At 38.1% G+C, this 135,800-nt stretch overlaps 5 protein-coding genes and 1 long non-coding RNA gene across 13 annotated transcripts in view; 4 read left to right on the top strand and 2 right to left on the bottom strand.

Annotated features, from left to right (window-relative positions):
- LOC123518565 (microtubule-associated protein futsch-like) overlaps positions 1-12,798 on the top strand; it is a 97,260-nt gene extending 84,462 nt beyond the window's left edge. The window contains 4 exon segments of the mRNA XM_045279419.1: positions 4,894-5,182; positions 6,231-6,877; positions 7,298-10,869; positions 11,308-12,798. Of these exon segments, the coding sequence (XP_045135354.1) occupies positions 4,894-5,182; positions 6,231-6,877; positions 7,298-10,869; positions 11,308-11,349 (4,550 nt within the window). The 3' untranslated portion in view covers positions 11,350-12,798.
- On the bottom strand, positions 1,503-4,963 carry LOC123518566. The gene is made up of 3 exons (XR_006678819.1): positions 4,842-4,963; positions 3,973-4,080; positions 1,503-2,249 (listed from the first exon to the last, which is right to left on the bottom strand). It is a non-coding gene; the product is annotated as an uncharacterized LOC123518566 (long non-coding RNA).
- Positions 12,799-14,444: 1,646 nt separating the features above from the next.
- Positions 14,445-38,909, top strand: LOC123518569 (WD repeat-containing protein 81-like). 5 transcript variants are annotated; one of them, XM_045279430.1, is made up of 28 exons: positions 14,445-14,716; positions 15,623-15,756; positions 15,888-16,014; positions 16,107-16,263; positions 16,432-16,546; positions 16,713-16,868; positions 17,136-17,523; positions 17,683-17,751; positions 18,138-18,368; positions 19,298-19,498; positions 19,880-20,025; positions 20,444-20,628; positions 21,483-22,638; positions 23,522-23,670; positions 24,453-24,537; positions 25,232-25,938; positions 26,375-26,550; positions 26,668-26,915; positions 27,344-27,434; positions 27,943-28,114; positions 29,756-29,886; positions 30,381-30,493; positions 30,906-31,113; positions 35,043-35,228; positions 35,686-35,793; positions 36,083-36,232; positions 36,355-36,461; positions 38,390-38,909. In XM_045279430.1, the coding sequence occupies exons 1-28, from the start codon at positions 14,669-14,671 to the stop codon at positions 38,619-38,621; spliced, it is 5,976 nt and encodes a 1,991-aa protein (XP_045135365.1). In that variant the 5' UTR covers positions 14,445-14,668; the 3' UTR covers positions 38,622-38,909. The 5 variants fall into 5 exon arrangements, with proteins under 5 accessions (XP_045135365.1, XP_045135367.1, XP_045135366.1 ...); XM_045279431.1 differs by having other exon boundaries at positions 14,446-14,608; XM_045279432.1 differs by lacking the exon at positions 19,298-19,498.
- A 2,920-nt stretch (positions 38,910-41,829) lies between these two features.
- LOC123518570 (protein SMG7-like) lies at positions 41,830-89,204 on the top strand. 3 transcript variants are annotated; one of them, XM_045279437.1, is made up of 19 exons: positions 41,830-42,125; positions 43,621-43,735; positions 52,428-52,515; positions 53,365-53,493; positions 60,097-60,215; positions 60,307-60,471; positions 60,621-60,803; positions 61,729-61,918; positions 65,118-65,230; positions 70,852-70,973; positions 71,131-71,274; positions 71,403-71,478; positions 73,558-73,678; positions 74,291-74,356; positions 75,117-75,270; positions 75,457-75,644; positions 75,876-77,105; positions 79,479-79,622; positions 88,241-89,204. In XM_045279437.1, exons 1-19 carry the CDS (start codon positions 42,116-42,118, stop codon positions 88,316-88,318), a joined length of 3,435 nt encoding a protein of 1,144 aa, XP_045135372.1. In that variant the 5' UTR covers positions 41,830-42,115; the 3' UTR covers positions 88,319-89,204. The 3 variants fall into 3 exon arrangements, with proteins under 3 accessions (XP_045135372.1, XP_045135371.1, XP_045135373.1); XM_045279436.1 differs by having other exon boundaries at positions 74,246-74,356; XM_045279438.1 differs by lacking the exon at positions 41,830-42,125 and adding an exon at positions 45,487-45,634 and having other exon boundaries at positions 43,629-43,735; positions 74,246-74,356.
- LOC123518571 lies at positions 89,096-91,600 on the bottom strand. Its single transcript, XM_045279439.1, has 3 exons — positions 91,463-91,600; positions 90,797-91,008; positions 89,096-90,566 (listed from the first exon to the last, which is right to left on the bottom strand). The coding sequence occupies exons 1-3, from the start codon at positions 91,475-91,477 to the stop codon at positions 89,792-89,794; spliced, it is 1,002 nt and encodes a 333-aa protein (XP_045135374.1). The 5' UTR covers positions 91,478-91,600; the 3' UTR covers positions 89,096-89,791.
- A 1,183-nt stretch (positions 91,601-92,783) lies between these two features.
- The window catches only part of LOC123518877, a 175,780-nt gene continuing 132,763 nt past the window's right edge, over positions 92,784-135,800 (top strand). Inside the window, exons 1-2 of one of the 2 annotated variants that reach the window (XM_045279927.1) lie at positions 92,784-92,874; positions 103,646-103,754. Coding sequence is in view for 1 of the 2 variants with exons in the window: in XM_045279928.1 (XP_045135863.1) it covers positions 114,115-114,178 (64 nt within the window). In the remaining variant the exon portion in view is untranslated. Of the gene's footprint in view, positions 92,875-103,645; positions 103,755-113,670; positions 114,179-135,800 lie in introns of those variants that run through there. The other variant, XM_045279928.1, reaches the window with a different exon arrangement.

The following is a 135,800-nucleotide window of genomic DNA, read 5'->3' as shown; positions in this document are numbered from 1 at the left end:
CTCCTCCTCCTCCTCCTCCTCCTCCTCCTCCTCCTCCTCAGTTAACTTCAAACATCTAGTTTTCTTGCAGCCTATTCTTTTTATGCTTCCACATTGTAAAACTCTCGTGTCTTCGGTGCGCGATACTGCCTCTCACCAACAGGCAGTGGAAGTCTGAGTGCTGGCAGGATGGTATTTATCGCATGTGTGCCCCACAAAACTTAACATCTATTAGTTGTCTGTCACACCTGTGTCTGTTCAGTATATCGCGTGTGACGGCTGGCGGCAGCCTACTAGCATTGGCCTCGGGTGTGAAGGTCGATGGCAGAGGAAATACGAGGACAGACAAAAAAAAAAAAAAAAAAAAAAAAAGATCGAAAAGAAAACGAGTAAGAGATTTATTTTCGGAGTAAGTGTGATTCTTAAAGGATGTTTATACTGACTTACTTCCGTTGTGGCTTACTGTGATACCTCATGTATATATTCGTAGTGATGTAAGATCAAGTGAAATGTCGTGCTACGAAGTGTGGTGTACGATTGCATTTATTTATACTTGTTGTAATTTATCTATTCATTAATTTATTAATTGTGAGATTGAGATTTTTCATAAAACAAAAGCCTTATGATATATTCCTCACAGAGGTGGAGTGGAGACAGTGTATACCTCATGCGTCCGTCCTTCTGTCGTTTAAAATGTGTCGCTTAGTCGCTCGCTCTAGCGCTTTTTTTTTTTTTTTTTTTTTTTTTTTTACGTTAAGGCCTATAGCGCCTGTAGGCACACTTGAAGAGTGTATGGGAAGCGCTGTTCAGCTTCCGCCCATTAGTGGCGCAGGCAATTTTATTTATAGTGGTACCCATATTAGGGCCCATATCACCCCGAAGCTCATCTTGGGTGTAACCACCCAGAACCTGGGTATCATGGTGATATGTAGGTAACTTTAAACCACTCGACAAATGGCAATGTGTTTAAGGCTGTACGTGGTGGGATTCGAACCTACGCGTGGACGTCTGCCCGATCCCACGCTCACCACCTTATCCACTACGCCACCGTCTCCCTATTCACTACGGTCGCCTGCAGGTCACCCAGCCAGCCTTTCCCTTACAGAAAGAACTCTGAACTCATACTGATCATCTTATGGTAGAACTTAGACCACACCTCACTCCACAGACCGGGACAGCGACGCCACAATCCCTCGAGTTACACTCCGTACCTATTTACTGCTAGGTGAACAAGGGCTACACGCTAAAAGGCTCTCCCAATTGCCGTGCCGCTCCCGGGACTCGAACCCCAGGAGCCGCCCTAAGCGTGTGCTCGCGCACATTCTTAGGGCGGCTGCCATTAAATCTATGTAGGAAAGTGATCTCTGATTGCAGTTACTTTGAATGTCATGACCAGCTTTAGTCCCGTAGACACGCACTATATTTTTCCCCTTTACTTACTCGATTTCAGTTTACTCTGTGGCGTGAAGCTGTATGAGGATTCACAAAACTATTCTAACTACTTTCACCGTATCATCTTTATTTCATACTGAAACATGGTTATGCGCCCAAAATCGTATTTGTGTATCCTTTGTACAACACTACTCCATGAGAGAAACAAGGCCTTTTCCATAAATGCATATGTAACCAATAGGTTTGGTGATAACGTGAGTGTTCAGGTAAATGCGATGCGTTTATGTGTAGGGTCGAGTGTTGATATCAAGGCTCACCTTGTCTCTACCGGTCTCTGCTTCTATCTTCTGTAATGAACGACATTAGTCTCTTTGACCTTAATACTTGGAGGCAATTTTTGTGTGTCTCGGCTCATGGACATCCGGTAATTGTTGCTTCCGCTGGTGGCGTCCGTACAGGTGTTGGGAGGTTCAGGTAGTGTGCTCAGTCCGGAGGTGGAGAGGGGCAGCCAGTTGCGAGGCAGCCCTGCAGCAGCGGCTGAATCCAGCGTTGCACAGGTAATGTGGGTGATTTGGCTGGAGTGTTTTTCAGCTGGAGGGCAGTGCGCAGATGAGTCTCGATTACTGGTGACATCCGCCGTGCCTCGCCTAGCTAAGCCTGTGTCATAACTGTGGAATCCGGTCCCAGATTAGCAGCTCTGATGCCTTCAAGCCTCCCGCCCGTGATCCCGAACATACTTGAATTAACGAGGCTACCTGGTTCGCAGGGTCACGCTCCTTTATATATATATTCCTTTTCGGTATCCGTCACCTGGACGCCCTCAGTTTGGACTCAGTCGATCGTTGACTGGTGATGGACGTGGTCTGTTGCGTTGTTCACTGCGATAAGAGTAAACAGAAAATTGGTAATAGTAATGATAAATAATGATGATGATGATAATAATAATAATAATAATAATAATAATAATAATAATAATAACAATAATAGTAGTAATAATAGTGATAATTCAGTTTATTGATGATATTATATGTTTGCAGTCCATTTACAATCCATACGAGAAAATCAGTGTGGTGCAAATGGTAACACCCGCTTGTTGGCCAGTGTCTTTTGCACCGGTGAGAAAGAAGAGACTACTTTATTCTTTGTACCTAATTTGGCATTCGGTCAGATAACCAAGGGATTGTCTGCGACTCAGATTTGTTTGGAAAAAAAAAAAAACGGTGAGGAATTTTCAAACTCAATCCAACAAGCGTTAACATTCATGACGGCAGGTGATACGTGGAGCGCATCATTTGGTAGTCGATTGAATACAGGATTAACAGTAGTGTTATTAAAGATATTGTTCAGTAAGGTTGTGAATAATTGATAATAGTAAAATGTCTAATTTCGGTCGCCTTGATCGTATTTGCTTGTTAGGTTTTCCTGGCTACATTTGTAAATAACCGAGATGCTCTCTCTCTCTCTCTCTCTCTCTCTCTCTCTCTCTCTCTCTCTCTCTCTCTCTCACCGGTATTTTTAAATGTTTTTGATGCTCATTTCGAGATTTGCAAAGGTGATTGAACATGGATTTATTGATTTTAAAAGTTTAGACACCGCAGTTCATCGTTATCATGTGATAGTGGAAGAAGAATTCTCCATCAACAAGGAGGAAAAAAAAAAACACGTGAAAACTTAGCCCTTTTCTTTTTATCTGTATGGTCTCTGCTAGTAGTCCTGACCAGACCTCATAGCTTTTAAGAATATGAACTGAACCAGTCAGTGTATCAGTCGACAGATGTATGAAAGTTCCGGGGTAAATGTTTCCTAGGTAACGTTGCGCATCAAAATGGTTCGTTTGCTGTGTCGTTCACTTATTAATGTATTTATTATATGAGCGCGTGTGTGTATACATATGAAATTAGTTGCATCCATGAGGCCACAGCTGTATGTTTAGTCTCACCCCGCCTTGACGCTCGCCAGTGCCAAGCTAGGTTTATGATGTGTGTGTGTGTGTGTGTGTGTGTGTGTGTGTGTGTGTGTGTGTGTGTGTGTTCAATGTTTCACCAACGTCTTATGAATCACCTAGTGTTGTACTCGTGATTGCCAGCTTCACCCTCCCAGTGGCGACTTCTTGTTCATCGATGAGGAATTATGTGCACATCACTGAAAAACAAGACCTATATTATGATGTACAGTTGTAAGTCAAAGTGAATCTCGCCTTGCAGAGAGGCAGTCGCATGTGCGTTTGCTTCCGACGCCTTATGTCATTCGAAATATCTCTCTCTCTCTCTCTCTCTCTCTCTCTCTCTCTCTCTCTCTGAAGGTTATCTTAATCTCATCAAACACGAGACTGTTATTGAGATATGATTTCATAAATGGGACCAGAATGTATTCATCTCACCAACCTGTCCAATCCAGAGCAGGATGAGTAATCGGCAGGAAATCACATAAGTGCATTTTTGTCTAGGAGAGCTGCGCATTGACTATAACAAAGCTATACATCCAAGAGAAAGGATGATTATAACCTCACCATACTCAGATGATAATGAGTTTGTACAAGCTTAAGCAATATGGGACACAAATGTAGTTATTATAGATAGCCAAGTAACCTTCACCGCTCACTTTCATTAGGTTTTGCGTCCTTCTTCCCTTGTATGTCTTTTGATGAGTTGACGTTCCCCTTGCTAAGCTCGACAATTAGTAACTGTTGATTCTCAGTAGATCACAGAACTGCAGGAAGATGCAGAAAATAGTGAGTGAGGGCAAAATAACGCGATTTCATATCAATCATAAGGAGAGGGATTATAGTAGTTAGCAAAGTCAATAGTTACACTACACGCACACACACACACACACACACACAGAGGACCGGGGTTCGATTCCCCGGCTGGGTGGAGATATTTGGGTGTGTCTCCTTTCACGTGTAGCCCCTGTTCACCTAGCAGTGAGTAGGTACGGGATGTAAATCGAGGAGTTGTGATCTTGTTGTCCCGGTGTGTGGTGTGTGCCTGGTCTCAGGCCTATCCGAAGATCGGAAATAATGAGCTCTGAGCTCGTTCCGTAGGGTAACGTCTGGCGGTCTCGTCAGAGACTGCAGCAGATCAAACAGTGAAACACACACTCACACACAGTCTCCGTAACTCCAGATGACCTAGAATCTAGATTTATTTGTTTTGCCGCGCGCGTGTAGACACACACACACACACACACACACACACACACACACACACACACACACACACACACACACACACACACACACTATTATTATTATTACTATTGTTATTATCATTATTATTATTATTATTATTATTATTATTATTATTATCATCATTACTACTACTACTACTACTACTACTACTACTAGTAGTAGTAGTAGTAGTAGTAGTAGTAGTAGTAGTAATACCACCACCTCCACCACCACCACCAACACCAACACTACTACTACTAATAATAATACTGCACACACACACACACACACACACACACACCTTCCACGTGAACCACTTCTATCCTTTGATAAAGCCTTGTTCTTCTCCACAGGTCCGGGGAGTCGGTGCGCCGTGCTCCAGGAGGCCCAGTTCCGACGGGAGGTGGAGCACGAGGGACGGGGGCGTCGCTTGGCACAAGAGATCAAAGGCTTCAATTGGCTCGAGCAAAAGATCAAAAACAACTCTTTGCTCTCATCCCGCGCTGTTCCCTCCACACCAACAACCAGTTCGTCAGGCAAGGAGCTCGAGTCTCCCTCCAAGAGTGTCTCATCCACTCCCACCGCTCCCTCATCTCAATTCACTTTCAGCAGCAAAGACGAAGAACAAGCCAGGAAGAATTCGTAAGTACATAGGAAAAAATTACTCTCTCTCTCTCTCTCTCTCTCTCTCTCTCTCTCTGACATTGCGCATTGTTTTTTTTTTTTTTTTTTTTTGTTTGTTTGTTTGTTTTTGTATTAGTTTTATGTTGTGCATTATCCAGTTAATAGTTCAGCATTATTTGGCTCGATCTTGCGATAGAAGTCATCTCTTGTAGGTCACACACTTCCTTCACGTCATTTGTCACTTTTGTTATTATGTTGCACTCATCACTCGCATGTCTTCTGCTTACATAGTCTTTCTCCATAATGCTCAGGAAATCATCAGTTTTAATGAATTGCCTAATTACTGTCTCCCGCATAAAAAATGTGCTAGATATCACCTTTTTTGTAAATACTCAAGGGTTTGTATTGGTTTCATGCAGTTATTACTGTAACTTGAAACTGCAAGGCTTTCTATTAACCAGCTGTTTAGATCCAAACGTGTATAGTTTGTTACAGTTGTGTATTATTGTTATTATTATCGTTATTATTATTATTATTATTATTATTATTATTATTATTATTATTATTATTATTATTTTCATAATTCTCATTTAAACATATATAGTTTGTTACGGTTCTGTATTATTAGCAGTAGTAGTAGTAGTAGTAGTAGTAGTAGTAGTAGTAGTAGTATTTTCATCATTTTCATAATTGATTATTATTTTTCAATCATCGCAAAGATTTCCATGCTGTATATACATCCTAGTATCTTCCATAATTGCCAGTTTCAACAAGATTGCAGGTCACTCACATCTGTGTATTTCACTAAAACGTAGATTCCAGCTATGTTTGTGAAAATATTTTCCATATATCAATATTTGGTGTCCAGGACAACATTATATTCTTATTCTTGTCCTTGCATGTCCTGGTCCACCAATGGCTGTACTACAAGTCTCAGTTCACTCACTGTTTCCTCTTCATTGTCTTCATTGTACTTTTCTTACTTTCACACAATTACCTTGTTTGTAACATACAGATGTAACTTGCTGCTCTAAGAAGCATAATAAACTATATTATTTTCTTTCAGGTTCAGTGGAAGCAGTAGCAACATTGGATTTAAAAGACATCTTCAGACAGCAGTACCTCCCCTGATACCTTCATCAAAAGTCACAGCCCTTCCTAAGCGACGGCCATCCTTGGGCACCACCACACCACCATGTTCAGCTCCACCAGCTCTCTGTAGTACTACAACTGTACCTAGCATGACTGTTCCAGGTACTTTATATACCTGTGAACCAACTTTGTATAGATCTGGGCATGGAAGAGTTCCACCACCTCTGGAAAAAAGTAGTACAAGTCTTGAACATGCTGAAGGAGATAAGGCAACTCTGTACAGTAGTACCTCTTCTACAAAAGCAACTCTGTATGGAGTGAAGGATAATAGTTTTGAAGCATTATATGATACTGTCAATGTCAATGCTGTGAAATATTATGGTAGTGTAGCTTCTGGTGATATTGATCCTCAGTACAATATTACTACTACTCCACCCATCTGCTTCTATGGCTCAACAAAGTACCAGGAGCCTGACCTTCATCCTGACAAAACTCCACCTACTGGTTCTCATGCAAAGTCTTCAATAATTTCAACACCACAGGACTCAGGTGGCATGACAGATCACCAAGCAGACAAGATATGTTCACCCAAGCCTGATACATGTTCAGCTAGGAATTCAGGTCAGTACAATAGAACACAAGTGTGATTATGTATGTACCTGATTTTCTCTTATGGTATATCTATGATCTGTTATGATATACATCTATAATCTTTTATTAGTTTGGTTTTAGTAGAAAAAACACACTTCTTTATCTGTATTATTCCTTCTTTCTCTTTTCACAAGTGTGAAAAACGGATACTTGTCTCAGGTCATAGTTCTAAAGACATGGGTATACCTTGGCTAGTCTGCAGTCATTTTTGCTAAGGACTTCTGACAGTCAACATTTTTTGTAAAACTTGCCATTTTCAGTGTAGTATCTCAACCATTCCACACTTAATGATGATATATTTATCTAACAATTCAACATCATTGTCAGTAAAAATGTAAGACAGATACATAGTCATATAGCACTGAGTGATATCAACTTGCTGTATTTCAGATTGGTCTGCTCAGCAAGGGTCAAGTCCAAACAGCCAGCATTCTGGATGCTCAGCTGGTCCTCACAGTCCTCAACGATTTTCTCACAAGCAAACACTCCTCAGACGGGCATTCCAGGAGATGATGAAAAGTGATTCCAACAATTCATCCACAGAGCAAACAAAGGAAAAAGAAAGTGTGATACAAAGTAACCCTACAAAGACTGAAATGAACATGGCAGATGAATCAAAAAGTAAAGAAATGGAAACACCAGGCTCCACCACTGCTCAGTCATCATCAGAAAGAACATCATCTGTAGATATTAAAAGTATAAAATCTCAGTGTCCTGATATTACTCCATCTCTATCACTAAGTAAGTGGCCATCAGAACCAACTGAGAGTCACATCTTTTCATATTCTCCAAAGTCAATAGCAACACCAATTAATTCAGAGAAAGATGTGATTGATCCAGTTTGTACTGAAAACAAAATATCAACTTCTTCAACAAACATACAAGAAGGTGCAGAAAATGTTGCCAGTAAGATAGATCTCAATAAAAAAATAGTGATGACAGAAAATAATCCAAACATTAAAGAAAATGACAGTGATAAGCAGACTTCATTGGGAAAAATCAATAATGATAAGAATATGAAAATTCCAGAAAATTCTAAAGATCTGCAAAGTGATGTTATTGACTGCATAGGGAGTGAATCTGGTGATATTGATATGAAAGTCTTAAAAGAAGAGATTTGTTATAAAGGTGATGGCAAAAGTCAGGAGGATGCTGAAGTACAGCCAAGGTTGCTTCTTTCTGTACTATATAAAGAACTAATGAAAACACGACAGGAAGTAGAAAAATTGCGAAAAGTACAAGAGTTGATGCTGACAGAAAAAGAAGAAAAGAAGGAAGATGGAGGTGAACAGAGCAGTGAGACCAAGATAGAGTGTGAGAAAGCAGATGAAAATTCACATAGTAATGAAAGAAATTCAGAAAAGAGAAAGGACCATGAAAGCAGTGATGTAGAATTAAAAATTGATGATGATGATGAATGTCACTTCCATGAGAGTAAAAGATCAAAAATTAGTATACGCAGTGACCTTTTGCCAAGAGAAGACAATGTTGATCTTGATACTACCTCCCATAATACTTCAGTTTCACAAAAAATCATCTCTCATTCACACCAAATCTCTTCAGCCACACTCAAAAACCTAACTCAGGTTCAGTCCAATTTGGAAATTTCTATGACTTCTTTAAAGGGTTCATCTGTACCTGAGACTAGTCATGCATCACAAGTAAATCCTGCCATGCCAGCTGTTAGTCCTGGCTTATCAAGTAGTATTGCAATCTCACCTAATACAACCACTCCCCTACTTAGAGGACACTCAAGTGCAAGTCCAGGAGTGTCAAGTCCAGGAATACCAAGGTCTAGCCCAGGGATACCAAGACCTAGTCCTCCTATTACAAGAACAAGTCCTGGAATAACAAAATCTAATAGTGGAAGCATCATTGTCAGTCCAGGAGGTTCGATTAGTCCTGCAATGCCAAGTAGCAGTCCTGGAATAGCAAGGAATAGTCCAGGAGTTCCACAAAATAGTCCTGGAGTACTAAGAATGAGTCCAGGACTTCCAAGGATACATTGTGGGATACCAAGGATTAGTCCTGGGGGACCTTTGGTTAGTCCTGTGGCACTAGTAGTCAGTCCTGCAACGTCAGTAATTAGTCCTGGAGCACCAATGGCCAGTCCTGGGGCACCAATGGCCAGTCCTGGGGTACCAATGGCCAGTCCTGGAGCACCTATGGCCAGTCCTGGAGCACCAATGACCAGTCCTGGGAGACCAATGGCCAGTCCTGGGAGACCAATGGCCAGTCCTGGGAGACCAATAGCCAGTCCTGGGGTATCAGTGGTCAGTCCTGGTTCGTCAAGAAATGGCCTAGGATTAATAAGAAATGACTCAGAAGTAACTATTGTCAATCCTGGAATACTTCATATGAGCCCTAGTTCAAGTCAAGGGAATGTGTTCAGTACACCAACAAACCCATCATCAGCAGAAGACCTTCATATGTCTTATAGTGATCCAGCTGTTACCACTGCTCAGCCAAAGGTGACAACTATACAAACTGTTACTAGCCCTGTAGTACCAGTTCCCAGATTTCCTCAGATTCCTATCACAAGTACAGCAGTTCCTGTTATTAGTCCAACTGGAGGGAAAAGAAATCCAATCACTTCAAAAATCGATCAAGCAGCAACTACATCATTGAAAAAGACAACTACTCCCCTAACAAACATGAGTCCAACCAAGTTACGCTCTGTATTCGGAATATCCAATTCTGAGGTAGAGCTCATGCCTGTATCAGTTGAACCAAAGCAGACTCTTCATGAACCTCAGCCTCGGACATTCTTAAACCTGATTGAAGACCAGCATCATCAAACAACAGAAATGCCTCTTCTCCTCAGTGCTGTACAGGGAGTTCACCAAGAGAGTGGCTCCAAAAATGTTGAGTCGTCATCTAGTCATGGAGCAGTGCCTTTCCACAGTCTTGCAGGTCATGAGGATCTTAAGAGGATAAGTAAAGCCCACCAGTATCCAGGGGAAATTAAACGACATGCTCTTTCCACTTCTGATCTCCCAGACCATGCATCATCTGCCTGCAAGCAACCTCCTCCACTCAAGCCAGCAACCACCTTACTCAGAAGACATTCAGATAATATGGACATTCATTCAGCGATGCACCATCATGCTATGTATGGTGGCACACGCAAAAACTCCACAAGTTCTCTTCATTCTTCTGCTGCAGTAGCAGAACATAAAAATGCAAATGCAGCACATCCATTTAATCATCCTCAGTACAGCCCTACACAATATCCCTTACCAAATCCAAGAGGAAGAAGAAATACTGATACAAACTCTACAGAAAGGAATCGAGGATATCAGCAGGCTGTGTCCATGGGAATGCAACACCAGTTTCCACATTTACCCTCTGGATCATCAGTAATGAGAAGCCTTGGACCAGACAAAGCTACTATTTTTCCTATAACACCAACTATGCCTGCAGCAATTCGTCCCTTCAGGCCCTCAGCTCTACCTCCTGCCACTCGAGCTCAGCTAGAACAGTTGCAGAATGAAAACTTTTATCGAACAAATTTCTCATTTTTTGAGAAAATCAGAGAAAAATTTGCTCAACCTTGTGACAATGGCATCAGTGCCATGGATAGATTACAGGCATCTACAGCAAATGTAGAAAAGCCCATGCAACCACAAACCTTTGCACCTCGAGTTCTAGTTCGAGAATCTATTCCAGAAGCTCATACACCAACAACCTCATACACAACAATGCATTTTCCAAATCAAAACCAACCAGCACATAATGTTATGCCCAGCCACCAGAATCACTTCTCAACTAACATGCATTCTGGTCCAAGTCTTCAGCACTTAGCTCAAGCTAGACTTCACAATCAAGCAACTTCCAGCATGCAACGTGTTAACAGTTCAAGTTTGAGAAGTGGAGAGAAGTTGTGTTTCCACTGTTCTCAACAAGCTCGATTCATATGCTCTGGATGCAAGAAAGCTTGGTACTGCTCAGAACAATGTCAGGTAAGGGTAACTACCATGAAGTTTTACCTTTTAGAATATCTAGCCAAACATCCTTTACTGCAATTTGTTCTAAATAATTGCAATCAAGTCTTTTCAAGTGAAACTTAACTTAAATAGCTACAAGGCAGAATGGAGAGGATGTGCCAGCATTATTAATGTTTAACACAAGGTTTACTATCCCTTGTCACATTGATAAAGACAAGTAATGTTCAACTGCACACTCAAAACAAGTCACTTAGATTCATCAGCAAATTTGTGTGTTCTTACTTGCATCTTTTAGTTCATTTATTTGCCTTGATTGATAAACAGTTCATTGCTGACAATACTTTCATCTGCTTAGGATTTATAGTGCTATTCAACAATGCAAGTTCCCTGCATTTGAGTACATGAAGCTTTTCCTTCCTTGATGTGTGTTAACTTTTATTTTCTTCTTTTCAGCGTGAACATTGGAGCGTCCATAGTTCTGCTTGTGTTTTATGATTTGAAGTACGTGTGTGATGTGCAGACTCATGTACATGTGTTAATTTATGTATTTCATGCATAAGTTTTGAGTAAAATTTCATTTTATTTAAAACAATGTGCAGATAACTTTTTTAAATGAATGTTATATATGAATTAAAGCTTCTGTGATATGTATGCACCAAGAACTAACACAGTTGTTCACATGAATGCACAACAGGTGATTTGAATGAAGTCTATAGATATCCAGTACAGGTTATATAGGTACTGTGTATCATGATTTATGACATAACCCAAAATCTTCATGGCTTCATTAGAAGGTTGTGTATTGTAGCAAGTATATTATCATTTTGAAAATATTCTTACATCAACAGTTTTTCTTATTTGTCCTCTCTTTTTTTTTTTTTTCTTTTTCTTTTTTACATTGACAATTTATTGCTCATTTCAACAACATTAAACAATGGTCACAAAATTGGTATCATTTCAGTATATCTTGTATTCTTTTTTTCCTGTTAATCATGACAAAATTTATTCTATGTATTGGTGTTAAATTCTGAAATGATCAAGACAAAAGACATGCAAATTCATTATGAATTCATTGTTCATTAACCTACAGTATGAATAAAAGATGAGAAATGAGTATGGTAAGTATTTGAATTTTGTAAAGTTATGGAGTTATTATCTTGTAATAATCATGTTTAAAAGTAGACTTCATATAACACCTAAGTAGTACATACATTCTACAGCAGTGTACAGGTTTTCCTTGCATCATTACAAAGCAATAATACACTTGGTTCAGTACATGTTGCCCTTGTGCATTCTAAATGTAGTCATGTCTTTAGTTGTGAAATGTTATTTATAACATTAATTTTTAATGATCAATGAAAGTTTCATACCTATAACTCAAAATCCCAAGTCTTGTTTCATTGATACAGAAATTTCATAAATGTACTATTTTTTGTAATCCATTTTTCTATTGAAATTAGACTTTAAGATAGAGTTTTATATATGTAATGTAAGATGTTAATATTTAAGCATTATTTGTTATTATATCTGATATTGGGACAGAAAACTCTTTGCTTTCCTTAGCTATGTAATATTTGAGCAGTTTGAAAATTCAGTGCCATATCCTCCATTATTTTTATATTCATGTTATTTATTTTCTCAGTCAAAAAGAGCTGTAACCTGGAGGTGCACACACACTGAGCTAAACATATCTTAGTATATAAGGTGTGATATTTTTATAACTTTCTTACTGTTGACTGTACATATTGACTTATCATTGTAGTACAAGAATTTTAGACCTTTGTGTACCTATAAGTACAGTAAAAAAGTGTACGCAAGTTTTCTGTAAAGAAGTTAGATATGGAGAAGACAATAAATGTTGAGTGTTTGTTTATCTCTACTCATGAGTGAAATGAATGAAAGCCATGCAAACTATCATGTAGAAATAAAGAAATACCAATTGCACACATTTTCTTTTTTTGTGTGTGTCCTGTCATGTATTTCATAGAAATTCCTCTAATACTTTGCAGACACTCAAGAGAAGATCATTATTGTTGTGAGTGACTATTCACAGTTTTAGGTAAAGATTGCACATGCTGTGGTCAGGTTAGAAGAATACTGCCACTGAATTTGAGAAGGAACTAAAAGAAAAGGGTGAAGGAACTGAGAATTGTTCGTTCTTAATTTTTTTTTTTTTTTTTTTTTTACCATATCAAAATGTATTGTCTCAGTTACCTTCCCTTCAAAGGGAATATCAAATGATGTAAAAAGAGAAAGGAAGCCATCTAGTGATCGACTGAACAATCAAGGCTGTGAAATATCACGTTAAGCTGAGAGAGAGAGAGAGTGTGTGTGTATAATTCACACCACGGTCGTCTGCTGGTCACCCAGCTAGTCTTCCCCATTACGGAGCGAGCTCAGAGCTCATAGACCAATCTTCGGGTAGGACTGAGACCACATCAACACACAACACACACCGGGAAATCAAGGCCACAACCCCTCGAGTTACATCCCGTACCTATTTACTGCTAGGTGAACAGGGGCCACACATTAAGAGGCTTGCCCATTTGCCTCGCCGCTTACCGGGACTCGAACCCGGGCCTCTCGATTGTGAATAGAGCGTGCTAACCACTACACTACGCTGTGTGTGTGTGTGTTTCACTGTTTGATCTGCTGCAGTCTCTGACGAGACAGCCAGACGTTACCCTACGGAGCGAGCTCAGAGCTCATTATTTCCGATCTTCAGATAGGCCTGAGACCAGGCACACTCCACACACCGGGACAACAAGGTCACAACTCCTCGATTTACATCTCGTACCTACTCACTGCTAGGTGAACAGGGGCTACACATGAAAGGAGACATACCCAAATATCTCCACCCAGCCGGGGAATTGAACCCCGGTCCTCTGGCTTGTGAAGCCAGCGCTCTAATCACTGAGCTACCGTGTGTGTGATTCACTGTTTGATCTGTTGCAGTCTCTGACGAGACAGCCAGACGTTACCCTACGGAACGAGTTCAGAGATCATTATTTCCGATCTTCGGATAGGCCTGAGACCAGGCACACACCACACACCGGGACAACAAGGTCACAACTCCTCGATTTACATCTCGTACCTACTCACTGCTAGGTGAACAGGGGCTACACGTGAAAGGAGACACACCCAAATATCTCCACCCAGCCGGGGAATCGAACCCCGGTCCTCTGGCTTGTGAAGCCAGCGCTCTAACCACTGAGCTACCGGGTGTGTATAAGGTAAGTCATCACTTGTGTGTGTGTGTGTGTGTGTGTGTGTGTGTGTGTCTGAAAGATGTTTAAAATACCCGCGCATTTCTTGGCTTGCCAAAGAGCGATATGAAAAATGTACAGGCGTAGTTTCATTTTTTTTTTCTGCATACCCATTAAAAATATGTGCTTTCAATAGAAATTTTCTTTTCATAAATCAATATTAAGAAAACCACGTATTTTCTGTAGTATAAATAATAATAAAATACATCGAATGAAAATCTATCATCATTTACACATGCAGTAGAAATAATAATGATAGATAAAAGCTAATCTCTAGAAGTGTGTGCAACTGGGTATGTGTAGGTAGAGGTGTGTGATGTGAGGGGCGTGACTGACAGCACAGTTTTGTTTACCTCCGCAGTGATGGCGGCGAGTGTCACGGGATATACCTCTGCCTGCCGCTGCCTCGCCCGCCACAAAGCGTCCCGTGGGCTCACATATCACTGAATACGTGTACACACTCCCCATTAAAATATACATAGAAACAGGTACGTGCTGTGATACATATCCCAGTAGTGTTGAATTCTGCTTGGCTGCTCGGGTGGCAAATGTGTCAGCTGGCCTTGGGTGACTTGCTGCTCTACCCATATTTCTTTGTAAGTATCTTGCCTTATGTCGGGCTCTGCACCATTCATCAGGCAATACCACAACACAAACATCAGAAGATATACAAGATTTGGACTGAACATGTATCTCAATATGGTGCAGTCATCACTTGTGTGGTCACTCAGTGTATCATGGTGATTGGCCTTCTCTTTGTCACAGGATCACAAATGATCAGGACACTCCGTCTATTTGATATCGAGATGAATATATGGTAATGGTCCAGTATGACTACTACTACTTTTTTTTTATCAAATGTTTCCTTCCACGACTAAACAAAACCCTTAGTATACTGTCATATCATGCAATAGTATGAAGTGGCAGAAAAATGTCACTAACTCTCTTGATGCTACAGGTGACTGGGGATTTCTCCTGAGCCATTGTTTTGTATCTACCACCAAACAGGACCTGTGGGAAATGAAACATTTCACATCATATTGGAAAATAAATCACTACCATGCTTTACATACTGTAACCTAAGCTCAACTACCATGCTGTACATAATCGAACTTAACCTCTAACATAACCCTAATCTAATGTAGATTTTAATTGTGAAGTAATTTTACCTTATTGAGGAAGATAGAGCTAAGCAGCATGAAGCTTAGGTTAGGTTAGATGTATGTTAGAGGACAGTTTAGGTGAAAATAGCAAGAGCAGCAGTGGTCAGCATTCTGCATTAGAGTTTTCTTGCCCATAGTTATGGCCTTTATCATGGTTTGCTATAGCCCATTCCCATATTAAGATTTTGAGTTCCTTGCATTATAGTATGGTTTGAGGACATATGGAACACCTCTTTTCCCAGATGCAATTTGCATTAGTATATTGCACAATAGCAGTGACATATTAGTGTATGTGGTTATAGCATTGTTTTGAATTCCAAGTTTATGAATTCTTTTCAGAACTTTAAACTTAAGGGGAAGAGTGCTAAGATGGTGGAAGTGGTAAGTCAGTGTCTTGGCCTGTCTCCCTTCTACTGCTGCCCAGGACCTTTGCCAGACTTGGTTGAGGCCTTTGTTTGTTCCCCATGGATGAGGTTAGTTCCTTACATTATGTAAGGCAAATCTCATATACCTTACCTAAAGTTTTTTGTAAGGTTAATGCATTAAAGTGATATAATAGCTACTATTATGAAAATATTATAAACTTTAAACATTCTGCGTACAGGGAAATTGTAAAGGACAAGGTGTACTCATGGCCTCCAGAGCATGAATCATTATCAGCAGCAGAAGTACAATCAGCTCTGCAGCTTGGCCATCAATTAGAACATCCATGGCAAAGAGTATTTATACAGGTGAGTGATAGTAAATACAGTGTTCATAAAACTTTGTTAGTGTAGTATTTCTTTTTATGTAACCATAACTAGTGAAAATTTTTACTTTTCAGATTATACCAAAGAAAGGATGTGCTGTATATCCACTGGCTAGGAACTGTAGCCAGTCTGTAGGTCTTTTAGCGGATGTATCTTTTTCCCAGCTGCTTCATTATGTGGCTACATCCAATAACAAAAATTTATGGAAGGATGCTTTCAAAAAATACTCAGGTGAATATTCCAATAAAATCTTTATCCCATATGGTCAGGAAAAACTGTTATTGAAAAGTGTTAGATTCATTGTTTCCCTGTGGGAGTTAGAGATCTTGATCTATACTTATAGCTTGTGTTTAAGATTGTAATAATTCTTGTTGTATTAATATTTGTTATTTGTTGCAGAGCATGGCATTGCTGTGCAGGGCAAGGGTGGGACACAAGTGGGGACTGAATGCATGAGCAGTGTACTAAGGGAGGCAGTTCACAGACTTTATGGCTGCATTCTGATACCGCTGCAGTTAGTAGTAAATTCTTAATCTCTTCACTTGGATTTATGTAATTGATGATTATTGACAAGTATCATTAATTTTAATTGTGAGTTAGTTTTACAATGCTTATTTTATAATACAAGAACAAATTTATTTCAAATGAAAATAACTTGATGCTACTCTTGTATGCATTAGAGAGAACAGTGATCTACAGTCAGCCACCCTGAATGGTCCTTCATGCAGACCTCATTCCAACATCTTACCTGCCATTTGTGCCCTGGAAGGCAAGCACCATATGTTTGTTGTGTTGCAGAGTGTGGGTCACAACATGCAGCACTGTGTGTCTTTCAGGTTAGTCAGTGGAATGTTAGCATCATTGCTACACTGTAGATCATATTTGGGAACTAGAAGATATTCTTTGAATTCATGTACAGAAATTGATTATGGACTTTTTATCTCAATTTATTCCTCATTGTACCATATGAATGGTAGATGAAACATTGATTTTATTTATTTGTTCATCTATTTTTGTTTTATTTTATTTATTTATTTTTTATTTATCTATTTTTTTCAAATTCTAAAAGGAGTCTGATACTAGAAGTGATTTCTTGTTCACAGCCCAGCCAAGCTAATTGGATCTGAGGTGCGACCTCTCTTTGTGTTGTATCAGTTACTGGAGGCTGCTCGTGATACCCATGACCGTGGCCTTCATCTGGGTGATGTCACACTCAGTCATCTGTTTGTTGATGATGCACTCTACCTCAGTCTGCTGCCCTGCATCCCTGACACTCTCATTGAACCAGAATCTCAGCCTTCCCAGACCAAAGATGTAAATAATGAGGCAGCATGGTTGAATGGAGAACCCATCACTCCCCAGGGGGCACCAGACCCAGACCATCCCCCAGTAGACAGTTCCATAAACATACCTGGAATTTGTTCAACTGGAAGATTACATGACTATCAGCAGCTCCTATCAAGTGATGATGTTTATAACTTACTTAAACAAGTTAGTTTTTCATTGTTAGTGGATGAGGTTCCTTATTGTTCTCTTCTGTACAATTGCTTGATACTTCCTTGAAGATTTTTTGTGTTCTATATTCATGTTGATAAGTGATTATACATACTTTATAAAATTCATCATAATTATGAAATTCTATGTTTTAAGGTGGAGGGAGGTGGTGAGCAACTGGAATCAATGCTTCATTGCTCCCTAGTTCACCTTACACAGCTATGGGTAAGCTATGTTACAGCATGTATAGTAGTGATTTTACATTGGAATAAATTTTTCATCTTGTATTTTGTCATTGATTAAATATCTACCTACCTCATATCACTCTCATTCATTCCACTAATCATCATCATCTTATCTCTTATATTTTCACCAACCAAATTTCTCTCCTAATCTCAGTATCTCTACCATCATTTTATATATCATTTTATTTTTGCAATCATTACTGAGTCAGCTGCTTACAGAATTGCATTTAGCAACCATGTATATCATATTTCCGCTTCAAAATCCCATGAAAATCATGTTGACAGTTGATGATTTATCTTTAAATGTTTTTATTTTACATATGTAGTGTGTGTGTAATTTTTGTTTTATGTTTTATTTATTTGCAGGTGGGGCACCAGATAACCACTTTGGACTATCTACTTTGCTTAAATTTCTTTGCTGGAAGGAAGTTCAATGTGCCGAACCACCACCCCATTGTGCCTTGGGTGACAGACTTTTCCACTAGAACATCAGGCTGGAGAGATCTCACTAAAACAAAATTCCGGCTGAATAAAGGAGACCAGCAGCTAGATCAAACGTACCAGATGGCTGCCACTCATGGTCAGTCAAAGCAAACAGTAAGTTTGTGTCAGACTGAAGAAACTAATGAATCTAGCTACATTTCTTAGACAAAAAAAGTCATGAGAAATTAACCCCCTTTCAAGTGGTTCAACTCATTCAACCATCTCTCTCTCTCTCTCTCTCTCTCTCTCTCTCTCTCTCTCTCTCTCTCTCTCTCTCTCTCTCTCTCTCTCTCTCTCTCTCTCTCTCTCTCTCTCTCTCTCTCTCTCTCTCACACACACACACACACACACACACACACACACAAACACACACACACAAACACACACACACAAACACACACCGCGTAGTGTAGTGGTTAGCACGCTCTACTCACAATCGAGAGGGTCTGGGTTCGAGTCCCGGCACGGCGAGGCAAATGGGCAAGCCTCTTAATGTGTAGCCCCTGTTCACCTAGCAGTAAATAGGTACGGGATGTAGCTCGAGGGGTTTTGGCCTCGCTTTCCCGGTGTGTGGAGTGTGTTGTGGTCTCAGTCCTACCCGAAGATCGGTCTATGAGCTCTGAGCTTGCTCCGTAATGGGGAAGACTGGCTGGGAGACCAGTAGACGACCGTGGTGAATCACACACACACACACAAACTCTGAAGACATAGGAATGTTTCATCATCTAGCTACTTCAGTTTTTTTCATATTTATTTTTACTCACCTATGTTGTCTCTGCCACTTCTTGAGGAGTGTCAGCTTGGTATATATATATATATATATATATATATATATATATATATATATATATATATATATATATATATATATATATATATATATATATATATATATATACCTTGCATTTTCTTGAACTGTGTTGTTTAAGCTGTGTGTATAGGTTTTACATATAGATATGTATGAGAAAACATGCAAGTTAATTCTGTGTGTGCATGTTTTATTTGTCTTTTCACAGTATTTGAAAACACTTTTTGTTTTCTAGGCAGCTCACCATGTAACAGAAGTATTCAGTGAAATAACATACTATGTGTACAAGGCTCGAGTGACTCCTAGGGAAGTCTTGACTAAGTATGTGCGCCAACAATGGGTGCCAGAACATTACCCATCAACTGTAAGCCGCTTGTATGAATGGACACCAGATGAATGCATTCCAGAATTCTATACTGATTCTTCTATTTTCAAGGTTTGTGCAGTTTTGTCAAACTTGATGTCTATATTTTAGGGGATTGGATTGTTTCATAGAAAAAAAAATGTTGTGGGGTGAAATTAGTGAAAGGTTGTTGGATCTGAAGTTGTGATTTCAAAACAAGAAGGGTTAAAAAGATAAGGATAAGAGACAATGTTACTGTAATAAGGTGTTCATTTGAGCTAGAAATAAAGAAAAATGAAGACCAGTTAGAAGAACTTAAATAAACTTGGAATAGTAGATGATCAGTTAGAGACTTCTAATGTACAGATTAGTCAAAATTAAGGATATAAGGAAATTAATGAGATTAGTATCTGAGAACTCTATAGAAAATGAAATATTACTTGGTTCATAGTGTAATTATTATGTTATTGACAGAGTATACACCAAGACATGGGTGACCTAGAAGTACCTGAGTGGTGTTCAGACACAGAAAACTTCTTGAGTCTTCACCGCAGTATGCTGGAGAGTGAGAGAGTGTCCCGTAGACTTCACCATTGGATTGATCTTAATTTTGGACATAAGTGAGTCATTAAATTGTTTAAGAACATAATAAAAGAAGCCCTACATATTTAAGTCTCTATATTAAATATATCAACCTACATTAAGCTCAGCTTCACTGATGAGTTTATCTAATCTATTTTTAAAGCTTCATAATGACTGGTATTATCACACTGATTACTGAGTCTACTCCATTCAGTTTGAGAACCAATCCTTCTGATCCCTTTCTTTAGATTTAACTTTATTGAGCTTGAATCCATTTCTTTGTCCTCAATGCCAGCTTATCAGATTCTTAGAGTTTTTCCAGGCATGTAATATTTTTTGTCACTATCTGGATTTTTTTCTCAGGTATCATACCACTTGTAATATGGGGATTTTAGTAAAAGTTCTTATATTTTTTTGTTGTTTTAATTAATATAATGGTTTACATATGTGTTTCAGACTGTCAGGAGGAGCCTCAGTTAAGGCTAAAAATGTATGCCTGCAGCTGGTGGACCATCACACATTCCTGGCTAGTGGAGGTGTGGTGCAGCTTTTCACTACACCTCATCCACCAAGGCTTACTTCTTCTCCATATCTTGGTCGCTCGCCTCCAAAACTAATCGTTACTCCACTCCCAGAAACAAGTAAGATATAAATTATAATATTCCCTGTCCTTATATGAAGACCAAAAAATTATATAAATAGATGAATGTGTCACTTAATTAGAGTGGTATATTTCTATAAGGGATAAGGAGCAATGCTTATACCTGTGGTTCTATTCCACTAAAGCATATAAACATATAATAGATAAAATATTAAGTGAATAAGTTAGTGAGAACTTAAAGATTATATAAGGAAGTTAGAATATACAGGATTATAGTTAATATAAAATACTGTAATGAACTGAAAATTGTAAGTAGTCTTTGTGCACCATGCAGACAGCCGGAAAAGTTACGAGTCTGAACCAGAAGAACGGAAAGCAGAGCTGTCTTCCTCTGAGTCAGGTAGTGGAGGAGTGAGAGGGTTGGTCCCTTTTGCTCTATGTGCTGCACTTTTCTCTGCCTCCCACCACTATCACTGAGTTCATGTTTGCTGTTGTCTAGGAGCAATGCAGCATTCACATGGATAATAATTTCCTTTGTACAGCCAGGTTGTGATTTGGCCATTCTTATGTTGCATCCACTTTGTCTAAGCTTTAGATTATTCTCTTGATATAAGCTTATGTTTAATAGCATTAAGTTTTGGAAATGTACACTTTATATCTACAATGGAGGAAGTTGAAGCCAGTTCTTTGGTTTACAATGACTATGATGGGTTTTAATGAGGGCATTGCACATATGCAGCTGCATATTTTAAACATTTGAGACAAAAGAGTAGCAAAGGATATACATACAAAATTACAAGGTAGAAATTTCAGCAACATAAAATTATTAGTGACAAAGAGCAAATGTCACAGTTTTTTTTCTTTATTATCTTACTTTATTCCTTCCTTTTTCAGAAACTGAGAAATGTGATGAGCAGAGTGAAGCTGATTCAGCTCCAGAAAGACAAGATGAGGAAATGGAAAACTTCAAAGCCTTAGCTCTTTCCAAGAAATTGAGTCGATCAAGAACATCTTTATGTGAAGAAAAGCAAGCAGAATTACCATGCATCCAATTGCCTCATGATTACAATCCTCTAGTTGCAATGAATCAGTTAGAAATGCAGTTTAATTTTGTATTGAAAGCTTCAAGAAGAATTCCAAAGCAGCTAATTAAGTTCAAGGACAACCAACAGGCAGTAAAACAAGCAGCTCATTTAAGACGAGTGAGGGATATGCAAGCTATAGGCTGTATGATTGTTGAAATGTTTTCAGCCTCCAAATGTCGAGGTTTGGGAAAGAGAGCCTCCCTCAGGGAACGATATGCTCATGCTCAAAAATTGTTGGCACATGACCAAAATGACATGCCTCGCTGTGCTCGTCGAGCTCTGCAGATCATATTTCAGATGTTGAGTTCCCAAGATACAGAGCACACAAGCCTTCCTAGTAAATATGATCCTGTATCCTCTGATGGTCTGCCTCCTCCCAGCCCCCACCAGTTGTTGCAACCACTGATTAATTTGGTGGTTTTTCCCTCATATTTTCCTAAGTTGTATAGATTTGTGTGCAAAATGAGGCAATACTCTTCTCTGTTATGTGAAGCTCAGGGCATTCATGTTGACACACATGAAAGAAAGGAATATATTCAGAAAGTGATGGCAAATAGAGTTAAAATGGCTGCTAGAGATCTTCCAGATATATTGCCATCTCTTTCCTTGGAAGGGCTAGACCTTATTTTACCTTTCCTGACAGAGTTATTTGAATGTCCAGAAAGTGCTGTGAGTGCTGCTTGGTATCTGACCTCTATTCTAGCTCAGGCCCTTGGACCTGAAGGAGCAAACAAACATCTTTTACCACCTTTGGTGAAATTGTTTGAAGCTGAAAATGTAACTGATAAGCATTTGAAGCTCTTCCACCGATCTTTTCTGCTGCAACTGATAGTGTGGCTGGGCCTGGAAAAGTTTCTCTCTCACTTCATCACTCCTCTTATTGAGGGTGTAGGAGGATATAAGGATATCCTGGGGAAAAGTCATCAGTCACCTGAATTAATGAGGAAGCAGTCAACAAGTCTCAGGTACGCAAAGCTGTTTACTAGCTTCCTGATTATAAATTATGAAATAACAAACTTAATTTAGTGTTTCTCTTATTATATGAATGAAAATTCTCTTTTACAAAAAATAATTAATTCTTTATATAAGATGTGAAATATAATTAGACCTCCCAGTGAGGTCTAATACCACTCGTTCAGGTAACTGTGAACCTATCACTAAAGCCAGCTGTTACCTCACTGAACATTTCCCTTTGTTTCACAACACAAGGGGGCAGTCTCAGCGTACCCTCCGAAGACAACTCTCTTCCTTCACACAAAACTACATGCACCTAGCTACACATACATTCTTCATTCAAGAATAAAAAAAAAAAAAAAAATATATATATATATATATATATATATATATATATATATATATATATATATATATATATATATATATATATATATATATATATATATATATATATATATATATATATATATATATATATATATATATATATATATATATATATATATATATATATATATATATATATATATATATATATATATATATATATATATATATATATATATATATATATATATATATATATATATATATATATATATATATATATATATATATATATATATATATATATATATATATATATAATGACTTGTATACTAGCCAATGAATCCCTTGGGTTTTTATTCACTTTTTTTTTTTTTTTTTTTTTTTTTTTTTTGCCCTAGGCTGGTTGTCCCTCTTACATAGGGAAAAAAAATGTGTATTGTTGATTGCAGGTTTTTGTTTTCCATAACTTCAGCAACTTATGTCAGTTTCTCAGTTAGTATTTCTATTGTATCACTAACTGTTATACTAACTGTTATAATGATAAGATTATCTCTCCTGCAGGAGTGTGGACATAAGTCTGGGTGTTGAAGGAGTAATATCACCATGTGAGGAAGACTCGCATTCCAGTGCTGCTGAAATTACCCTCAGGTTACATTCTGACCAGGATCAATCTACTGATATCAATCCAGAAGAGGCTGAAGCAGAGCCAGGTTAGATCTCTCTCTCATACAGAAAATGAGGAAATTATATTATTGTATATAACCAAATTTGATAGATCTGTCTCACAGATGTTCTTGAAGCTAGTTTATTTATGTCTGACATTTGTTTATATGATGCTACTCAGTGTCATTCAAGAATTAAGTGTTTTCATGCAGCTTTCTATTGTATTTATACATAGTGGTTACCTCTTATTTTGATACATATATCTGCTACCCAACCTGTGAAGCAGTATCTAGATATATCTTTTTAAACCAATGCTTGTCAAACTTGATACTTGTTATACCAGGTCATTGCAAGAAATAAAATTTTAGTTGAAAATATCGAAAGAAAAATTCTAATTAAATGAGGATAATTAAGACATCAAGGATTTATACTAGACTATCTGATGTTTTTTGCTGTGTCTGGCATGTGGCTATGAGCAAATCAGCTTATCCAACATGTCACCATTTGAGAGTTGCAGGAATTTAAGGGTAAGCCCATGCTTCCAGTGGTGGCATGGACCTATAAGATACAGCAAGCTGAAGGATAACCATACATGCTTCAAAGCTGTTACACTGTGTATTCACAAAGCTGTTTTTTTATTTTGTGCTGAAGCACTTAAAGATGGGAACTTGTTGTACAAGTATGTTTGTTATTTTTATATAAACATCAGAGCAGGTAAAGGACACCAGAATGTTTCTAGAATGCCTCTATGTTTGTCAGAAGTATTGAAGTATTCACATTTCACTTGAATATTTTCTTTAATATCTTACAATTCTTTAATATTTTTCAGAAGTCTTTGTATTTGAAGGTGGTGAAGAAGAGGCTGATAGCAAATCTCCAGACACACCATTGCAAGACACTAGTGATCAACTAAGGTAAAATTATTATATTTCTATGCTGCTATCTTGTATAGTATATTACTTAATGATGAAATTTTAGTCAGTGTCAATGTATTCCTTTGTATCTTTTTGTTTACAAAGCTGACATCTCCCCATTAAGAAAAATAGCCAGAACAAGGCATCTGCATACATATACTCCTCCTCTTTCACATCTTCTCTTCTGTGCTTTGTGGAGAGAGGACTAATCCTTACTGCTGTACTTAGTGAAGTCAGTTGTATCTTATGCTTGTTATTCTGTGTCAAGACTTGAGAGCAGAAATTATTTATCTCTCTTGCAATATCATCTTTTACATCTGACTTAATTAGGTAATGAGAACAGAGTCTTCTGCCAAACTCCTTAGGGTAGTCTTGATTGAAACCTGACTAAAACGGCTGCTACCTGGTGACCCCCCCCCATCTCTCTCTCTCTCTCTCTCTCTCTCTCTCTCTCTCTCTCTCTCTCATTTCAACCTAGAGAAACATGATAATTTTATACAGTCATTGATAGAATTCTGGACATTTGAGGGATTTTCAGAAATCCTCCAAATGCAGGTTTTGACATGTGAATTCCAGATATGTCCAGGAAAATCGGGACATATGGCAACCCTAGTGTACACATAAAGGAGCATAAGAATATATGGTGGTTTTATTTTGTCTATTCATTATTTATTCATTTATTTCTTTCTTTTAGATCTCCAATGGCTTCTGAGACCTTGAGCTTGGATGACGTATCTCTTCAGGAAGGCGTTGGCTCTATTCCTTCTCACTCTCCTTCTCCAAGTGCTGGTGAGGAGGAGGGAGAAGAAAAAGAAGAGGAAGTAGAAAGAGAACAGGAAGATAATGAGGAAGAAGAAGAAATCCATAGTGAACTTGATACCCCAACTCCTCTGGCATCAGCTTATGCAGCTTCTACCACTGCTTACCCAACGTCTCCCTCATCAGTCACCAGTGGTATCAACATTCCTCGTAGTGGGGCATTGCCTGAAATATCATCTACCAAGTCTGCCAGAGAATATTCCAGCTCACTCCCAGACTTCCGCCTTGAGAAATTTAAATGTGTTACCAATATTGACACTGAGGAAAGTAAAGAGTCTCTGCAAAAACATCACAAAGAGAAAGAAAGCCCATATGATCGTAGCAGAATTGAGCTTGGTCACAGTATGTCAGACGTGTGTTGTGAGAGTGTTTTGTGGTTGGCAGGACGGCTTGGACCTGTCCTAACTGCACGTTATGTGACTCGCAATTTACTGCGTATGCTAACCCTTTGCTATTTGCCAGACTCTGGTGCTTTGGCTCCACTACCTCCAGATCCTGATGACCTACTTTCTGTCACAAAAAAGCGCATTGTGGGAGATTCATATTCCAAGAAGGTGCTCATTTGTCTCTCAGAAATTGCTTGTACGTATAATTCTTTTCTTCTGGTTATTGTTTGTGAGTTATATAAGAGAAATGATACAATATAGAATACATATTTATCATTCAAAGTATAGAAATAAACTTCAAGGTTGTGACATTCAGGGTATTGAAAACACTGGATGAAACACTACTTGTTTTGGCTGTTTACCCTAGAACTGCATGAGTGTGTGTGTGTGTTTAGTTTTGTCATAATTTTCATGGAAAAATCAAAGATATAATGCACAAAAGTCAGAATGGTAAGAATTTAGGACTCGGCACAAAACTCAAGGATCACAAAACTTGGTTGCTGTGAAACTTGGGGGCGATACTCTAATCAAATGAAAATCAATGAACTATTGTTATCTTCAGTTTATGTTTTGACAAGTGAATTAGTTTTGACTGATAATTTTAGTGTAACATGTATTTACTATGTTGTCAGGTTTATATGGTGAGCAAGTGATATTGCTTCAGTATCTCTGTCACATATGTGAACTTGTGGCCTCATGTCGTCGCAAGCTGTCAGCCACAATGGAGGGTGGGCTTCTGGGAGCTATGGCCCTACTGCAACACCTTTTGCCTTATCTTACAGACCACACATTCATGGAATACTTACAGGTAAACAATTAAACATTTGATTATATATGTTGCAGCAATATTTTTCTTGAGATTGTTATGTGCCAATTAATGTCATGCCCTTCTTACCCATACTGAAAGTTATGACATGTCTTTCAGGAAACCCTGATCCGTAATGCAGTTTATCCGGTGATCCGTCTGTTGTCCTCCACCAAAGTCAATTTTCCTCATGGTGGTGCTGCTCGTGGAGTGTTGGCCTGCAGAGTGATTGACTGTCTTTTCATAATGGTCCGTAGAGTTGGCAGGGAAATGAGTAAGAGCATCTTGATGCCAACTATTATAAGATTTCTGACAACCTTTGACAAGTGTCACAGCAGCTCTCTTGGACAGCTAACAGCCTTAAACAGGTGTGTATGTAAGTCTGGTCTCTTTTAACCAGAGGCAAGCAATGAAGTTGTGGAGAAAATGTTAAGTTTTATTTTATGGCAGTATTTCTACAGCATGTTTATAATAATTGCTGCTTTCATTTATCATTTTTATATTACTGGGTCATGCAATACCAGGCTCCAGATATTGGTCATATTCTCATTACTATATTTTGCAATATCCATTAGATCTATGATATTTTCTGGAATGCTGTATTTTACTAAGCAGACAGCAGACATTAATATATTCAGGTTGCATGTTAGATCCAGAAAATGGATGATGCAGTCTCTGAGGCCTGAATTCAGTGTGTCAAGCAGGTAGTTACTGGAGCAGTTCATTTTGTATGTGTTCATTACAAACTTTCCCACTTTAGATAGCAAGTCATGAACCATTATATATTTCCATGCAGGTCAAATGAGGGAGTAGAGACAGAGGACAGTGAGAAAAGTTCAGGTCCCTATCAGACATCTCTTGTTAATGAAGACTCTATTAAAATTAAGGTAAGCTCTCTGTATGTATGTATCTTTCTAACTAGTTGTATATCTCATCTATGCAAATTAAAACCTTTACCTAATTGTCAGAGATTTGTAGATATATATTTCTTTTTATTTTCACTCACCAACTGATAAGATGCATTGTGTTTACCATCCATAGAATCTCTCTCTCTCTCTCTCTCTCTCTCTCTCTCTCTCTCTCTCTCTCTCTCTCTCTCTCTCTCTCTTTATAGTGGTTATAACTTTTTACATTGGGCTTGAAATTATCTCATCTTAGCAAGATATTGTTATCTGCTGTAATTTGAATTTGCTAAGTAAATTATTCTGTGACCCTAAATATTTTGGATTCTGTGTGCACTGATATGATTTACAATATGATATTATGTAATTCAATTTACACTGCCACATCAACACAAAAACTTTCAGAAATAAAATCACTTTCTGTCTGGCTGGCTACATTCACAAAAACTCGTGAACTTGAACTCGTGTATTTATGTCTAAATCATTATTACAGGCTATAGAAGAACTGAAAGAAGTATTGACTCCAGAGCTTGCCTACCTGTCCTATGTACCACTGTGCAAGTTCTTGGGACCCTCTTACATGGAAGTCACCTTGCCCAACCATGATCTTCTGCACTCTCTCTGTCTCCAATTTGATGAAAATAACCAGGCGGACCATGCAGCAGGTGACACTCAGTTGTGGTGGCTGGTGGGTAGTGGCAACCTCCTCTTCCCTTCCTGTTGCCTGCCTCTCATTATCTTGCTCACTTGCCAGCCCTTTCATTAGCCTTGTGTTTTTTGTAAATGTTGAGAATGAAATGAAGTACCTGGATTGAATTTTTTTTCTTTTATATTATATAGAATGCAGTATTTATATTATTTCATAAAAAAAAAATAGAAATCTATGTATCCCATTGAACAATTTTGGCAAGATGGTATCAATGTCTTCTCCAAGAAGACCTTCTTTGGGTATGCTTTATGTCAGCTGTTGAATGACATTATGCAGTAGGTCATGTTTGTGAATGCAGTAAGTGTAGATCCCATCTATTCTTACAAGGCATCTAATTAGATTTATTTAGTCTTATTTCATTAGTTATTGGCACTGATTGTATTTCATAGTTTGCCTAACTCAGTAGGTATTGGGGTAAATGGTACAAAATATAAGTTTGTTGAACAACTACAGTACAAGTTTTGCAATTACTTTATTAAGGAATGATACTAAACATGATTGTGAAACTTGGAATACTGAAAACACAGAAGAATGCTTGTTTATTCTGACTCTGTGGGCTATATATATATATATATATATATATATATATATATATATATATATATATATATATATATATATATATATAGATAGATAGATAGATAGATAGATAGATAGATAGATAGATAGATAGATAGATATCATTACAGCAGAAAACTTGCTCCTCTAAAGTTCAGTATTGGTATTACTTTTAAAATTCACCTGGATGTTTAGAAAAATTCATGGTTAATACAGATAACCAGGTGGCCTTCTGGAGTATTGGCTGTATATATTCCAATACCATTTTAGTAGCTTGGAATTGATTTCCAAAGGAAACAGTAATTAATATTTTGTTACCTAAGAATGTTATGTTGAAACTCACTTGTGTTTACATGAACCTTGAAGGTATAATATTTTATTATTATCATCAGTCTCATCATCAATGCTGTGTATAAAACTAATTTCAAGTCATTCCAAAGCTAACATGAGTCACCTTGTGTCATCAAATGGCAGTTTGCCAAGATTCACGGATGTACTCTTTGTCTCATTGCTCTGCTTGATAGATCCATCCTCAGAACCTCATCTCTTGTCTACCTCAGTCTTCTCAGTGACACTGGAACTCTCACTTCAAAATGTTTAAAAATTTAGTCTTTTTTTTTTTCCCTTTCTTTCACTTTGCCAGATTGATAGTCTACCATTCTCTCTCTCTCTCTCTCTCTCTCTCTCTCTCTCTCTCTCTCTCTCTCTCTCTCTCTCTCTCTCTCTCTCTCTCTCTCTCTCTCTCTCTCTCTCTCTCTCTCTCTCTCTCTGGTTGAGATCAAGATATTAAAGTCATTGTTTTACATATTATATATTAATTTCAGTATAATCTGTGTAGATAGTAGATTGTTTCAATATTTTCCTGGAGACAGCTTTTAAGTAAGCTGATTTACCTACTTTCTTTTTTGGTTTCAATGCAATGTTATGAAGTTAAAATGTGTTTAACTACAGGGAATGTCTTAATGTATGCATCAAGAAAAAAGTAGGAATTCTAGTGCACATTCTATGAATAAAATAAATTATTTTTTATTTCTGACAGTGTTGACTGATGATGGCCTAGGACTGAGTAGCTCTGGTGACGAGGCTAGTGGTGGCGGCGGTCACAGGAAATCTGTCTCGAGCAGAGGAGGCACTAATGTGGCTGTAACAGGAAACAGGATTGATATAAAGGTTAGGCAGTTGTATTCATTTGTTTTTCTTATATTTATGTACATTTGTTTCTTGATAATACAAAAGCTGATGTATCATCTTGGCCATCTCACTTTGAGAGTTAACTTAGGCCTGTACATAAGTAGATCAGTGGGTAGTCTTCATAAATACTTTAGATTTGGACCATGACTTTTTCAAAGGTAAGAGATAATTAGTTGGACTTTTCAGTGTTATCTTTTCTTTCTTTTCTTTATTCCATCATTAATGATTCAAAATCTTGTTGAATTTTTACTAGAATTACAAAAATATGTATGAAAGTCACAATAAGTTTCATTAGATCATGTTAGAAGTATGAAAATAAGCACAAAAATATTTGAGAACAGAAATGTATGCCTAATACTTATTCCTAAAACTTATCAATAGCTATAAGAAAAGTCAGTATCTATTTTCCTAAGCCCTCATTGATATTTCCCTTATTTATCTGTAAGCATATCTTTTGATGTTTTATGTGCTAGGATGGAGCGGATGGTGTCTTCAGTCCTCTCACAGATCTCCCTCCATCAACTGGCTTTGCTACAACTGTTGATATTACCAAGTACACAAATACAAAAATGGAAAATACTCAAAGGTAATCCAGTATATATGAGATGGTTTTCAGTTGAAAATAAAGGTAGCTGATTAAGTAACTAGTTCATTAGATTAAAAGTATGTGATAATTATTAAAAACATCTGCTTGGTGTAGCAGATCATGTTTGTCAAAAATATATTCACACACAATTCTATAATGGCCCTGTAGTGAAGCATGATAGTAGTTAGTTTCTTGTATGCTTTCTCACTCTCTCTCTCTCTCTCTCTCTCTCTCTCTCTCTCTCTCTCTCTCTCTCTCTCTCTCTCTCTCTCTCTCTCTCTCTCTCTCTCTCTCTCTCTCTCTCTCTCTCTCTCTCTCTCTCTCTCTCTCTCTCTCTCTCTCTCTCTCTCTCTCTCTCTCTCTCTCTCTCTCTCATACTTATTGTTTACATGGTTTGTTTTATCTCTTGGAGGCATCTGCGAGGCAATTGGCTGGCTTACTGGGAGCATGAAATTGGACGAAGTGAACAAGATTCAAGGTTTAACTTCAAACAAATCAAGCTACAGACATTTGTAGGCCATAACAACAGTGTAAAGTCCATCCAAGTACTGGACAATGAAAACTCTTTCATTTCCTGCAGCAAAGACAAGACAGTAAAGTTGTGGTCCTTACGAAGCCAGGTGAGCACCACATATTGTCACTGACCTCATTTCCTCATATTACCTTATATACTGCAATATTTTGATACTTATCACATATATATTTAATTTTTTTTCTTTTTTCTCTTTTTATTTAAAACATTTTATTTTCATACCAATAATAGTAAATCTTAAGGATGAGAAAGCTCCTGTCAGAGAAAATGTCTCCAACCACAGCCTTTTGATATCAAGTACTTTGCCTCTATTTATGCATTTAACAGATCAGCAGTTTTCCCAAGGAGATAGTAATAACTTTCAAGTGACATATGCAAAATTATTAATTATTTTGTATATGAGTAAAATTATCATGTGCAAAATGAAGTAGATACATTCTTTGGCACTTGTATTTAACATAGCCATTAACAATCTAGTTTCTTTTGTCATTTATAATTTGCATATTTATTCTAAACATATATATATATATATATATATATATATATATATATATATATATATATATATATATATATATATATATATATATATATATATAGTTTAATTTTGCAGTCGCCGCTAGCATAAGCGCACAGAAGCAGGGTTAGCCTGTCTTTCATGTGCTTGTGTCCTGGCAAACACTTCCAAAACAGGCCAGTTTCGTCACAATTAACAACTAAAACTAGGGATGTTGGGATTTTTAGCTCACGCTAATTCAGGAGGTTTGGCAAGAAACACACAAAATAGCCTGTATTCACATACTGATTACACTTGGAAATTCAATAAACGAGTGGGAACAAATGGTGTTTTGCCCACAAGCAACTTTTCCTCTTTACAATGTAAAAAACCAGAAGTCTCTAGATACTATGGTAACCAAAATATCACAGGTTGAAGGAGATGGTATCATCGGTGTACATGACCTTGCATCCGATCGGGTCCAGCACCCTTGGCTAGAGTGATAGAAAACAGGCCCCTTCTTTCCCCTCCCCTTCTAAATGCAAAGAAAAAAAATGCAAAGAGAAAGCACAGGACAATGTTATTCTTACGGCAGCGAAGGATAAACTGGCTGTGGTGCAGCGGTGGGGCGCGTGGGGTGGTGGGAAGGGAGAGACCCTTTGTTTACAGCTACGTGGATGGATGTTCAACTAATAGGTATTTTTTCAAATATTAAGTCGAACTTTTGCATTAGAGTATTGAGTCTCCACTGTACAATGTTTATTGTATGCATGATTTAAATTGACTATATTACCCAAAATAACAACTTAACCCACAAAACTCGGGACACATCGATAGACGTTCATCATGCAAGACTCGAGGCACGTCGATAGACGTTTAGGCTTTTTACGGCTATATTTTAGCTATTTTCTTCCCGTTTTGTTTTCTTATGAGCTGGCAACACTCATCAGGAGTAAACATATGCTCTACGTCACTGTCATCAACAATGAATGGTAGGAACGACAGTGATTTTACTGTGTCTAATTCTGCCACCTCTCCCGTGCACCTTACTTCTATACCTCGGGTCTCTCGCCATGTTAGGTGATCCCTATTGCCCTTTCCTATTGCATTTCCTGCCCCACTGCCCACGCTTCTACTCCCACTGCACTGCACTACGCTCCCAGCTGTCCGCCCTGGGCGTCACAACATTCGACCTGCCCACCCTCCTGGCAGCTTCAGGGCCACCCCTCTCGGCAACCTGCAGTCCTTCGCGTTCGTGGCCCTAATCAATAACAAAAACAAGCTTGTGTTTCATATTCCTACATAGTTGTAAATAATATAACAATATAACCTTTAACTTACCTGAATGACCATAAACAATGGTTGGTTGAAAACTCGATAATATGCTTTGAAATGTACGGAAACTCGAGTTACGTACAAAATCGACTTACGTCATGTTTCAGGAACGTAACTCTGACGTAAACCGAGACCTTACTGTATATATATGTATATATATATATATATATATATATATATATATATATATATATATATATATATATATATATATATATATATATATATATATACATACATACATACATACATACATACTGTTGAACCTTGATGACTCAGACACCGATAACTCAGATTTCTTGACAAGTCAGACTCTGACTGCCACAGGGACTAAAGTCCCAAGTTGAACAGCCTGCCTTTTTTTTTTTTTTTTTTTTTTTTTTTTTTTTCAAAAGAAAACTTTTCACTCTTGTTTTATTTTCTGTTGACATTATGAAAAATCTAATTCCAACTAAAAATTATGTTTTTGTTGTAGTTTGAAGTGATACCAAACAAAAGTGGATCAGAGTTTATACTGATTTTATGAAAATTTTGAAGTGTAGAAAACCACGTTGAGATATTCGCTCCTAAAGATTTTTCATAATTTCATCCTTGTTTTGTTGCTTGTATTCACCTAATTGACTTGAAGTCTTCATACTTGATTTTGTATACAATAGTGCCTTCCTGGAGCATGATAAGATGATAACAGATCAGATCCTTTCTTCTCTACATAATGTTATTCACTCATTTGTGAGGTTTGGGAAGGAGCTATCAGCAGCATCACAGCAGTCTGCTGTTTTATTACCAAACTGGACACTCTCTGAGTTGTCATTAATGTGTTGAAGTGAGATAATGATACAGTGAAGTATTTTATCACTTGTCAGGTCCAGCTTTATACCTCTGTCGCAACATAATCTTTTGTGATAGTATTACTGTGAGAATTATGTGATGTATAGAACTTTGTGATGATGAAGGTAGTGAGAAAAACAATGTTTGAAAAGATAATAGCAGTCCTATGATGCAGAGAGATAGTGGAGAAAGGTGGCAGTGAGGCAAGGGGTGAGGCAAGCATCTTGGAAGGGAAGATAACAGGCGTGACGAAGGGGAGAGGGGAGTGGGTTGTTTTGTTTGTTTGTTTGTTTGTTTTTTGTTGTCTTTTCTTCTTGAAGTTTCTGATTCCAATCCTTGTCAATTTATGCCTGTGAGGACATTATTTCTGACACCGGGTCGCGTATTGTATAAGGTGTGAGTCAGGCTATCACACAACCGCATGAGACATTTGAAAATGGCTTTTTGGTGGGAAGGGTAAATAATTAGCAAAGAATTTGGAGAGGCAAATGTAATACCATAATTTTAAGTTCCCCAATTTTTTTTTTTTTTTTTTTTTTTGTGTGTGTGTGTGTGTGTGTGTGTGTGTGTGTATTTACCTAATTGTGTGTGTGTGTGTGTGTGTGTGTGTGTGTGTGTGTGTTTTTCCCATGCCCTCTCGACATTCTTCCATTCCACATACACAGATCTTCCCTAGTTCACCACCACAGTTGCCTGCTGGTCACCCAGCCAATCTTCCCCATTACGGTGCAAGCTAAGAGCTCATAGACCAATCTTTTCTTCATGGTTTTATGTCTTCATTTCCTATCTTGGACTGAGACCACAACACACTCCACACACTGGGAAAGCGAGGCCACAAACCCTCGAGTTACATCCCATACCTATTTTACTGCTAGGTGAACAGGAGCTACACATTAAGAGGCTTGCCCATTTGCCTCACTGCTTCCCAGGACTCGAACCCGGACCCTCTCAATTGTGAGTCAAGCATGCTAACCACTACACTACACGGTGTGTGTGTGTGTGTGTGTGTGTGTGTGTGTGGGGAGAGAGGAATTTGTATGTCAGACATTCACATTTGTTGGACCAACCTTTCCCCCTATTAGTCCGTGTTAGAGAGAGTCAACAGTATATATATATATATATATATATATATATATATATATATATATATATATATATATATATATATATATATATATATATATATATATATATATATATATATATATATATATATATATATATATATATATATATATATATATATATATATATATATATATATATATATATATATATATATATATATATATATATATATATATATATATATATATATATATATATATATATATATATATATATATATATATATACAGGGTGATGGAAGTTCCCACGTGAGCCCTCAGTGGACTTACACTGGCCACAAGAAATCAGTCTTTGGAGTGACTCTGTGCGAGTCAATGAGATATGCTGCATCCTGTGACTCAACCGTCCATGTTTGGGATCCCTTTATATGTGCTACCATAAAGCAACTAGACTCTCTTCGCCATAGTCCTGTTACAGTAAGTTGTAGAATGTTGAAGTATTGTATAACATTGAAGACATTTTGGTATGTATGGAATTCTTGAGCTCCATATGATTCATTGCACTCACTTTCATCAAATCTAATCTCAGTGCCTGTCATCATTCTAGTAACAGTTTGATAAAGGTGTTTGGGTTTTCAAGTGTGGTTCCATGATAAAGTATGGTACAGATTATAGTCTCAACCACATAAAGATCATGATGAAAAAATTATAGATAAATAAAGAAAAATTCAATAAGCTGTATTATTATCTGAACTAAATTCACATTAAGTAAATAAAATTAATTATCAGCCAATGTATGTGAAATAGCTTTCAAAATTTAAGTAATTCAGATTGAGATTTCCATAGTATGGTAATTTATACATTTCCTTTATATTGTTTATTAAAGAGCACAAAAATATTATATAAGAGTTGTTAATTATAATTACTATTGTAGGTTTTGACGGCTATGGCAGCACCTTCAACACAGCTGGTAGTTGCAACCACTGATGCAACTTTGAAGTTCATTGATCTTAGAACCTGTAGCTATATACATGAATTTAAGGTACGTGTTAGTAATGCAATTGCAAATATTCGTCCATTTGTTGATTGTGAGCAATCTGCTCATGGCCCTAACCTTTCTCCATACTTTTTTTTCTCTCTCTCTCTTTCTATCTTAGTCATATGTCTATCTTTATTATACATTAGAAGAAATTTTGCCAAGACCAAAAAAAAAAAAAAGAACAGGCCCACTGAAGATGCTTGACCCTAGTGTGTGTGTGAAAGAGAGAGATATTATGATTTTCTAAAATTTGTTGAGGCTAGAAAAGATTATTAATTTGTTTATTTCACAGGTGTCTGTGGGAGGTGCAGGGTTAGTACGTTGTATTGACTCAAGTGGGGATGGCCACTTGGTGGCTGTAGCACACTCTTCAGGAGTGATATCCGTCCTTGATATACGCACAGGACATCTTCTCTCAACGTGGAAACCACATGAAGGAGAGGTATTAGAACTTATTAGTTGTATTTAATTGTCATGTCATTAGTTTCATGATATATTATTTATAATTTGTTTATCATATGTGTATAGTTATCTTAAATGATGGAAAATAACGTCTTGTTTCAGGTGTTATGCATGAAATGGCATCGCAACAGCACCTTTATTAGCTCGGCTCTTGACCAAACCATGTCTGTGTGGAGCACTGATGATACGAAGCTCAAATTCACTCTCAGGTAATTTAATTGGATATTTTGACTTTGATCAAAAGAATTCTCCTTGAACACATTCATCTTCTAAACTACCCTCAATCCTCCAGCAGTTATTCCACTTGCTACCTGATTTTTGTACCCTTGTATTCTTTATATCTGCATTTCAATCCCTATCCACTTCAACTTCTTCCAGCATTTCTCTTTATCATCATTTCATAGTCTTGCATGGCTTACACTTGCTATGAATCTTTTCGCCCGTTTCAGCCATATACAGCATTTTCATATTTTAAGCTTTTTTTTTTTATGTAGGAGAGAAGGACAGCCAAGGGCAACATAATGTTTAAGAAAAAAAAAAGAAAAGGCCCACTTCAGTGCTGATTCTCTAAAAGATAAGTAAAGGGTTAGCCAAAATTAGGGAGCAAATGTCTTGATACCTCCCTCTAGGAAGGTGGAAATACAGAAGCAGGTTGGGAGTTCCAGAGTTTACCAGTGAAAGGTATGAATGATTGAGAATACTGGTTAACTCTTGCATTAGAGAGTTGGACAGAGTAAGAACGAGAGAAAGAAGAAAGCCTTGTGCAGTGAAGCCGCAGGAGGAGGGAAGGCATGCAGTTAGCAAGATCAGTAGAACAGTTAGCATGAAAATAGTGATAAAAGATAGAAAGAGATCCAACATTTCGGCAGTGAGAAAGAGGCTGAAGACAGCCTCTTTCTCAGAGGAGGAGAGTTGATGAGATGGAAAGCTTTTGATTCCACCTTATCTAATAAAACTGTGTGAGCGGATCCCCCCCACCCAACCATGCGAAGAGTATTCCATACAGGGGCGGATAAAGACCTTGTATAGAGTAAGCAGTTGGAGGGGCGAAAAAAACTGGCAGAGACGCTGCAGAACGCCTAACTGTATATAAGCTGTTTTAGCAAGAGATGAGATGTGAAATTTCCAGTTAAGACTATGAGTAAAGGACAGATTGAGGATATTCAGTGTGGAAGAGAGAGACAGTTGAGTGTCATTGAAGAAGAGGGGATAGTTGTCTGGAAGATTGTGTTGAGTTGGTAGATGGAGGAGTTGAGTTTTTGAGGCATTGAAAACTACTAGAATTTTTCTGCCCCAGTCAGAAATGTTAGAAAGATCAGAAGTCAGACTTTCTTTGGCATCCTTGCATGATCTGTTGACTTCCTGAAGGATATGAAATGTATGTATAGTAGATTAGATGTAATATCATTACAAGTTCAAAAGGTAATGTCTTCAAGTCATAATGGAATGAATCACCATCATACCTTGTCTAGTTGAAAGCAGGCATTCATGTTATTTGCTTCTCTTGGAAATGAATAGAGGAATGTCATAGTTCAACCATTAAAGATTTCATAAGCATTAGTTTGATTATGGCACAGTGCTTTTTGTAAGAGTATGTACACTTAACATCCACAAATTAATTATTGTGTTCTGTAGTTCTGGTGTTTTTTTCTCTTAAATTGCTTTTTTTTATCATAATTGATAAATGTGAAGCATCTCAGAATAAGGTTTATGTGGATGCCATTACGGAAGATTAGTATCAGTAGTATTGTTAATGTAAAAGGTAGATTCCATTTTGCATAAGTAAGCCACTGTCTTATGTTGACAGTTAACCAAGCTACACACTTATACATCAATTTTCATTTATAGCTTTCACCTCAGAAACCCACATCATGTTACTTCATTCATCTCAATAGTGTTTCACCTTTTATTTCATCATCATTAACAACTTTCAGCCTGCTATTCTCATCTCTCCACATGAGATGAGTGCAATTTCTAAGATCTCAGCATGCTTTTGATCATTTGATTCCAGAATTTTCACCTTAGCTTCAGTCATGTATCCAGTCTAATATTACTCTACAATGTGGTTTGAAGTCACTATATATAGAAGCTGCTACTGCCTGACTGATTTCTTCCTAATATCTTGTTGATGCTACAGGGGTCCAACTGAGCCAGTACATCTGATAAACCTATATGAGGATGAGGTTATCACTGGCACTACAGCAAATAGAATTGGAGTCCACACCTCCATCTCACCCACTGCCTCATTCTCATCCACTAGACTACGATCAGACACTTTCAGGGGTGTTCTTACCACCATGGCAGTTCTACCCCTCAACCGACTCATGCTTCTTGGAGCTGACAATGGAACTATAAGATTACTATGTTGAGGCTTTAACTAATGTGATATTGTGATTTTTAAGGGGTCATTTCTAACAAGCTCACTTACAGGTTCCTGATTAAGTTGTCAGGTGTTGTCAAGAACAAAACTCTCATCATATCATTATTAAGTATGAATTTAATTTACTCTTAAGTATCACCAATCTGAAATGTTTACTGTTGTACAGATGAATTGTAAAGTATGTATCTTGAAATATATGGGGTTTATATTTTATATATTGCCTTTCAAGTAAGTCATGTAATTATATATAAAAAAAAAATAAAGCACATTTGCATGATAGTGTCATTCCTTTATACTGATGGATGAGAAAAGCTTTTCAAAATTGAAATTAAGGAAAACTTTCAGCCTTCCTTGTCAGGGATTTTTTTTTTTTTTTCCCGTCCATGAAAAGATTACCTGTACAAAATATCTAATCTGATTCATCTTTGTGTAATATGATTCTGTAAACCCATTGGTGGTCAGAAAGATTTAGATTATAAACTTGTGAGTTCTGGAAGAATTTAACGAGCCAAGATTTTTTTCTTGCTTTTCATGAACAGAACTCTCCTTCATGAACAGAACTCAAGCACAAGTATAGGAGGCTTTTAATGTTAATGTTGCTTGTAGTCATGGGTAACACCAGTGGGCTGCCTGTCAAATTTATCCTAGCAGTTTGTGAGTAAATCATGATTCAAACTTTAACATCTTCCAGAGTGAATGAAGTTATATGCATGCCGTCGTCATCATCATCATCATCCCTCAAGATATTGAATGCCATTTGTATTAGTTCTTGCCATTGGCGTTTGTTATTGATTTCTTTATTTTTTTTTCTTTTTGGCATAATTCATCAATAATGATCACTTTAATGCCAACAAGACAACAAAGTTTTTGTTCCAAGCTTTGCTCATTGTACAATTCACTTTAGATTTGTTCATGAACTTCTTTCAGTTTGATTTTTAATGAGAATACTTTTATATCAATATTTGTTCTGAAGATATACTGTCACATAAATTCCCTTCTTATAAAGTGTAGTTGCAGCGCCATAAAACTAAATAAATAGAATGCATAAGCAATATATCAGATGGTAGGCATATACTACTCTAGCAGTTCTACAAAAATGTTCCAGAGGCAGTGCCTGATGGAATGACTCAATTATTCATTCAAATGTGGGATTAAGAGAAAATATGAAATTAATGAACTGAATGTGTGATGACTTTTATAAGAAGGATCTATAAGAGCAGAGCTGGGCACCTCTGTTGTTGTTTATAGGTTAACTGTATAAAATTTATATACAGTCCGCACCTCCACTCCTCCATACCTGCGGACCACCAAATGAGGTGTGGAGGTCCGAAGTGGAAAATTTTTCAAAAGGGCAAAAGTAACGGGTACGGAAAGGTGAAATTTTAAGTCCATACCTCCACACCTGAGACAGGTACGGAAAGGTGAAATTTTGACCCCATACTTCCGCAGCTGAGATTTTCAAGGAAAAAAAAAAAAAAAAAAAGTCCGCACTGTAGCATTACTTCGGCTGTTTTTGGCAGTCTGTGTTACCAGGCATATATATATATATATATATATATATATATATATATATATATATATATATATATATATATATATATATATATATATATATATATATATATATATATATATATATATATATATATATATATATATATATATATATATATATATATATATATATATATATATATATATATATATATATATATATATATATATATATATATATATATATATATATATATATATATATATATATATATATATATATATATATATACATGCACGGTTCCAGATACCATTCGCCAATATCGCCAATTGCGAAAAATAAATTCAGTTGGCGCCTAGCTTTCAGAAAGATCTGTGTGTCAAAATTATTGATATATCCTCCTCAGATCGATCTGCAGTGAACAGCAAGCTAGGACCACGATTTAGGTACAAACAAGGTTAACGCATTCCAACAGTATTGAAACCGCTAACTGATTGTGATGTCACGCACAGTGCGGGTCGCTTGTGTTTTGGTGGTGCGGTGTCCACAGGGGGGGGGGTAGATTTTGGTTAGTTATTTCTATACTTTATAGGCTCATACTATGCAATCTTATTAGTTTGAGAAGAACGAAAGCTTGTGCTGTTCGTGGTTGTGTACTTGCCAAGAATAACAAGTTAAAATACTACACATTCCCCACAAATAAGATCTTAGCAAGGAAATGGGTTGAGAAATGTTCTCGTCGCAATAACATTAATGTGAAATATGCCGCGATTTGTCAGAACCACTCATTGAATATATCATTAAATGCTGGGACATATTGCAAGTGATTTGACCAATGAAAACAATAGCCAATAATCATGTCAATTGTGTATGATATAGGACCATAGGCTACTGGGTAATGAAACGGCGATCCACGATTTTAAATCGCGCGGCGATCAGTGTTTATATTCATGACGTCACGCCCAGTACCCTTTTCTGAACCCTTAACGCTAGCCCCATGAGTTTAAGACCCAAGTGCGCTAAAATTGTCTATCTAAATCGTGGCTAGGACCTAACACCGCCCGTTATCCCTACGTTGCTTCTCTCCGACGATCTGTTAACCATCGCACGATCTCATAATAATTATGCGTCGCGGAAATCCTGGTCATGGAAGCGAGCTATACAGACGATACCTCCAACATCAACAAATTAGCTCCTGGAAAATACACTTGCCTACAATCTGGTTGGCTACACATTTTCAGACGTCATGTGTTTTAAGGGTTACGCAAGGGTAAAAAGGTTGAGAAACGCTGTCTTATTCGTTCCTCTCTCTCTCTCTCTCTCTCTCTCTCTCTCTCTCTCTCTCTCTCTCTCTCTCTCTCTCTCTCGCTGACCAATAAATAGCGTGGCTTCATATATGTGACGTCAAATCAGCTGGGTGAAGGAGCTGCGAAGTGGGAGATGGGAATCTAGGCGAACACGCGGGACGGTTTCTCGGGGACAGTGCCTATATGATATATATGTATATATATATATATATATATATATATATATATATATATATATATATATATATATATATATATATATATATATATATATATATATATCTTTTTTCCTGCTTATCTTTTGGTTTTTAATTTTTGCCAATTCAAGGAACGATCACGAGCCTGTAGCATCAAGATCAGGAGCGATCCCGAGCTACCTGTAGCATCAAGATCAACATCAAGATCACAAAACAATCTCTAGATTTGCCGATGCTAATACCATACTCAGGGCTCAGGAGAAATCTTGAGTCAGTTGTAGCATAGCACTATTTGGTTTTACTGTATTCTTTACCAGCCATCAAGTTCATGACAGCTTGGCTCGTTGCATCAAAAGGGAGAGCTGTCAGGCGTGGGATGGGGTATAGCTAGAATACAAGGAAGGGAAGCCTTATTCCACCCACCCAGTGACAGAAGCCTCAGCAGTGACTAAGGAATCAGCCCGAGAAACTGCTTTGACCATCAATGACCGGAGGTAAAGTAGCTGTATTCTTTAGAATGTGTAATTATTAAACATTTACATATTTCGTGAGTTAACCCTCATGAACTAAGCAAATTTCACTACCGTTTAGGTAGAGATACAAGGAATATTTGTTAGGATAAACAAATTGTGTAAAAGTAAAGATATTAATTCCTAAGAGGAGATACAGAGCTTTATATGCATAAAAGAAGCAACATTTCTATATTCTGAGAATCATGGTATTAGTATGATAGTAATAGTATTTGTTGCTGCTTCTGTTACTTTAATTGATGTAATGGAATATTATTGAAGTAATACTGCTATTTTCATCTGAAGGTTTGGTTAGATTATGTGTAGATACATTCAGTTCATCAATGTGACTGAGATTATCCCTTTATTGTATAGTACTTCATGATATGAGTGTTATAGTACACCATGAACTAAACAGTTAGTGTCTGGACATCAATAGGTGGAAGATAATCTTTATAATTCTTCATGTACTCACTGGGTGATGTCCACTTGCCGCACTCTTCTTGCCAGTGTCATGGATTGGACCTCTTTTTGTTAAGTGTTCAGAATCCATATTTATCATTGATAGCTAGCAGATAATAATGCTGTTATTATTTCAATAAGCTGCATTCTTCTTACACTGGGTCTTTGAATATTTCACTTTTTATTTATCTATCAATCTATCAGTGTATCTATCTATCTATCTATCTATATATATATATATATATATATATATATATATATATATATATATATATATATATATATATATATATATATATATATATATATATATATATATATATATATATATATATATATATATATATATATATATATATATATATATATATATATATATATATATATATATATATATATATATATATATATATATATGTATACACATACCAGCCACCTCTCAGCTGTTAAAACCCAGTGTTTGGTCTTTGTCTTATCCCCACAATCCATGACTAGTAAAGCAGAGAAATACTGTAAATACAGGCTACCAGAGTTGCCATGTATGATCCTCCATGCCTCACTGATTGGGAATACTCACCCGCATGTAATGTTCCAGTTTTAGTTCATTATTCCAAATGAATTTTATTAAGATTTTGGTGTGTTAATGTAAGTTATTACAATCGTGCAATGTTTCAGGGCCCATATATATATATATATATATATATATATATATATATATATATATATATATATATATATATATATATATATATATATATATATATATATATATATATATATATATATATATATATATATATATATATATATATATATATATATATACATACATACATACATACATATACATACACACACACACACACACACACACACACACACACACACACACACACACACACACACACACACATATATATATATATATATATATATATATATATATATATATATATATTTTTTTTTTTTTTTTTTTTTTTCTATATTATTCCTTATAGCTGTTTGTCTTTCTTTACAGAATTGTTGGAGTCAACAGGAGCTTTTCTGACAAAGCTTTCATCTCGTCCAGTATTTTTTATGCTGATTGATGAAGTACATAATCAGAAAGAAATAATACTAATAAGTAAATATGGGTAAGATATAGTAAATTGCATATTTCATACAAATTTATAAAAACAACATATAACTCATCATGGATAGTAGAAAGTTAACTTTCATAAGAGAAATTTGGAGGACTGGAAAAGAATTAGGCCTTCCAAATGCTAACATTGACCATATATTTACTTCTGTCATTCATGAAGAAGAATACAAAGAAGAGCAGTCATACCAAAAGACTCAACATGAGAATTGCAACAGAAAGAAAAGATTTGCAAAGGTGTGGAAAGGGCGAGTCATTGCTTTAGCAGCAGTTAAATTTTGTGTCGTTGCAACAATGATCAGCATCTTATGTTCAGCAGTCATATACCTTCACAACCCATCCAAAAAGCTGGTCATGCGAAACATTCAGGACATGATATATCCATTTTTAACTTCTCTGCGATACATTACTTTACCAATACTTGAGAGGTACCCTCATCTTAGCCAGTGGTATTCTGAGGAGTGCCTGATCAAGAATGCTTTTTTTGATCAGTTAAATATAGATTGCACACCATGTGAAGGAGAAATTTCGCCAGTGTATACTGAAGGTTTGAAAAGTTTTTCAAGTGTATATTATAACAGTGGAAAGCTAGTGGTGATTTCAGATACCATGCAAAATATTGTAACCATTAAAAGTATTTTACAGATGGTAGACATCAATGAAGAAATTAATTCTGGGTCATTTCAGCTTTCATCAGGAAACAAAGAAGTTAACTTAGGAACACATGGTTGGAGTTTACATTTAGATAAGGATGATATTCATACTGAGTGGAAAATAAATAAGTTAGAAACACTACACCTTATTCGTAAAGTATTTCCTCGGGTATACTTTATTCCCCAAGACACAGAAGTATCTCTTCATAGATACTTATTCATTGATGGGCCAAAGTCTAGCCCATATCCTCTACCCTTAACAGAGTTTGCAAACATTGTCCTCATGCAGGGAGAAGGTAAAAGTTTAATAGCCATGATTCCATCCAATCACTGTAAGACTACTTGTAAGTCCATTGACATTGTCTTGAATTCCTCTCAGGTGCTATTTTTTAACTGGGTATATTGGAGACCAGTAAGGCAAGGAGGAAATCATACATCAGTTTTGCTGATGAGCTCATTCTATTAAACATATAATTATTAGCAGTAGACCTTAAGAACAATAGTATAGAACTATGTATAACAAAAGAGCAGGTTTCTGCAATTCGGTGATGTCTCATAAATTGTATATTTATAATAGATAACTTAGGGAGAAGGATGTGGAGCTGCAGGGATTGGAACATTGTATTTTGTAATAAATTATATCATAAATATTTTCTGTACCTTATGCAAGAAGAGAGAGAGAGAGTTAAATGAATTTTGAAAGAGTATTTATTGGTGTATGTGAGTGGTTTGCATGTAGAAGAGAGAGAGAGAGAGAGAGAGAGAGAGCCGCCTTGTCAATGTTTCTGTAAAATCATGCGTGCCTTACATTTCGGCACCATAACATTTAAAGTGCATGCAATATTTAAACCTGTAAGATCACGGGATCGTATGAAGGTATATTATAACTATTAAACCTGAGATTGTAGGAGCCGAAGATATTAATAACCGAATCCCGATGTGATCTTGCGACTTTGAAAAAAAAAATAAATAATAATATAATAATGTTAATTTGTTTTTTTTTTCATAAAGTGATCAGTAATTTAGTTGATTATTTCAACTTGAAAAGTAATATGATTTTTTATTCCTTTTGGTAATTCGTCATGTCCACAAGAATGGCAACAGCAGCACAGCTGCCTCGGGAGTCTTCGGTGTAAATAACATGTAAACATGGCAGACGAAGTTAGCACAATGCAATGAGAAATACCTCGCCCAGCGCTACACCGTTTACATGAGATGAAAACTGCTAGTCAGCTCCTAAGGTATGTATTCCTGAGGGTGGCCGCGAGTGTGCTGGAAACATTAAATAACACGAACGCAAGTAATGAGGGTGGCGGCTGGCTGGTGAAGGCAGCAAGCAGGGCACTGGTGGTCCACAGCGTTCCTCAGGAATGTATTGTTTCTGGCTCTTGGACATAATCATTTGGTTCGTTATGGCAAACCGTATCCTAGGTGACTGGGTGGCCTGTGTGCCGCATGGGTTGTGGGAAAATCTTCATTGTTGGTAATGCTTGCAGAAGCTGAAACTCCTCTCAGCAGGGGAGGTGAGAAGGATGCGGGGATTAGGATTTGTCTTGAAGGCCTCGGTATCAAGGGTGGGTGATGAAAGGACCCCTAGGCCATTTTAATAGTTGAAAGCCATGAATCTGTAATGCTGGAAACGATATACCACAGGGAAATACTCAAAAAAATTTTTAGGAAAATTACAGTCACTGTTCACTCATCTGCTAGATGCATCCACAATGTTATACAATATGCAACACATAAGCATAGCTTTCCCCATTTCTTAATCTTGCTGTTTGGATTATATTTAACAAAATTTATTTTTCAAAAACTAATAACCAGAGTTGGGCATTGTGGCACTAATTTGCAAATTTGCTATAGGTACCATGAATTTTGAAGTCACAAAGCTGAAAGTCGCAAACATTTTGAGAAAGTCCCACCGACTTCTGCATCAACTTTGATTTAGAACAAGATGATTATTTTATGAAATTGTTCCACCTGGAGGAGAAGATGGGTGAGGATGTTAGGGTATGAATTGTATATGATTATATACAATTCTTACCCTAACACACCAAACTTGGATGGTAAGCTATAGTAAACATCTATATGATGTTCTCCTTAGTAGTAATGGCACGGAGATCAGAAATGCCTTGCTAACAAAGATCTGCGCTAAGTATAACATCAAACTGATGTTTACTGTAGCTCACCATCCAAGTTGAAATGGCCGGGTAAAGAGGGTGAATCGTAAGATCCTTGAAGCTCTCCGTCATGTCATCACTAGCTTCACAACCACTGGGAAGACTGGATCTCTCAGGTTGCAACTTGCATAAATGGTTTGGTATGTGAATCAACTGCAAAAACCCCACACTATATTCTCTATGGAGTAGATAAAAGGTTGCCATATGACTTGTTGGTGGGTTCCTCTAACCTTGTCTATAACATAGATGACTGCTCTTCCGAGCCTCTGCTAGTTTTCACCGACATATATAAAAAGGTTAGGGAGAAGTTGCTAGCTTCCAGGAATGAGATGATGCAACAACAACTCAAGCGTGCAGCTCCTATCACCTTTAAAGTAGGAGATACGGTGAAGGTTCAAGCGCCCCCAAGGGAATTAAAATTGTCCCCTAAGTTCATAGGTCCGTGCTTAATTGTCAGCGAGGGTATTGGTAACAAGTTTGCAGTTTTCTATCCAGCTCTCAATACTGTAGAAATGGTTCACAGTGACAGGCTCAAGAAAACTAAGGCCTCTGATCCAGCTTAGGATAGTCACACTTGCATACCAAGTAATGTTCCTCCAACCACTACCATCCCGCCAACTAGTCATCCTACTCACTCTTACAATCTCAGATTGCGCTCCTAACCACATGCACTGCAATATTCAATTTACTCCACTCATACACCTTACACTAGGCGTATCGGCTACCTCATTTTTTTTTCATGCCCACAACACTCTCTGGCTTCCAAAGCCTACATTAACTTACCTCTGCCAACTTGCTACCACTATACATAACATGCATGCTTCTACAGGCATATGTTACTAATGATTTTTAAAACATTTCCCTTTTTTTTTTTTTTTTCTTTTTTTCTTTCTTTTTCTTCTTCCTAGTATGAGTACAGCTTTGGATGATGATGTATAGTCATATTATCACTGTAGCAATTGCTCACATTCCGTTCAAATCCTCATTGATGCCAGCAAGAGCATCATAACTGCTTCTCTTTTTCTTGTCATAGACACTCACATTGCTTTATGCTTTTTTTGTTTTTACAGAACCCATCATGCCTTTTTATTTTCTGTTAACACAAGACATTTCTGTGTATATCACTATATCAAGGGACTCCAAGTGGCTGCTTGTCACCTTTACACCGGTATCACTGCAACGCTACTGTTTGTTTTTCGACCCGTTGGGGATAACTTGTGGAAGATCATTGCTGCTCAAGTTAATGCATAGAATTGTTTTCTTGCCTTGTTCTTCCAGGTAAATATTTCAACAATATCCATATTTATACTCAATTTCCGTTTCATCACTACCATTGTTTTCTTTTCCCAAATCATTTCCTCTCACAGTTGTTAAACCGATTGGCACAACGTATACGAGGATTCTTAGTCATCAGGCAGTTCACATTTTTGCCATGTTACAACTACTATCATTTTTATCTATCCTAAATGTCATTTTTCTACCAACTTCTTTCCTCATCTTTTTTTTTTTTTTTTTTTTTTTTTTTTTTATATATCTATTGTATAAATATTTCCTTTCCTTACTCTAAAGTTGCTCAGGTCTTGGAGGACTCTTCTTGAGTACCATCATTCTATTATTAGTATTTACTTATTTGTTTATCTATTTACTTCATTCCCATCCTAATCTTACTGCCACGACGTTTGTTCCACGGTGACTTCGTTCTCAATTATAAACTTCCTGTAGTACACTTTAACACGGCTAGGTACATGGTTAATATATTTCTATGTATGCTTTTTGTGCCATGAGGACACAGCAGGTATGTGACTGAGCAGTGTTAGAGTATGAATTGTATATAACTACTTTTTCTTGTTTCTATACACAGCCGTGAGAAGTGAGGCTGATTTTAACGAAAAGCACACTCCTTCTCTTTCCTTTGTACACACTTCCTAAGAAGTTTTATGCTAAGTCAGTGTTCATTCCCACAGGTTTAGTAAATCGAATAGTGATTGTGTATATATATATATATATATATATATATATATATATATATATATATATATATATATATATATATATATATATATACAGGCAACCCCCGCTTAATGGACGTTCACACAAGAAAATTTCGCTACAACGAACGTTTCCTTTTACTACTATCTGCTTGTTTAACAAACACCAAACTCGTTTTAACAAAATTTTATCCAGGTAATGTTTTCGAAGTTTGAAAGCCCCACCGTATCACGCAAGCCGACAGGCTTCTGAATACACCAGTGCCTCTTGTAGAGAAAACGTGCACCACTCACTCCCCCTAATTCAAAACAATAACAGCGTCAGCAGCAGCTCGTCTTCCCTTGCTTAACATGCCACCATAATGCCCTGCAATGTCACCTAGCGTTGCTAAGAAGACCAGGAAGTCTCTTACTCTCGAAGTGAAGCTGGATGTTATTCACAGACACGAGAGGCGAGAAAACTAATAGCTTTGCTTGCCACCATGGCTTAACTCCATCTACTGTCTCTACTATTTTCAAGTCAGCAGACTCTATTAAGAAGGCTGGTGAGACCGTATCTTCCTTGCAAGCTAAAAGAACCACCTAAACTCGTGACTCTGTAATGGATAAAATGGAAAGCCGTGTGGAAATGTGGTACATAAGTTTTGTATGCGATACAATGATGCGTCCTTTGTTTACATTTCACAGGTCGCCGGCTAGCGTCTTTCCCGCTCCACTCTCCCTCCCATCATTAATTTAAGATCATCAACATTTTAAAGTTAGACACATACATACATTAGTGTACATTAGAATGACTCAAGTTAAACTGCCTAAATGTTTAACTTCATAATTTTTACTTTCATTAAACCTTTTACTGTACTATGATGCACTCTCGCCTTGTTTACTCTCAATGGAAGTTCAAGTCAGGGATTAAACTTGTTATAATTGGTTTGCTTAACGAAAATTTGCTTAACGAACGTTTTTTTAGGAACGTAATCCATTCATTAAGCGTGGTTTGCCTGTGTATATATATATATATATATATATATATATATATATATATATATATATATATATATATATATATATATATATATACAGTAAAGTCCCGGGTTACGTTGGTCTCGAGTTACGTCAAACTCGTAGTTACGTCAGTTCACTATAAGGCAATTTAAGATTAAAAAAATTGAAAATTTATAAATCGTAAAGCACAGGATTTATTGTTATTGTTGGCCGCCCGCCTCAAGCTTGAATACAATAACAACCTGCCTCAGTTCCACCACACCGTCGCCCCTGGCAAGTGTAATCCTACTTCTGTGTTTACTGACTCAAGTTCTTAGTATCTTGCTCAATGGCACCAAAGAGAAAGCTCCTTAGTGACAGCAGTGATGCTAAGAAAAGGAAAACCATTACGCTACAAGAAAAAGAGGACATAATTAAAAGACATGAGAAGGGAGGCAGCAGCTGTGTGTGAGGGAGTGAAGAAGAAAATGGGAAGCCCGTTACCATGACAACGGGGAGGTTGACGACCTTGAGGGCTTGCGCATCCATCACAACAATAACAACCCCGGAGCCTTTGCCTGGGCCACATGACACTCGCAGCTCACTTGCACCGTCTGTGCCTGTCTGCTGATCCCTATTGCATTTCCTGCTCCGCTGCCCATGCTTCTACTCCCACCGCACTGCACTACGCTCACAGCTGTCTGCCCTGGGCGTCACAACATTCGACCTGCCCACCCTCCTGGCGGCCTCAGGCGTCCACCCCTCTCGGCAACCTTCAGTCCTTCGCGTTCGCGGCCCTAATCAACAACAAAAACAAGCTTGTGTTTCATATTCCTACATGTTGTAAATAATATAACAATATAACCTTTAACTTACCTGAATGACCATAAACAATGATTGGTTGAAAACTCGATAATATGCTTTGAAATGTATGGGAACTCAAGTTACGTATAAAATCAACTTACGTCATGTTTCAGGAACGTAACACTGAGGTAAACCGAGATCTTACTGTGTATATATATATATATATATATATATATATATATATATATATATATATATATATATATATATATATATATATATATATATATATATATATATATATACACACACACACACACACACACACACACAGTAATACTCCGATTAATGAACGTTCGTCTAACGAATTTCTGGTTTAACATACTATATAAAGTTAGACCAAAAAGTCTGCATAACGTGCAACCACATCCGTTTTAGCGAATTTTCTAGGTTTGAATTTGCCGGGTGAGGGACCGAACGCGGCAGCTTCACTGTGATTGGCTGGCTCCCTGCCTCTGTCTCTAGCACTCCTGGGGCCAGATCCAAAAAGCTGGTGGTTGTCTATGTTGGTACAGACAACCTCCATAGCAACCTCCTGCTCACATACCAACCTTCATAAAATAGCATCCACAAAGATTTGTTGCTGTTGGCAGGTGGAGGTTGGTAGCCTGCCTAAAAGTGCTCATTATCTGCCAGGACCTGGATCCAAGAAACTTTAACGTCAGAGCAACCTCCTGCCGTGAAATGGCATCCATAAACGCTTGGAGGGACAGTAACAAGGTTGCTCTGAGATTGCTGGGAACACCACCTCTGGAGGTGGTGTTACTGTCTTATATATGTATTTATGTTCACAAAACAACATTTCTAATGAAATACCATGGTATTTCATTAGTAATTTGCTATCACTCATTTCCATGGAGTCGAGGTTATCCTCATGGCATAAGCGTATATGAATACTAAGATATGATATCCATTATAGCAGGCATTAGAGGAGTGGAAACATAAATTTGTTATCGTGGTGAAAGTAACACACAAGCTAAAAGGGTCACAACAAGAAGACGAAGCAGCCGAATCGCGGTGAGTCTCCGCCTCATCTGTGGCCGATCTCATCTCTGCTTTATTTTTTGGTATTCAATGTAAGATTTCACTTTATGCATTAGAAAACAATCCTTTCTTGGGGGCAAGGTTTGTAAAAAGCTAATGAAATATTGTTTTGTGAACATAAATGCATATATAAGACAGTAACACCACCTCGAGAGGTGGTGTTCCCAGTAACTTCAGAGCAACCTGATAGCAACCTCGTCACCGTCCCTCCAAGGGTTCATGGATGCCATTTCACGGCAGGAGGTTGCACTGATGTTGTTAAAGAATCTTGGATCCAGCTCCTGGTGCTGGTATTGGCTGCCTTTGTCTCACTCTCTCCCGCTCCGCAGTACGAAGAGGTTGACCTGTATTTCTGCTCCGCTTAACAACGTGTTTTCGCCACTTAACACGTTACCCACGTTAGTGCAATACGTTAGATTCTGCCTCACCGCGGCGAACTTTGATCCGCTCCTGCACAAATTACAGTGGAGCTATCAGTGAGAGAATTTGTACGTAGCTCTTTAACTTCCAATGACTCATATGATATCATAAAAAGTAGTGGTACACCGGTGGCCCAATACACTGCGAAACATATATATAATTTTTTTTAACCCATGTGGTATGTAAGGGACCATCCCAGAATGCATCCCCCTATTTCCATTATTTCCTATGGGAAAATTACATCTGCTTAACGAATTTTCGCTCTACGAACAGCTTTGACACCTCCTATTCTGTTTGTTAAGCGGAGTATTGCTGTGTATATATATATATATATATATATATATATATATATATATATATATATATATATATATATATATATATATATATCCTCCGCTGAGAAGGGGTTAACTAAATTAATTAATGATTTTGAGGTTTGTCTAGTTTCCAGTAAGAAAATCTTAACTAATTGATTATAAATAGTGAGACTGAGGATATCTTCATATGTAACCTTTCCCTAATGCATATAAATACATTCCCTTGATTTCTTCATGCAGGGAGGCTGAGGGTCTAAAGAGTCGTTTGAGCAGTTGCAGCCCTTTAGTGGGTAATAATGAAGCTTGGGCTGTTCAACATCAACTGCAGGTTTGTAATTCAAACTGATTGTTTTTGGAGTTTAAGATTAGCTACAATGTCAAGATCTAGTACTGATATTTATTTTTTACCATTAATTTATTTTTTTATTTACTCATGTGTTATTTTTTTACCATTTTTTTTAGAAATGAATGACTTTCTTGCCTTTGATGTAAATTAAGATACATGGAATACTACCATTCTTGTAGTAAACTTCATCTCTTCACTAGAACTCAGATGCCTTAGGCAATTGGAAGCCAGTTTTTCTGTCCCCCCCTACTTTCTCTTTACTATGGTAATTTACTTTATGTGTATATGATATCCTTTGTGGTAGATCTGAGTGCTGTAGACATGATGACCTGACCTCATGCAGTGCTGGTCTGTGTTGAATAATTAGGTGACACCTGCCCCTCACGCAACCTGGCTTTCTCAGGCAACTCCTCACAAGTGTGGTGTTTGTTTTTATATTTACCAACAAGATGGGATTACTCAGAAAGAACATATAAGTTATGTTCAAATTCAAGATTACTGAGTATTTTGACATAGTTTACTGATAGAGACATAGAACAAGGTGCCAAGAGGGTGGGTGGCATTTGGTAAAAGCTACCACAATGCACCTGGAGGATTAGATGTTATATATGCTACTTTAGATATGACAGACATCAGTAGTAGTTGTTGCAGTAGTATATTTGATATGTTCCTTTTTTTTACTAGTTTTGTTTTTGCATGTTTTTGTTACTGCTTATTTCATAGATATTCTTCATTGTTAAAATGTGAAAGGCAGGTTACATATAATATTTTGGAATACTTTTTATTCTATTCTTTAAAGCTTTTTGATAACTGTGTACATGTAACTCCTAGGTGGTATGTGGGCAGCTTTTGGTCCACTGGATTGAGGCTGCTTTGGATCATGGGGTGGAACGAGACCTGTGGAACCAAGGCTTTAGGAACACAATAACACAACTTCAAGCTCAGGCTAAAGATAAACAGGTAAGATACCACAGCTATTTATATTTCATTATTATTATCTAGTCTTGTACCAAGTACACTGTGGCTAGAAGGAAACATTGGAGTATATGAATCTTATTTGTATATATACAGGCAACCCCAGATTAACGAACGTTCACACAACAAGGTTTCCCTACAGCAAACGTTTCCATTTACTACCACTGCTCGTATAATGAACACCAAACTTGCTTTAACATAATTTTATCTAGGTGATTTTTTCAAAGTTTGAAAACCCCACTGCATCACGCAAGCCGACAGGCTTTTGAACACACAGCGCCTCTTGTGGACAAAACATGCACCACTCACTCTCCTACCCTTCCCCACTCTTAGTTCAAAACAATAACAGCGTCAGCAGCAGCTTGTCTTCCCTTGCTCAACATGCCACCAAAACGTCCTGCAACTAGCCCTGCAATATCGCCTAGTATTGCTAAGAAGACCAGGAAGTCTCTTACTCACGAAGTGAAGCTGGATATTATTCACAGACACGAGAGGCAAGAAAACTAATAGCATTGCTCGCCACCATGGCTTGACTCCATCTACTGTCTCTACTATTTTCAAGTCAGCAGATTCTATTACGAAGGCTGATAAGACTGTATCTTCCTTGCAAGCTAAAAGAACCACCCAAACTCATGATTGCAATGGATAAAATGGAAAGCCTTGTGGAAATGTGGTACTACCTAAGTTTTGTATGCGGTACAATGATGTGCCCTTTGTTTACATTCCACAGGTTGCTGGCTAGCATCTTTCCTGCTCCACTCTCCCTCCTTTCATAGATTTAAGATCATCAACATTATGAAATTACTTACATACATACATTAGTATACATTATAATGACTTAGTATTAAATTAAACTGCTTAAATGTTTAATTTCATAATTTTTACTTTCACTAAACCTTTCACTGTACTGTGATGCACTCTCGCTTTGTTTACTCTCAATGAAAGTTCAAGTCAGGGGTCAAACTTGTTATAGTTAGTTCGCTTAACGAAAATTCATGCAACGAATGATATTTCACGAACATAACCCCTTTGTTAAGCGGGTATTGCCTGTTTGTATATATATATATATATATATATATATATATATATATATATATATATATATATATATATATATATATATACAGTAAAGTCCCGGGTTATGTCGGTCTTGAGTTACGTCAAACTCGTAGTTACATCAGTCCACTATAAGGCAATTTAAGATTAAAAAAATTGAAAATTTATAAATTGTAAAGCGCGGGATTTATTGTTATTGTTGGGGGTTACCCGTCACACCGCCCGCCTCACGCTTCAATATAATAACACCCTGCCTCAGTTCCACCACACCGTCGCCCCTGGCAAGAGTGTTATCCTACTTCTGCGTTTACTGACTCAAGTTCTTAGTATCTTGCTCAATGGCACCAAAGAGAAAACTCCTTAGTGACAGCAGTGATGCTAAGAAAAGGAAAACCATTACGCTACAAGAAAAAGAGGACATAATTAAAAGACATGAGAAGGGAGGCAGCAGCTGTGTGTGAGGGAGGGAAGAAGAAAATGGGAAGCCCGTTACCATAACAACGGGGAGGTTGACGACCTTGAGGGTTCGCGCACCCATCACAACAATAACAACTCCGGAGCCTTCGCCTGGGCCACACGACACTCGCAGCTCACTTGCACCGTCTGCGTCTGTCTACTGATCCCTATTGCCCTTTCCTATTGCATTTCCTGCCCCGCTGCCCACGCTTCTACTCCCATCACACTGCACTACGCTCCCTGCTGTCTGCCCTGGGCGTCACAACATTTGACCTGCCCACCCTCCTGGCGGCCTCAGAGCCACCCTTCTCGGCAACCTGCAGTCCTTCGCGTTCGTGGCCCTAATCAACAACAAAAACAAGCTTGTGTTTCATATTCCTACATACTTGTAAATAATATAACAATATAACCTTTAACTTACCTGAATGACCATAAACAATGATTGGTTGAAAACTCGATAATATGCTTTGAAATGTACGGAAACTCGAGTTACGTACAAAATCGACTTACGTCATGTTTCAGGAACGTAACTCTTACGTAAACCGAGACCTTACTGTATATATATATATATATATATATATATATATATATATATATATATATATATACACACAGGAAACCTTCGCTATATCGAACCTCTGTATAACGATTTTCAGATATAAGGACTGTATTATTCTGGCCGAACAATCCTCTGCTATAGCGAATTTGGTTCGGTAAGTAGCGAACTCGGTTCGGTGCGTGAGGAGCGGTTAGCGTCACACAGCCTGGTGGCCCCATAGCCCCACTCGGCTTGCTGCATCAGTCTACACCCAGGATTCATCCAGTAATTACAGTTTATTCTTGTGGATGTGTGGAATTCGGAAAGGTAAAGAAAACACTCCTGGGCTTGGCAGCATTGACTGGCCTGACGCATAACTGAACGACTTATCTGATATAGCGAATTTAGGTCGTTATTAAAGATGGATTACTGACCCTTGGATACAATGAACTTTCGGTTATAATGATAGGCCTTTCCCACCAATTAGTTTGTTATAGCGTGGGTTTACTGTATATATAATATATATATATATGTATATATATATATATATATATATATATATATATATATATATATATATATATATATATATATACACACACACACAGTCAACCCTCGGCTATCGCGACTTCCGCTATCACGTTTTATTGCTATCACGCACCCATGAAAAGCTGCTAAAATTTCATTTCATTATCGTGACCTCAGATACCTGCTATCGCGCGCCCAGCCATGACGTCATGGGATATCTGAGCGCTCATTGGCCAAAACCGCCTTCCCACCAAGATCAATTTGGCTATCGCTTTTCCATAGCGCTATTTCGCCCCAGTTGGGCGCAAGAGCTGAGGGTTATGTATATATATATATATATATATATATATATATATATATATATATATATATATATATATATATATATATATATATATATATATATATATATATATATATATATATATATATATATATATATATATATATATATATATATATATATATATATATATATATATATATATATATATATATATATATATATATATATATATACACACACACACACACACACACACACACACACACACACACACACACACACACACACACACACACACCAGCGCCTCTCGTTTACAAAATGCCCACCACTCACTCCCCCTAGTTCAAAACAATAACAGCGTCAGGAGCAGCTCATCTTCCCTCACTCTACATGCCACCAAAACGCCCTGCAGTGTTGCCTAGCGTTGCTAAGAAGACCAGAAAGTCTCTTACTCTTGAAGTGAAGCTGGATATCATTCACAGACACGAGAGAGACAAGAAAACTAATAGCATTGCTTCCCACCATGGCTTGCCTCCATCTACTGTCTACCATTTTCAAGTCATAAGACTTTATTAAGAAAACTGGTGAGATCATATCTTCCTTGCAAGCTAAAGAACCACCCGAACTCGTGACTCTGCAATGAATAAAATGGAAAGCCTGTGGAAATGTGGTACATAAGTTTTGTATGTGGTACAATGATGCGCTCTTTGTTTACATTCCACAGGTTGCCAGCTAGCGTATTTCCTGCTCCATTCTCCCTCCCTTTATGAATTTAAGATCATCAACATTATAAAGTTACTTACATACATACATTAGTGTACATTATAATAACTTAGTCTTAAAGTAAACTGCTTAGATGTTTAATGACTTAGTCTTAAATTAAACTGCTTAAATGTTTAACTTCATAATTTTTACTTTCATTAAACCTTTTACTGTACTATGATGCACTCTCGCTGTTTACTCTCAATGGAAGCTAAAGTCAGGGGTTAAACTTGTTGTAATTGGTTTGCTTAACGAAAATTCGCTCAACGAAGTGTTTTTTAGGAACGTAACCCCGTTGTTAAGCGGGGGTTGCCTGATAGTTAGTCCATTCTAATCTTAATAAAACCTGGTTTATAACATTTTCAAAGTATTTTTTTTTTTTTTTATATAATTTTGATTTGTACATACTGTAAGTGAAGGCTGGTGATGGATAACGTAGAAGAGGAGGGGAGAAGGTGAGGAGGAGGGAGGTCGTCAGAGGACAAGTCACCATCCATGAAAACATCTTTTGTGATTCCTGTGAACCCACTAGTGGAGGGATGTGGCTTAATAACACTTGCATTTTCACTAGATTCCTTATTTTCAGCACTAAAAAGCCTCTTTGGGTTCATTGTAAGTTTATAGATGAAAAACTATTGACATTACGCAAGAGAATGTGGTGTTTTTCAAGACTGCGGCAGGACTTGGGATGCGCACCAGTATCCAATATACCAGAATACCAGCAAATTTTTACCAGTAATACAGTATCAGAACAGGACAATGGTGGCAGCAGAGAGGGAGAGGTTAGAGTTTTGTTTGCAACTGTGTTTGCAGCCGTTCGATTACCAAATACTTTCACCACTAATAAGCCTTTGGTGTTAATTTATAAGTGAAGAACTACAGACAGAACACACAAGAATGTTATTCTGAAGACCACAGCAGCACAACTGGTGGTGGGGGGAGGGAGAGGCCAGGGAACCTTTGTTTACTACCACGTGTGTGGATGTTCAACTATCAGGTATTTTTTCAAGTATTAAATCAAATTTTTGTATTTGAGTATTGAAAAGCTCAGCTATTAAGATGTTTGAGTATTGAGTTTCCACTGTGTGTGTGTGTGTGTGTGTGTGTGTGTGTATATATATATATATATATATGCAGGTAACTCTTGATTTACGCTTGTTTAATTTACGCGTTTTTTTATTACACGACCGAAAAAATATTATAATTCATTTAATTTGTGCGATTGGTTTGCTTATACGCAATTTGGCCCAACCGCATTTTCAAACAGCGCCAGACCCAATTTCAAACTGCTCGCCAGAGAGTTCCGCAGCTGGCTGATAGGTGAAGCTCTTTTGCCATGGACGCACTCTTCTGCTACACAGTGATGCAAAAAGAATTTTCCAAGAAAAAACGCCAGACCACCATGCGGCAGTTTTTCAAAAAAACACCAGTGGAAGATGTAGTACCAGAAGAGGATGTGGACGATCCTGTAGAAGCGGTGGAAGCAGAGGAAGCACAGGTGGATGATGACGTCCTTGACTTGGAGGTGGACAGCGACGGCTTGTTAGGGGTGAAGACATTGGCATCCTGTGTTTATATTTTTACTAGTGTTTACTTTTATACTGTGGAGTTATTTTTGATAAGTGAATTTTTGATAAAGTGGAAAAGCTCAGAGGATGATGGTGACTGACTATGGTGTGAGTGGTGAAGGTAGTCATGCAGTGAGTGTTGTGTTTACGTATTCTTTGTTTTGTTATTTTCTCTTATTATTTTTGCTTTCTCTTATTATTTCTTGCTTTTCCCTTTACTTTGAATACACTTCTAGTATTTAGAATGGTAGATAATAAAAACATGTTAATTTGTCCAAATAAATAGAGTATTGTGTACAAATCTTTTTGGACCACATCCCGCATCCCCCCTATTATTTCTTATGAGAATTACATGTTTGTTTTACGTGAATTTTGATATACGCAATGCCTCTTGGAACGCATCTATTGACAGATCGAGAGTTACCTGTATATATATATATATATATATATATATATATATATATATATATATATACAGTAAAGTCCCGGGTTACGTCGGTCTCAAGTTACGTCAAACTCGTAGTTATGTCAGTCCACTATAAGGCAATTTAAGATTAAAAAAATTGAAAATTTATAAATCGTAAAGTGCGGGATTTATTGTTATTGTTAGTGGTTGCCTGCCACACCACCCGCCTCACGCTTTAATACAATAACACCCTGCCTCACTTCCACCACACCGTTGACCCTGGCAAGAGTGTTATCCTACTTCTGCGTTTACTGACTCAAGTTCTTAGTATCTTGCTCAATGGCACCAAAGAGAAAACTTCTTAGTGACAGCAGTAATGCTAAGAAAAGGACACACGACACTCGCAGCTGACTTGCACCGTCTGCGCCTGTCTGCTGATCCCTATTGCCCTTTCCTATTGCATTTTCTGCCCCGCTGCCCACACTTCTACTCCCACCGCACTGCACTACGCTCCCAGCTGTCCACCCTGGGCGTCACAACATTCAACCTGCCCACCCTTCTGGCGGCCTCCGGCGTCCACCCATCTCTGCAACCTGCAGTCCTTCGCGTTCGTGGCCCTAATCAACAACAAAAACAAGCTTGTGTTTCATATTCCTACATACTTGTAAATAATATAACAATATAACCTTTAACTTACCTGAATGACCATAAACAATGATTGGTTGAAAACTCGATAATATGCTTTGAAATGTAATGGAAACTCGAAAGTTATGTACAAAATCGACTTACGTCATGTTTCAGGAACGTAACTCTGACGTAAACCGAGACCTTACTGTGTGTGTGTATATATATATATATATATATATATATATATATATATATATATATATATATATATATATATATATATATATATATATATATATATATATATATATATAGATGTATAAATACAGTGGTGTAATGTATAACTTCTTTTCTCTGGCAGGGAGGTTCAAATGAAGCTCGGGATTTGTTAGGATGGTTTCTCAATTCAGCTAGTGGATTCTATCTCCAGCTCTTCAATCAAATATGCTCAGAGTATGGCCTTGATTTGCCTTTTCGGAGGTTAGTACTTTTGCTCTTTATAAACAATAAAAAATTACTGCTTTCTCAAATATGACTTTCTAGATACTTAAGAGTTAATGTTTTTATGCAGGAAGGACAGCATATATGGTGTAGTAGACCTAAATGTGTCTACACAAACAAAATCCAAAGCAAGCAGTCAGAAGAATGCCTTGTATATCTGCCAGTACTGTTTGGTGCATCTGGGAGATTTAGCAAGGTATCGCCATCAAGCCAAGCAAGCAGAGACATATTACAGGTACTTTACTTTGATTCTAGTTTGTAAATTTATCACAGTTTGTTTTTAAACTTGATTTGAAATAATATTTGTGAAATTTTTGTGACTTAAGAGAGAAAATATTGATAAGGATGACCTGTACTCAGGACAGTGTTTTGTTTATATTTCAGACATGCAGTTATGGTTGCACCAACCAGTGGCCACCCATATAATCAACTTGCACTCCTCGAGGCTGGGCGAGGAAACCGTCTAGCGGCTGTGGCACTTTATGTTCGAGCCATGTGTGTGCCTTGTCCTTTCCCAGGTGCTCCTGCTAATTTAACACAAACACTTTCAAAGCTTTTGGCTTCTTGGTAAGTATAAATTGCATCATTTTAGGAATGCTTACCTACTGTTTTTGGCTGGTAGAATAGTAAATAGTATGCTCAGCCTAAAACTGAGTCATGGGTGCTTAAAACCCTTGACTAGGTACACTGTTATGTATCTGAGCTTATAAGAGTATTGTGATTTACTAATATTCTTAAATTTTGATCTTTTGTCAATTTAAGTAATGCTGCTCTTTGATGTATAATGGGGAAGCTAGCCTCTTACATAATACACTTTTTTGGATTGGAAGGTTATGCATGTACAGGCTTTGTGTGTGTTTAGGCTTTTTAAGGCTATTGAATTATCAGGTTGATATGTTTTGCTTTATTTTTGTTATTAATTTTTATCAGAAAAGACTGCTACTTCTGTATTGTAAAGCCTAATACACTACTCATTTTATCATAAGCATTGTTTCAGTATTAAGTGCGGTATTTGTATTTTAACGTGTTAACTTCCGCTGTTCTCTTTTCTCTCTAAATATGTTCATCAGATTTTATCTTTCAAGAAAGCAAGCAAAAAGAGTGGCTATAACGAAGTATCTTACACATTTTCCTCAAACATCCTTTTCATCACTCAGCACTTGAATCTTTATTATTTTATTTTCTTACCCTCCTAGTTTTCTTGAGTTAGAAATAACCACTCCTAATTTTTGCCCACTCACTTACCTCTCCTCAATCCTTTAGTTGTTGCATATTTTTATACTTAAGTCTTTTCTTGATTTCTTAATCTTGAATGATCATGTTTTCACACTTCATATCCCTGTAATATCATTCTTATTCACATTTTCCCTTTTCCTGATGTTTTTATCAATAGTGCATATGAAGTGTGTTAATGTTTAAATGTAGATATGACTCTGTAGATTATTGTAATTTGAAACAAAACAGTTATGTTTCATATTTAATTTCATTTCAGCCGCAACAATGATGTGAGTGCATCATCACGAGTCACAGGAGAGGAATACACAAACCTGTTTTTACAGTGCCATGCACGGCTTTATTTACATGCAGATGTTGTACATGCTCAAGAAGCACTTCCAACCCTCTCTTCAGCCCTGTCCACTTTGGTAGCTACCAATGCATTTACTAGGACCAGTTTGATTCAGGTGTGTAGATACTTTCTTTTTTTTATATACTTGGCATTTCATGATAGCAAATTATTATTGAAATCTAAAGAAATAGGATTAGGTACAGTAATACCTCGAGATATGATTAACCCAACATACGATTTTTTTGATATATGACGAAAAATTTCATATAATATATGCCTTGAAATACGAAGATATTTTTAAGATACGAATAGCCATCGGTAGGTGGCGCAGGGATCCCTCAGCTATCTGTGTCCACCCAAACATTCAGCCCGCGTTGTGAATTGTTGTTCATCTTTTGTGCATGTACAGGCAAACCCAGCTTAATGAACGGGTTACGTTCCTAAAAAAACGTTCATTAAGCAAATTTTCGTTAAGCGAACCAATTATAACAAGTTTAACCCCTGACTTGAACTTCCATTGAGAGTAAACAAAGCGAGAGTGCATCATAGTACAGTGAAAGGTTTAATGAAAGTAAAAATTATGAAGTTAAACATTTAAGCACTTTAATTTAAGACTAAGTCATTATAATGTACACTAATGTATGTATGTAAGTAACTTTATAATGTTGATGATCTTAAATTAATGAAGGGAGGGAGAGTGGAGCGGGAAAGATGCTAGCTGGTGACCTGTGGAATGTAAACAAAGGACGCATCATTGTACCGCATACAAAACTTATGTACCGCATTTCCACAAGGCTTTCCATTTTATTCATTGCAGAGTCATGAGTTCGGGTGGTTCTTTTAGCTTGCAAGGAAGATACGGTCTCACCAGCCTTCTTAATAGAGTCTGCTGACTTCAAAATAGTAGAGACAGTAGATGGAGTCAAGATGGTGGTGAGCAATTCTATTAGTTTTCTGGCCTCGTGTCTGTGAATGATATCCAGCTTCACTTCGAGAGTAAGAGACTTCCTAGGCAACATTGCAGGGCATTTTGGTGGCATGTTGAGCAAGGGAACACTGTTATTGCTTTGAGCTGAGAGTGGGGAAGGGTAGGGGAGTGAATGGTGCGTGTTTTGTTCACGAGAGGTGCTGGTTTATTCAAAAGCCTGTCGGCTTTTGTGATACAGCGGGGCTTTCAAACTTGGAAAAAATTACCTGGATAAAATTTCGTTAAAGCGAGGTTGGTGTTTGTTATACGAGCAGATGGTAGTAAAAGGAAACATTTGTTGTAACAAAATTTTGTTATATGAACCTTCATTAAGTGGGGGTTGCCTGTGTGTGTCTGTGCTCCTTGGCAGTAAGTAGTTTTTGTTAAGTTTTATGAACTAATGGGTCCCAAAAGTAAAAGTTTGGCGAGAGACACACAAAATAGCCTGTATTCACATACTGATTACACTTAGAAATTCAATAAACGAGTGAGCACAAATGGTGTTCTGCCCACAAGCAACTCTTCCTCTTTGCAATGCAAAAAAACTGAAGTCTCTAGATGTCATGGTTACCTAGATGTCATGGTTACCGAAATATCACAGGTTGAATGAGGTGGTATCATCGGTTTACGTGGCCTTGCGTCTGATCGGATTCAGCGGCCTTGGCTACAGCAATAGAAAATGGGTCCCTTGTATCACCCCCCCCCTCTCTCTCTCTCTCTCTCTCTCTCTCTCTCTCTCTCTCTCTCTCTCTCTCTCTCTCTCTCTCTCTCTCTCTCTCTCTCTCTCTCTCTCTCTCCTGTTCTGATACCACTCTCATTCAAAAGTTGTCTTCCTGTAACATGGCGAGAGACCTAAGGGATAGAAGTAAGGTATGTGGGAGAGGTGGCGGAATCAGACACAGTGAAATCACTGTCGCTCCCACCATCCATCGTTGGTGACACAGTGATGTAGAGCATATGTTTACTCCTGATGAGTGTTGCCAGCTCACAAGCAAAGAAAACGGGAAGAAAATAACCAAAATATAGCCGTAAAAGCCTAAACATCTATCGATGTGCCCTGAGTCTTGCATGATGAACGTCTATCGATGTGTCCCGAGTTTTGTGGGTTAAGTTGTTATTTGGGCAATATAGTTCATTTATATCATGCATACAATAAACATTGTATTTATCTTATATTAAATTTATAATTGGTTGGTATTTAAAGCATGTTAATTTTTTGGGGGGGTAAATTCATATCACAAAAACGAATTAATTCTATTTCCATTAATTTCTATGGAAAAAATTTATTAGATATACAATTTTTTTATGTACAATGATCGTCATGGAACGAATTAAATTCGTATGTCGAGGTACCACTGTATTTTGTATTATGACATTAAGGAAGTAAGGTTGTGAGTATTCCTTACCTGACTGCATGAAGTTTTACTCTAGTAGTGAATTTTTTAATGATTAGTCATTGATTGATTTTGTTATATATGTACTGATTTTGATTGCATTTATACAGTTTATGTTTATATTATCAAGTCATCTACTTTAGTATCATCTTAATTGTTATTCTCTGTATTTTTTTTGGTATTTCCATTTATTTATTTATTTATTTATTTTTTTTTTTTTTTTTTTTTTTTTTTGGTTTACACAAATCTACTTCTGTGTGCTATTGGTTTGGTATATACTGTACTTTAGTATTTCTAACAAACATGTAGTACTGTGATTAGGTGGATGGCCTGACCACAGACTCTGGCTAGGCTGGATTTGAAAAAGCCTGTCACTGTATTCTCTGTATGTTTTAAAACCACTTTTTGAAAGGAACAGAATGAGGAGACTTAAGAACATTTCCTTTGTGTGTGTTTTTATTCTTACAGGGAAACAAGTTTTTGTGTCTTGGCTTGTTCATTTCCATTTACATACATTCTCATCCTGGTACAGTATATAGATAAAGAGACACTGCTTGCACATCCATAGCACATCCATGATAGATTTTTGAGGTCCTACATATTTAATTTTAAGTATTCTTGTGTGACACTCCTTCCTCAAGTTTTGTTGCTCAGTAGTATATTACAAATCCATCTTATCTGCTCTGTCATTTTTCTATCAAATTATAATATTCCTCATTATATTTAATTCATGGCTGTCTATATATGGCAGCCTTTTAGTATTTAATTGTAAAATAAGTAATCTCATACAAAAATCTTAATTTCTGAATATTATCATAATAGCAAGTCTAATATGATTATGAAAATAAAGTCATATTTACCTGATCAAATGATAACAAATGAGCAGTTGTGTGATTTGCAAAATTATGTTAAATTTTTATTCTAAAGAATATAACTAATTCAATCTTTTCCAGATGGTTGTGGTAAATCTTTTTGCCCTGTGTTACTTTTCGGGAAAGATTAAAGTTAAGACTGGTGAAGAAGCTGGTGTGAAGAGGGATGAGGAGAAACTAGAGAATACTAAGGGGTAAGTATATTTTTTTTTCTTTTATAATGAATTAGGTGAGCACTGAATATTTATCCATATTATAGTAATTTTTTTGTTTAAGGGGACCGTCCGATGGCCATGGTATCGAAAAATCTGAAAAAAAATTGAAAATCCCCAAAACACCACCAGAGCATCCCCAAACATATGGCAACATAGTGATGGAGTATTTTGGGGAAATATGCTAAAATACTTGAGGTATTTAAACTAAAGGGCCCCTGCCACACCCACCGCAGCCCAGTGCTTCCCTCCACCCAACTCTCTGTACCATAAATGATGATAATAAGCACGGAAAAAGCTATGGAAAGTGGTTTCTTTGGTAAAGAAAGGTGGGCGCTGGCAACTCAGTACTATGGCGTACACAGGAACACACCCTCTCCCCTTCCATTTCAGTGTCCATGTGACTGCGATGGGAGGAGGATCTATTGAGTATCTCGCCCAATAATTTCACACCTTGCAAGCCACAATCCAGCCTATTTTACCTGCCTTTTTTGCCTTACAATATCTAAACAAACGGTGCAAGTGGAAATTACAAGTTGTAATGACCATGCATGGATAGGAGACACCCTTGCCTTCTAGTGACTAATAACTACAATCATTGTAGGGGCGGCCAGGTGCCATATGAGTCATACAGAATATTCTAAACATGCCTAAAAAGGATATATGATGCACATGGTGGTGTATGAGCACCAAATATCTAACCCAAATATCATTGAAATCGAATCTTCTCCCACATTTCTCATTGGATTTTCAATTTTGAGGTATCATTTTGAAGCTCAATGAAGCTGCTACATTTTTGCCTCATAGAATTTGGAATTTTTTTTTTTTTTTGTGCCGAAATATAATTTTATATAAATTTTTTTTTTTAATTAAAAATTCATAATGGCCATCAAAATAAAAAAAATCAAAATTCTATGAGGTAAAAAGTTTTGGTATACAACATAATTCATATCTGTACTGGCAAAATTGAAATATGTCCTCTAGTGACAAAGTTTATAGGATTTTTTTTTTTTTTTCAAAAAAATGATTTTTTATTTTTCGTGCAGTTATTTATGGGTCAATTCGCTTGTAACTACTAAACTAACATCGTGTAATAAACATCTATCAGCGAAAAAAAAAAAAAAAAATTACCCACGTACCTCTTTATTTTTTACTTTTCAAAAACCTCACCGGACGGTCCCCTTAACCAACACAGGGTTTAGTACATATGTATACATAGCTCTTAGAGAAGTGTTAAGCATGCATATATGTGTGTGTTATCTCTTAGTGAAGTTTTTTTTTTTTTTTTTTTTTTCTCTCTCTCTCTCTCCATTAAGCCTATAGCACCTGTAGGCTCACTTGAAGAGTGTATGGGAAGCGCTGTTCAGCTTTCACCCATAAGTGGCGCAGGCAATTTTATTTATAGTGGTACCCATATTAGGGCCCATATCACCCCCGAAGCTTATCTTGGGTGTAACCACCTAGAAACTGGGTATCATGGTGACATGTAGGTAACTTTAAACCACTCGACAAATGACAAAGTGTTTAAGGCTGTACGTGGTGGGGTTCTAACCTACACGTGGACGTTTGCCCAATCCCACGCTCACAACCTTATCCACTATGCCACTACCTCCGTACAGTAAGCCCCCCCACTTGGTGAATCTCAGCTTAGTGAAATTCACTTTTGGCGGTAGGGTAGCCACAGACCACCGAGTGCATGCTTGGCGATTTGAATTCAAACTTGGCGGCCACACGGCGAACCACACGGCTCCCCGGTGACGTCAGACCTCTCTCTAAATCTATCAGAACGCATTGTGAGAGTCCCCTTCAGCCATTTTGTTTGTGCTATTCTCTGTTCTGCTAGCGTGGGAACGAATTCTGGCGATTTACGGCCAACAGGGCCTCTACTAGCGTAACAGGTGGTACTAGTGGGGGTAAGGACAATGGTGGTGGTGGCAAGGATGAAAGTGGGCGAGGGAAACGGATGGAAAAACGGGAGTTACAGCCTTTATATCATGTCTTATTAGCTTTATTTATTGTTTATTGGTCTGTTTTGTACATGTGTTCTTATATGTGAAGACAAAAGATTTTATTTAAGCTTGAAAGATGGTATTTTAGGGATCAAAAGAGGGACTTTGGCAATGACCAAAGACTGATTGAGGCATTTTTTTGGCAATTTATAGGGTATAAAGAATTCGTACTTGGCGAAATTCACATTTAGCAGTAGTTCCGCTAGACTATATATATATATATATATATATATATATATATATATATATATATATATATATATATATATATATATATATTACAGATGTACCGATACCAAAATTTTGGCCGATTCCGATACCGATACTGATACCACCTATTTGGGCCGAAACCGGTACCACCGATACCGATACTACTACTTATAGTGATTACTGCACTGGACACCAGGATGAGTTGGTGGACGGCGAGCGTTATCAGATGGGAGACTTTGTTTTGGGGGATGCTGTAAGTCCTTCTGAGAACATTTGTGAAATAGGAGCAATTCTAGAAACTTTTCGAAGCCATTTGCAAAGGTAAATTACTCAGTAATTGGAATGAATATCTTCTCAGTCTTCTGATTCTTGTCAGTTATTTTAAATTCTTACTTCTTACTCTTTTAGCGACCATTTGGCCTTGTGCATTTTCATTATTAATTTTATTGACGATATTTTGGCGATAAAAAATATTTTTAAGATTATTAAACTTGTAAAACAGACACAAAATATTAGCAAAAGAAACTCATTTTGTTGTGTATGTTTCTCTTTAGTTAAATCTGACATCCTTTGATATCAATTCATTAGACATTAGTTAGACCAATTCAGAAAAATGAGCTTTCAAACCTAATCTTTTCAATTAAATAGAAAAAAAGTTTAGTTTATTCTAAATTTCTAGTGTATTGCTATGATCTTAAATAATTAATATGCAACAAATTATACACAATGCACATGATTACAAAACAGAATCGTTACTTTCTTAGTTATGGAATTTTTACATCCTTAGGTTAACACAAGTAACTCAAAATTAAACTTGCATTAAAATTAATATACATATATAATTTGAGCTTCCACCTATTCCAGTATGATATCTTGGAAAAGGCTAGCACTAGCACTGTTAATTATAAATCAAATAAGAATATGCTGTTATTTACAATAATGCAAAATGCCTAACTAAATATATATATATATATATATATATATATATATATATATATATATATATATATATATATATATATATATATATATATATATACCAAATCAGTTTGTTGGATTCTCAATATCTGAAGTTTGACATTCTTAGATTATAGTTAAAAAACATAAGCTTTTCACCTGTGTGAACTTTGTGTGGGTGGAGGAGCAGCGTCTGACTGAGAGACAGTGAGAATGCGGTGGTGACTCATGACAAATCGTGTGACAGGATGCTGGAGTTCAGCCTATACGCGTTTCATACACATCCAATTTAGAGGTTGTGGCTTGTTATCACAGAAAACAGTATTCTATGACATACGGTAATCACCATGGAAACTTAATACACTGTATTATATTAATTTGGTATCATCAATATCTTATATCGAATATATCACTAAGTAGTAAATTCCTTTTAGGTATCGGAAGTATCGGCATGAAATAAGCCGATACCGATACCCAAAAAATGGGCCGATACCTCCGATACCGATACCGATGCATCGGTACATCTCTAATATATATCTACCTATCTATCTATCTATCTATCTATCTATCTATCTATCTATATATATATATATATATATATATATATATATATATATATATATATATATATATATATATATATACATATACAGGCAACCCCGCTTGACGAAGGGGTTACGTTCCTAAAAACCACTTCGTTAAGCGAAACTCGTTAAGCGAACCGATTATAACAAGTTTAACCCCTGACTTGAACTTCCATTGAGAGTAAACAAAACGAGAGTGCATCATAGTACAGTGAAAGGTTTAATGAAAGTAAAAATTATGAAGTTAAACATTTAGGCAGTTTAATCTAAGTCATTATAATGTACACTAATGTTTGTATGTACGTAACTTTATATTGTTGATGATCTTAAATTTATGAAGGGAGGGAGAGTGAAACGGGAAAGACACTAACCAGCAACCTTTGGAATGTAAACAATGGGCTCATCATTGTACTGCATATAAAACTTATGTACCACATTTCCACAATTGGCTTTCCACTTTATCCATTGTAGAGTCACGAGTTCAGGTGGTTCTTTTAGCTTGCAAGGAAGATACGATCTTACCAGCCTTCTTAATAGAGTCTGCTGACTTGAAAATAGTTCAGACAGTAGATGGAGTCAAGATGGTGGCAAGCAATGCTATAGTTTTGTCACCTCTCGTGTCTGTGAATAATATTCAGCTTCACTTCGAGAGTAAGAGACTTCCTGGTCTTCTTAGGAACGCTAGGCCACATTGCAGGGCGTTTTGGTGGCATGTAGAGCGAGGCAAGACGAGCTGCTAGTGACGCTGTTATGTTTTGAATAGGGGGAGTGAGTGATCTGGTGAGTGGTGTGCATGTTGTCCACAAGAGGCTTGATCTTGATCTTAATCTTGATGCTACAGTGTTCCAGGATTCCTCCTGAGGCAGGCCTTAGTATCGGCAGCTCCTGGTGCATTCAAAAGCCAGTTGGCTTGCATGATACGGCGGGGCTTTCAAACTTGGAAAAAAATACCTGGATAAAACTTCGTTAAAGCGAGTTTGGTGTTCGTTAAACGAGCAGATGGTAGTAAAATGAAACCAAAAATTTTGTTGTGTGAACCTTCGGTAAACGGGGGTTGCCTGTATATATATATATATATATATATATATATATATATATATATATATATATATATATATATATATATATAGTAATTGCCCGCATATCTGGATTATAGCAGCCAAGGCCCTGGCGGATACACGGAATTTCCTTTCCCAACCCTTTATAGATTGAGAAAAAAATATGTACATAACCCAAATGGGTAAGAAAACGATGAATGAAAGCACATTAAATCTGGAACAAAAAATGGTCCATAAGCAGTACAAAGGGGTGATGGGATGTACACACAACAGTAAAGGCGGCGTCACACTACCACTTTTCCGTTAACTTTCTTAAGAATGTCAACTTTTGTCGACGCTCGTTGTCACACACATGGTCGCTACCGCCTTTTAGTATATATATATATATATATATATATATATATATATATATATATATATATATATATATATATATATATGTATGTATGTATGTATGTATGTATAAGACTGTTGAGGGTGTCCTTAACCTCAAGTAACTGCTGATATACTGACAGTTTCCACTGATAAGAAGTGATGATGATAATTAATTGCAAGATGATTCAAGTCAGAACAGTGATAAATCATTGTTTCTATTACGTGAATATGCAAGTCGTTTTGCATTGTTAACTTTGAAATATTCTTTTTAATAGGTAACAGTCAACAAGAAAAGAAAAACTGGCTTTCTTGGTTGATTTGAATTTTGTTAGGTTCTTGAATTTGTTTAGTGTATGTTTAGCAGTGGACAGCATAAATTATGACATAATAATATTTAATCTTTTAATTAGAAATGATGAATGTCTGAAAGTTGTGGAGGAGCTGACTGTGGGAGTGCTGGCTGCCTTGCTCTTGCCCGTCCATACCATCCGTGATCCTGACCAACTCATGACATACCCTGCACTTCCAGCTGGTAAATAAATTTTTCTATTTTATGTATCTGTTTATTTATATTATGTATGACTGTAGTTTCACTACAACTCATTGTAGAAAAAGTTTATTGAGGTGACAACAGAGGTATTCATCTTTCAAAGAGGAAAGTAAGGAGCTATATTCAATTATATTTTCAGTTCACTTGTTGTTTGAATGGGTTCGATGTGAACAAGGCATGCTTAGATCAGAAGCCATGAAGAAGAAGCAACAAATTTGGCCTGGACTCTGTACATTAGTCAATAACTTGCAGCAGCCTATGGGATCTTTTAATGCTGAAAAATGTAAGTACTCAAACTTTCTTCATCATAAAATGTGTAATTAAAGAAAGATATAATGTGCAAGTATATTTCACTCTTAATAATATTATTGTTAAAACTGAATGATTACTTAATGAGAATTTGTTTTTCAGACACAGATGTACCACTTGTGGAAGACTGGGATTTGCAAGGATTTGAACCACTCCAGAAGATGCTGAATAAATTCAAGTTAGTTATATATATTCATGTGCAGTTTTTAGATGTAAATTGGTTAGAATGAATACAGAATGTTATACAAATGTGCTATAGTATTGACTCCATTGTAAGATGCTGAAATGTAGAATATGTAAATAGATGAGATAAGGAGACTATATATATGAACATCATAACAATTGAAGAGAGATATCCAGAACTAAATTTACTTACCTATTCAGATTGGGAGAAAAAAAAAGAAAATTTGAAGAGAAAAAGAAAAAATAATTATATATATATATATATATATATATATATATATATATATATATATATATATATATATATATATATATATATATATATATATATATATATATATATATATATATATATATATATATATATATATATATATATATATATATATATATATATATATATATATATATATATATATATATATATATATATATATATATATATATATATATATATATATATATATATATATATATATATATATATATATATATATATATATATATATATATATATATATATATATACAGTAAGTCCTCCTTATATGGTACTTCGTTATCCAGTAAATTCGCAGTTATGGTGTTTTGTGATTACTACCCTCAATTCTATTTACAGTAAGAAAAATTCACAGATACAGTATCCGCCTGTGTTTTGTTTACACCGTACCGTAGTGCCACCACGCTGCATGGCCACCACAACAATCTGTCTCTTTCCGCGTTTCCCACTGAACACAAGTGAAAGCCTTATGGCATGTTTTTTGTGGATATAATGAGTAAAGGGGGTATCACACTGGCCTATGATACGCGGAACACAAGCCATGGTTCTTGGTGCGAAACCAGGAACATTATCACACACAAGCTGCCCACGTTCTTGCTATGCTAGGCAAACAGCCTAGCAACCAAGACCAAGCCTAATCAAAACAAACCAGAATAAAGCCATGCTGCTTATACCTCAACCTGTGCTTCGTTCTGGAATTGCATTTGCACTTTCTCTTATTGAAGAAAAGTAAGTAAAAGAAACTAGAGGAGAACCGAGACACACAGACGTGCGTGATGGCAACTTTAGAGTCAAGGATGGTTGCCATGAGCCCAAACTATTGACATGATATATATAATTTTTTATCTTTCTAAATTGATGAAATAATATTAGTATTCCAATATGGAAGAATTAGGCACGTTCTCTTTAGTTTAAATATTAGGTTTTTATTATATATATTATGTTTATATTTTTCATTGGGATAGCATACGGAGAACCGGAATGGATATGAAGCCATCCCAACTTTGCTCCGCTAATCCCGGGCAAGTTCCAGCTATCTGGAGCAGATGTTCCTCGTTCCGCATATCATAGGCCAGTGTGATAGCCCCTTAAGGGCTGAAATTCCTACTGTCCCTTAGCCTCAGGAGGGACATCATCTGATAGAATATGTGGCGAGAGAAAGGTAAATAAAAACATTTTCTGTTTATTTCTTTTATGCAGTACTTTACATTTTTTATATGACTATTTTCATGTATTTTCATGTCTGTAGGGGTGACTTTCAACGTGCTGGAACACATCCCTAGTATTATATGTTATAAGGGGTTCGGTATACAGTAATTTCGATTTGCGGTAAGGTTTTTTAGGAACGCATATGTACCATATAACAAGGACTTACTGTGTGTGTATATATATATATATATATATATATATATATATATATATATATATATATATATATATATATATATATATATATATATATATATATATATTCAAATAATGACTGATTTTCAGTCAAATGTTTAGTACTTTGGCAGAATTGCCTCAGAGATACTCATTTAGAGATGTATACCTAAGTGTTTAAGTTAATTATAGGAGATATGTATTAAAGAAAGAGACCACCTTTAAGCTGTGAAGAGCAGAGGTAAATACAAGTAAATGCCATGAAAAGGAATGCAATTGCAATAAGGAAGGATTGCATGCTTGAGGGAGTGGAAAGTGCCTGGGAGCTTGCCTTACTTGGTTGCTATCTGTGAGTTAACTGAGCTCTGAAATAGGATGAAAGAAGATATCTATTATTTTTTGTTGGCTTTTCAGATACCGTGAAGGCCTATCTAAGCCTAGCCCAGAGGAATATAATAATCTTCGTGCCTCTCGACTCATTGATGTAGCCATGTGGTTCACTGAACAGTCAATCGATGGAAACTCAGTGATCAGGGTAGGTGTATTTAATTACCTTTACCTTTAAACATGTGTGTCAGTTCAGCACTTGGCATTGGCTTTTATTGTCATAATGTTTTTTGTGCTGTGTTCTTGAATGGTCTCTATTAATCACAAATTGAGAGGTGATTTTTTTTTCTCTGAGATTTTCTCTGGCCTTTATCTTGTTTGGGAGCTCAGAGGAACGTTTTATGTTCCCCTTATGCTTCCACTTGACATAATCACTAAGTTGTCTAAGCATATCTGACATCCTTAGTATACTACCTACTTGTTGGCTTTGATGTGATATGAAAACACCCAACATTAGTTCTAAAGCATGGAGCTATTTGAGGTCAGTCAGCCATTGAGCACTGGTTGTTACTACTAAAACCACAATATAAATTCTTGCTAACTGAGCTAACTATGGTAATAGTTAGTCCTCATGTCAAACACTGAGGTGCTGCTCTGTGTTATCTTATCATGGCCATTCTCTTTGGGGACAGTTATAAGGAACAGCTGTGAGTTGTTGCTGTTCTCATATTATGATGATTTTGTGCTATTTTCCTGAGACCATTTTTGGACACAGGTATGTGAAAGAAGTGAGGGAGGAATGACTTTTGAACCAATGCAGAACTCAAACCCTCCTGTGGATGAAGTGCGTGCCCTGGAGCAACTCTCTTTACATCCTAAGAGTGAGGTAAGTTTTTTTAAATAGCTATTTATATCCTTAGTATGAAAGATAATCTTAATCTCATAAAGTTATGGATAGAATTTTAAATCACATGAATTATTAATTAGATTTTTAGTTAAACTCCAAATAAATAGTGATCCTGATTTTTAGGAGGGCATTGTAGATAATTGCATACATAAAATATTTCTGAATTCCTGTATCTTATTAATTACTCTCATGATGTAGAACTTGGTGATATATTTGTAGAACTTTATTTTCTTGCACATTCACATTGCATGAAGACAAAAAAAAAAAAAAAATCAATAGGTAAAAGTAAACAGATATAGACTCTTTCACATCAGTGCATTTCACCCTGTTTACTTACAATGTTATATATATATATATATATATATATATATATATATATATATATATATATATATATATATATATATATATATATATATATTGAAGAGGAGGAGGAGGAGGAGGAGTGAGATATATATATTTATTTATTTATTTATTTATTTATTTTATTTATTTATTTTTTATTTATTTATTTATTTATTTTTATTTTATTTCATATTTTTTTGTGCATATTTACACTACCTCCAGAACCTGTATGGAAGGTTCTCTCTCATGGTTTGATAAACACTCCATTATATGCAACCACTCTCCTTATTATATATATATATATATATATATATATATATATATATATATATATATATATATATATATATATATATATATATATATATATATGTATATATTAAAATGTTTATAGGACAAGCCATCAACTAGACGGGGAAAAGTTGGGATCTTAAAACCGCAAGGTTCACTGGAACGTGCAAGAGAAACAAGAGACCAACAGGAGCCATCTGACAACTCAGAAATACTATCAAAAATAACTGGAGAAAGTGAAGACTCTAAAGAAAAAGGTATTAAAAGAAATATGTATTTTATCATAAACATAAAAACAAAAGTTCTTGTTGAATAGTATATACCTATAGATAAACCAGGTATTGCATGTTGTGCCTTGTAGATCAAATTTTTTAGTGATCTTTTTGTGCACATAACAAATTTGTAAATTAGCAAAGTATCTTATTTTTGTGTAAAAATTGCAGGACAGCATCTTCAGCATGTGCAGCAGTCACAAATACAACCACAAGAACAGCTACAACAGCAACAGCAACAGCAGCAGCAACATCAACAAGGTGCAGGCCCAGGCCAGCCTCGTACTACACGAACACGTACCAATGTGGCTCTTCAAGCTATAATGAAAAGGAACTCTGCAATGCAAGAAGCAAAACAGGTGAAGGATTCTTCTTTTTATAGCTTGGAGCATGAATAGCAAACAGAATACTTTCAAGTAAAGTGCATCTTTAGAAGTAACATAGTTATGAAAACTCAAAGAAATTCAGGGATAATAAGAAACTTCAGTTCATGAAAAAAAACAGCTTTAATTATGTCTGAATTTACATTTGATTATGGAATTATTGATTATGATGATGATGATGTAAATTCATTTTGCTTTTCTTTATAGGTAACTTTTCGGACTCCATCTCCTACCATATCTCCCAATCCTTCTGAAGCCTCAAGTGATAGCCATCGTAGTCAGCTATCCACTCCTCCTCTAATGACTCCCACTTCACAGAGGGATCCACTCTCAAGTTCCCCAATGCCTCTCCATCCTGGGCAAATGTACCCAATGGACATATCTCAGGGACAAGACAATTCTTTTGGAAGGCAGAATCATGGCAATGAAAACAATTTTTTAAACCAGCAGCAATATGGAGGTCCACCACCATGGGGAGGAGCAGGTGGCTTGACTGGAAATCTGTCTTCTCAGAGGTCATTCCTACCACAAAATCAACTTATAAGTACTGGTGTCAGTTTAAAAAAACAAAGCAGTTCTAGTGGGCACTCTCCTCAAAATATTCTGCAGCAATTACAGACATCCACAAGCCAGTCAGATATGTTACCTGCTGGAATTTTTAGCCGACCACCACAAGAGGGCTTCCATCACCCAGGTGGACCAGTTCCACCACCAAGATCAGCCACTGACATTTCTGGCAGGATAAGGGAGCCAGCACCAAGAATCCTGGAAACAATGGGAATGACTCCACTGCCTTCCTTTGGGCATGTTGAAAGTTTGCTTAATACTTGCAGAATAAGACCTCCAGGTACTGAAGCACTTGGATTAGATACTTCTCACATCACTCAGGTACCTTTTAGGGGTCAACAAGTACAAGATGCAGACAAAAATGGATCACAGGGTAAAATTAATCATGGTACTCACCCACTATTTTCAACAAGTCCTATGAACCCTCATCAATACAGCATGGAATGTAGGCAAAGTGTGAGTGGATCCAATGGACCAGGCGTGTCAAGCGGAATGAGAAGTGTGTTTGGAGATAATGATGCAGGACCATCTAGAGCTCCAGGTCTTGGGTGGGGAGCAGGGCAGAGTGAAAGCAAAAACTACACAGTAAGTCACCCTCATCCTCCAACATTGGCTAATCTCCTTCAGCAACATAATCCAGTTGATATGAGACTCAATCATCCTGGAGATCAAGGAGCAGATCAACTAAATTCTGGATTAGCTCGACTTTCTGCTGGTCATGCTGTCCACACTTCCATGAATCCTCATAGTCCTCCTAGTGTAGGCTCACTTGGTGCTGTACATCTGAGCATGTTATCCATGCCTTCTTCTCAACATCCACGTCCTGCATCTCATAGTCAACTGGCAAGAGGACAGCATTTCATGCAGGAGGTAAGGATTTTTTGTTGCTCTTGGATGAGTTTGATGTGATGAATCAAGTGTTTGTAAAACATGGATAGAAGTGTACCTCAATGGGTAAAGTCAGGTGGTCAGCTGAGATTATGGGAAGAGAAAGAGTAAATAATAATGTAGAAGCAACAAACCAATTCTGCCATAGAGCATTCACGTAGAGATTTATGGATATGTCGAATAAGTGGTTCTCACACAATAGGGGTAGTGAAGACCAATCCTATCTTCTCTAACTACCGCCCTATAGCTTTGATTTCCTGCCTTTCTAAAGCCTTTGAGTCTATCCTTAATAGGAAGATAATGAGGCATCTATCAGCTCACAACCTTCTCTCTGATTGCCAGTATGGTTTCCGTAAAGGCAGATCTACTGGTGATCTTCTTACTTTCCTAACTGAATCTTGGTCATCCTCTTTTAGGGACTTCGGTGAAACCTTTGCTGTCGGCCTTGACATATCGAAAGCCTTCGATAGAGTCTGGCACAAATCTTTAATTTCTAAACTACCCTCCTACGGATTCTATCCTTCTCTCTGTACCTTCATCTCCAGTTTCCTTTCCGATCGTTCTATTGCTGCTGTAGTAGACGGTCACTGTTCTTCCCTAAAACTATCAACAGTGGTGTTCCACAGGGTTCTGTCCTATCACCCACTCTCTTTCTATTATTCATCAATGATCTCCTAAATCTGACTCAATGCCCTATCCACTCCTATGCTGATGATACCACCCTGCATTATTCAACAGCGTTCAACAGACGCCCAACCCAACAACAATTAAATGACTCAAGGCGAGATGCTATAGGACGCCTAACTTCTGATCTTTCACTTGTTTCTGATTGGGGCAGAGAAAACCTGGTTTTGTTCAATGCCTCAAAAACTCAATTTCTACAACTATCTACTCGACATAACCTTCCAGACAACTATCCTCTCTTCTTCAATAACACTCAACTTCCCTCTCCTCTACATTAAACACACTCGGTCTATCCTTCACTAAAAATCTAAACTGGAAATTTCACATCTCTACTCTTGCTAAATCAGCTTCCAAGAAGTTAGGTGTCCTATGGCGTCTTCGTCCATTTTCTCTCCCTCCCAGCTGCTTGCTCTGTACAAGGGCCTTATCCGCCCGTGTATGGAGTATGGCTCTCATGTCTGGGGATCCACACACAGCTTTACTAAACAAGGTGGAATCTAAAGCTTTTCGTCTTATCAACTCTTCTCCTCTAACTGACTGTCTTGATTCTTTAAGTCACCGCCGCAATGTTGCATCTTTATCTGTCTTCTACCGCTGTTTTCATGCTGTCTGCTCTTCTGAACTTGCTAACTGCATGCCTTCCCCCCTCCTGCGGCCTCGCTGCACAAGACTCTCTACTTCTTCTCATCCCTATTCTGTCCATCTTCCTAATGCAAGAGTTAACCAGTATCTTCACTCCTTCATTCCCTACACTGGTAAACTCTGGAACTCTCTACCTGTGTCTGTATTTCCACCTGCCTATGACTTAAACTCTTTCAAAAGAGGAGTGTCAAGACACCTCTTACGTTAACTGGACCCTCCTTTTAGATTTTTTTGTTTTTTCTCTTTCTACTTTCCTCTTAACAGGGCCTGGCAACCAGCGGAATTTTTTTTTTTCCAACACTTTGTTTGCCCTTGGCCAGTGCCCTTGTAATGTAAAAAAAAAAAAAAAAAAAAATAACTGGTTTGATATTAAAACTACTTGTGAATGTATACTTATTTACAGGCAGTCATTTTGACTTGGCTGTTCCCATATGGAGTTATTACCTAAATACTTGAATTAATATACAATGAAACCTTGGTTCACAAACTTAATCCATTACATGGCTCAGTTCACAAGCTGGAATGTTTACAAACCAAAATAATTTCTAATTGAAATTAATGTGAACACAATTGTTCCATTGCAGTCTGTTTTTTTTTTTTTGTGTGTGTGTGTGTGTGTGTGTGTGTGTGTGTGTGTGTGTGTGTGTGTGTGTGTGTGTGTGTGTGTGTGTGTGACAAGGAATATAGAATGAAATTATAGTTGGATAAGAAAAGACAGCTGAGAGAGTGAGTGTGCTTGTGTCTGAAATGGTTTGTGGAGATGCATGTGTGTTTGCACACTGAAACAGTGATCAAGAACATTCGCAAACTGAGGTTCCACTGTATTATACACATTTGATTTTCCAGGCTAAAAAAATGAGGAAGATTCTCAAAACTCTAAACGTTTATTCTTATCAATACTAAATTTTAGAATATTGCATATAACAATTGACATATGACTTAAGTTGTAATGGTTTGACCTCAGCTTTTTACTTCATAATGCTGCAATTATAAAACAAAATTAAATTGTGTATGATATCTTTGTTTCAGGGTGGTGATGGCGAAGCACCATCAGGCAACACATATTCCTTATTTAGCCCCATGAGTGGAAACAGCATGGGAATGGGGACAGGCCCCAGTCGCACAGTTCCTCACCCTCTGTACCCCAGTGCTTCTCAGTCAAGTGGACAACAGGTAATCTCTTAAATCAAAATGTGCAGATTATGATAGTAAGTTAGTATATCATTTCACTTGTCAGTGCCTTTTAAGCTTTGCATATTTTAGATAGTAGAGAAAGTTCATCATAGTGTAAAGAAATACTATAAGGTAGATCATGGAACATTGAATTAGGAAAAATAAATGACATACTTCATCCATTTAATTGTATGGTTGTGCCTAATAATTTCTTTCCCCTTAGAAGCCAATTAGTTTTGGGTATTCACTCCCACCTTCCCCAGCATTACCTTGGTGTAAATATTTGGAACAAGAGTGGAAAGAAATTAGTAAGAACAATTGTACATTTTACACAATTTCTCAAGGCCACAGGGTAATAGAGAGACCGTCTATATGAAAGAGATTAAAGTAACCAAGCTTGAAATAAAAGAGTTAATGAAGGAACTTGATGAAGAGAAGGCAATGGGACCGGATAAAGTCTCAGGCAGAATACAGAAAGAATGTAGGGAAGAACTAGCAAGTCCTATGTACAACACCATAAAATGCTCAATAGAAAATGGAACAGTACCAGTAGAATGGAAAAGAGCTGAGGTGGTTCCCATATATAAGAGCGGAAGGAAGGAAGAACCTTTGAATTACAGACTGATATCACTAGCTAGTGTAATATGTAAGATGTGTGAAAGAGTAATAAAGAAACAATGGATTGAGTTCCTTGAAGACAACAAATTATTATCAAATAGCCAATTTGGTTTTTGAAAAGGTCGGTCGTGTGTAACAAATTTACTGAGTTTCTATCCTAGAATAATTGACAGAGTACAAGAGAGAGAGGGATGGGTTGATTGTATTTATTTGGATTTAAAAAAGGCATTTGATAAAGTGCCACATGCAAGATTACTGTGGAAGGTAGAGAAAATTATTTGAGGGGGAGAGAAATAAGGACGGTAGTCAAAGATATGAAGTCCAAGTGGAGAGCAGTAGAAAGCGGAGTGCCACAGGGGTCAGTATTGGCGCCAATACTTTTTCTCATATATATATAAACAATATGCCAGAAGGAGTGAACAGCTACATAAATCTGTTTGCGGACGATGCCAAACTGTGCAGAGCTATAAAGCAAAAAAGAGGATTGTTAAATACTGCAGGAAGACCGAAATAAGATCTGGGAATGGAGTAAAAAGTGGGAAATGGAATTCAATGTGGACAAAAGCCATGTCATGGAAATGGGAAAGAGTGAAAGACGACCAGTGAGAATATATAAGATGGGAGATGAAGTAGAACTGGAGAAAGTAAAAAAGAAAAAGGATTTGGGAGTGGCGATGGAAGAAAAAAATCAACCGGTAAGCCATATTGATAGAATTTTCAGAGACATATAATTTGCTAAGGAATATTGGAATAGCATTTCACTACATGGACAAAGAAATGATGAAGAAATTGATAAGTACTATAATAAGACCCAGATTGGAATATGCAGGAGTAATGTGGACCCTCCCATAAAAAGAAATGCGTAAGGAAGCTGGAGAGACTACAAAAATGGATACAAGAATGGTTCCAGAATTTGAAGGGATGACATATGAGGAGAGACTAAAGGCTATGGATCTACCAACCCTAGAACAGAGAAGGGAGAGAGAGTATCTGATACAAGTTTATAAATTGATCAATGAAATGGACTAAGTGAATAATGAGAAACTGATCCTGAGAGAAGAATATGACATTTGAAGCACAAGATCGCATAGTAAAAAGCTGAGGAAGGGAAGATGTCTAAGAGATATTAAAATATATAGTTTCCCGCAAAGATGTGTTGAGACGTGGAACAGCTTGAGTGAAGAAGTGGTGTCAGCAACGAGTGTACATAGTTTTAAAGAAAAATTGGATAAGTGTAGATATGGAGACGGGGCCACACGAGCATAAAGCCCAGGCCCTGTAAAACTACAATTAGGTAAATACACACACACACACACACACACACACACACACACACACACACACACACACACACACACACACACACACACACACACACACACACACACACACACACACACACACACACACAGAGCGCAGCCGTCGAGCAAGACACACGCATCTGAGCAGCTCGCAGAGATTACTACAAAAAGAGTTGGACTCAGGCCTAGATATATATATAGGGGGTGGGGGCCATAGGTTCTCCTATCTCCAAATTAAATAAGTGTTGAATCACATATAAGGAATGAATAATGAGGGAGAGAGATGGAACCAAGTAGCGCTGCCAGGCGTATGGTGGAATCAAAACATGCACTGAGTTTATAGGAACCCCTATTGGTTTAAGGAAACTGACTGATGATACTATGGAAAAGGATTTCTCGGGTTTCAGAGATGAACGAGGTAATATGAGAAGGCTTATCAATGTAGAAAGAGAATTAAGATTATGAAGGAGGTTATGTCCAGTCTCATGAACAAGCAAGAGTGACTGATAACGGAGAACACAGCCCTGAAATTGAGAGTTGCTGAATATGAGAAAATCAGTGCAATAAACCAGGAATTGAAAGAGGAGATTCAGGAAATAAGGAAGCAAAATAACATTCTAAAAACCATATTCCAAAATTATGAAAGCTCTTTAAAGAGCTTGCAGGCTAAAGTGCAGGACAGGATTACAGACAGGGCAGAAGGTGGTCTAGGTGGTAACAAGTTGAAAGAACTAAGAAATGAATGTAAACAGGAGGAAGAAGAGGAAAAAGTCAAATTTTCAGAATTGGTAATGAGACAAATTTAGGAGAACACAAAAGTCGCTGTAATAAAAGTTATCAAGGAAAAGGAAGATTTGGTGCGGGATGCAGTGGACAAGAAAAAAAGCTTCGTGATTTATGGGATGAGGGAAAAAAAAAATCCAAATAAATTCACGAGAGAACGTGAAGAAAGAGAAATGGCCAAAACCGTTATCAAACGAGTACAAGACAGCACACAAGAATTTGACCAGGAGGTGGAGAAAGTGATTAGGCTGGGAAGATATAATGAAGGGGGTAGGAGACCAATGAAGGTGAAAATGAGATCTCAAGTTGCTGTAGACGAAATTATGGCTAGAAAAGGGAAGCTGGCCGATGATGTAAATCACAAGGAAATATGGATAAAAAGAGATATGAACTTAGAGGAAAGGGAAAAGGAGAAAGTGTTAAGAAGTGAAGCTAAGGAAAAAAATGAGAAAAGAACAGAGATAGAGAAGAAGAATTTTTACTGGAGGATTCTGGATATGAGGCTAAAGAAGTGGTTCCTAAGGAAAAAAGAGGAGGTCGTGGAGGCAATAAATTAAGAATGACTTATACTAACATGGATGGGTTGTTATCAAGCATATTGGAAGTTCGGGATTACCTATTTGAAAGAGAAAAAGCCGGATGTAATGTGCATCATTGAAACAAAATTGAAAAAAGAGATCCATGTTGACTTTAAAGAGGAGGGATATAATACCTGGAGGAGGGACAGGAAGGATAAAGGGGGAGGAGGAGTGTTGATAATGGTTCTTGATAATATATGTGTGGAGGATATGCAATATGGTGAGGACAAAGTGGAAGTAATGGAAGTAACAATCAGAACAGAAGATTTGAAGAAAAGAAAAATTATATTTATATATGTTCCATCAAAGACTAATACATGGGGATCAGAAGAGCATAAAGATATACAAAGAGAGGTGATAAAGTGTCTAGATAACATGATAAGAAGAGATAGAAGAATACTCTTAGTTGGAGACTTTAAATGTAAAATAATAAACTGGAGAGAGATGGAAGTAATGGATAATGCTGGGCAGTGGAGCGAGAAAGTGTTACAGTTGACTATGGTTAATACAATGGACCAGTGGGTGGAGGAGTCAACAAGGTACAGGGGGGAAGAAGAACCATCGTTGCTTGACCTAGTTTTCACAAAGAAACCAGAGCCCTCCAATCATACAATACCTTAGTCCAATGGGGAAAAGTGATCATGTGACATTAGAGATGCAAATGCAGGAGGAAGATGAGATAAGTTACAGAGAGGATTATAAAGGAGAGAGATTAAATTATGCAAAAGTGGATTTTGAAAAATTGAGGATTTATTTTGCTGATATTGAGTGGAGTAATATTATGTGCAGAAAGACTGTACAAGAGGAACATGATATATTCTTACAGAATTACAATGAAGGAGTAAAAAAGTTTGTTCCTGTTTATAGACTTCAGAAAAAGAATACATGCCTGGTACAATGCTAGATGCATACAAGCAAAAAAGGCAAAAGATAAAGCATGGAAAAAACTCTTAAAGCAGGGAAATGACTTTAACAGATGGCAGTACAAAGATCCTAGAAATGAATATATTAGAGTAAGGAGAGAAGAAGAAAGAAATTTTGAGAAAGATGTAGTGGATAAAAGCAAAGATTAATCCAAATTTTTCTACAAGTTTATAAATGGCAAAACAAAGAATAAGGAAATAATTGAAAAAATAATTAAAGAAGGGAAGACATACCAAACAGAAAAGGAAATGTGTGAAATAATGAATGAGAGCTTCAAAACGGTAGTCACTGCACAAGATGATTTCACAGAACCTAATAGGACATTGGATTGCCAAGGATTACAGGAGATTACAGTGCACAATGAGGATATTGGAAGATTACTGGTTAAGTTGGAAGTGAGAAAAGCAATGGGGCTGGAAGGTGTATCAGGCTGGGTGTTAAAAGAATGTAAAGAACAATTACTGGATCCAATTTGGGAAATAATTTAAAGTTCAGTTAATGAAGGGAAAGTTCCACTAGAGTGGAAGAAAGCCAACATAATACCGATATTTAAAGGAGGAAAGGCAACTGAACCACTAAACTACAGACCAGTGTCACTTACAAGTGTCGTAGGGAAGTTATGTGAAATAATTATCAAAGAAAATTAGGTTAAATTTCAAGAAGAGGAGCAAGTCATATCAAACAGATCATTTGGGTTCAGGCCAGGGTGGTCATGTGTATCAAACTTATTAAGCTTCTACTCAAGAGTTATTGCAGGACTTGAAAACAGAGATGGATGGATAGACATAGTATCCCTGGACATTAAAAAGGCTTTTGATAAAGTCCCGCATGGAAGACTTCTTTGGAAACTAGAGAACATAGGAGAACTGCGTGGAACCTTGCTCGAATGGACAAGAGATTATTTGAAGGATAGGGAAATGAGAACTGTGATCAGAGATACATACTCATCTTGGGGTAAAGTAACTAGCAGAGTGCCAGAAGGGTCAGTGTTAGTCCCCATTATGTTTAAAGTTTATGTAAATGATATTCACATTGGGATAAACAGTTATATAAATTTATTTGCTAATGATGCAAAGTTGCTAAGAGTTATCAAAACCAGAGAGGACTGTCTGCTGTTGCAGGAAGATTTAAATAAGATCTATGAATGGAGCAAGAAGTGGAAATTGGAATAATGGAACTATGAAAGAGTAAAAGAAGACCAGTATGGAACTATTTGTTGGGAGGGGAACAAATAATGAAGACTAAAGAGTGATCATACAAGAAAATCTGAGCCCTTATAAACACATAAGCAAGATATTTGGACTATCATATAAGATGTTTACTAATATAAGAGTGGCATTTCATTACATGGATAAAGATATGATGAAAAAAATCATCACAAGCATGATACGCCCAAGGCTGGAATATGCAGCAGTGGTGTGGTCTCCGAGCTCTAAAAAAGGATATAAGAAAATTGGAAAGGATACAGAAGATTGCTACAAAGATGGTGCCAGAATTAAAGGACCTCACATATGAAGGACGACTGAAGGAAATGGGACTGCCAACCTGACAAGATAGAAGAGAATGCGGGGACCTAATAACAATGTATAAGATAGTAAATGATATTGAAAAGATAGACAAAGAAGACCTGGTGCTGTTGACGGAAGAAGATGGAAGGACAAGAGGACATGAAAAGATCAGGATGAAGCTGTGTGTGAAGGATTTTGGAAAATACAGTTTTCCACACAGAACAGTGGAAAAATGGAATGCATTGGATAATGGAATTGTCACAGCACATAGTGTGCATAATTTTAAAGAAAAACTTGATAAATGGAGATATGGATACAGGACACTATGAGCCCTGCTTGAACCCTGTACAATACAACTAGGTAAATACACACACACACACACACACGCACGCACGCACGCACACACACACACACACACACACACACACACACACACACACACACACACACACACACACACACACACACACACACACACACACACACACACACACACACACACACACACACACACACACACACACACACACATCTTAGCAGAAAGCAGCCATGGTGCAGTATGCATGTCATCAGATTTTTCACAAGCACTCTGATGACAAAATATACACCATCATGTTGAAGGGATTAAGATAAAAAAAAAAAAAAATGGAGACTCCATATCCAGCCTCATAGTTCCCTTGTGGTCAGACTGCTCTCTTGGTATCGACCCAAGATGTCTTGACACCTCCCTCAAGGGTTTCCTCCTTAACTTCTGCAACATTTGCAGTCTTAGATCTGATTTTTCAATTTATAGAACACCACCTCTCCTCTACTAAACCTCATCATCTTCTTACTGAAACACAGCTGTCTGAGACAACTGACAGTAGCCCCTTCTCAGTTTCCTCCCTTTTTTTTCCAATGGTTCTCACTGCTGGAATGTTACATCTCTTGCTGTCTTCTACCATTAATTTCATGCTAACTGCTTTCTGATCTTGCTAATTGCATGCTTCCTCTCCTCCTGCAGCCTCACTGCACAAGGCCGTCTTCTTTTCATCCTATTCTGTCCAACTCTCTAATGCAAGAGTTAACCAGCACTCTCAGTCATTCATACCTTTCTCTGGCAAACTCTGGAACTCCTTGCCTGCTTCTGTTTTTCCATCATCCTACGACTTGACATCTTTTAACAGGGAGGTTTCAAAACATTTGTCCCTTTCTTTTGGCTGACTCTTTGACCTGCAAGGGGACTGGCAATTAAATGAGCCTTTTTTTTATGTATTATTATTTTTATGTATTATTATTTTTGGCCAGTTTCCCCTTTACATAAAAATAAATAAATTAATAAAATGCTGCAGGCAAGTCATGACGTCTACATGTAGGTGTTATGGTATTGAAAGAACTTAGTGTGACAGTCAACTAAAATGATGGAATGGAAGGTTTCATCAAAGATAATGTAGATTAAATTTCTTTTAGCCAAGAATTATGGGTGATTATGTGTATGTACACTTGACCCTCATTTTTCCAGACTAAATGGTGCAGAAACTAGTCTAGATTATGAAAAAGTCTGGATAACATAAATGTATATTTATGTAATGCAAATATAATTAAATCTGACTCTTCTTAGGTGTTGAATGCCAAAAGAAACCCATCTCATCACCATTACACACTTCAGAGTAGCTTAAATGTTCATCTTGAATGAATTTATCCAGCTTAATCTGAAAAAGTTCGATGCTGGCTGTGTATACATTGCCAGCTTCACTCTGCACAGTTGCACTAGAGTCCATGTCAATTGTGGAATTGTCACAGCCATCCATTACTCCCCTTGAAATCTTCTGTTTTCTATGCCAGCTTCTTAGTTGCTGCAAGGATTTTTATCCTACTGACACTCCTCACCAGTCACTGCTGCACATACCACTTCATAACCACAGCATCTAATGCAGCATCTTTTTCAGTCCTAACATTTTTTCTCAATGCACCTTAACCACTTTTGCTTGCCAATGCATCCACACAGTACTTGGCAGAATATTCTACCAGCTTATCTTTCAACTTTCTAATTCCCAAAATAGTTTGCTTGGCCCCACCATACTCCTCACAAACACTCGTAATTCCTTTCTTTAATTTTGTTATTGATTCCAGCTTTTGAGCCACTATTAAAGCCATTCACTTACCTTAAAATAATAGACTTGGGAGGCATACTTATGTTTTAAGTTATCTATTTTATAATTAAAAATGCACAAAATTGTTCACTGATACTGTACAAAACATTGTTTATGAGCGTCAGTCAGACTTGTTTACAACTGCCTGATACCACCTATCAGGCATTTCTGGCAGTATTTGAGGAGTGCGCTGTTTGAATGAATTTGTCGGCCATCCGGACTCAAATTATTATCCAGACACTGTCCAGATAAATTGAGATCCGGATAAATGAGGATTGAGTGTACATGTAGTAAGAGGGATAAAGATGAAATTATATTTTGTAGAGTGTAGTTGATGAGTGTTTACAAATGTTATGGAATTAATGAAGTGCATAACTGTAAGTAGGCACTACCTGTGACTAGATGCTTTTGATAGACCTGTGACAGTTTACTTGTGACAGACATCTTAGATTATGATACACATCAGTCTTAGTGATGGCACATTTTATATCTTTATGAAAAATACAATTTTTGAATGCTATAGTTAAGAATATAATGATTGAAAGTATAGTTGGTATGCATTGTGTACCTGGAAAAATGAATGTGATGTGAAACATTTTCACATTACATCTACATTCACTCTTTTCTTAGTTGTGTATTTTCACATGTTCATCTGATTATTCCAACCTGCAGATTTGTTAGGCTTAAGTGCATCACTGCCCATTGAACATGATAAAACTACAGTTGTTCAGTTATAGTTTGGTTCAGTTTATTACAAAAAATACTACTTTACAGTCACTTTGGTCTGGTCCTGGTCCATCTCCACTGGAGCGTCTCCTTGAGCAAAAGAAATACAGCAGTGTTCCTAAGTGAAACCAGAAGAGATGGTTACATGGCATCAGGTAAATCACATACGAGTGTCAAGAATGGCCCAGTGTGGGGTTCATGGCTAAACTGCCACCACTGTAGAGTGGACGGTGATGAGAAGCCGCTGCCAAGACGAGTTTCAAGCACCAAAGGAAACTCATAGCACCACTTCAGTCACTACTGCTGGACAGAACTTGATTGAAAGGTCCTGCAGTTGACAGGCAACTAGATAATCATGGTTGCTGGGGCAACCATGTAGAATTCTGTTTTGTAGTTGTGAGGAGACTGGCAAGAAATAATCCTGGAAGGCAATTTTACCTGAACCTGAGAAATACAAATGAGAAATATATATTGCATTTGAGAAGCTGGTCTAGGTTTTATGTGTAGCTGATTTAATGTTATATTCAGTGCACAGATATGGCTTTTTTCTTCTTTTTTTTCATTGTGGAACTCCTGTGGCTAAAGTTGTTTATTAATGTGTGGATGTGGAGAGTATATCATAAACTGCATTGTGATTGCTTGTACGTTATTCATACAAGTAAGGCTATGCATTGTTTTGCTAATATATTTACCTAGGGTATGTAACAGAAAGCTGCTAGCCACAGACTATAGGTCCTTGTTTTTGTTGGCCTTGCATCATATTAGCCAGTACTATGATTGTGATATATTTCATTTATAAAGGCAGGAAAATGGTTCGTATATGATCACTGTAATAGCACATTCACAGTTATTACAGGCCTATAATTCTGTAATAAGAAAATTAATACAGCAAGAGTACTTAACTTCATTTTCCATCAGTTTATTGTTCAGTAGCTATCCCACATACAAAGGATGTTATATTTTGTTTTGTAATGTACATCTAACTTGAGTGAAATAAACCTTCCGCAACGAAGGAGTGACTCATTACCCAAATTAGTAAGCTTTATAGTTTACATCTATTTGTCTACTGTATCCCTCTGATGCTGCTCTCACTTTGTGAGCATCCCTCTAGGTGGGAGCCATAGTAAAAGAGCCTCCACCCCTCTCACCTACCAATAAATATAGAAGTGTTCATAACATTAAAATATATTCTGATTATATCATATATCGTACTTATATAAAAAAGCATTACAATTCATGAGTAGTCACATCATACTCTATTCACTTTCAACTGCACTCATAAAATAATCAACAGTAAATAAATGCAGAAATGTATTTTCCATTAGCAAATATATGAATAAAAAAACAAAATCTTATGAACAAACTTGTGTAGATGCACAGTAACACTTAATTTTTCTTTATAATGCCATTCAAAAAGTTATCAGAATTGCATAATTCTGAAATTGCCTTCTGAACATGAAAGAAAATAAATCAGTAGAATCTTCCATTCATGCATTATGATACATATTCTTTTATGTTGAGAAGTGAAGATGTAGTGGTCTTCAATCTCTTATCATGGTCTGTGTATGCAAACAGATAATAGTGACTTAGCATGACTCACTACAATGAGAAGATGGCAGGATGGTATGACTTACTGCATCGAGTTGGTATATTGGAATTTCCAAATTCAGAAATACAATGGTCATACGCTTGGCTAGTGGATACCCAGGGGAAGTACGGCCATAGAGAACCTTCCTGTTTTTTAGGTTGATGGTGCAATCCCATGAAAAAGTACTTGCGGTAGAGGGATTCCCAGTGAGAAGCAAGAACCTTCCAGTCTTGCAAACATTCATCATCTCTCTGTGATGTTTGTGATGGGGTTTCTTGAGACATGAATAAAGCATTGATCTTTGCAATCCAGGCTATTTCAAGTTTACGACATCTCAATGTAGGTATAGATTGCAGTTGTGACTGAGAGTATTGGGTTAAAGGATATTCCCTAAGTCCTGGTGGTGGAAGAATGTCCTTGATTCTTTGATCTTTGGTAAGTTTCTTGAGTATGGTGGAGAAAGATGTGGCTTTGTCAACCGCAGTAATATCCTTCAGTGATGCTTTCTGTAGGTCTTTGAAGAGAGTGAGGAACTGCTGAGGACTCTGTGGAGATAACTTAAAAAGGCCTTGGGTCTGGGCAGCATGAGGTACCTCATTTAAGTCTTTGAATTGAAAGATATTTATAAGATCTTTTTCCATAGGATCATGCAGATGACTTGTCTCCCTCGTTTTCTTGTTCCTCTTCTTTGCTGCTTCTCTCTTTATAAGATACAGGAGCATCTGCCTTTTCGTGTCAGAAGGAGAAATTGCTTGCTCATCAGTACTTGCATTTTCTTTAAAAAATCTGCAATAATGCAATGTTTGATGTTTCTTTTTCATAATAATCTTTGCCACATTATACGGAATTCTTAATAAAGATTTAACAAAAATTGTTAATCTAAAACTAATATGCTCCTGAATAAATCTTTCATATTGTCTCCACAAGACTTTGGAATATAGAATTACTGTATCAGCATTATAATTGTGTAACAATTTCTCATGAGGAAAGGAAACATTAGCAGCAGCAAACCTTACCTACGCAGTGCCTCTTTGGTCTGTTCATTTCTTGCCTCATGTTCGTGGTCTGCTGCAAGATTGTCTTTGTGTTCCCAGCATAGGCTATGGGAGCGGCGCTGAGGGGTAGGAAAGTGCATACGAAATGTATTGTAAAAAATGTAGTGGTAACTGCAACCCACGTCCTCTTGGCAGGCATAGTGACGACCTTGTTGCTGGCTGACACAGTGTATCTGGCGAGAAAAGATCCTTGTCATACATGTTTTCTTCAATTCTACATTTCCTTTCAAGTATATCCCATACAATATCACCAAAATAAAAATACTATGAGTAAGAATTATAATTTGTCCGGGTATAGCAGCTATAGTAAAGAAATAAATAATTCAAGAAGGAATAGCTTTTTGTTTTTTGTTTTTATTTTTACACAAATCTTCACTATGTGGGAGGGTACGAGTAAATTTCATTATTTCAGCTTGTACTATTGAAGGAGTCATCATGTATGCTTACTTATAAGAGGAAATACAAAAGTATAATTTTCCTTGTGATTTATGTTATAAGTAATTGGATAAATAAACTCTTGAATCTGAGAAAGAAAGTCTAGACAAAATGTGATATACGCTGAGGCAACGCACAGTTGGCCACAGTGGTTCAATGCTGGGGAAACATAATATTATCATTGCTACTCACAGCAGTATTTTGCATTATCGTTTCTTTTTCTTTTCTTGACGACAATTATCTGTACAATATACTGGAATTCTGTGAAATACTCGAGTTCTTGCAATCCTATCTTATGTTTCAAGCCACGTGCGTATGGTTGGTACGGAGAGATGGAACGTAACAAACTAGCAAAATGACAAATATCTTCGATGATAATCAAATAAATAGGTAATAAGCTAAAAAATATATTGTTTTATATATATATATATATATATATATATATATATATATATATATATATATATATATATATATATATATATATATATATATATATATATATATATATATATATATATATATATATATATATATATATATATATATATATATATATATATATATATATATATATCAAATATTCTCTCTCTCTCTCTCTCTCTCTCTCTCTCTCTCTCTCTCTCTCTCTCTCTCTCTCTCTGACCAGCAGAGTACTATCTAAAGAGTTTAGCTGCAAACAATGTTTCCCCTAAAAGCAAATAAAATTGATGGTTAAATAAATAAAAAAAATATAATTTTCTCTTAATTAATTCTTCAGCTCTACGCTCACGGATATACTTAAAGTTTGTTCCATGGTGGCGATATCTGTGTCCTACTCTGTCTTTCATTGACCAGTCCTTCAGACTATGAACAGTTCGCTACCGGTACATATGTTTTTTATATAGAGCTTTTAAGAGTTTTGTATGTACATTTTCCTTCCCATGAATATGTTGGTCTAACTTAATCCCAAGAGGTTGACAAGTTCCACCTTTAACAAGAGCAAATAAAGGCAGGATTTTTTTTTTTTTATGGAAATGTCGAGAATAAAAAGCGCAACAGCAGCAACATTAACAACAGCAGCAGCAGCAGCAGCAGCAGCAACAACAACAACAACAGCAACAACAGCAATAACATCAGCATCAGCAACAACAACAGCAACAGCAAAAACACAAAACAACAAAACAACAACAATAACAACAATAATACGACAAAGAAACCACAAGAGCACAAGCAACAGCAAGACAAAATTGAGAGACTATTCTTTTCTCATACCAAGTCACTGCAAACAACATCCAATCAGAACACATATATGGAAGCCGTTACAAAGGCTGCTCTCACGAACATTACTATTATTGTAATGGCGGATTGCAGTGACAAAGTGAAGACATGCAGATAATAGTGCACACACATACACAGTCGCACAGTGATTGGATTATTATTTTCTCTGTTTCATTCATATCCCTAGAGCGAACCAATAGTCGGACCAAAGAAGCTTCTTTAAGGCACGGCTTGCCGATCAGTAGCTCCAACCATAGATGTTGACATACTACTCTCTGCACTCAAGATCTGCATGCAAGACTTCACGTGGTCTGTTGTTTGTTGTTACCTCGATCACTTCACAGGTATGCATTGCTCTTCACTTTTTATAAACGCTGAGCTGTTAGGCCAGTCAAATGCTGCTTTACAAAGGAAAAAGATTACGGAAAACTGTAATTTGTTTCATCTCCTTTATAATAGGGTACTTTAAAACATATCAATTTTGCATCCCTCTATCAAGCCGGTTTTGGATGTCATCTTGAAAAATGGCGGCCAAAAACAGTTTTTTTTTATTATTATCTTGATTACTGTACAGGTATAAAGTATTGAAATACAAATTATTTAGATTTTCATATGAATAGTAATTTTTCTACAAAAAACTTTGTATATATATATATATATATATATATATATATATATATATATATATATATATATATATATATATATATATATATATATATATATATATATATATATATATGTGGTTTTGATGCTAAACGCACGAGAAAGTTATTACTGTTTTTTCATTGGTATCATTATTTGAAATACTTAAATAAATTTTCTTCCAGAGATGTCCCTCCTCCTTTATTCTGACTTAGGACAGACAGTGAATACTTACTGGCGGTGTTACCACCCTTACAACCAACCATCCACCCAAAGTGGATGATTTGTGATAATTACCTGAGCTTATCTTTACTTTGCTTCGTGAGCTGTTCCTTCTGGCACTAAGAAGATTTCTAGCATTTCATCCGAGGGGTCATCACGGTTCTTGTCGTCTACGTTTACATCAGAGTTGGCACAAGACAACCCTTCATATAACACATATTACGGAGCACTTTAATCCTGCTCTTATATAACTGCAGGTGGCCGTCATACATCCTGTTAGACATTTGCATGATATAATGTTTAGAAGATCTAGAGGAGCAGGGTTTTATCATGTGGGCTTTATAACATTTTTGGCAATTTTTTATAGTCACGATTTTTAAAAAAAGATAAACCAAAAATTTTACGAATACATGAGTTTAGTGCTCATGAACATGTATGCTCAGCTCTGCACTGCTTGTGTATACCAAACAGTCCAGCCCTTCATGCGCCACAACCCTTGCACCAATCACAGGGCGTGAATTTTCATGACGCATCAATTAATTATTGCGCAGAGTAACATAATCAACCTTGCGACCACTTAGTAATCACTGATCCACTGAACACACACACACACACACACACACACACACACACACACACACACACACACACACACACACACACACATCAAAGGATGTGGGTTAGTGGGAGAAGTACACAGGCCAGAGCATCAGAGGACAGCCTGTGTGGGCACTGGAAATAGATTGGGTCATTTTGGCGGCCGCATCTGTCCCGGCTGTAGTTTAAATTAAAATGCACTCGTTCGTATGAAACTTTCAATCCGCTGACATAGGACCGTAATGTGCTCTCTCTCTCTCTCTCTCTCTCTCTCTCTCTCTCTCTCTCTCTCTCTCTCTCTCTCTCTCACACACACACACACACACACATATTGCGTCGTGCTTATTTCATGTTCATCTGGTGGTCATGTTGTATGCAATGGTATTCCTTGTTCGTGGAAATCGATCCTCTTGTTTTCTCTTGGTGGTATTTATTTTCACCACTTTCCTACCCAAACCGGGATGTTATCAGGCCTCAGGTTATGTAGTTACCTTGTTAGGTATAATATTAAACAACTGGGGTTGTTGAATTGTGATATTTTATTTTTCAATATTATTCCTGCATTTCACACTTCTTTTTTTTCCCCACACTCTCTTTGCTGATAAACATAGTGGTTCATATTATCTGTGTTTTATTCTCTATGACAATATGTCCTCTCGTTAGATCTATATTTTAATTTTTTTATGATGATTGAAATATTTGCTGAAAGTAATTCAAATGATTTAGAACCATGTTGATAAATCTAGTAGTGTGATATCTGTAAAAGAAAAGGAATAGAGAACACGGTTTTATATTTTACTCATGTAGGAGTCAACACATTTTCTCTTCATTCTTTTATATTTTCACTGTATTTGCCTATCTCCTCTGATTCGTTAAAAGTAAGTAAGTATTATCTTTTGCTGGCGAAGTGGTTAAATGAGCCTGTTCTCTTTAACTTTGGTTCCTGCTTTAGGCCATTAGTAAAAAAAAAAAAAAAAAAGAAGAAGAAAAAAAAATGTGTGTATAATGGTGCAGTGTATAAAGCGCAGAGACCATGTTATGTATTCCTGCTCCCTAAGGCTCTCGTCGTGACAAGGCTTAGAACCCCGCGGTAAACTAAATTAGTCCCGCATCTTTCTTTCTTTCTTTGACCGAGTTTTGTTTCCTATTCGTTGTGGGATAAAAGTGTCGTTGTCAGTTGTGCCAGGTGCTTCTCGTGATCCCAGTGGCTTTCTCCCTCTTGTGTGAATTTCATATTCCGTACATTAGGTCAGGTGGATTTTGCGCCCTGATCCATCGGTGTATTTAGCGTGGCATGTAGTTTATACATTTTTATTTTTATTTTTTTTTTTTTTTTCGTCTCGCGTGGCCTTGTCTCTCTGTGTGTTTCATTTGTCAGGCTCGTGTTGATTATTTTACTTTGTCGGTTTTTATGCGAGTCAGTGGGCGTGTATACATGTGTCTAGGTTCATTTAGCCTCTCTCTCTCTCTCTCTCTCTCTCTCTCTCTCTCTCTCTCTCTCTCTCTCTCTCTCTCTCTGTCATGGCCACAGGTCATCCACACAGTGTTGAATTCCCTTCCTGCGAACACATGGAATTCGTGGAGTGAAATAGTGCCACTCGATTCGTAACCACAGTCGGCGAGCACAGCTGTCTCCCCCTCCCCTTGCCTTCCCTGACTGACAAACACATGCGTTCACGGTCAATGAATCCTCGCCATGAATGTTGGGCCAGCCCTCATTTGTGTAGTTTTGAATATTGCAGCAGCCACAGTGCCTGAAAAAAGTAAATAAAAATGGTTTGTCTGTCTGTCTGATCATCTGTGTGTCTGGCCTCCCACCTCCACCAGGCAGTGTCGAGTTAAGAAAGAGTAGGATAGTTCTGATAAGGATGTTGTGGTGCTGATACCTTAACAGTCAGAAAGGTTTAGGCGCCCTGCCTAAACCTGAGATGGGTGTCTGTACTAACGATAATGAAATAAGAGGAAGAGACGGGCAAGCTAAGGATATGAGTTAGGCATATATATACATTGGACAAGTCTTTGAAGGTGATGATTATGATGTTGATGGGTATGAATATTGTGATTCTAGTATAAGCTGGGTACTATTTAATGCTAATGTGATATGTTAACAAGTAATGTCCGTAACATAATGGCGAGACTTGCGTTGAAATCTCTTACCATCTCAATGATTGTATCCCGAAATTTTGGGTCTTGGAACTCTTCAAGATTCTGGATCACTAGGATTCTTTCGTTTGAGATCACTGGAACTGTTTTATCTTTTCAAACACCGCTCTTTAGATTCCACTTGATGATAATAAGGCCAACATGACTCGAAAAGAAATGTAAATCGTCCTGCTTCCTTATTTTCCTTTTTGATTTATTTTCATATGATACGGTCACATACAAACACACACACACACACACACACACACACACACACACACACACACACACACACACACACACACAGTTACTCTAGGAAAGAAAAAAAAGAAGTATAGTCTCTTAGACAGTGTACGTAACTTCTTTCCCTCCCACTGCATGGGTCTGAATGTTCCCTCCTCCTCACCCACCATTCATCTCTCCTCGTGCGAGTTGTGATGAAGAATACAGAGTGGGGATGCTCGGGGTCAGCCTCGAAGCTTGCACACGTGATCAGCTCAATATGTGATGGACTGGCGCACGCAGGCGAGAGTCCCTGGCAATGCTAAGTCTCTTCTGGTTGTTGATGTTAGCAAGAAGAGAGCCGTGGTAAATTTCTTGTAGCTTCTTTTATTTTCTTAAGTTCGTCTGTTCTTGAGAGTGATAGATCCTCGTGTTTTCAGCACGTATAATGTTATCCCAGGAATTGTGGATGTCTAGCCAACCTTTCGTTCACTCTTGCTCTCCATGCCGCACCAGCAATAGGTTGGGAATCTCTGAACGATTTTTCTTGTTTGAGCGACGATTAGCGCTAAGCACACTCGATATGGGGATAAAGCCAACTGTTGTGAGGCTCCGAGTTGTTTGGACGATGTGCTCTCTCTCTCTCTCTCTCTCTCTCTCTCTCTCTCTCTCTCTCTCTCTCTCTCTCTCTCTCTCTCTCTCTCTCTGTGTGTGTGTGTGTGTGTGTGTGTGTGTGTGTGTGTGTGTGTGAGAGAGAGAGAGAGAGAGAGAGAGAGAGAGAGAGAGAGAGAGAGAGAGAGAGAGAGAGAATGTGTATGATGTGCATATGTGTATTAGAATTCTTATTTACTCCGATATGGAGTGCTGTTTTGAGTCAGATACATCAGAATGCACACGTGTAGTTTTTTCCCTCATCGCCTCACCATGCGGTCACTGCACAGTGCACACACGTGGTGAAATAGTCATCACCCATCAGTTCCAGGTGCTGCGATTTTGATGATGGAAACAACGGTCTAACAATAGTTGTCATTTTGATATTAATCTGTGTTGTTGTAATGATTGCTGCCATGCCTCAGTTCACAGGGCGCTGCGTGGCTGGTTTTGTATGGCAGTGTGATGCTTGTGTTCAAAATGCACATCATTATGTAAATATTACTATTATCATCACTAGTTCACTCCTGTGTCAAAGATACTGCACGCGCGCGCGCACACACACACACACACACACACACACACACACACACACACACACACACACACACACCCCGGTAGCTCAGTGGTTAGAGCGTTGGCTCCACAAGCCAGAGAACCGGGGTTCGATTCGCCGGCCGGGTGGAGATAGCCCCTGTTCACCTAGCAGTGAGTAGGTACGGGATGTAAATCGAGTTGTGACCTTGTTGTCCCGGTGTGTGGTGTGTGCCTGGTCTCAGGCCTATCCGAAGATCGGAAATAATGAGCTCTGAGCTCGTTCCGTAGGGTAACGTCTGGCTGTCTCGTCAGAGACTGCAGCAGCTCAAACAGTGAAACACACACACACACACACACAATATGTATATCTTTAAACTTTATGAAAATGTGCCATGTCGAAAATCTTATAATACTTTTTAGATTTCCATTAAAAATTAAGAACAAAAGAACATATGTACGTCAAAGGAAAGATGCTTTGAATCGTTTATCCAGGCATGGCTAAGAGCACTTTTCAGAAATGAGAGGGAATTTGTTGTTAATGGCGTTTCACTAAGAAGTCAAACTGTCGGTAGCTGTCTTGCAAGAGGAAGGCAATTATTACACTTTGTGGAATGATGTTCAAGACAATTACACTGTATTGAAAGAAACTGTGGTAAATTCATTAGAAAGAGCAATATATATATATATATATATATATATATATATATATATATATATATATATATATATATATATATATATATATATATATATATATATATATATATATATATATATATATATATATATATATATATATATATATATATATATATATATATATATATATATATATATATATATATATATATATATATATATATATATATATATATATATACATATAGGGTTGTTTGGTTGTTTGTATTTCACTGTATTCTAGCCGGAGCTATAGATGGGTATACCTTACATAGCTTGGTTAAAGGTGACCTAACTAATCGAGACTTGGCTAGATGGTCAGGACAGGTGTTGCTTAAATTCACGGTGCTCGCTGGCCACACACAGAGGTAGAGATAGGGATGGCGCAGGTGTGAGCAAACGATTTTTTTTTTAAGGTAAGGTAAGATAAGGTAAGGTGGCGTAACCATCAGAAGGGCCGGGTAAATTATCGCCAGAGCTGCATAATGTTAGGTGCTTGAGCTGCAGTATGCTGTTCTGCGTTGTTAAATTAATTTAAAAAGAAACATAAGAACATAAGAAAATGAGGGAAGCTGCAAGAGGCCGCTAGGCCTACACGTGGCAGTCCCTCTATGGACAAAGTTACCTAATTCCACCCATCATCTTCATCCATGAATTTGTCTAATCTTCTTTTAAAGTATTGACTCTGCACTAACAATATGATTACCGAGTACGTTCCATTCCTCCCTTGTAGTTACATCCTGCACCTCACAGATTCATTACGGTGAAGTTTGGATGTTTCTGTGACTGAGATCTAGCTGAGAAGGTGGTGTGGGAGGTGAAAGCCTGGTGACCAATGGCGGTGCGTGTTGAGCTCGGGACAGATTGATGGTGGAACTCTTCATACACACGAGGGTGAAATTGGTGTCGGTTGTTTTATTTTATCTTTCTTCCATTTTATTGTTTCTCATCACCTTTATGATTACACCAGAACAGAAAGCCTTTCCGATTCATCAGTCTAGGAGGACGAAGAAGGCGGTATATTAAGTTACAAAATTTACTATGCAGGTTATGAATGGGGATAGAGAAACAGTTAACGTTTTCATTAACACTGATTTATTATATATATATATATATATATATATATATATATATATATATATATATATATATATATATATATATATATATATATATATATATATATATATATATATATATATATATATATATATATATATATATATATATATATATATATATATATATATATATATATATATATATATATATATATATATATATATATATATATATATATATATATATATATATATATATATATATATATATATATATATATATATATATATATATATATATATGGTCTATAGCGCCTGTAGGCATAGCATACTTGAAGCGTATATATATGTGGGACGCGCTGTTCAGCTTCCGCCCATTAGTGGCGGGGGCAATTTTATCTATTATTTATTGTTATTTTTTATTTTATTTATACCATGTGGGCTTTTCACAGGAATTTCTCGGCTAAAGGGAATACTTTTTGGGGTACCTCCTATCTCAAAGCCCAACCGCTAGGAAACCGTTGCTCCGAGTGAGGAAGCCTTACCTACACTCGGACCATGGACAGGATTCGAACCTGTACGCTTGGAGATCCCTTGGACCCTAAAGCATGCATGGTTCCACTGTACCATGGAAGCCCATATCACCACCCAAACGCATCTTTGGTGTAACAGCGTAGAACCTGGGTATCATGGTGACATGTAGGTAACTTTAAATCACTCGACAAATGGCATAGCTTCAAAGCGGTATGTGGTGGGATTCGACCCTACGCGTGGACGTCTGCCCGATCCCACGCTCACCACCTTATTCACTACGCCACCGCCTCGCTGGTGACAACATGGCATCCATTATTTGAGAGACCTTTACATGATCTTACTCTATGGAAATAAAAGTACAGGCAGTAAAATCTGAAATATGCGACTGTTTTTTTTAGCCTTCAATATTGTTCAAAAATAAATGGTAAACTTATCTCACAATACCTTGGCAAGGTGAAGAAAACCCAATAGCAATCACAGGGTTGGGTCTGATTTTATCCTTTACGTATGACAAGAAAAAAAAAAAAATCCCTGTGTGGAACTCGATATTTCAACAGATGAATGCGAAAAACACGGATGGAAAGAAGCAACACGTAAGGTCCATGTACTCTTATACACAGGGAAACGGTAGCTCGCACTGACTCGAGCTGGGGCATAATTCACTTTGCCATGATCCAATTTACTGAAGGCCTAGGGCAGAAAGCGTCCGTCTGACTGCCTGTCCGTCTCTCTCTCTCTCTCTCTCTCTCTCTCTCTCTCTCTGGTCATTTTTCGTTCAACGTTTGTTTAAAAGTTTTCTTCCGTAAAAAATATCCATCGTTTCGTGTGTGTGTGTGTGTGTGTGTGTGTGTGTGTGTGTGTGTGTGTAGTGTTTTGCATCTTAATTTGTGTTCACTGTGCACGCAATACAACAGTTCTCGCACATTTTTTCCCCTTGCACGCAGTTTCTCATTGGCTTTTACTCACTTATCATGGTCTATGTGGTCTCTCTCGGGCTCACTGTTCACCACCAAGGATTAAACTGTATCCATGCTTAAGTAAATGTACCTTTTTCCCACACTTGGTTTTCAATCTGGAGAGAATCTACTGGTAATGAAGTAGTAGTAGCAATAGTTAGTAGTAGTAGCAGTAATAGCAGTAGTAGTAGTTGTAGTAGTAGTAGTAGTAGTAGTAGTAGTAGTAGTAGTAGTAGTAATAGTAGTAGTAGTAGTAGTAGTAGTAGTAGTCGAAGCAGTGGTAGTGGTAGTAGCAGTAATAGGAGTAGTAGTAGTAATAATAACAGTAGTAGTAGCAGTAGTAGTAGTAGTAATAATAGTAATAGTAGTAGTAGTAGTAGTAGTAGTAGTAGTAGTAGTAGTAGTAGTAGTAGTAGTAGTAGCAGCAGCAGCAGCAGCAGCAGCAGCAGCAGCAGCAGCAGTAGTAGTAGTAGTAGTAGTAGTAGTAGTAGTAGTAGTAGTAGTAGTAGTAGTAGTAGTAGTAGTTGTTGTTGTTATGATATAGTTGTAGTAGTAATAATAGTTGTAGTAGAAAGTAAAGGAAATAAGGAATATGGTAGTTTAATAATGATTGTATGACTAATGAAAAAAAAAAAAATTTGCTTTGTAACTTGATGTGGAAAAACAGATATTTGAGTGATGTGGAGAAAACTCGAGTATATATATATATATATATATATATATATATATATATATATATATATATATATATATATATATATATATATATATATATATATATATATATATATATCGTAGTGTGCAGATGAAGGTGGTTCCACACACAAGGGGTAAATATCCTCGAGTTGGTATTGTGTAGAAGTAGGCGGCTTATATGAAAAGTAAAGTTCGACTAAGTAAATACACACACACACACACACACACACACACACACACACACACACACACACACACACACACACACACACACACGACGGAAGGTGTTATAAGTCTTAGGGAAAAAAATCTTCACTGTAAAGAAGTTTTTAGTTCGGCAGCGATTTGCATACGCTTACCAACAAAAGTAACTTTTAAATAGAATGTAATGACAAATATATTGTTGGCCACAGATAAATATCGTCCCTGGGAAAAATAACGTCACAAGTGGTGTATTAAATTTCTTGGCTGGATAATAATTTTTAAATGTTAAAGTTTTTAATTAAAGAGTTAGATATTGATGTGTGGGTGAATATTTTATCATTTGTTGTTAAAGGAAATTGTTTGGCATAGACTTGATTTTATTGATTGTTTTACATGAATATTTTTTGGTTGTTGTTCTTGGGTTTCAGCACCTATGGGGCAGGGTGGGCATCAGAGGGGGAGCCGTACCCCGTTCTGGTGACTGACGGTGGCCGCGACATTCATTACTTCACCACTTCGGGATGGGTGGGTCTGCGAGAAGGGGTGGCGGTGGCCCGCGGCATGCCCCTCGCTCTTACCTGTGATTTCCGGGACAAGGTGCGCAGAGTGGCTGGGCCCGACGGTGTGATGCGGTCTGAGGTTGTCACCAACACCACCTCAGTAAACATTACCTTCCCTCTGAGTGCCGGCCAAGAGGTGCACTACATCTCGCCCAGTGTTAACAAGTTCAAGGGAGCGTGGGAGACCTACCGACCTGAGGCCACCGTCTTCTTCCCGAGTGTTGTCGCGTACACAGAGGTTCAGTGTAACGCTGCCTATGTCGAGGATGGCAAGGAGCATGTATCTATAATCAAGATTTCGGTTACTCCCCACGACGGCGTCACTATATGGAAACACGCCGAATATATGAAGGGTGTCTCAGAGGTGGAGTGTAAGGCATATGACTTACTAGGTTCAAGACTCAAAAGATTTTCGCGAGAGCTATATCAGGTGGTGAGTCTTATGCTGGCCGACGATAATGTCCTCACAACAGTCCCTCGCACTGCCATTCGGCTACCCTTTACTGGAGTGGCGCTCTCTCGGATCGCAATGTTAAAGAGAACTGAAGAACGCTTGAACGTGTCATCTACTGCAGTGAACCGTAACATCACTTGTGTTGTGTATCACGTGCATCGCCCTGAGTGGGGCGTGTACGTGACTTCATACGTGAAGAAAAAACGATTACCCTGGTGGATCTTGACGCTGATCCTCAGCAGCGTCGCCTTTGTGATGATTTTTTGTCTTGTAGCTCTTGCTAGCAAACGGAGAGTGTCATCAACGCTGAGCATGTACGGTCAGCTGTAATTGTTTCTGTTATTTACTGTCACATTCATAGTATGTATGCCTCTACGACACACACACACACACACACACACACACACACACACACACACACACACACACACACACACACACACACACACACACACACACACACACACACACACACATTTAATATTGTTATAAACTGCACTAAGCATCATACCATATGTTGCTAAGTTAGGAGTGGTCGTTCTGCCATTTGCCGAAAGATGTAAAGTTTGTTCTGAACACAGGATAGGAATTGCGTAATTAGAAAACTACTTCCTTTTTCTCACCGTAATGCTTTGTTTGCTGCTAGTTTAATAGGCTTCGCTGTCAAGGTATATACATTAAGGAGACAGTGCTGTTTGAGTGCCATTTCTTAAATCGTGTGCTCGTCAACATGAGCGACAAAATAAAACTCGGTATTTTAAGTTCTCTCTAGATTAATGGATTAATAAAGCAGCAGATCTTTGTTAAGTAAGTAGATATAGATAAGTACGAGTAAAAATATTTTTTATGTACAATCTTTATTCTGAGAGTTAATTAAGTAGTTTAGAAAAGAGCGTATTGTAAACATTATTGTCAACCTCAAACGTTTTTATTAATTTATTTATCTTTTTTTTCAGCTTCTACTGTAAGCAATGGCGTTCTGGTAGCTATAAGATAGAAACATGACACGGTTCCGCGTTGTCAGCACTGAAGGAAGGATTTCTCTGTAAAGCGGATTATGGCAAGGTAAGGCAGCGGTAATTTGAATACTTTTAACTTCTGCATCATCAGGCTTTTGCCTAATATTAACGATAAGTTACAATGCTTCAAGTTCCTTTCATTTACTGTAGATCACAAACTCTCCCCATTACTTCTTATATGATATTTCTCTGTCTTGATATCGTCAAACATTCCGTTGGGTTTTATTTTCGTTTATTAAGATCAGTGTTGGTGTTATATTGGGTTTCTGGTGATTAATAGGATTTAACACAGACGATCGAGTATACTGACGAATGAAGTGAACATGATTTGGAATGTATACCATAATACATAGTTGTAAAGAGGCGAGACTGGCATCTCTGCGTTGTATGAGTCACACTCACCGAGCTGACATGCAAAAATGTAATTTCTTATTCTTATTATGTACATCGGGCATCTCGTACAGTGTTGTTTAGCTACTTATGGATACCCAGTAAATAGCGCTCGTTGCGAAACACACCAGAACATCATATTTGTCGGACATAATCACTAGGGTACGTGTCCTTCAGTGGCGGTAGGGAAAAAGTAACATTTCTTGTAAATTTGACACTCCACAGTGTTGTTTAGCCTCTTATCAGTATTCACTAAATGGCCCTTGGCACTTGCTGCGAAGTGTACTAGAAAATCATAATTGTTCAGCGGATTCACGAGAGCAGCTGTACTTTAGTCATGTAATTACACCAATATTGACAGTCCAGCACAACACCCAGTGACATCAGTGCATCAGGTGTCATAAAAAGTGATAATAAAATTATCTTGTCTTCTGGTATGAATTTTTTTTCTTCTGAATAAAGGGATATTTATTCCTTTTAAATATCAAAGCCTCGATATGATACTGTTGTAGATATCATTAGAGAATTCCACCAAATGAATTAATGTTGATACATTTCGTTAACAAGGGCTTGTAGATCATTTCGTTACTCATGCTAAACAATTATATGCCGAGTTCTGAATCATGGCTAATAAGTGATCTAATGAACATTGGAAGCTGTCTGTACTCGTAGTGCTGAGCGGGTTAATTAAACATTTCTCTACTAACAGTTATGCAGTTTAGGAGGCACAGCCATGGTTATTACTCGTGTAACATGTATCATTCATTGCTGTGCTAAACGTTTTACTTCAATATTAAGTCGTTTGATACACTGAGAATCTCTTAGTGTTCAGGCTATGTAAGTAAATAGCTAGAAGAGGACTAAAGTTTAATGGAAAATGGTGAACTTAATGTAAGTGCGTCATGTTAGTTAATTTCTCACCATATATATATATATATATATATATATATATATATATATATATATATATATATATATATATATATATATATATATATATATATATATATATATATATATATATATATATATATATATATATATATATATATATATATATATATATATATATATATATATATATATATATATATATATATATATGTATATAAGGGACAATGGCTAGGGACTGAAGAAAAAAACTGTCTAGTGTCTTGAAACTTTACTCTTCAAAGGGGAAAATATGAAAGCAGGCTATCAGTGTACTATCAAATCAGAGTCCTAACATTGTATAAGCCCTGAGCTGTTGAAAATCTCTTAGTAGTTAGAAATATTAGAAGGTGAGCGTGGGGTCGGGCAGACGTCCCCGCGTAGGTTTGAATCCCACCACATACCACTTTGAAGCTATGCCATTTGTCGAGTGGTTTAAAGTTACCTAAATGTCACCATGATATCCACGTTCTAGGTGGTTACACCAAAGATGCGCTTGGGTGGTGATATGGGCCCTAATATGGGTACCACTATAAATAAAAATGCCTGCGCCACTAATGGGGTGAAGCTGACCAGCGCTTCCTACTACATACTCTTCAGGTGTGCCTACATGCGCTATAGGCCATAACATAAAGAGAGAGAGAAAAAAAACTTGTTGAAGAATAAAGATTTATGGAAAACGCTAAATACAGTGCACATATCACTTGGCTTCGGCTTGTGACCACGATTGTTTTAGATCCTCAGAGCTCTAAGAGTGAAGCAGGCAGAACACGGGAGACTCATTGTGGGGACGTGGTATATTATCGAGCTTCCCCCTTGGCGTCCCATTGGTAAAGGTGCCCTAAGGTGGTGCGTGCAAAAATTAAAGGCTTTTGCGTAATGCCTATCGACTGCACTAGGGGTCACTAAGGGAAACATGTCAGCTTATGGCCAATTTTTAGTTACGGTTGAAGAGAAAGCACCACTAATCTCCACAAGTAACAACCGTGGGTCAGGATCGAAGTCGCGCCATCACAACCACAAGCCGACCACTTCACCACGGAGTTACACGAGCCCCAGTGTGTGCCTCAGCGCCTCTGAGGGAATGTGATGACGCGGTATCACCATGGATCATTGCCAGGAGTCGCCGCAGCTTCAGGAGGCGCCAGGGAAATAAGCAGGAGTGAACGCGTCTCTGTGCCTAATCACGTTGCCAAGTTCATGCGCTCCACTCGCGTTTTTAAATATTTTAACGGGCTTTTGTCTCGGTGAAGAGCAAAGGCACTCCATATTTTTCATCTTACGTGAGCGATGATGTGGTGGTCGTAATAGGAGAAAAGGAAAAGAAGGAAATGAAGGAAAGAGGAATGGTGGAAGAATAAATAACATCAGATAGGAAAAAGGAGAGCAAAAAGACGAGCGGTAGGAGGAGGAAGAGGAGGAGGAGAAAGGGGGAAGGATTATAAAGACAAAGAAAGAAGGAAAGGGAGAAAAATGTAGCAATTACAGAAGGATGGATGATGATGATGAGGAGGAGAAAGAGGTATACGAACGGAGAAGGAAGTAGTATATAGATACGAACACAATCAGTAAATACTTACAATAAAACAAAGACAGCATCATAATTTCAAGTACACTCTTCTACGTTATATTTTGCGCTGACAAAACAAACGACAGAAGCAAACCCACGGAATCAGATGTTTCTCTTCACTGATTGGTAGACTACTGAGTTCCTGAGGCATCCATTCCCACTGCGGTTCCCTGAGGTGCGAGGTGAGAGGCGGTAGGGTGTCACTGCATCCGTCCGTCCGTCCCTCGAGGATAAGCTGAAATAGGATGAAAACTGAGGCAATTCTGACTAGTTGAATTGTTGTGTTTAAAGTGGAACGCATTTATTATTTTCATTTTTATTCTCTTTTTGTGTTGTTTGACTTGTTTATTCATCTATTTATTTATTTATTTATATATTTATTTATTCATTTAGGCAAGACTAGGGCAATAGTAAAAATATATTATGTTTGTATGGTTGCATCCGTTAGTCAATTAGTCTACCTATCTATCTGTCTATTTAGCTATCTATCTATCAATCGATCAATTTATTTATCTCTGTGTGCCTGTCTATCTTTGTTTTACTACTGATCTATCTTATCTTCCTTTTTTTATTTATCTATCTATGTATTTCTTTATTTATCTATCTACCAATCTGTTTATCTACCATCTATCTATCTATCTATCCATATATATATATATATATATATATATATATATATATATATATATATATATATATATATATATATATATATATATATATATATATATATATATATATATATATATATATATATACACCATTGATTATATGTACTTTTTATCTCTTTTCTGTCTATCTGTCTATCTATCTGTCTGTCTGTCTGTCTGTCTGCCTAGCTCGCCTACTACCTCATAATGCACATTTATTAATTGTTTCAGTTAACTTTTCAACTACCATCATTACTTTTTTCTATTTTGTTCTTCATTCATTATTTTGCAACATGAATGTTTACTAGATAAATTAAAGCTTGCCAAAGCTTTGCCTTAGCCTTACTCTTATTTTTTTTCCCAACGCCATTACTGTTTTCTGATTTCAACCACTTCATTTACGAAGAGTAATTATATAGCGGTGTCACATTATAATGTACGTCGTACTTGTAATTAATTCTCTAATTATTATTATATGTGTATGTATATATGTATGTATAAGTGTTGGCACCTCAAGATCCCATCGCTGCCACCAATGTTGCGGACGAGGTCGTGAGTTACTAGTCACCCAGGGATGCTGTTAATTAGTTCTTACCTTCTTGTTGTAGGTAAAGTCACTTGGGAATGTTTCTGTGGTTTGCAGGTGAATATTAAAGGTGAACGTAACTTATCTCTATGTATTTACAATTAGATACAGAAATTTTGGGGAGAAGAATGTGAGGGGTGCAGGACAGCGTGTGTCCCGCCGAGGTCACGCCTAACACCCTCACAAGATTCTATTCAGGCCGGCCCTTGGAGGCCTACGTGCCTCGAAAAAGTCTGACACCGGAATTTATGACTGGGTTTGCTACAACCACTATACATGAATGTATCAACGAGTATAGTCTTCTAGTTACATGAATTAAGGAAGGAAAAGTTCCTTATGACTCAGAATAATACGTGTAAAGATGTATTACATAAAGGATAAACATGCAAATCACTTATATGATATAATGTAGATACTACCGAATATATCGATGGTACTCGAAATAGGCTATGCGACGTAGGGTGGTGTGATCATGGTTGTCCCACCCATGTGGAATCCTGGGATGCCAACATTTATACATACATGTATACATACATATATGATAATAATTAAAGAAATAATTACAAATATGACATACATTATTATGTGACACCGCTACAGTTACTTATTCACGAATTTCTTGTAATTACTTCTTCACGACATTCAAAATTGATTTCAGTATAGTCTAACTTCCACCGATAAGTTGTTAATTTCCTCATCGTGCATTTACTGAAGTCGAAAATAATTTGAAAGTCGATTAACCTGCACTGACTTGCTCTGTCTCAGTAATTTCCTTCGGTTTTAATTTCATCTGCTGAAAACATCTAAACTTAGTGGAAGTGAGTGGCGCCTGTTACTCGATTATTTATCTCTCGTAGATTGAAGAAATGGTAAAAGAATAAAAGCTATTAGGAAAGAACAATCTTCTCTTATTATAACAGAAGCGAGAGGAAATAGGATAGAATTACGCTATGGTTTGCAGGTGGCAGCTCAGACAGCGAATCGAAAGCTTGATTTTTAATAACTCACAAGAGGTGTTCGACAGAAAGAACTGAATATCAATGTGGACACGAAGCAAAGTATTGGGAGAGTGTAAGTGTTGAGGCTTCTCTGAATGGCGAGACACTGCAGTATGTGGCAAGGTATTGAGGATTTCGTTAAATATTTATGTAGCCAGGTCAGGGTAAGTCAGGAAGCAGACATTGGCCGTTCTATATACGTATAGTCGTGGACTTCAGTATACGTGCAGGCATATGGAAATGAGAGCTAAGGGAAAGTTTATTTATTTATTTATTTTTGTGTATGAAGCAAAAATGGAAATGTTTTATAGAAATGTGGTGACTGGATAAATAGATAACCAATGTAGATAGATAAAAAAAAAAACAAATGTAGATAGAAAAGTAGATTGATAGAAAGATAGACAGAGATAAACAGACAAACAGAAAGACAAACAGACAGATAGACACAACAGTTAGGAAACTCACCTGAACAGTGGGTTTTGTCTGTGTAAGTTGACAGATGAAAGACACAACAGTCGTGGTGGAACCCACTTTTTTTCCAGCGACATTCACGTTTTGAGTTACAATTCATCTTCACGGAAAGGAATAAAACAAAGCCCTCCACTTGACAGAGTGAGTTTCGCTGCACAGACACACGATGCAACACGAACGTTAAGCTAAGCACCGGGCGTGAGAGAAAAATTACATGATCATATTATTGTTTTTAATACCTCACTCTAATAAGTTAAAAGTAGATCGTCTTTATGGCTTTGCACTTTCTTTATTTTAGAGATAGACAATATTTCGTAAAAAAAAAAAAAGAAAGATGAATAGATAAAAAAATAGAGAAAAGAAAACTGTCAAATTTATGTATTATTGCATAAAGAAACTATTAAAGCTCGATATATTGGAAAAATGTGTGTATGTGTGTGTGTGTGTGTGTGTGTGTGTGTGTGTGTGTGTGTGTGAGAGAGAGAGAGAGAGAGAGAGAGAGAGAGAGAGAGAGAGAGAGAGAGAGAGAGAGAGAGAGAGAGAGAGAGAGAGAGAGAGAGAGAGAGAAATGAATAAGTAAATAGATAGAATAGCAGATAGAAGACAGAACATATAGACAGATAGAGAGATAGATAGACAGATAGATAGATAGTAGATAAAGAAATAGGCAGAAATATAGACAGACAGACATTGCGAACACTTCAATAAAAATATTAACATTAACATATCATTTCAATAACTTGTTTCGATAGTTAAGTTTTTTTTTCTATAGCTTCATATTCTTTTTAGAGATTATTAATGTTTCAGCAAAAAAAAAAAAAAACTTTTAATGTTTGAATAAAAATAACAAAGAAAAGAAAAAAATATTAGGTTTATGTATGCGACATGAAAACTTTTAAAGTTTGATATATTGGGAAAAAGTGTGTGTGTGTGTGTGTGTATGTGTGTGTGTGTATGTGAGAGAGAGAGAGAGAGAGAGAGAGAGAGAGAGAGAGAGAGAGAGAGAGAGAGAGAGAGAGAGAGAGAGAGAGAGAGAGAGAGAGAGAGACTTACATAGGTACACATGTCGTAGAATTGATATTTAACATGTATATCTTTCATTGTTCGTTACACCTTTCAAAATAATGAGACTTCTTGTATCTTTTCTTGATAGTTTGGTGAGACTCAAATGGTTTCCGCTAGTGGTGGCTTTCAATTACAAAGAATAGGACAATATGATGTTTAGGAATTTACATGTTTAAGCTTTCCCTGTCATTGTGTATAAAAAAACGGTTCATAATATTTCGCTGTTGGACACGTAGATACAGTGTAGAATGACTCTGCTCTTGTAATATATGTATAGGGAAATGTGGCGCCTCTGTGGGTTGGCTCTGCAGGAAGTCCCAGGAAAAGGTGGAATAGAAAGATATGTCTATTTTTCATATCATATCTTTACATTTCTGCTTGATATTCCCATGTTGGGAATTTCCTCATGCTCTCCTGGAATGCTCCATGGAAGCTTGGAATACATGTAGTCATCTTGCACTAATCCAGGCAGCGCTTGTGGCCTTGTATTCCTGCTGCCTCGAGTATTTTAAAGAATGTAAAGGTTTGCCAGACTAGATCTTCATTTTCTTAAACTTAAATGATGTAGGATAGCCGTCATTGAGTACAAACTCTCTCTCTCTCTCTCTCTCTCTCTCGTGGTATTTATAATCACGTATACGCAGAATCTTCTTCCTTAGCTCTGTATATTCCCCTGGCCCTTTTATCTCTTCTAAAACACATAGAAGTGCATTATGGTCTACACTCTAGAGTGGCACAGGATGAGGGACGATGAGCCGCAGCACTTGGCCGGGTCCCATCATTAGTGCTCAGTTATGAATGGAAAATCGACACACACACACACACACACACACACACACACACACACACACACACACACACACACACACACACACACACAGTGATTATAGTGTTACTTTTCATTGTTCTGCCACATTACAGAGAACTGGTGCTTATTGACTATCCTGATATGCTCTCCACACCCAGCAATCCAGTGTTCGACTAGTAGGCCGGGATAGTAGTAACTCCTCGTCCAGTGTTGTACCCCGTGAATGCTGGAAAAGGTTGTACTTAATGAGCGTTGGCGTAGGTTAGGTAGTGCCTCCTTTCACGGTCCTCGGTGGATGAAGCAAGACGTTCGGCTCCCTTCTCTGTCACCTTTATGTTCCCAGTAGTAGCTCAGCGGTGCCTTTACATATTACACTCAAATTAAAGACGGGAATATTATGGAAGGTCAATATAACAGTAGGATAATACTTTCAGTGATATTTTCTACTCTGTTCTTCAACCAGAGCGTCATGATATTAATTTAGGGATGTTTTTCGTAAGTATAGTTTGAGCATGTACTGTACGTGAAATACTCAATATATAGTCAAGATTATTACGACGAACTCAACTTAGCAGTCATGAAATATACAAATAGTTTTGCTTTGTTTAATGGTATTTTCTTTTTGCAAAATTTACGTATATGTTGAAGACTCAAAATAAAGGTAAAGATATCATGGAAACTCTTTATTCTTCAACCAGAGCAACGTGGAAGCAATTTCTTTAATACTGAGCTCAACCATTCACTACTGTAACGAAGGTACCTCCATGTCATGCACCTACTGCCCCTGAACTTGGTGTAGAATCTCTCTCTCTCTCTCTCTCTCTCTCTCTCTCTCTCTCTCTCTCTCTCTCTCTCTCTCTCTCTCTCTCTCTCTCTCTCATATTTCTGTATCCTGTCTCCTTTACTCGGCTGGTCTAGCGCTGTACACACACACACACACACACACACACACACACACACACACACACACACACACACACACACACACACACAAACTAGATGCCGTGTTCTCTCGTCACAAGGTTTAAAGGAAACATAAGGGAAGGTATGAGTGGAAATGTCAAGTTATGGACGTCCCCTTTGCTTCCTTTCCCCCTTGTCTGTGTGTGTGTGTGTGTGTGTGTGTGTGTGTGTGTGTGTGTGTGTGTGTGTGTATTACAAGTAAGAGTTCCAGTTTCGCATTAAAAGAAACCAGTTACGTCATGGGTGGGTAGGAGATGTGTTGAGGGAGGGCGGGGAGGAGGGTGAAAAGCGGTGAAGGATTAATATGAGGGTTGAGGAGGGGCCGCGCTGGACCAGCAGAAAGAGGGGGGGGGGGGGTTGATATTGACAGCGAGGTACGAACAGCAAACTGCTAATTCTTTAGTAGTTTAAGGATAGGTCACCTTTAATGTAATAAGATTCACTTCTTTGTACTGCTGAATTAACTTTTTTTTTTTCACCGTATTTTCATAATGACGTGTGGTGATGTGTAGTGAAGAAAGCTGTAATATATTCCTTACAGTTTTTAGTAAAGATGATAAATGTTGCTACAAGTTTGACTATACTTTTGAAAGACTTTAGTCATTGTCACGCTTCCTCTTGAAACAACTTTAACTGTGAACGTTTTTAAAGAACAGTGTTTTATGTAGTTTAGTATTCGTGACTCGGGCACATTTCTCCTGGCCTCACTAAAAAAGAAAAGTACACATGCACATAATTTACTTTCTTCTTCTTAATTCAGTCTAAGAGGCGGTTGTGAAATGTAGACTTAACTTATGATCAGTTCATGTTTATACCTAAGACCCGGTATTGCATCGGTTAACATGGCCAAATACCACTTTCTGTAACCATGAGTGTCACCACGAAGGGTGATCCTGCGCCTCGTCCCTCAGGTGTCACACTCGCACGGCAGCCTGGCACACAGATGGCGCTCTCGTCCGTTTCCAAACAGGATCAATTTAGCTTGCCTAAGAGGTGTCCCGCGCTTGCTGTCCCTGCATTCACAGGTGACGGTAGTTGCTCCACTCCTTGAAGGAGTTCCTGTCGATGCTGAACACTGTTGGCCCATTCCTTTCTCTGACTGGTGGTTATGTAGACATGTATGAATAAGCGGTGGACGTGAAGAAATTATATATTTACGTATGAAATAAGAAAATAAGTAGAATGATGGTTCACTGCTAGTTTAGCGAAAGCCTCGGATAAGGATGTTCCCTTGACCGGCGGTCGTCGCGGCCTCACAATATCAGGGAGACTTTAGGATCACAACTAAGTGTTTCGAGTCCTGGCTCGCGGCCAATGACTGGATAAGGCTCTCCCCCCAAAAAAAAAGAGGCGTGCGAAGCGTAAGGAAAGGCGAGGACTGTCCTTATAAAGTTGCAAAAAGTTCACAATTAACAAGGAAGAAAAACGTGACGCCATGAGAGGCACATTGTAAGAATTAAATGGTCCTAATATTGGGGGTGGCCGTTCACTGGTTGCTATAGTTACCGCGTCCTCCAATCGTGTGCCAGACGTACGAATAACCACGATTCTAAACTGATAACTTACAAGATACTTCCCTCTTTGATATGATGATAGCCAGTGATACACATCGAGTCAGCACATCAATCTTTCTGAGCAGTGATGCACCGATCACAGTGTGACTCATCAACCCCATACGAGAGACCTAAAGTGTCGTACGTGACAGGTGGCAGTTGTGAACGAGCAACCGTCGAGTGAGGCCGGAGCCACGAGACGCTGATCCCCCGGCGGGTTATGGAGGTATGCTTGTGTTAGGAAGCTGTGCAAGTGTCGTGCGGGAACTTTAATAACCCGAACACGCTCCACGCCGACGAAGATGTTGGGTGGACGGTGAAAGTGAATCGAGTGTGCCGCGCGAGAAGTTGGCAGAGGCGTTGGTGGCGAGCAACAAGTGTCGCGGCAGCAGAGGAACACGCTGTGCCACTCCGGTGACGGCATGACGCTTCCGCCCTCCCTCCCCGCCCTCTTCCGAGCTCTGCTCCGCCTCCTTCTGATCCAAGGTAAGGAGTTCTGAGGTGGCGGATGAGAGAAGACGAGGGTCACGAAGGAGGGACGTTTGAGTAAAGTAACTGCCTTGTCTTATCTCCCCTCCCTCCTTCCTTTCGTCATTCCCGTCTCGCGTCTTCCCTCACGTGTTTTTCCTCATCGTATTTGTCACACATTTCAGTGTAGTGGGAAGTGTTTCGTTCTTGCCCCTGACCTTGGTTTGCTCCAATCTAGGTTTGGCGGACGTGAGAGCAACGTTAAAATATTTTCTCATGCGTATTTTTTATTCATTTTAAATCCACATGTACTTAATTTTCATGAGACAGAAGATAATGAATCACATGCATTATAGTAAGTTGACTTCTATAAGATTTATTTGAGCCGTGTGTCAAAGCTGCCACAGCGCAATGACATAACAAGGTAATGGCTCCTTACATCACAGCGACTTTCCTTAACAGTGCTTATTCACATAGTTTGAGATTTACAACTATTATGGTAAGAAGCTCGTTTGCAATGTAGTTAGAGCAACAGGATATTCTGAACACTGTAATAATGAGAAAATAACATGTAAATGCATTTAAGCGAATGATTGCGTGCTTTTACTGGACGGTCGTCAGGATTACTGGCTTGACTTATTGTATCATTAGTATTACGCTCATCATGCCTTTAACATTATTTCTGCCTCACTTTCATAAGATTTTGTTGCTTCATTCTCTTCTTTACTAACAGACTGGTGCCTCGAGGCTGTTGGCATTCGTGCGCTTGTAGGAGACAGGGACCTCTCGTGGTTTCGAAAAAATAAAAAAAAAAAGCCTTTCTTACATGACTAAAAATGAAATTACATGCAGTTGAGTCATTCGATGGAGGGCGAGATGCAGGGCTGAAAGACCCAGCTATACCTAAGAGTTTATTTATTTTTTCTCCCTTTATACGATACTTACGAGTGAAACAGTTGAGTTTATTGGCGCTCGTTTTCTGAGAATTAGCAAATGTTTTCTTGTTTGTGTTGACTTTCTATGGCGTGTTGTACTTGTGATAATTGATGTGTGTGTGTGTGTGTGTGTGTGTGTGTGCGCGCGCGCGCTCGTGCATGGTGGGTCGAGACATTTCATGGTGAACGAGTTGTTGGCTGGTGAGTGCTGGGCGTGGTGGCGGGTGCTGTGCCGGGCGGGGGTGATAGTGGTGGTGGTGGCGGTGGTTCGTCACCGCCACCGCGTGACTGGCATGCTGTAGCTGTTGCTCTCACTGTTGTTCTCACTATGCTTCATGTGGATTGCAGTATTTGGCTGAAAAGTGTTAATTGTTGATGAAGTTTTCAGTCAAAATCGATATAACAACAGCCAAACACAGATAAACTCTGCTGGGTAGGGTGTCTGGCTGGCTTTCGTTGGTGGACACACGAGAAAATGTGTCGGTGATAAATGTCATTATGGGAAGACGCAGATGTCCCATCAGGTGCACAAGGCTGCTGATGCGGGATCAGGTGAGGAAGGTGTCGCTCAAAGCAGGCCGCCACGTGCTCCTTCCCAGCAGGGCGGTGATAGGTTATCATCCGGGGCTCGCAGACTCAGAGGCTAGATAAGTGCAGCTGCCCCGTGTGTGTGTGATTCAATAAAGTTTTATATCTTTCCCCCTCTCTGGTGGAAGTTTTAATGTAATGCCATTTGAGAGAGGGAGCGAGGATGTGACATTTATGTGAAGGAGGGTGAAAGGGATTACGGGTGTGAGTGGCAGAGGATACGAGGGAAGGAGGATGGCCGTGTACTGATTGTTATGTGACCTTCATCGTCCACTGAGAACGTTGTGTCCTTCCCTTGTAGTGCTCATCCCACATCCGCACTTCTCTCCAGTCGCCTCCCTCTCGCGACTGTTTCCGTCCACACCGTACTCTGTCCTCCCCTCCCATAGTCATTACATAATACCTATATATTTACTCTTCATCTCGTCACTGTCACCGTCATCGTCACCGTACTCCAACCACCACTGCCACGTTTCTTCCCCTCTCGTTAATCTTCCCTTTTCATTATCCTTAATCCTTTTATTTTCAAATGCCTTTTTATGTTTCCATTTAGTCCTCTTTGGTTGCAGAATATTCCTCCCGTTTCTTCTATCTGTATTCAGAGTTACTTTCGTGCCATTTACGTAGTCTTTGTGAGAGTCATTTGGTTGTAGACTTAGTGTTTTGCCTTCAACTTTTACCATCCTTGACCTGATCCTTCATATATGATCTGATCCTTCATATGTATATATATATATATATATATATATATATATATATATATATATATATATATATATATATATATATATATATATATATATATATATATATATATATATATATATATATATATATATATATATATATATATATATATATATATATATATATATCATCGAGTTTTGACAAGCGTTATTTTCTTACTGCTGGTCCTTGTTTTAACTTCTAGGCCGTCCACTTTAGTTGGCTTACGTACTCGTCCCCCACGTCCGTGCACGATCCCGCGTTGCTTTACCTCTCCTCCCTCAAGACCTATTTCTGTAAAGGGAATTTTAGTCTGGCTTAGGTATGCATGTTCCCCGGCTCACTACCCCTTCGTTGCTATACTTCTTTGCTTTAATTTGGCTTACATATAATAATATTCTCGTTATCCACCGTCCTTTGCTAACTTTTCTTTTCCTTGTGAAGTTGAGTCAGTTCAGTGTACGTACATATATTCTCCATGGTCTCTTTCCTTTGTCTCTTCTCTTTTTCCTCTTTCTGACCTACTTGTGTGAGATGGACTTTAGTTTGTCATATCCACGTACAGTATATATATCCTTCCTGTCCTCTGCCCTTTGTCTCTGTCCTCTCCTGTCCGGACAACTGTCAGTGTGGACAACGCGGTATTGTCAATAAAATGTGTACTGCGTGTTGCTTGCTTGGCATTATTCCCTCGGGTTGCACCACGCATTAGCTTTTATCTCGCTGAGGCTTTAACTGACGTTCCTTGCTATTTTCTGATTGTTTTAAAATAACATTGGCAAAAAAATGTGGGTGGTAGTGCGTGCCATTGTGGAAAGATTGACAAGTTTGTGTTGTATTGATTGCTGTTGTTCAGAGTAACGCTTGTTTTTTTTCGTGTTTTATATTATTTGTGTGTGTGTGTGTGTGTGTGTGTGTGTGTGTGTGTGTGTGTGTGTGTAGTTGGGTGGGTGGGTTGGTAGGTGGATAGTGTTTTATTCTAGGAAAATATCCCTTTGTTTTACTTAGTACGGCTGTATGTGGAAGTGTTGTTGTTGTTGTTGTTGGTGGTGGTGGTGGTGGTGGTGGTAGGGGTGGTGGTAGTGGTGCAAGTAACTGTAATAGTAGTTCTGGTTGGTTGTTGGTGGTTGGTTGTTGGTGGTGTTATTGCATAAACGATGCTTATTATTTAGTTATTTTTTTTTAACATTTTCTACAAAGAAGAAAAAGAAAAGAAAGAAAGCAAATGGCTAGGTACATTAAAAGTAAGAGTCAAAATATTGATCATTGTGCACTTACCTAACACAATAGTCCTATCCACTCCTACACTGATGATGCCACTTTGCACTTCCCCACAACCAAACCTTCAGGAAGTCAACTGATCCTCAAACAGGAGTACCACTGAACGCTTGACTTCTAATCTCTCTCTAAGATTTCTGATTAGGGGAGAGCAAACTTAGTAATGTTCAATGCCTCAAAGACTCAATTCCTCCATCTGTTAACACGCCATAACCTTCCTGACAACCATCCCCTCTTCTTCAATGACAATCAACAGTATCCCTCTTCTACACTGAATATAACGGTAGTGGTGGTGGCGGCGGCGGCAGTGGCGGTAGTTGTGGTAGTTGTGTTGGTGGAGGCAGTAGTGGTGGTGGTGCTGTTGGTCATATTGGTGGAGGTAATAGTAGTGGTGGTAGTCGTATTGATGAAGGCAGTAGTAGTGGTGGTGGTGATCGTCGTATTGGTGGAGACAGTAGTCGAAGTGGTGGTGGTGGTGGAGGGAGTAGTGATGATGGTGGTAATCGTGTAGGAGGCAGTAGTAATGGTGGAGGTGGTGGTGGTCGTATTGGTGGAGGCAGTGGTGGTTGCTATGTCATTATATAGAATGTAGAGTCGATAAGTCGTCATGCAATTAAGTTGATTATCCCATAGTGTCCACTGCACAGTATATTTTCCTCGTAATATAACACGATACCATTCTTTTATGTAGTAATTAACACTAGTAATAGATATTCAACACCGAACAGCGATCAGATATAAAGTAAATTGGAATATCAAATTTTTTATTGAATTTACACAGCTGAAAGAATAATCAAGGTTAAATACACACTGCTCGATAAAAAAAAAAATATATATATTCTGATATAAGTTGTGCGCTGCGTTTCGTGATGTATCCAGTTGCTTTTTGTTGATGTGGAATGGTTGGTACGCCTGATTTTGGTGATATGGGAATGTTGGTACGTCTGGCTGTGGTTATTTCACATGACTCGAATCGAGCAGTGAGCGGCACGAGTCTGTCTCATGAAATAGGCGCCGCCACACACAACAAATACGCATTGCATTCTTCAGCCGCGTTGTTGTCGTGTTGTACGGTACGAGTATCGTGAATAATCCGATCACCAATATCGGATCCACACACTGTAAAAAGAGTAGATAGTGTGTGTGTGTGTGTGTGTGTGTGTGTGTGTGTGTGTGTGTTGCTTTTGGAAGTTGGAGGGAAGGGACTGGCTGGTAGGTGGAGGAGTAGAAGTGGGAGAGGCTCAGAGCCAGCAGCTGCAGGCACCCTCGCCGCCACACGTAATGGAGGGAGCCTGACTGATTCGAATAATTGGGTTAGCATTACACGACGGGGTCAGTCAGTCATGGAGCGCTGTACACAGGTGGTACTGATAGCTGCAGGAGAGGAGACCGGCAGAGAAATGCAGCGCCTTCCTCCCTATCCCTCCCCCCACTTGACCCCTCTTCTCTGTCCTGACACTGTTCAATGGGCAGCGTTGACGGCAGCGTGCTGGATGATACATGCACCTGAATATCTTCATTACCCGTTATATTGAGACGGCTGGCTGGTGAGGGCAGGCAGCCGGATCATCAGTGACACAGCTGGGACGTCTGATAGTATCATTTGCAGAAAACAGCTGGTGACAGATACCTCTGGGGGTTAAGAGGTTGGGGGTTCACGTAGCAGCAAGTACTAGCTGACAGCTGGGTGGAGTCGGGGATGTGGTGGTTAATATTTGCATGAAGTCGTTGTGTTCTGGAAAAAAAACAACTTGTCCTAGATTGATGCGTGGGAATAAAAGTGGCAGGTTTCTTAGAACAAAGGAATTTTGTTAACACTGCACACGGCAGCGGCTAAGTAAGTGCAATAAATATCAAATACCTTTGGTTCATACATTATGTTTTTTGGCGCCGGAACATTTGCAATATACTTGCTCTTTTATAGTGAAAACATGCGATGCTTTTCTAAGATTAACAAATGTGTAACTAACTATAAAACCTAAAGCAACAACACGTAGAAGGAGGCGACAACAATACCTGAGTGATGGAATAACAACAATGTAGAGAAACGTTAGCAGTAACGATGTGCAGCGGCGACATGCAGTAGTGCAATGTTGACGCTACAGCAGTAAATGTGATTGCTATCAGTAAGATGACATGTGCGCACTGTTGTAGTGCTGGACCAACACTAATGCTTGATAAAAAATACAACCATATAGGAGTGACGCCACTGTGCAGGAAGAAGCAGCGTGTTGGCACAAACATCAGTAGTAATAGTAGTGCAGTAGGTGTAGGCGCAAATATATAGCAAAGACAGCAGTGCGTAGGAGTGACAAAAGTTGAGGCGAGGACCAGCAATGCAGTGTAGCGGCGGCACTCTCGTCATGATGAAAGGTCAAGCAAACCCACCTCTAAAATTTCATGTTCTCTTCTTATAATCATATTTGCTTCTTTTACAGAAAACGCGTGAGGACCAAGCATGAATTTAACCCTCCCCTTCCCCACTGGCGAGGAAACAACCTTTCGCTAAATTAATGCCTGCTGCGACTTGTAATGTTTTCTTATATACAAAAATCGGAACAAAAGCCAAGGAAAGAACTACATTTCGTGAGAATAAGACAGTGTAATACAAAGGGCTGCATATTGTGACCCCCCCTTCATCTCGCCGTTCCCTAACCCTTCAAGTAAGGATGCTGATGTCTGACAAAATTACTAGTTTTGTGACGAATCGATAAGTTTTCCAAGAAAAGTGATTGTTTTGGCACCAAGAAAACTTTAGAAGCAGACTGTTGACATGATCATTGTCAGGTGAACAGCAACTAAGCAAAAGGGTTACACAGAGGTCGTCCAAAGAAAAGAGGCTGAAGTGATACGTTTTTAATTTTAATTTTTAAATACAAATGTTTAGTTTGTTCATGGGTTTGAGTGGTGAGGCAGTAACACTGTGGTCAGTGGTGTGTGGTCCGTTCAGAACCCGCGTGACTAATCATGGCGTGGCGTGTGTTCGGAATATCGAAGTATACTATCTCGGGCGCTTACCTGACCCCGAGGCACCTATCACCACTCAACGCTCTTTACTTCAGAGGAGCTAACAGCGCGGTGCGTGTCATTTCGGATTAACTAAGAGCTGGGTCGGGGTGATCAAACAGCGAGGAGCATTAAACCTCGTGTAAATTATCCCTTGATAAGATTATGGGGTCGTCCGTGGTGTTCCCTAGTTTACGTAATGAGGCTTCACGTGTTGTACATTACGCTTTATGACGCTGATGGTGTGTGGGTGAGTAGGGGCTGTGCTGGAAAGTGGAAGCGCCGGACAATCAGGAGCGTGGGAATTACAACAGGGACAGATGCAGAAAGTATGTACATTATCTTGGTTTCTTAAGTAGTTGCTGATTCTTTAACTTTGCATTTCTTCACCATAAATCTACTCACCACGTGTGAAAAGCAGCATTGTATTTCTGTATGTGCACTGGTGGAGTGAATGTGGAGGAAGACTACGTGGGATAAGCGAGGTGGAAGTGGGTAACGAGATTTACGAAAGTGTAAAGAGAATGAACCAGACTAATATAGGTTACACGATGCAAATTGTTGTCCTGGACCGTCCCAGGAGAGCACAGCCAACTTTATTGAACATAAACTTATACTTTATCTAAGCCGTGGACATGACACAGGCAGGATAGGTTGGTAAGTTTTTAGAGTTAGCGCTGCCTTACATCAGACCGTGCCATGGATAGAGAAACAAACAGCAGCAGACGCGTTGTCTATGGCCAGGATGTCTGTGGTAAATTGGATTATTATAATTATTAAGAGGCATTATAGCAAAGACAGTAATATGTAATAAATTAATAGAAAAATACATGCAACAGTGCTATTACATATTTTCTCTAAATATTGCTACTAGAGGTTGGAAGATCAGTACAAAGACGGGGGTTTAGGCAATAACGAAGAGAAGACAAAGTAGATTAAACAAGTCTGAGGATTTAGATATCTGAGAAATATTGTGTCAAAGAAATTAAACTATATATATATAGAAAAGAATAATTCGGCAAAACTGTTTTGACCAATAAAAGAACTTTGACAAAAAATTTTTGGATAAAAATAGATTTGAAAATTAGTCTATCGAAATGCTATGTCTGATAAGTATTTATGAAGCATGGACTGTTTAAAAGAAATGAAGAAAAAATGAGTTATAGCTGTTGAAATGTGGTTTTGTCTAAGGTAAGGCAAGGCGCTGAGGGCTGTTTGATTATATCGTTGGTGCAAAGGTTAGAGTGACACCAGACACTTGCAAGGGGAGATTGATTTTAATGGGATGTTTAATTAAATTAGTGCCCACTAGATTAGACATTCCCCGACACGCGTAGGTGACGAGGCGTTGGTAGGGAAGTAGGCAGTGAGTGTTAGGCGGACAAGAACACACACGGGACACGTTTTACATATATTTTACGTTACTTTATATTACTTTACTTAATTTTGCTACACACACACACACACACACACACACACACACACACACACACACACACACACACACACACACACACACACACACACACACACACACACACACACACACACACACATTCATTCCTCTACACTTAGAATTGCCTTAGTGAAAAGTCGAAAAGAAATGTCTTCCTTAGCTTGGCTTCGGCTGTGTGAAGTAATAAAACTATCATACAAGTTCAAGTCACATGCTGCTTTCAAAGGACTCACTGGGAAAATAAAGAAGTATAGAATATGAGAGAGAGAGAGAGAGAGAGAGAGAGAGAGAGAGAGAGAGAGAGAGAGAGAGAGAGAGAGAGAGAGAGAGAGCTATTTGACTCTCCCTTGGTAACGCTTCACCCTTTCATGGCTCTCAGTCCTCCCTCTCTTCAATTTGTCACTCTCTCAGCACCTCGTGTTCTTATATTAATTCTTCATTCTTCTTTTTATTCGTATATCTCCTCATTAGGAGTCGTGTGTACTGTTCGGCTGTTGTGTTGTGGAGGTGCAACTTGCGACGAGATAGACAGATGGAATTATTTATTTCATTGACAATTTATAAATTTCTTTTGAATCTTACTGCGAGACAAAATTTTCTTAGAATATAATTTGCGAGACCTTTACTTTTGTACCATAATCTCTTGAATAGATTTGTAAATCAGAAAAGATGGTTGTAATATAATGTTCTCTATTTTATGTGTCCATACGAACATTTTATTTTTTACTGTGCCCTTAGCTGGAAAAAAAAAAAACCAACAATTTATTATTATGCGTTTTCTGTGCGTCCTCGCAAACAATGATTTTTCTAGGAATATTTCAAGTGCCTTTATATTCTTTCTTTATGGACAAATGTATACCCCCTTCTCTCTCTGTTCCCGGTGTCAGTTTATCAGTGTTTTGCCATATATTGTCTTTTCTGTGTCCACGGAAAGAATTCTTAGTGCTTCAGGTGTTAGCAAACGATAGACATAATAGTTTGAGCACGAAAAACATCTACCTGCATCTGAGTGATTGCTTGCCATCATCTTAAGTTTTTCTTACATATACATTTTCTTGAGGAGTAAAATTTAGTTCATACTCCTCATAGTATATATACAGAGTGTGATAATACTGTGTTGAGCTGTTCAGAGAGTTCAGGAGTAACTCGAGTAATCTGTTAGATGGTAACGTAAGACGCAGAACATGCTCAGAAAGAATGCACCCTAATCCCTTCCGTGCACAGCTTGGAGCGGAGGAGTAGCAGGAGCGTGGCGTGGCGTGGCATGGCGGTGTTCTCTTTAGGTGCCTGCATGGACGGCGACAATTACGGGAGGTGCGGTGGAGGTACAGGATGACCGCCACGCTGTGCCGAGCTGCGCCTGCCAAGTGTTAAGATGTGACTGAGGACGTGAGACGTGTTGATGCGTGACTTTGAACATGTAAGCTAGAAACGAGAATTATTGCGTGGGTAGATTTTTTGTTTATATATTGGTTTTATTTTCTGAAGGTTTCTGGTTGAAGGAAAAGAGAAAAGAGGGAAAAAGAGTTCGTGAAGGTATCACTCCTGAAGAAGATAGTCTGAAAGTCTTTGTAGTGTGTTTTGAAGTGTTTAGGTGATAAACATGGTGGTGGTGGTGGTGATGGTTATAGCGATGGTGGTGATGATGGTGATGATGATGAATTACTATAGACGGATATAATGACACATTTGTAAGAGTTTACTTTTCATTACTGTAATAATGGCATTACTGATTATTATGAAAATAGTACTATAGATACTTGGAATTATTGTTATCGTTATTATCCTTGTTTTTTTATATTGTTATTGATATATCGTCATTGTTGCGTTTGCTTTGAGTGATAATGGTAATGATGGTGGTATTATTATTATGATTGCTATTATTATTATTATTATTATTATTATTATTATTATTATTATTATTATTAGTTTTGGTAGTAGTAGTAGTAGTAGTAGTAGTAGTAGTAGTAGCAGCAGCAGCAGGAATGGTAATCGGATGAATAGTAATAGCAGTAGTAGTAGTAGTAGCATTAGTAGTAGCAGCAGCAACAATGGTAATCGGATGAATAGTAATAGTATACAGCTTAGCAAAAATTCCTTGTATACATAGTTCGAAAAAAAAAAATGTCAAGACGCTCATTTCTTATCCAGAGTTACGGTGAAAGGGTCTGCAGGCTGTCAGGGGCAGGAAGGGCAGTCACAGTCAGGTGGAGAGGGGTTTTTGTACCTGTAATAAGCACAGTGTCATCAGAAAAGCTCGCCACGTGTCTGCTGAACGACGCGGCGATGCACTCCGAGTTTCTCTTTGCCGGGAGCCTCTTGATTAGAAGCGCTAGGCGATTTATAGAGAATAATTGGCGGGTCCAGTGTGGCTCTTTGGTTAAGTCGGAAGAGTTGCGTGACCGGTGGGAGAGTGGGAGGGTCAAGCGGGAGGTCAGGGGTGTCAGCTTGAGGCCAGGGGTACACACACACACACACACACACACACACACACACACACACACACACACCCAACCACAGAGTAGCGTTTAAAGCTCAAGCAGTCCCATGCACGCACAACACACACAAGCAACGCACACCCACACTCACATACTTGCAGACAGATGTACATGCTGCTCTTAAATTATTGGACTGTGAAGTTAGTGAAAGATTGCATGAAAGGGTTCTCTCTCTCTCTCTCTCTCTCTCTCTCTCTCTCTCTCTCTCTCTCTCTCTCTCTCTCTCTCTCTCTCTCTCTCTCTCTCTCTCTCTCAACATTTCACCTACGGGCATCATTCATATAACAATACCTGCGAACATTTTCATATCTTCATATCACAATTCTTTTTTTTTTTTTTATCAAACATTTTTACACCTACTTTCACTCCCACTTCTTCCTCTACCATACCCTTCGAGTCGTACACTGAAGAGGAGAACCTAAACCTCACACTCGAGCAGGGATAGGAAGCAGCGTACTATCCACTCACCTACACTAAAGCATCAAGCAAGCTAGCCACTTTGTCGACGGTGACTCAGCCCTGTGAAGTCCCTGGTCCAGTTGTTGCAACCTGGCGTGGCGCGTGGCCTGTTCCGAGAGGCAGGGCGGCACTGTTAACGAGCTGCACCGGAACACAGGAGGCAGACGTTGCGTTGCGTTGTTGTGTTGTGTTGTGTTGTGTTGTGTTGCTGGGCGTGGCGTGGCAGGATCAGGGAGGGTGGTTGTAGAGGGTGGTTGCCTGGGTGGTGTTGGGAGGAGCATGGAGAGAGGGAGACAAGAGAGAGTGGCAGGTGGGGGACAAATGGGAGGAAATGGGTAGTGTCCTTCCCGAATACTTGATTGTGCAGGAACTGGACAGTCGGACCAGCCAGCCATCCAGTTGGTTTTAAACATGGCGGCACATATATTTCATCTTCCACCTGTTTTCGACTGACGACTCATTCGTGTTCTTTCAGTAGTTTCCAGGGTGGTTTTATGCTTTTCTCTCTGCATTTAATCTTTTAGTGTTTCTTTGTCAAAAGATTAAAGAAAAAAAGAAAATGCTCGCATTTCCAAGGCAATTACAACTATTCTTTCAGCACGACTGTTGTCCATCGTAGTGCCATGACAGTGCAGCGCCCCTACCATCATCACCACCACACATGCACTCATTAAAGACACACACACACACACACACACACACACACACACACACACACACACACACACACACACACACACACACACACACACACACACACACACACACACACACCTCAACTCAGCACTCTTTCTTTCCGCATTATGCATGAGAACATAATTAGACAGTCCTGTATTTTTCTCGCTACGTTTTTTAAAATCTACGAGTCTTTTTAGGTGGTGCACATATTAGCCGTTGCTGGGCGAGGAAAGGTTTACCATTACGCTCATGGATCCCAGTGTGAGTAGAGGCTGTGCTGGAAGAGTTGATAGTTGTTACTTATACGTAGGTTGCTGTAAGGAATAAAGACATACTAAGGAACATTGTAGTAATGAATGAATACAGGAAGGTAAAAGAAAAGTTTTTTTTACTAAAGCTTCATAAGAGTTTTATTGTTACTATTATTACGTATCATTATTATTATTATAATTATTATTATTATTATTATTATTATTATTATTATTATTATTATTATTATTATTATTATTATTATTGCTGTTATTGTTATTATTTGTATGTATTATTTGTATGTTTATTCATTTGTCATTTTTTTATGTGGTTGCGTCTTGATATTAAGTAATCTTTTTCCATTTGACTTACTTATTACGGATCGTGGCCTCACGAGATTAATCAGTTGTGAATGAAAGGGGTTTGATTATTGTTTCCTATTTATTTCCCATGGGAAGTTATTCACGAAAGAACTTCATGATACCACAGATTCTCAAAAGTGACCTGAATGATCACATCTTGCTTCTTGCGATTGTGCATCTTTCAGCCTTAGCAGAAGAGTAATGTGGCCAGAAGATATCGTCTTTGTGAGGCTTTGTTGGACTGGTTCACCGCGCGGCAGGTGCATTCGCAGAGACTGTGTGGGGAGGAACAACCCAAGCAAGGTGGGCGAGAAACTTTTTCGTAATTACGTTACACGTCGATAATGGATTGCATATTTAGTTGATTCTTAACTAGAAATAAGACGGATGAAACGAAGCGAGAAATTTGTCTGGATAAAAACTGAATTCTCTTTAAAAAAATAAAGATGTCAGTATTGAAATTAATTTTTGAAAAGGTCGATCGCGTCAAGTCTTCAGACAGCGAGGAGGAGCAGTGACAACTGTGGCCGCGAAGCGCACGTCCTCTGCTGCTCCTTTTCTCCACTCGGTGAGGTAGAGCTCCGTTATGAGACTCAACTTAGCTCAACTTAATAGGGAACTATGACACCGATCTGTTGGCTCTAATGCATTACAAATATGTGGAGAAAAAAAAAAAAAAAAAAAGCCGCAGAACCCACCGACATTTCATTATTTATTGTTCCTCAGGTGACGTCAGTTATCACCTGCACTCCTCGGCGTCCACTAGCGCTGCAGCTCAGACTCTCATTTACTTATTCTTTTTATTTATTCATTTATTATTTTTTTCGTTTACTGAATGTGGCTCTGTGCAGTAGAGCGGTCTCGACGAAACACATTCTGGTGATCAGATAGAAAGTTGTAAATTGATAGATGCTTAAAGATCCTGTTGAGGATAGATAGTAATGATAATAGTAAAGAAAATTTGCAATTACATAGACAGGACCTTTTTTTTAGGAACAGGCTGGATGTATGCAACCTTCCAGCAAGAAGGAAAAGACAAAAATTGGAGAAAGGCTGTCTAAGATTGTTCTTCCTGTATGTAAAAGGAAGCAAATATAAAGGGAATAATTGCCATAAAAAAAAAGCCCGTTCTATTTTATACATGACGATATTCTTCTTGAAACGACTGAAGTCACGGTAGGTGGGGAAAACAGAATTGATGTGATATGCTTAGTGTGTGGAACATAACATCTTAGTCACCTGACCTTGTCTCATTAACACTGTTTTGCAGACTTTGGAGTTTGAGTTTAGAAATATATTTGAAGTTCATATCAGCAGCCTTGAGGCACTCAGCATGTGATGCGTCTGCGCAGAAACTTTGCTGCTTTCAATGTTAAGGAATGAAACGCACGTGCCAATATTGCATGGCTATTGATTGCACACACGTTATTGATTGGTGGACGCGCCTTGAAGCGTGTTTGAATTCGACGCGTGCCTCCTAGCATCTCTCCATCCGGTGGGTTTGATGAGGGGCGAGGATAGCTGATTCAAGGAGCTGCAGAAACGAAGGGGAGGAAATCAGCGCGCCAAACTGCCGACCTCACTGTGCATTCACGTGTAAGTCGATTTATTAATGCACGGTCGAGTGTGTCCATTGTCATCGTTTATCGAAAAGGGATAAATATGTTGACTCGGGTTATCGGGTCGCCGCCTTGCCAACAGACGTACGTTCCTTCTGACGGGGACCTGTGACTGCCTTCTCTATTACGTCCCAGGCGTGGATATTGAGTATCGACCGTTGAATCGCAGGCATTATTAAAATTTAAACCGAACTTGGAAATGCAGTGGACGTGTTGCGCTAACGATTGATTTAGAAGTGGTGGGCAATTTTAGTGTGAATAGTATTGAGCAATCATAACAATAAGCACTGAGGGACCAAGGTGCCTGAGTGTGTGGATTGCAGGTCCGAACTTACCTGACAAAGTGGTGGTGGTGGTGGTGGTGGTGGTGGTGCAGGTTGAGGGTCGCACGTGAAGGGAAAGAAACTGATGGGTAGACGGGACTCAGTGAGAATATGCAGAATCTTATGAGGAAAGAGAGGGAAATAGTTGGATGAGATAGAGAAAATGAGCAAAAAGGCTTGAAAGATTATAAGTAAAATAAGGAATATAATAGAAAAAAAGGCACCTGAACAATATAGGACTGAAAAATTTAGCTCCAATAAAGAGATAGGAAGGAAGTGGCTCTCAAATAGAGTGGTAGAAGAATGTAATGGACTCGATAGGTTGTTATTGCTAAGAATAGGTAGGCATGTTTCATACAGGGACTGCCACATGTAGGCCTGTTGGCTTCTTGTAGCTTCGCTTATATTCTATGTCCTTAACCCCTTCAGTACTGGGACTCATTTTTACCATAATTTTTGGGTATGTTTAGACGATTTCATTTATATAAGGAAGGGTCTCTAGAGGTCAGAAGATAAATGGCCACAATCTTCACTATTTTAATCCCACATAAGTTTCTGAAGCTGCATAAAATCACCAAATAGTAATCAGAAACACGTCATGGTACTGAAGGGTTAATGACAGGTAGACGGCTGTAGTAGGTTGTGAATGGAGAGAGAGAGAGAGAGAGAGAGAGAGAGAGAGAGAGAGAGAGAGAGAGAGAGAGAGAGAGAGAGAGAGAGAGAGAGAGATGGTGGGGGGGATGGAGGAAGGGGAGTGAACAAGAAGAGGTATAGACTCATGGAAGGAGAAAGGAGTAAAAATATATTTAGATAGGAACGGAGATATGAGGAAGAAGTGAAGAGTTACTGATAGAAGGAAGACAGGGAGGAGGAACTGAGGAAGAAAAGGAAAAAAAAAAATTACTATAGATAAAGAAGAAAGGAATTGAACAAGATGTGTTTGTTTAAGAGTAAAAAAAAATAATGAATAAATAAAAACAGATAATAAAAAGGTAATGAATTTGTAGAGATGAAGAATAAGAAAAAAATAACGTTTATATATGGTGAGAGAGAGAGAGAGAGAGAGAGAGAGAGAGAGAGAGAGAGAGAGAGAGAGAGAGAGAGAGAGAGAGAGAGAGTTACATTGGTGATGGGGGAGTAGAAGGAGAAAGCTGATGGAAGTGGCGCCTTTAGTCAATTAGGCGAGTGTCGGAGTGAAGGGCCTGGCCAGCGCCCGTCAACACCTGCACCAGTTACTCCGTCCTCACCTCCACGCGGCCACAATGGGCCCTTCTCCTCCTTGCTTATTGACTCCTCTTTGTTTGTTCTTCTTCGCTCACTATTGAATATATCAACTTTTAACACTTGGATACTCTTTCTTTCTCTGTTTGCCTCTCTGTAAATCGCTTTTTTTTCATCACATATACTCTTTTTTTCTCTATTTTCTATGTTCGCTGTGACTCTTTTCCCGCCTTCATCCTCCTTAACCCCAGTACTCAATAGAATAGTTTGTTTTGTCTCTCTTAGCACTTCATATCCTTTCCTCTCATCTCTAAGTGTCATGTCTTCCTTACCCTTTTCTTTATCATTCCTCTCATCTTGGTTCATTATGTCATGCGATTAGGGTCTAAGGGAACGAAGGTTGGGGGTGGGGAAGGCTTCAGAAGTGCGAAACATTTGGGGAGGAATGTAAAGGAGTGTTCACAAAGAGCAATGGTGTGTTGAGAAAGTGGCGAGGGTGTTACGAGCTGTGGGAGAACTAAGAGGAGTGTGTGTGTGTAGCGTGAGAGTGTGATGGGTAAATGTAATGAGGTTTGTCTCTGTGTTGAGCCCTTTAACGTACTGCTAAGGTTGAGTTGTCGTTGTCTTTTATATGTATTTCCTTTTCTGCTGCTGTTCTCATTTTCTTCTTGTTTTTGTTTTTCTTGTTCTTATTTGTGTTGGACTTGTTTCTATTTTATTTTATCTTCCTTTTCCTCCTTGTCTTTTCGTTGTCAGGGATAGGTGCAACGTACCTTACTCAATTCTTCTACAATTGCTCTTGTTCATTGCATCTTTTCCTTCACGCTTTCCTTGCAACTCAATCTCCACCAACTCGCTCTCCTTATCACTCATCAAAACTGCAGAACTGAGATAATCTTTTCATCAACGAGGATAGAGGAACAAACATTGAAATTCTATAGATATTAATTAAATCACATATATAACTAGGCAGCATACTTATTTATCAGGATCTCAAGTTCACAGCAGTAATGATATCCGCTGGCGAAAACAGGAGACACACACGATGTTGGTGGAAAAGAGTTCCTTTGAAATATGTTTGTCCCGTGATATATCAGGCACACACTTGTCAAACGGCGCGTCACCTGACCTGCTACATCAAAGCCCCGTCAATTAACACACATTGGCGACCCGTGCATCAGCTCAAATATTATTATCAGTGCGTGAATTTTAGGTCGGTGCTTTTCAGTATCCATTCGCTACTCCAGGAATTTTGTACCCGTTCTGTGAGGTTTGTCTGTAGAATGATGACTGTGTGTTTGTCTCGATCTTTCTTATGTATCCTTGTTTATTTATTCTTTAATCATTGTTTTTTTTTGTGTGTGTGAGGGGGGAGGGAGAACAGATAAGTCATTGTTTGTATGTTTGATATATATATATATATATATATATATATATATATATATATATATATATATATATATATATATATATATATATATATATATATATATATATATGATTAGTCTGTCTCTCTGCATGTCTGTCTGTTGTTGATCTGTCAGTGTATCTATGTATGTATACATATCTATCCAGCCACTTTGTGTGTGTGTGTGTGTGTGTGTGTGTGTGTGTGTGTGTGTGTGTGTGCGTGTTTGCGTGTGTTTGTGTGTAATCGCACCGTAATGTACACTTTGCAGGATTGGATTTAATGTAAGCCAGCCAGATTTCAGTTCTTTTCAGACCAGTCGCGGCAATATATACTGTGTCTGACAACTGAATTTGAGTTGGTGCTTGTAATGCTGTTTACACGCTTGCTCAACACATACACTGGTCTTGGCTATATGATATTTCGTCAATTTCCAAGCCTTGCGTTCAGTGGGTAGTAACACTTCCTTAAGTCGCCAAGTATATATTTAGCGAATGGCCTGAGAGTGCAGACCCTCACCCGCGCCGCTGCTCTTGACCCTTCGTGACACTTTTCAAAGGCCCCAGTGAGTCACGCCGTCCTCCTCAGCGCCCTGCAATCCTCCCTCTCCTCCCCCCAAGTCCATCTCCATCACCACCCAGCCACCCCTCACTGACTTCCGTAACCACTTCACTCGCCACGCTCTTGCCACTCAACCAGCATGACTTGGCCAGTGTTGGATAACAGAGTGAGAGGTTTTACTCACACACACACACACACACACACACACACACACACACACACACACACACACACACACACACACACACACACACACACACACACACACACACACACACACACACACACACACACACACACACACACACACACACACACACACACACACACACACACACACACACACAGAAAAATGTAGTAGTGGTATTAATAGTGCTGGTGGAGTTAATATTGCTGTTTGTTAGTGGTGGCAAAGGAAGTTCTTACAGATTCAAGTTTTGGGAGTAGTAGTAGTAGTAGTAGTAGTAGTAATAGTAGTAGTAGTAGTACCAGTACCGGTCTTGTGGGCAACTTTGGTGATGGGGTGAAGTGTTATGAACAGTAGTTAGTCTTGCTAGAGGGATGGTTGCTGTTGTATTAGTAATGACAATAATAGGAGTAGTAGTAAGATTGGCAGTACCAATAATAGTTAAAGATGGTAATGATAGAGAGATTACTGCCGTTGTAACTGTAATAGTAGTAGTAGTAGTAGTTGTAATACTAGTAGAAGTAGTAGTAGTAGTAGTAGTACTAGTAGTAGCAACAGCAGCATGAGGTAGTGTTGGAGAATGTTGTGGTCGTCCTGATGGCAAGGGGGTGATGCTAATAGTAGTAGTGATGGTGGCGGCTGTGGTGACAGTGGCGATGGCGGTGGTTACATTGTGATGGCGAAGGTCACGAGTTTAACTGGGATTAGGGACCAAGCCAGCTCCGTGGGGACGAGGCGGCTTGTTGGGTCTGTATTTCCATGAATACTGTAGCACATTATGGGTTGCTCTCTCTCTCTTTCTCTCTCTCTCTCTCTCTCTCTCTCTCTCTCTCTCTCTCTCTCTCTCTCTCTCTCTGTAATTAATGCTCATGTCACTTTCTTCCCTCTTTTTCTCTTCTCGCACTAATCTCTTTCCTTCTCTCGCTTATCCTCTGCGTCCCTCTTGATTGACAGAAAGAAGTAAATGAAGTTCTTGTTGATCGTCGTTTCCTCCTTTCCTCTTTCCGTTCCTCCTTATTTACTTCATTACCTTTCAAAACCTTTCCAACCGCCTTTGTGTTTTGTTTTTATTTTCGTCGTTGTTTGGGTTCTCATTTCAGATGGCTTGTTATTTTATCGGTGATGCTTATTTATTTATTCGTCTCTTTAATTGTCCAGCAATAAAGTTTTGGGATCCACTCGTCTCCTTCACACCTCACCCACCGCTCCTCTCTTATCATCTCCTATTGATTTCTCTCTCGACACCCTCTTCCTCGCACAGCAGCACCGTTCAGGCCCCGTCACTCCAACCCTCTTCAATCCCCTGTCAGGACTGTCATCTTCATTGCTTCCACTCACTTGACGCCTCACTGAGCTGGTCCCCTCCTCTTCCACCACCACCACCACCACCACCACCAGCACTGCCATCATCACCACCATCATTGCCACCTCCATCCCTACCACCACCAGCACTATCATCGTCACCATAACTACTATTCTTTCGTCGTAGTTGTATTCTGACACACACACACACACACACACACACACACACACACACACACACACACACACACACACACACACACACACACACACACACACACACCACACACACACACACACACACACACACACACACACACACACACACACACACACACACACACACACTCTCTCTCTCTCTCTCTCTCTCTCTCTCTCTCTCTCTCTCTCTCTCTCTCTCTCTCTCTCTCTCTCTCTCTCTCTCTCTCTCTCTCTCTCTCTCTCTCTCTCTCTCTCACACACACACACACACACACACACACACACACACACACACACACACACACACACACACACACACACACACACACACACACTCTCTCTCTCTCTCTCTCTCTCTCTCTCTCTCTCTCTCTCTCTCTCTCTCTCTCTCTCTCTCTCTCTCTCTCTCTCTCTCTCTCTCTCTCTCTCTCTCTCTCTCTCTCTCTCTTCACTTTCATTTTTTCTCTTAACGTTTTAGCCAGTCCTTTCTATTCCCTTTCCTTTCCTTTTGTTATCTTTCCTTTCCTTTGCATTCCTTTTTACCTTTCCTCCTCTCCCTTTCCCTTCCTTTTCCTTAACATTCTCTTCCCTTTTCTTTCCTTCACATCCGTACCATCCCATTGCTTTCCCATTTGATCCTCTATTTTCACGTAATTAGTTTTAATAGCTTCTACAAAATTAATCTTAAACTTAAATGGGAAGTGATAATGCATTTGGCTCACAGCAATAATGCAAGAAAAGAACTGTGGGCGTACACAGAGCTTAGGGTGAGCTGGTACAGCAGCAAACATTTAATCGCTCTCTGCAGAATAGAAAGGTAAATGCAGACACGCACATGGGCAGGCAGTATGTTGGCACACTCTGTACAGGAAGGCGGGTGACATGACGTGGCTGTTGGCTGATTGATTGACTGAATGATTTTTTTTTTGTGTATAATTGAGAGAGAGAGAGAGAGAGAGAGAGAGAGAGAGAGAGAGAGAGAGAGAGAGAGAGTTCGCTCAAATTCCACTTCCAAAAAAAAAAAATATTTAAAACACCATACAGTCAATATGTAAGGACACTGTATGGTTAAAGTTTTGTACATTATATATTAGATTTTTGTGTGTGGATGTGTTGAGCTGTATTAGAATAGCAAATTTGTATGTAATGCCTGAGCTCAGATTTGGTCTATTTGGTCTAAGTCAGAAATATATGAATTTAAAATTATTACCCATATTAATTGTGTTGTAACGGGATCATAATTAGTTAGTCCTGACCATTTTTCTATTGTCTGTCTCTGACGATGATAGGAACTTGCTGGGCTGATCTGACCAGGTGAAAACACACACACACACACACACACACACACACACACACACACACACACACACACACACACACACACACACACACACACACACACACACACACACACACACACACACACACACACACACACACACGAGGACTAGGGTTCCATTCCCTGGCCGGGTGGAGATATTTGGGTGTGTCTCCTTTCACGTGTAGCCCCTGTTCACCTAGCAGTGAGTAGGTACGGGATGTAAATCGAGTTGTGACCTTGTTGTCCCGGTGTGTGATGTGTGCCTGGTCTCAGGCCTATCCGAAGATCGGAAATAATGAGCTCTGAGCTCGTTCCGTAGGGTAACGTCTGGCTGTCTCGTCAGAGACTGCAGCAGATCAAACAGTGAAAAACACACACACACACACACACACACACACACACACACACACACACACACACACACACACACACACACACACACACACACACACACACACACACTGTTGGCTAGCAGGCGAGGCAAGTTCATCGCAGGTGGCATAATTAGCTCATTAATCAAGATCTCGGTGTGCCGCAGCTTGTAGACGCGCAGAGGGTTCAGGCAGAGGTGGTGCTGAGGGCTGGTGTATTAATGCATTTGAAGATGCGGAGATTTAGCCTACCTTTCGTCATTACGATTTCACGCGAGTGGAGAACATGATAAATGATAAAAAACAAAAAAAAAAAAACAAATGGCAGAACAAGGGGAAAATTTGTGGCTGTAGGCCTGTAGTCTTTGTAGGCAAGCTGCAGCCGTTGTCCTCCTCATGGTATCATTAAGTGTTTATTTCGTTGCGAGTGTATGAGCTTGTGTTTGTTGGTCACCCGGCTGGTGGCACCACGCCCAGGTGCCTTGGGCTGCAATATTAATGTGTATTGATGTGACCAGTGCACTGCGAGTGGCTCCTAGCACTGTATTTCTCATGTACGACGAATGACCTTTATGTGTGAAAAGTTAGCCTGATTAAATGAAGAAAGAGTTGCATGTCGAATAGAGTATATGAATATTTTCTTACGATATGTGTTCTCTAATGGAAGAAAGAATTTGCGTTGTTTGAGAGTCCTTCATGTCTGTCCAGTTGCTTCTGACAGCAATGCTATGTGAAAGGAACCATTGGGTTAGCGAATGGAAGGATTTGTGGTATATAAGAACGGGGAAGTGAAGTGATACAAAGGTGATCCAGGCAATGAAGGTCAAGATAATGAGAGAGTGTGAGGGGATTAGATCACCTCACTTGCCAATCGTAAAGTAACATTTACGT

This window comes from Portunus trituberculatus, chromosome 44 (assembly GCF_017591435.1).
Source record: "Portunus trituberculatus isolate SZX2019 chromosome 44, ASM1759143v1, whole genome shotgun sequence".
Classification (NCBI taxonomy): Eukaryota; Metazoa; Arthropoda; class Malacostraca; order Decapoda; family Portunidae; genus Portunus; species Portunus trituberculatus.
This window is presented reverse-complemented; position numbering and strand designations above follow the sequence as displayed.

Coding starts and splice junctions, on each gene's coding strand:
- LOC123518571 (XM_045279439.1), bottom strand. Junction 90,567..90,796: donor ACCAAAGAGGCACTGCGTAG/GTAAGGTTTGCT, acceptor GCATTATTGCAG/ATTTTTTAAAGAAAATGCAA.
- LOC123518570 (XM_045279436.1), top strand. Junction 60,216..60,306: donor CTTGATTTGCCTTTTCGGAG/GTTAGTACTTTT, acceptor GTTTTTATGCAG/GAAGGACAGCATATATGGTG. Junction 60,472..60,620: donor CAAGCAGAGACATATTACAG/GTACTTTACTTT, acceptor TTTATATTTCAG/ACATGCAGTTATGGTTGCAC.
- LOC123518569 (XM_045279430.1), top strand. CDS start 14,669: ATGTGTCAGCTGGCCTTGGGTGACTTGCTGCTCTACCCATATTTCTTT. Junction 16,015..16,106: donor GGCAAAGAGTATTTATACAG/GTGAGTGATAGT, acceptor TTTACTTTTCAG/ATTATACCAAAGAAAGGATG. Junction 17,752..18,137: donor TTCACCTTACACAGCTATGG/GTAAGCTATGTT, acceptor ATTTATTTGCAG/GTGGGGCACCAGATAACCAC.